Source organism: Phodopus roborovskii, unplaced genomic scaffold (genome assembly GCF_943737965.1).
Source record: "Phodopus roborovskii unplaced genomic scaffold, PHOROB, whole genome shotgun sequence".
Classification (NCBI taxonomy): Eukaryota; Metazoa; Chordata; class Mammalia; order Rodentia; family Cricetidae; genus Phodopus; species Phodopus roborovskii.
Window position 1 is genome coordinate 15,554,528 of NW_026126636.1, and position 114,816 is coordinate 15,669,343.

Below are 114,816 nucleotides of genomic sequence, written 5' to 3' on the forward strand. Positions count from 1 at the left end.
CAATGCTCCCAACTTCCTCAGGAGATCTTGTCCCTTTCCCCTTCTCAAGGGAGATCAAGTATGTCTCTTTTAGGGTCCTCCTTGTTTCCTAGCTTTTCTGGCTGGTGTGAATTGTAGGCTGGTAACCCTTTGCTCTAAAATCTAAAATTTATAAAAGAGTGAGTACATACCGTGATCCTCTTTTTGTAACTGGATTACCTCACTCAGTTTGGTTTCTTCTAGTTCCATCCATTTCCCTGAGAATTTCAGGATTCCTTTGTGGTTTTCTGCTGAGTAATAGTATTCCATTGTGTAAATGTACAAAATTTTCTCTATCCATTCTTCAGTTGAGGGTCATCTAGGTTGCTTTCAGGTTCAGGCTATTACAAATAATGCTGTTATGAACATAGTGGAACAGATGTGCTTGTATGAATGTGCATCTTTTGGGTATATGCCCAAGAGTGGTATTATTGAATCTTGAGGTAGATTTTCCTGAGGAAACACCATACTGATTTCCAAAGAGGCTGTATGAGTTTGCTCATACTCCACGAGCAGTGGAGTAGTGTGTCCCCCTCCACATCCTCCCCAGCACAAACTGTCTGAATTATGGAAGTGGGGGGGGGCAGTGAATGGAGAGAGAAGTAGGAGAAAGAGAAGGGGAGGAGAGGAAAGCACATGGGACTAGGGTAGGAATAGAAGACAGAACAGAGAGAGAGAGAGAGAGAGAACATAAAAGAGGGAGCCATTATAGGTTTAAAGAGAAAACTGAACCTAAAGAAAGGTCTAGAGACCTACAAGACTGCTGCCAACTAACAGACTGAGCAACCGTGGAAAGGCTACCATAAATGCCCTTCCCAGATAGTGAGATCAACAACTAACTTATCCACCATCATGGAGTCCTCATCTAGTACCTGTTGGAAACAGAAGCAAACACCCACAACTAAACATTGAGTCGAACTAGGATCCAGATGCAGAGGGAGAGGACAAGACCAAGTTGCAGAAACACATAGAGGCAGCTGACCTGAACAAGGAGGAGCTAATGGGCCCCCAGACTGATATCTGGGAAGCCAGTATGGGACTGACTCAGACCCCCTGAATATAGGTCTCAGCTAGAAGGCCTGAGCAGTCTAAGGGGCCTCAGACAGTGGAACCAGGATGTATTCCTGGTACACAAAAGACCTTGCGGACACATCCCCCATGGAGGGATCCTGCCTTAACCTAGAGACAGGAGAGAAGTCCTAGTCGCTACTTCAAATGACTTCTCAGATCTACATGACCCCCACCTGGTTGGCCTTGTGATAAATATGGAATTGGGTAGGGGGATGGGAAGGGAGGGTGGTCAGGATGCATGTGAGGGGGCAGGGAAGGAAAGAGGGAGGGAGTGAGAGAGGGAGAAAGGGAGAGAAGGAAGGAGAGGGAGGAAGAGAGGGAAAGAGGCAGGGAGGGAAGGAGAAGGAACTGAGATGGACATGTAAAATAAAAAAAAATAAATTAAAAACATAATACATGTTGATAGGACATTTTCAAGCATTGAAAAATTAAACCTATGGGTGAAAGTGGTAGGCCACAATTTTAAACAAACACTTGGTAAATAGAGAGTTCTAGCCCAGCCTGATCTACATAACCAGCTCCGGGAGAGCCAGTGCTCCACAGAGAAAGCCTCTTTCCAATCAGCAACAGCAATAATTAAAACCATGAGGATAAGAAAATAAAGAGGATGAAATAAATTTAATGCATGACCAGAAAATGAACATTACAGGACAAAGTGGGTGTGTCTCAAGGGTGGAGTAGATGATAGGCATAGAATCCTGGAGGGCCTGCCATCAAACCCTGGCTCCAAAAGTAAGAGAAATAAACTATATTTACTGAACTCTCTCCATCTTCAACTGGGTGATCAAACAGACACAAAGATAGACATGTTTGGCAAGTTCCCTGAAGGCAAGACCATCCCCATGGAGGTCCAGTGCAGTGACTCCATGGGCAATGTCAAGACCAAGACCCGAGAAGATGAAGACGTCCGGAACGTTCCAACATTGGCTGATAATTACTGAGAAAAGATAGAGGATGGCTAAATGCTGGCCAATGGCAAAGGCCAGAAAGATTCCCACCCTGAATCTGGTGCTGCAGCTGCATGGTGGCATCATAGAGCCATCCCTTTTCCAGTATCTCCAGGAGGACATGTATGACAACTCTGCCATGCTCTGCTGCTCACAAGTGCTCTCCACACTCCCAGCTCTCTGTGGTCAACTGACCAGAGAAGGGGCCACACCGACAACCTGCAGCCCAAGAAAACCAAAAAGCCAGGTGACTTTCTTGGCCCAGGAACCTTGAGACACAAGCAAGTGGTTATTTTTGTTTGCTTGTTTGTTATTGTTGTTTTTCTGCCTGGACAGAAAATCTAAGCAGAGTGATGATGCTAAGACTGGGCTAGTGACATGGACCAGTGTATATCTCCTGCTGCCAACCGTCAGCCCCGACTCTGTTCCATAGCATGCAAGGAGTAAACTGCCTTGTGAACGTGTCCTCGGACTTCAATGCGTGTGCTGTGACATATGTGAATTTACGGACATAATGAATAAATGAATGTAATGTATTACTATTACATGAGTATAATTTAAAACTAAATGCAAATAAATAAGTGTAGTAATGGAAAGTATGCATATCAAGAAGGAAGAAACCACCAGAAAAAGTAACGTACACGTAGTTTTGTTTGTTTTTTTAAGATTTATTTATTACTATGAATAATCTTCTACCTGGATGTGTACCTGCACACCTGAAGAGGGAACCAGATCACGTTACAGATGGTTGTGAGCCACCATGTGGTTGCTGGAAATTGAACGCAGGACCCTGGATCAGCAGCCAATGCTGTGAACCTCTGAGCCATCTCTCCAGCACCTCGTGCACACTTGTGAGCCAGCAATGAGACTATGAGGAAGTGTATTACCAATGTTATTGCATGCAGATGTACAGAGGCAGACCCTGTACAGAAAACTTCAAACATTTTGAATATAAAAAACATTTCAAGTAAAAAAAAATGTGAACAAGATCAAAGCAAGCTGACCTGAAAATTTTCATTTCTTACGTATAGTATTCATACTTGTCAGCTACCATCTGGTCCTCACAAAGATGAGGACATTTACACAGACAATGAAAGGATTTTGGAAATGACAACCACTAAATACTGAAGCAGTCTCCTGCCTGACACAGCCACAGCTTTGGGGAAGTCAGAGCCTGGTGTGAGAAGAGGGCAGTTCCCCTTCCTGTGGGGCTGCTGAAGTACAACCATGTCATGGGGAGTGGGCTGTCTCAAGAGGCCGCACCCTATGTCTCCTGCCCCTTCTACAGACTCTGTAGCTCTGCCCATTAGTACAACAGCAGCCTCCAGGAGGAGATGCCATGACCTTCACCTTCACAGCCCTGCTCTGTCTGGGTGAGATGTGGGGATGGGGAGGGGACATGGAATCGGGGATTGACGCTGCCCCACAGCCCAGCACTGGTCAGTAGAGAAACCCCAGGGTCTCAGGAGGTTCTGCAGAGTCAAGGACCTTCTCAAGCTTCAGGGACAAACCTCTCACAGGGATCTCTCTTCCAGGACTGGCTCTGGGCCTTGGGACACCAGTGCTGGCAGGTGAGTGAGGGTCTGCAGATGTCCTGACATCACTTGTCATCATTCCTGGAGCCGTTCTGGGCAGTGAGGATGGAAACCACACATGTGTGCTGCTGCCTCTGGGGATGGCTGGAGGGTTGGGGTCAGGGCTGCAATCTGATGATGGCTGCCCTAGTTCCTAGCTGATCTTTTCCTTGCAGGAATTCCACCGAAACCTGTGCTAAGAGTACAGCCAGACTATGCTGTCCCCGAGAATTCGACAGTGACCTTGCTGTGTGAGGGGACCATGAGAGCTACATACTACTATCTGTATAAAAATGGAAAACGATGTTCACTGCACACAGAGATTTTACAGAATAACAGCAAGGCTGCATTCTCAATATCAAAAATAGGTCCTCATGAAGCAGGTAGATATTACTGTGAATATTGGAGCAGTGATGGATGGTCAGGGTACAGTGACCCCGTGGAGCTGGTGGTGACAGGTGAGAGGACTCAGAGTCCACAGACTCAGGGTTGACTGTTAAGAAGCGGGTCTGTACACGGGGATGATTCCCCTCACAACCCTGGAGGATAATGAGGCCTTTGAGGACATTTAATTGACTAATTCCCGCTTCTGTCCAGGGGCCTCCAATAAACCCATCCTAAGAGCACGGCCCAGCCCTGTGGTGAGTGAAGGAATGAATGTCACCCTCCAGTGTGTCTCAAGGCAACCACAAAACAGTTTCATTCTGACTAAGGATGGACAACCGAAGAGCTCTTCCACGCTGGGATCACAGTATGACCACTCTACTGATCCTTATCAGGCCCTGTTTTCTGTGGGTCCTGTTACCTCCAGCCAAAGGTGGACATTCAGATGCTATGGCTTTAATAAGAACAGCACACTGGTGTGGTCAGAACCTAGTGACCCCCTTGAGCTCCTGTTCTCAGGTGAGGAGCACCAGCCTTTCCCTAGAAAGATACTGAAATGTGCCTTGTGCTGAGGGAGGCCTTGGTGTGTGGTGTGTAAGGAGCCAGGGCTCCTGGTCCCATTGACAGATCATAGGAGACAGAGGGACACAAGACACAGAAGTCAAGGCAGAGAGTATCATGAGAGTCTAGGAGGTCCAGGGACAGAGCAAACTTCACGAAGCCACTTGGTGCTCTGGACCAGCTTAAATAGCAACCAACTGAGCTCCGGTAACTCCACAGAACAGCGAGGAAGGTTTGGAGAAGACAGAGCACTCTGGAGACCAAGAGAACATGGCCGGTGGATCTTCTATCCAGGGATCATGAGAGCTCACAGAGACTGAAGCAGCAACCATGGAACATGCAGGGTCTTCCCTAGGCCCTGCGCACACACGCCATGCTGCTTTACCCTGGTTCTGATTTTCTTTCTTTCTTTCTTTTTTATTTTACATATTGATCCCACTTCTCTCTCCCTCCCTCTTTCCCTCTCTCCCACTCACATGCACCCCGACCACCCTCCCCTCCCACCCACCCCCACTCCACATGTAGGGTGATGCCATACATAAGGGGTCAACTATATCTGTCAAGTCATTTGAAGTAGGGTCTAGGACTTCTCTCCTGTCTCTAGGATAAGAGAGTTTCCCTCCATGGGGGATGTTCCCACAATGTCCTTTTGTGCACAAGGAATACATCCTGGTTCCACTGTCTGAGGTCCCTTAGACTGCTCAGGCCTTCTGCCTGAGAACCATGTTCAGGGAGTCTGAGTCAGTCCCATGCTGGATTCCCAGCTATCAGTCTGGGACCCGTTAGCTCCTCCTTGTTCAGGTCAGCTGTCTCTATGTGTTTCTGCACCCTGGTCTTGTCCTCCTCTCCTTCTGCTTCTGGATTCTAGTTCGACTCAGTGTTTAGTTGTGCGTGTTTGCTTCTGTTTCCACCAAGTACTAGATGAGAGCTCTATGATGGTAGATAAGTTAGCCGTCGATCTCATTATCAAGGAAGGACATTTATGGTAGGCTTTCCACTGCTGTTCAAATTGTTAGTTGGAGTCAGTCTTGTAGGTCTCTGGACATTTCTCTAGGTTCAGTTTTCTCTTCAAACCTATAATGGCTCCCTCTTTTATGTTATCTATCTATCTATCTATCTATCTATCTATCTATCTACCTTTTCTATCTTCTATTCCTCCCCTGATTCAATCTTCCTACTCACACGAGCTTTCCTCTCCTCCCCTTCTCTTTCTCCTTACTCCCTCTCCGCTCACTGCCCCCCCACTCCCATGTGCTCTGAAGAACGTTTCTATTCCCCCTTCTGTGAGGGACCTTATTTGAATCTCTTAGAATCCTCTTTTTATCCTAGTTCCTCTGGCAGTGTAAATTATGGGCTGGTGATCTTTAGCTCTAGGCCTAAAATCCATATATGAGAAAGTACATACCATGTTCCTCTTTTTGTGACTGGGTTACCTCATTCAGGATGGTTTCTTCTAGTGCCATCCACTTGCCTGCAAATTTCAACTTTCCATTGTTTCTTTCTGCAGAGTAGTATTCCATTGTGTAGATGTGCCACGTCTTCATTATCCATTCTTCAGTTGAGGGGCATCAAGGTTGCTTCTAGGTTCTTGATATTACAAATAATGAGCATAGTTCAGCACATATCTTTGTTGCATGGATGTGGATCATTTGGGTATATACCTAAGACAGGGATTGCTGGGTCCTATGGTAAACTAATTCCTGTTTTCCTGAGGAACTGCCATACTGGTCTCCAAAATGGCTGTACAAGTTTGCACTCCCACCAGCAGTGGAGGAGTGTTCCCCTGTCTCCACATCCTCTCCAGCATAAGTTGTCACTGGTGTTTCTAATTTTAGCCATCCGGGCCAGAATAAGATGGTATCTCAGAGTGGTTTTGATTTGCATTTCCCTGAAATGTAAAGATGTTGAACACTTTCTTTAGTGTCTCTCAGCCTTTTTGAATTCCTCTATTGAAAATTCTTTCTTCAGTTCTGTACCCCATTTTTAAAATAGGGTTATTTGGTGTTTTGCTGACTAATTTCTTGAGTACTTTGTATATTGTGGAGATCAGCCCTTTGTCAAATGTAGGATTGGTGAAAATCTTTTCCCAGTATGTGGGCTACCGTTTGGTCTTGTCCACTGTGTTCTTTGCCTTACAGAATCTTCTAAGTTTGAAGAGGTCCCATTTATTAATTGTCAATCTCAGTGTCTGTGCTACTGGAGTTATGTTCAGGAAGCAGTCTCCTATACCAATTTGTTCAAGGGTACCTCCTACTTTCTCTTCTAAGAGATTCAGTGTGGCTAGATTTATGGTGAGGTCTTTGATCCATTTGGACTTGAATTTTGTGCATGGTGATAGACATGGGTCTACTTGCAGTCTTCTACACACCATCATCCAATTGTGCCAGCACCATTTGTTGAAGATGCTTTCCTCCCCCCATTGTATACATTTAGCTATTTTGTCAAAACTCAGGTGTTCGTACGTGTGTGGGTTAATATCAGGATTTTGAATTCCATTTCATTGGTCTACCTGTCTATTTTTGTGCAAATACCAGGCTGTTTTCAGGACTATAGCTCTATAGTAGAGCTTAAAGTCAGGGATGGTGATGCCTCCTGAAGTTCATTTATTGTACAGGGCTATCCTGGGACTTTCGTTTTTCTATATAAAGTTGATTATTATCCTTTCAAGATCAGTGAAGAATTGTGCTGGGATTTTAATGGGGATTGCATTGAATCTGTAGATTGCTTTTGGCAAGATTGCCATTTTTACTATATTTATCCTACCTATCCAAGAACATGGGAGATCTTTCCATTTTCTGTTATCTTCTTTAATTTCTTTCTTTAAAGTCACAAAGTTCTTATTATATAGGTCTATCACTTGTTTGGTAAGCATTACCCCAAGATACTTTATGTTGCTTGTGGCTATTGTAAAGGTTGATATTTCTCTGATTTCTTTGTCAGCCCCTCTGTCGTCTGAATAAAGAAGGGCTACTGATTTTTTTGAGTTTATCTTGTATCCTGCTAGTTTGCTGAAGGTGTTTATCATCTGTAGGCATTCCATGGTAGAGTTTATTGGGTCGCTTATATGTAAACTATCATATCATCTGCAAATAGAGACAGTTTGACTTCTTCCTTTCCAATTTGGAACCCCTTGATCTCCTCTTGTTGTCTTATTGCTTTAGCTAGAACTTCAAGTACAATATTGAAGAGATATGGAGAGAGAGGGCAGCCTTGTCCTGTTCCTGATTTTAGAGGAATGACCTTAAGCTTCTCTCCATTTAGTTTGATGTTGGCTGTTGGTTTGCTGTATATTGTTCTTATTATGCTTAGGTAGGTTCCTGTTATCCCTGATCTCTCCAAGACCTTTATCATGAAAATGTGTTGAATTTTGTCGAAGGCTTTTTCAGCATCTAGGGAGATAATCATATGGTTTTTCTTTTTCTGTTTGTTTATATGGTGAATCACATTGATAGATTTTTCATATGTTAAACCATCCCTGCAATTCATGGATGAAGCCTACTTGTTCATGGTGGATGATTTCTCTGATATATTCTTGGATTCGGTTTGCCAGTGTTTTATTGAATATTTTTGCATGGATGTTCATCAGGGATAGTGGTCTGTAGTTTTCTTTCTTAGTTGTGTCTTTGTGAGGTTTGGGTACCAAGGTTATTGTAACCTCATAAAAAGAGTTTGGCAATGAACCTTCTGTTTCTATTTTGTGGAACAGTTTGAGGAGTATTGATATTAGTTCTTCCTTGAATGTCTGGTAAAATTCTGCACTGAATCCATCTGGCCCTGGACTTTTTTTGGTTGGAAGGCTTTCGATGACTGCTTCTATTTCATTGCGGGTTATTGGTCTATTTAAGTTGTTTGTCTGTTCTTGACTTAATTTTGGTAAGTGATAGTTATCCAGAAATTTGTCCATTTCCTTTGCATTTTCAATTTTTGTGGAATACTGGTTTTCAAAGTATGACCTGAAAATTGTCTGGATTTCCTCTGTGTCCGTTGTTTTGTTTCTGATTTTGTTAATTTGCATGTTCTCTCTCTGCTTTTTCATTAGTTTGGATAGAGGCTTGTCTATCTTGTTGATTTTCCCAAAAAAATCCAACTCTTTGTTGCATTGATTTTTTTTGTATTGTTTTCCTGGTTTCTATTTTGTTGATTTCAGCCTTCAAATTGATTATTTCCTGGCATCTACTCCTCCGGGATGAGTTTGCTTCTTTTTGTTCTAAGGCTTTCAGTTGTACTGTTAATTCTCTAATGTGACTATTCCGTTTTCTTCATATGGGCACTTAGTGCAATAGACTTCCATTGTAACACTGCTTTCAAGGTGTCTCACAAGTTCGGGTATGTTGTGTCCTCATTCTCGTTGAATTTTAGAAAGTCCTTAATGTCTTTATATATTTCTTCTTTGACCCAGGTGTGGTGCAATTGCACATTGTTCAGTTTCCATGAGTTTGTAGGTTTTCTACAATTTGCATTGTTGTTGAATTCCAATTTTAAAGCATGGTGGTCTGATAAGATACAGGAGACTATTCCAGTTCTCTTGTATCTGTTGAGATTTGTTATGCCACCTAGTATGTGGTGGATTTTAGAGAAGGTTCCATGTGGAGCAGAGAAGAAGTTATATTCTTTTGTGTTTGGATGGAATGTTCTCTAGATGTCTGTTAAACCCAGTTGGGACATAACTTCTGTTAGTTCTTTTGTTTCTTTGTTGAGTTTCTGATTGGTGGTCCTGTCTAGTGGTGAGAGTGGTGTGTTGACGTCTCCCACTATACGTGTGTGAGGTTTTATGTGAGTTTTGAGTTTTATTAGCGTTGCTTTTACGAATGTGGGTGCCTTTGTATTTGGGACATAGATCTTCAAATTGTGTTGATAGATTTCTCCTGCGATGAATACGAAATGACCGTCTTCATCTCTTTTGATTAATTTTGGTTTGAAGTCTAACTTGTTCGATATTAGGATAGCCATACCTGCTTGCTTCTTGGGTCCATTTGATTGGAAGATCTTTTCCCAACCCTTTATCCTGAGGTAATGTCTGTCTTTGAAGCTTAGATGTGTTTCTTGTATGCAGCAGAAGAATGGATTCTGTCTTTGTATCCATTCTGTTAGCCTGTATCTTTTTATAGGTGAGTTAAGACCATTAATGTTGAGGATGAGTAAGGACTATTGATTGTTAATGCTTGTTTGTTTTAGATTTGTTGTTGACAGTGGTATTGTGAATATATGTGTCCTGCTTTACCCTTGGTTTCTGGTGTAGTGGGATTATCTGCTGTGTATGTCTTTGTGAGTGTAGTTAACTTCCTTGGGTTGGAGTTTTCCTTCCAGAACTTTCTGTAGGGCTGGATTTGTAGATATGTATTGTGAAAATCTGGCTTTGTCATTAAATATCTTGTTTTCTCCATCTATAGTGACTGGGAGTTTTGCTGGGTATAGTAGCCTAGGCTGGCATCCATGGACTCTTTGTACTTGTAGAACATCTATCCAAGACCTTCTGGCCTTGAAGGTTCCTATGGAAAAGTCAGGCAGAATTTTGAAAGGTCTGTCTTTATATGTTACCTGTCCTTTTTCCTTCGCTGCTCTTAATATTCTTTCTTTATTCTGTATGTTAGGTGTTTTGATTATTATATGTCGAGGGGTCTTTTTACTTTGGTCCAGTCTATTTGGTGTTTGGTATGCTTCTTGTACTTTCATGGGCATGTCCTTCTTCACATTGGGAAAGATTTCCTCGATGATTTTGTTGAATATGTTTTCTGCACCTTTGAGTTGGGCTTCCTCACCTTCCTCTATGCCTATTATTCTTAGGTTTGGCCTTTTCAGGGTGTCCCACATTTCCTGAATGCTTTGTGTTAAGGATTTGTTGGATTTATGATTTTCTTTGATCGATGTATCTATTTCCTCTAGTTTATCTTCCACGCCTGAGATTCTCTCTTCCATCTCTTGTATTCAGTTATGTGTGCGTCTGTAGTTCCAGATCATTTGCCCAGTATTTCTATTTCCAGCATCCAGCTTTCCTTCGGTTTGTGTTGTCTTTATTTTCTCTATTTCAGTTTTCAAGTCTTGAACCATTTCCTTCACCTGTTTGTTTTTTCTTGGCTTTCTGTACTTTCTTTAAGAAATTTGTTCATTTCTTCCCATTTTTTGTTTGTTTTTCTTCCATTTCTTTAAGGGATTTTCTCACAACTTCTTTGATGGCCTCTATCATTTTTATGACAATAATTTTTAAGTCATTCTCTTCTGCTTCATCTGCTTTGCTGTGTTCAGGTCTAGTCGGTGTAGATTCCCTAGATTCTGGTGGTATCATGCTTGTCTTTCTGTTGTTAGGTGTTTTCTTTTATTGGCATCTTCTCATAGCTTCTTCCAGTAGGTGTTGGTGGGGTCTCTCCCTTTCTTTGTGGTACTTTCCCGGTGGGCTTAGGTGGGTCAGAGGTTTGATGTCTGTAGCTCTGGGTAGTTCAAGCTCTTTAAGAGGTCTCTCCACAGGCAGGGGCCCGGCGATGGAGGTCAGCAATCAGGCTCCTGCTGACTAGCAAAGGGAGTCAAAGATCCCGAAGGCTGGGACTCAGGATGTTCCTCTTGCCTATAAGCAGATCTAGCCTGGGACTGGTACTCTCCAGCTGAAGCCTCTTCAGCAGAGGCCCTGCTATGGGGGTCAAGGATCCTGCCAGCAGGAACTCAGAGTGGTCCTGCAGAGATAGGTGGATATCTGGGAGTGACCTGGAGCTCTAGTAGAGGACCAGTGGTGGGGGTCGGAGACCAGGCAGGCAGATGGAAATTACGTGTGGTCCCCCGTGGACAGACAGGCCAATGTGCTCAGAGCTGCTCTTGGAATTTCCCCCAAAGGTGTCTGGATTGTTGGCTCCACCCTCTGTCCCAAAGCTCAACCAGAGAGGTGGGACAGTGGGCAGGGTAGGGCACAGGGTAGGGGGGGCAGGGTCTCGGTGGGGGGTCTGTGGTGGTGTATCACAGCTCCAAGAGCAGTCTCGATGGGGACAGGGCACAGTGCCAGGGAGATCCTGGGCCAACCCAGGGAATTCCAGGGAAGGGTATAGGGGAGAATCCACCCGAATTGGTCCCAGACTCACCTCTAGCCAAGGCCTGGGGATGGGGGACAAAGGCTGGGCTGAACTCAGGATGTTTCCACAATGACAGGCAGACCTGGCACTCTCCAGCTGAGGCCTCTTTAGCAGAGGCCCTACAGTGGGCATCAAGGCAGGTCAAGTGTACTGAGAGCCGCCCCCAGAAGTTCACCGAAGGTCTTGGTTTTGTTTTTTAGAGGTTCACTATGTATGATGTCTGTCCTTGACATCACTCTGTAGATCAGGCTGGTCTGTAACTCACAGGGATCTGCCTCCATTTGCCTCCTGAGTGCTAGGATTAAAGGCATGTGCCACCACTGCCTTACTCATAACTATAGGAGACTGTAGGTCTCTGACTGCAGAGGGGATCTTTCTCCTCCTACCGGGTTGCCTTCTCTGGCCTTAATGGGGTGTTTGTCTAGTCTCACTGCATGTTATTCTGTCATGTTCCATTAATATCATTGGGAACCCTACGCTTTTCTGAAAGGAAGCAGGAGCAGTGTATCTGGGGGAGAGGGGAGGTTTGGAGACTGCGGTCAGGGTGCCTTGTTTGACAGAAAAATAGTTTAAACAGAAAAAGTGCTGTCTGCAAGTGTAACTGATTCTTTGCCACTTTGACACAGACCCACCTCCTTCTCTATTTCCCAGCAGGGTCCCTCCACAAACCCACCCTCAGGGCTGAGCCAGGCCCTGTCATCGCCTCAGGAAGATCCATGAACATCTCCTGTCAGGGGACCCTGGATGCAGAAATGTGTTTTCTGCATAAAGAGGGTACACAGACCACAAACGAGATTGGGAACAAGTACACACGCTCCATTCCTTCTGTGGCACAGCAACATGCAGGACAGTATCGCTGTTACTGTTACAGCTCAGCTGGCTGGTCAGAGCGCAGTGACACCCTGGAACTGGTGGTGACAGGTGAGGGGACAGTCGAAGTCTCAGCCCCAGGCCCTGCTCTCAGATGTATTACCTTCTCCCAGCCTAGCACTGTGACTGTGCAATCCCATGTAACTGGCTGCTCCTTCTGTCCTAGGAATGTACAATGATAACCCCTTCCTGACAGCACTGCCCAGCCCTGTGGTGACCTCAGGAGGGAACATGACTCTGCAGTGCGTCTCACGGTATGGATATGACAAGTTCGTTCTCACCAAGGAAGATGAGAAATTCTCCAGCTCCCTGGACTCACAATACATATACAAGAAGGGGCACCACCAAGCCACATTCTCTGTGGGCTCTGTGACCCCAGTCCACAGTGGGACATTCCGATGTTATGGTTACTTAAAGAACACCACACACTTGTGGTCAGTACCCAGTGACCCCCTGAAAATACACATCTCAGGTGAGTCAGCCACATCATTGCCCAAGTTTTCTGGACCCCAAAAAACTGCCTCTGTGGGGTTGTAGGTAGAGAATGACTAAATGGAGAGCCTGTACCCTGAGCCAGTGCCTGACACCTGGGGAGAGGATGTCACATATTCAGGGAATGATGGGAGGGGATAGGTGTTTGGGAAGAAAACCAGCTTCTTAATCACTAGCCTGTCGCTTTCCCTCCAGGCCTGTCCAAGAAGCCCTCCCTGCAGACTCAGCAAGGCCACATCCTGGACCCTGGAAAGAGCCTCACCCTGCAGTGTTGCTCTGACATCAACTATGACAGATTTGCTCTGTACAAGGTGGGGGGAACAGACTTCACCCAGCATCATGGCCAGAGGACCCAGGCTGGCCTCTCAGTGGCAAACTTCACACTGGGCTCTGTGAGCAGAACTACCGGTGGCCAGTACGGATGCTATGGTGCACACAACCTCTCCTCTGAGTGGTCAGCCTCCAGTGATCCCCTGGATATATTGATCTCAGGTGAGGAACTAAATAGAATCAATCTGGTACCGTAATCTCTCATTTGGGATGTAAGAGCTGACGGCTGGGATGAGGGACTGGGAACTTATTACAGAACAGATGCAGAGACAGGGAGCAGGAGAGAGGGTAAGGCAGAGACAAGAAGAGTCCCAGGTGCTCAGAGTCAAACCCCTGTGAAGTCTCAGCTCAGACCATTGAATGCAGCCTCTCATTGTCTCTGTCTATTTAGGAGAGATTCCTGCAACTCCTTCCCTCTCAGTGAAGCCAAACTCCACAGTACAGTCTGGAGACAACGTGACCCTGCTGTGTCAGTCAACATACACAGTGGACACTTTCATTCTGTCCAAGGAGGGAGCAGCACACCAACCCCAGCGAATGAAATCAAAGTCCCAAGATTGGGGGTCCCAGGCTGAATTCTCCATGAGTGCTGTGACCTCTGCCCTCTCAGGCACCTACAGGTGCTATGGTTCTCGAGACTCATCTCCCTACCTGCTGTCACATGCCAGTGCCCCTGTGGAGCTCTGTGTCTCAGGTGAGGTGACCCTGAGCTCTCCAGGTAATTTGAACTCCAAATTCTAGAAGAGCCCTTGGATGGATGGTGTGTGACTAAAAGGACAACAGGAAGGGTTAGTCACAAGGCAACTTCCCTAGTAGAGAACTGGATGCCAACAGGGTCCCTCAAGTAATGCCCACTCCATCCTCCATTGCAGTCTAGGTTTGGGGTAGAGAGGAGAAGAGTCTTGGGGAGGTTACTGGGCAGATGTAACAGACAGCAGAGTCCAGCAGAGTCAGGTCCCTGGTTAGCGTCTACTCATCACCCTGCTTGTTCTGTGTGCTGGGACATATTAGAGCCTCCCGCCCACCACACTCAAGGCCCTTGAAACAGCTGCTAAGTATCAGTCCCCTCAGTGGAGGGAATGGTGTCCATGCCCAGGCTGCCTCACTTGAGCCCACCAGTGCCATCAGTTCTCTCTCACTTAGCTTGTGAGAGTGGGAGGCAAACAGAGATCCCAAAAGAGAACCCAGAAGCCCAGGACTGACAGGTCAGCATACAGAAGATGGTGTCCAGATAGGCATCCTTTAGATCAGTGTGGAGGATGGGCAGGTGGGTGTGGTGGAGAGCAGGGATCCCAGACTCTCACCTCCCCATCAGCCCCTAAGGTCCTGAGAACAGGCCTCTCACCTGCATTGAGTCAGGCTATCCCAGAAGGCTATGTAACCATCCTGGGATGTGGTCCCCACATGGACCATAGCCAGTTATGGGCTTGATACAGCTGCTTCTGGATATGCTGACTTGGACACATCCTTCCCATTCTGGGCTGGCAGCTGTTTCTCTGAGTATGAAGGGGAGAGGCCTAGCCCACATGTGTCAATTTCTTCAGTGCAGGCCTTGGATGGCTCCTATACTAAAGAGGAGACCTGCTGAGGTGAGACGCCAGTAGGTCTGTCCCACTGTGTTGGAGAAATGGGCACGAGTGGGGCACAGGACATGGGCTGGGCATTCCTGCTTTTTCCCTGCAGATCAGGCTTGTGAAGTCTGCAATCTTCACTTCACGGTGAAACACAGAAAATGATAAGTGTGTGGATTCACCTTCGTTTGTGTTGTGTCAGCTAAGAATGGCTTCTGCTTGCCCTTGGTACGTTTTGCAATAGGGGCCACCAGTGATTATCCACGCTTGTCCTTGAGTCCCCTAAAGTGGTGGGATACCTACAGCACTCGATGCTCTCACTACAGCCTGGACTGTTTCTTCAAATAATTATCGCTTCTGAAGACGACAAAAGGAAAGATTAGAATCAATCTTGGGACCTATACTTAATATCAGCTACCCATACTGTTGGTGAAATTGTTAGGTGAGATCTCAATGGCTTATCATCCACTGTCTTTCCTCGTTTACACACACACACATGCGTGCACACACGCACACACACGCACAAGCACACACACATGCACACGCACACACATGCGCGCGCACAGGCACACACACGTACACGTGCACACACACGCACGCACACACGCATGCACACACACACTTCACATCTACTTTTGAGAACCAGGTCCACAAAACACTGTGCATGTCGCCTCCACATACCTTGGTCCAGCATTTCCCACATGATATGTGGAAGAAAACAGACCGAGGGCAATCTACATAAGAAGCATTTGCTCCTACCTAAACTCAACATGGGGAAATTTCTTGATGTGATGTGATAGGAACATCAGATAAATGTGATCAATAAGACATAGGTTGTACCTGGAAAGAATTTATTTACCTATCAACCAAAAATGAATAAAGGAGATGTGGTTCATCTACACAGGGGAGTACTAGTCAGAGGGAAAAAAAGATGTGATGATGAAATATGCAGGCAAATGGATGGAACTACAAAAACATACACTAAGTTAGATAACAAAGGCCCAGGAGACAAACACAGTATGTACTCACACAGAAGTGGATATTCCACGTAAAACAAAGAATAACCAGGCAACAGTCCATGGCCCCAGAGAAGCTAGGTAAGCAGGATAACACTAGAGAGACACAAATGGATCCCCCTGAGAAAGGGAAATAGGCAAGATCTCCTGAGAAAATTGGCATCATAATGTGGGGAGAAGAGAGGGAGGGAGAGGAGGAGGGGAGGGGGGAGGGGAACAAGAGGGAACTGGATGGCCAAGATGGGGGACAGAGAAGGACAGAGGAGGAGAGCAAGGAAAGAGGTGTCTTTATTGAGGGAGTCATTGTGCAGCTAGTTACACGTGTGACACAAAGGAGATTCTCAGGAATCCAAAAAGATGGCCCCAACTAAGACCCTAAGCATTAGTGGATAGTGGAATGTGCAGTCTCTGAAGCCACTGGCAATAGGACCAGAAATGCATCCCTACTGCTTGGAAAGGCTTTCTGGAGCTCGTTATCTTTGGAGGGATACCTTGCTCAGCCTAGATATTAGGGGGAGGAGGCTGGAGTCCTGCCTCAAAGAGATGTGTCACGCCTTCTTGACTCCAAATGGGAAGCCTTACTCCCTGTGAGGATTGGATGGAGGTGAGGCGGAGGGAAGGTGGGAAAGCCGGCGGAGGGGATGGAGTGGGAACTGGAGTTGGTATGTAAAATAAGAAAAACTTGTTCAAAATTTACAATCTGGTTTTAAAATGCCTTTGGTTGTAAGCCTAACAGAAACCATTCCTCATTTCAGATAAACTGTACAGTAGTTTGTCCTCAACCACCTCTAGGTGGTCTGAAGGAATTCAGAAATATTTAGGAAAATGCTCGCATCACAGGAGGAAAGGGAGTTCTCAGTGTGACTGGGGAAAAAATGCAAAACTAAAATCCACTGAGGAAATCATCCTAGACTGAGAACCTGAATCTGCACAGCATCTGCTGATCTGATCAGAGATGCCACACTCAGACACTGCTGGGGCTGCTCAGTGCAGTGAAATATAAATCAATGCCACATAGTGTCAATTCATTCTACTCTGAATTTACTGGTTTCAGGGGTGTGGCCAAAGTGGTTCTGAAGTGTGTAATAAGAACTCCTAGTGGATACAGAGTGTTTCTGACCCTATCACTGACTTTTGGGATCTGAATGTTCTACCTGTCTAATGATCCTGTTCCTCAGACTGGATCACCTTGCTCAGCCTTAAGATAGGGGGAGGTAATTAGTCTTACTACAACTCTATGTAACATAACGTGTTGATGATACTCGTGGCAGATCTGTCCTTTCCTAAACAGAAATAGAGAAGGAGTGAATTCACTGGTAGGAAATAAGTGGATTTGGAATAGGTTTTGTAGTGTAAATTCTAGCTGGGATGTCAAATACATGTATATATATACATGTATGTACATATATATATGTACATATATATATGTACATAAACATATATGTGTGTATGTGTGTATATATATATACATATATAATGTATTTTAAGAAAATGAATAAGAGATGAAAACTGGCTAAGCCATCAGAACGATTCATCCCAGATTTCATGAGTTTATAGGATGAGAATAATGTGTATTTACACTAAATGAGACGGTTGAATGAAAAAGAAACACTCTTATGTCTTAAGGATGCAAATTTTTTCTCCTGGTCTTGCAAACACTTGAGAATATTATTCCATCCTAGAGCATGTGCAAATGCAAGACAGTTGAATAAACGCACATCAAAGTCAGCACTGGAATCAGAAACTCCAAGATTTGTCCACGGAAGTTAGTGGCCCTGGGTGTACATTTAGTGCTCTTGGGGACATTTAGGTACCTTGAGGAAATTCTGACCATCCCTAACCTCTGTATATTCTTTGTCCACAACCACAGCCTCACAGAAACAGGACCACACAGTGGAGAATCTCATCAGGATGGGGATTGCTGTTCTGATCCTCATAGTCCTTGGGATTCTGGTCTTTGAGTCTTGGGACAGCCAGAGCCAGGCCCAACAAGCAGCTGAGAGGTATTCTGAAGAGAAACAAACTCATCTCTGAAGTTTCCAGATTCCGGGGGAAAAAAACAGATGATCCGAGTTTCTGTAAGAAAATCCTGTTCTTACACTGATGCACTGGTATGAGAGAATGTCCAGGGAACAGTGTGATTTGTGGGCAGAGGAAGGTGTGAGTGCTGGGATCAGCTCCTTTATCAGCGAATGAATTTACATCCTTCCCCCTACTACAGGCATTTGCAGATGAACCAACTCTCTCTGGGTCTATAAACAGAGGAAATATGGATTCCCATATGTCTGTCTAGCTTTGGGTTCCCATTTCTGTACATTGTTTCTTTCTCTCCCTCTGATGTGTCTTTTTCAATTCTTTAAATTGCCACATTCTCTGTAACAGGAGTTTTTGTTTGTTAGTCTAGACACAAAGAAGTTGGGCCAATAACAAAAATGATGAATAAGGTAAGAGCTCAGATTAAAGACAGTGTGCCTAGGAGGCCCCTAAACTTTGTCTGTGTACATTCAGTCTCAGTCTTCTTGGAGTTTCTCTTGAAATATAAAGCCTAAGTTACTACAGTTGTGGAATAAGGGCTGTGTGTCAAGAGAGTGTGGGCACAGCTACAAAAATGTTTTCTTAACACAAAGTCCTGATTTGTTCCACTTTCTGACCACTCCATACAACCCCATCAAAGACCGCTTCACAGGAGCAATGCTGCGCCACAGGGTTGGGGGGGGGTGTCGCACGAAACTGATGTGTTCTTCATGTGATTCTCCACTGCCTAATTTTCATATATGCAAAAGAAGTGGACATGCGGATCAATAATGCCAGAATCATCTTGTTAGGATGATTTATCATGCAATGATTCCTAATTTCTACATAGATAATCACATTATCTTGAAACAGTGATGTTTATTTCATTCTGTCTCACTCTTTTGACTATCCTTGGAATGCTCTTTGACTTTACTCTTTTATATGTATGATCTAAGTATTCAAACACGAAGTCAAAGCTGTGTGAAGAGAGGAAAAGTCTGTTTTCTTCTTTAGGATTTAATGCAAGATAGCTACTTTCTCACCATTCGGTATTATGTTAATTTTGGTCTTTGCATACATGAACTTATTGAGACTGTGGAGATCCTCTGTTCCAATGACTGGCTGAAGGACATCAGCAAGCGTTTTTGAATATCGAATGGGATTTACACGAGTGAATAGATTCTACTTGTTAAAGAGGTGTTTCTTTTTTCCCTTCTATAATACACGTGCATGGCTAACAGCAGGAAGTAGTCTGAAAATAACATTAAATAGGAGCCAGAGAATTTGATCCCCTAAGCTTAAGAGGTGGGAGTGTTAAGACAGGATCTACAGTGTCATATCACAAATTGTGGTCCAGATTTTAGAAAAAAGGAACAGAGAAAACAACACATTGAGATGCTTTGGAAGCACAGAGTGGATAAGGAGGGGCTTCATGTGACACAGACAAAAGCCAGAGGAATAAAGAAATGATCAGTTAGAAAAAACAAGCCCAGTCAAGGAGGGAAGTCAGATCCCCAGTGAGTCAACTATGGCTTCCTTAACTCTTCCTAAACTTCTCTGTCAGTATCTGTGATAGCCATGGTTGGTAATTCAATCCATCTCAAAAGTGATGAGTTTTACTCGGTTTTTCCATCGATCCATTTTAATTCTCATAATAACCTCAAACATTTCACACCTGAGATGTTTATGTCACTATCCCCAGGATATTGCAAAGCCCAAGTGCAGTAAAGACGCAAATATGTGGCTGTACTCTTCAACCCTTCTCATCCTCCCGCACTGAAAGCCATTATCCCCAATGCAACCATTCCTCTATGTTTCAGGACATCTTCTATCATTCTACTCTGGATACTAAGTGGATATAAAGTAGAAAAGAAGAAGTGTTCTTGCTTCTTCACAACAAAGCTATTTGACAAACACATGTAGTCTAAGCTTTAGTTACATGCAAAGCTTTCTTTTTGCTATGATTCACTCTGAAAACTATCTCCCAACATTAAGATTAAAAGAATTCCCCCGAGAATTTCAATATTTCATGTGTTTTACTTCTGAGTAGTACTCCATTGAGTAAAGGTACCACGTTTTCTTTATCTATTCTTTGCTTGGGGGCGTCAGGGTTACTTCCAGGTTCTGGCTATTACAAACAATGCTGCTCAAAACATAGTTGAGCAGATATCCTTGTGGTATGAATCTGTATCCTTTGGATATATGCCTGAGAGTAGAATTGCTGGATATTGAGGTAGACGGATTCCATTTCCCTGAGAAACTGCCATACTGATTTCCAAAGTAGCTGTAAGAGTTTGCAGTATTACCAGCAGTAAAGGAGTGCCCCCCGCTCACTCCCCTCCCTCTGCAGCATAAGCCGGCATCGGTGGTTATGATTTTAGCCAATCTGGCAGGAGTAAGATGGTATCTCACAGTTGTTTTCATTTGCATTTCCCTGTTGGCTAAGGGTTTTAAACAATTTCTTAAGGGACTTTCAGCCCTTTTACATTTGTCTGTTGAGAAGTCTATGTTTAGCTCTGTAACGTGCTTTTTCATTGGATTATTAGGTGTTTTGGTGACTAGCTCCTTGGGCTTTCTTGTTGTTGTTGTTGTTTGACTTTTTTATGATTTATTGCTGGTGGAAGTGCAAACTTTCACAGCCACTTTGGAAATCAGTATGACATCGATTTATTTTTACATATATATGTGATATTTTTTATTCTACACAGATACCCGTTTCCTCTCCCTCCCTCTAATGCCCCCCCCCCGTTTTCTCCCCTCCTGCCCCACCCCTCCACTCCACAGGGAGTGTAGTGCCTTCCAGGAGGAATCATCAAAATCTGTCAAGTCATTTACAGTAGGGACTAGGATCTCCCTCCTGCCTCAAGGTTAGGGGAGTATCCCTCCATGGGGAATGTGTTCCCAAAGTCCTTTCGTGCACCAGGGATACATCCTGGTTTCACTGTCAGAGGTCCCCTAGACTGCCCAGGCCTTCTAGCTGAGACCCATGTTTAGGGGCTCTGAGTCTGTACAATACTGGTTTCCCAGCTATCAGTCTGGAGGTCCATGAGCTTCCCCCTTACTCAGGCCGGCTATCTCTGTGGGATTCTCTAGCCTGGCCTTTTCACAGTGTCCCACATTTCCTGAATGTTTTGTTTAAGGATTTGTTGGATTTACAATTTTCTTTAGTCAATGAATCTATTTCCTGTAGTTTATCTTCAGCGCCTGAGATTCTCTCTTCCATCTCTTTATCCGTTCTTGATTGAGAGGAATCTAAGTTCTTTCCAGGAAGAACCTATGCCTTGTTGATCATATTTTTCTGATATCCCTCTCAAATCAGTTCAAGAAATTTCTCTATGTCTCTTCTGATGTAGAGCCTGTGTGCACCATGATATCTGCACTGGCCTCCACTAGAGGATGCTCACAATGCCCAGTGAGAAGGTTACCAAGGAGAGGCGAGATTGGGTCCCCTGGCATAATAATGATTGAAGTCAACTCCCCCCAACTTGTACAGAGCAAATCTGTCATAGCTATTGTCAGAGCAACACTGCAGAGTGAGGTTCACTTGAGTGTCCAGGTTATGGCCTTGGTGAGTCACCAAGGAGGGCTTCTTGGACAGGCCTTGAGGGAAGTTGAAAGGCTAACAATTGAGGAGCTGGATTCCACCAATCATTTATCCCTTCCCATCAGGCCCTACACATGTCACTAGGTCTCCCCACCAGTGGGGCTCTGGCTCAACACCAGGCTCTTCCTTTTTCACTCTATCACACTTTATCTGCAAGGGCCTATTTGAAAAAGTTCGTGGCAAAGGGTGTCAAAAAATGATTGGGCAGTGACGGGGCTGACTCACCTAAAATGCATATTTCTGGGGGCTCACTGGGTACCTGCCACAACTGTAGGCTTTGTTTGCGTCAACTGCAATGTCGGAATAAGGCTTGGTACTGCATAATGCTGTGTATGTACTGTGGGGTCACGGAGCTGGAAAACTTCTAATTTTCCTTGGTGAGAATGAACTTGTCATATCTCTCCGGCGAGACACACTAGAGTGTCATGTCCCTTCTGGAAGTCAGCTCAGGGCTGGGCACTGCTGGTAGGTGGGGTTTTGTCATAGATAACTAGGACAGAGGGAAGCAGCCTGTCACATGGGCTCACACTGCCACATGCTGTCCAGGGCTCGGCTTTAGGGAGGGGATACCCCTGAGAGAGGATCCCGAGGCTGAGACTTCGACGGTCCCCTCACCTGTCACCATCAGGGTGTCACTGAGCCCCAGACCAGCCAGCTGAGCTGTAACAGTGACATCAATATTGCCGCCCACCACCCTCTGTCACGGAAGGAATGAAGAATGTGGATTTGCTGCTGGGTTCCTTTGGAGTCTGTGTATTCTGAGTCTGTTGTCTTCCCCCTTAAAACAGAACAAACATTTCTGCATCTATGGGCCCTGGCAGGAGATGTTCTCGTGGTTTCCTAAAGTGACCACAGTGCCTGTCGCAACCTTGTTGGTGGGTTTGTAGAGGGTCCCTGCCAGGAAGCAGAGGAGGAGGTGGATCTGAAAATAACACTGAAAACGTCACACCTGAGGTTGGCACTGTTTTTCTAGTTATTTTTCTATCAAACAATACATCATGACAGCAGCCCCCTCCTGTGCCCTCTCCCTCAGATCCACTGCTCTCCTGTTTCCCTTCAGAACAGAGCAGGCTTCGCATTGATATTAACGGAACACTGCAAAACCACATGCAGTGAGACTGGGCAAACACCATCCTGTTAAGGCTGGAGAAGGAAACCCAGTAGGAGAGGGAAGATCTCTGCTACAGGCAAACGAGTCAGGGACTTCTAGACTCCTACTGTTTAATGTCCTACAGAAACCATAACTGGTGCTGCTCACTTTTAATCCCAACTCTCAGGAGGCAAATGCAGGCAGACCTCTGTGACTCCAAGGCCAGAGTGTTCTACAGAGTGATGACCGGGACAGACAGGGCTAACCAGTGAACATCTTTAAAAAAAAGAAAGAAAGAAAGGAAGAAAGAAAGAAAGAAAGAAAGAAAGAAAGAAAGGAAGGAAGGAAGGAAGGAAGGAAGGAAGGAAGGAAGGAAGGAAGGAAGAAAACGAACTCAAGGTAAATCAGCACAGCATGTGTGCAGGGGGCTTAGGGAAGACCCATGCATGTGCCTTGGTTGCCCTTCAGTCTCTGTGAGCCCTCCTGATCTCTGCTTATTCGATCCTGTGGGACATGTTCTCCTGGTGTCCTGAGTGCTCTGTTTTCTCTGACCATTGCTGTCTCTATTCTTTGGAGACCCAGCCTCCTTGAGGATGCTATGTAAGCTGGTTCAGAGTAATGGAGGACTCCATGAAGATTCCTTTCAGTCCTGGATCTGCTGGGATTTGCTGTTGCTGTCTTCTTGGATTCTATTTCTTGTGTCTCTGTGTCTCACATGAGCTGTGTCAATGGGCTCTGGAGCCCTGACACACGCCACACAAGAAGGCCTCCCTCTACTCCTGTGTCTTTTCAACATCATTATGAGGAAAGTTTGGCTTCTCACCTGAGAACAAGAGCTCCAGCGGGTCAATGGGTTTCAACCACACCAGTTAGACGTTACTGTCAAAGCTGTAGCTCTGAGTGCCCACCTTTGACAGGAGGTCACAGGGCCCACAGAGATCAGGGCCTGGTACTGACAATTAGAGTGGGTATACTCTGAGCGTGAGTCCAGGAGTGCTTCTGTGGTCCTTCCTTAGTCAAAATGAACCCATAATATCCTTGACTTAAGACACAAAGGAGGATGAAGTTTCCTCCTTCAGTCAGCACAGGGTTGGGATGGGCTAACACAATGGGTTAGATGTAGGCCCCTCCAAGAGAAGGAGGAATCTGTTAAATGTCCTCAATAGCCATATTATAATCCAGGGCTGTGACGGCTGTCATCCTTGTGTACAGCCTCACTTCCCTATGGTCCACCCTGAGGCTGTGCACTCTGTGAGTCCTCTCACCTGTCACCACCAGCTCCAGAGAGTCACTGTGAGTCACAGAATGATAGCAACATTGGTATCGCCCTGCATTTTTCTGGCCTACGTTTGAGATTGCCAATCCAGCCTTGTTCCTAGGACTTGGTGTGATCTCTCTCTGTGTCAAATATTTGTATCTGTCTTTCAACAGAAGTTACCATTTGGCTCCTCATGTCCCTTCACACAAGAAGATACTGCAGTCTTCTGAGTGATGACAAAGTCTGGCTGTACTCTGAGGATTGCCTTAGGGAGTGTTCCCTGCAAGGAAAAATAGAGCAAGAACCCAGGCAGCGACACTCAGATTGCAGCCCCCAATCCCAACACTTCAGCTACATGTTCAGCACTTATATGTTGATTTCTATCCTCACTGCCAATCCATGGCTCCAAGAATGATGAGAAATGATGTTAGGACATCTACAGACACTCACTCACCTCACAGCACTGGTGTCCTGAGGCCCAGAGTCAGTCCAGGAAGAGAGTTCCCTGTGAAAGGCTTGTCCCTGAAGTTTGCAAGGCCCTGGCCTCTGTAGAAAGTCCTGAGGCCATGGGATTTCCTGTTGGACCAGTGACAGGCTGTGGAGGCAGTGTCATTCCCAGAACACAGTGTCACCACTCCGTCTCTGTTTCTCACCCACATAGAGGAGGGCTGTGTAGGTGAAGCTCATGGCGTCTTGTTCAGGAGGATGGAAGGTGGATATTTGTGAATTTAAGACCTACCCTTTTTAGATAGACCTGTCCTTTCTAGGACAGCCAGTGGTCTACTGAGAGACCTTGTCTCAAAACAACAACAACAAAACAAAACCTAAAACAAGACAAAAGCAAAAACAAACAAACAAAAGCAGAAAATATTCTGCACAGGTAGAGGGAAAAACTGAGTGCAGTCTACCCAAATACCTAGACAGTCAGGTCTAGAGAATGGAACATGTAACCTAAGCCACGCTAGGCCACACTCAATATGTGCATTTCCCGAAAATCACACTGCTGGGGAATTAATGACAGGAAGATCCCTAGAGCGCACCGTCCACACAACCTACCCAAATTCATGGGACCGGTTCAGTCCCACAAAGACAGAGAATCTTTGATAAAGTCCTCCGGCATTGACCTGAGTCTCTAACGTGCACACGTGTTCAAACACACAGATCACCCACATGGACAACACACGAAATTGAACACAACAGAAGATGGGAAGGTTTTCTCTGTTCATGACTCAGCTGTGTGAAAATAGCTATGTGAACCAAACCAATACAGAGGCTATTAACAATCCCCAAGACATTCTTCACAGAACTGGAAAATCCAAAACTGGATATAGTGGTGCATAACTCTCATCTTCAACATTCTGAAGGCCAATGACCTTGAGGACAGTGTGGCATTTGAAATGAGTCAGCTGTGTAAAAATGACTGAACCAAAGCCATATATAGATTCTCAACAGTCACCTGACTCATTTGACTGGAAGAGGCAGAGCTGGGAGGTGAAACCAGGGACTCTGATTTCCATCATTTTTTGCTCCACCTGAGCTCAGCCTCATGAGCTGGACCGGAAGGAGCATGAATATGCTACCATGGTCCTGTGCCCAACCCTAGTCCATGTCTCCAACATGTTGGGACAGACCTACTGCAGTCTCAGGTTCTGCAGGCCACCTCTTTTACTAGAGGTGCCATCCAGGGCAAGCATTAAAGCAAATTTATCATGTTGGCCAGGCCTCTCCCTTTATACTCAGAGAAACAGCAGCCAGGACAGAATCAAAAGGACTTGTCTAAGGCAGCATATCCAGAAGCAGCTGTATCAAGCCCATAACTGTCTATTGCCTGTCTGGGTACCACATCCAACAGAAGCTTTACATATCTTTCTAAGATAGCCTGACTCAATGCAGGTGAGAGGCATGTTCTCAGGACCTTAGAGGCTGATGGGGAGGTGAGGGTCTGGGATCCCTGCTCTCTACCACACCCACCTGCCCCGTCCTCCAGACTGAGCCAAAATATCTGTCTCTGAACACCATCTTCTGAATCTTAACCTCTAATTCCCATGCTTCTCACGTCTCTGATGGGATCCCTGTTTGCCTCACACATACTCCCAAGCTTAGTGACAGAGAAATGAGGACTGTGGTGAAGTCGGTCAAGGCAGTCTGGTGATGGGACCCACACTCTCTACTGAAGTGCTTGATCCTAAACAGCTTGGCCAGGGTCTTGAGGGTGGAGAGCTGGAGGCTCCAATGGGTCCTAGGTAACAGAATAAGGGGGGGGGTGAGGGTTAGGAGCTTACTAGGGACCTGTCTCAGTTATCTGTCCTACATGTGCCCTGAACCTCCCCAAGATCCTCATGCTGTCTACCGCGATCCTAGATTGCATTAGAGGATGGAGTGCACATCACCTGTGGGACATAATTCCCTGTCAGGGAAATTTCCTTCTGAATAACCCTTTCTCTTGTCCCCTTAATCCACTCCCAAATCAAGGGCTAATCTAGGGTTTGGTCTGTAAGTCATCCTGAGAGTTCAGGGTCACCTCACCTGAGACAGAGAGCTCCACAGGGGCACTGACATGTGACAGCAGGTAGGGAGATGAGTCTCGAGAACCATAGCACCTGTAGGTCCCTGAGAGAGCAGAGGTCACAGCACTCATGGAGAATTCTGCCTGGAACTCCCAATCTTAGAACTTTTATTTTATATATTTTATTCACTGGAGATGGAGTCCTGCTCCCTCCTTGGTGTGGAATCCATGAACCTCTGGAGTCTGGGCACATTGGAGGTCATAGCCACACTCTGCTTAGAGAAAAAATGCAATGTATTGAGGTTAGACAAAGTTAACAGTTATTTCTATGAGGCATTATTGCACAGGTCTACATCAGTGTTTCAATCATACAAGTACTGTCTCCTCAGGGTGCATTCACACCTACAGGCTCATAAAGACAGAGGAAAGGACACTAAGTCCAGTCCTGGCGGATACAGTCTCCTTACTGAACTCTACAGTAATCTATGCCTGTCAGCCTTGTTCACACAATTGGTGGCCTAGGGTGGGACCATGACTCTCTCGAGTTGGGCAGAGTCTTATAAGCTTCATTCTGTCCAAGAAAGGAGAACACACCATGAGTGTTCTTGCACTCTGAACTAACAGCAACTCCATAGACACAGCATGTCCCTGGGACTGGACCAACAAATGCTGACCAACATGGGTCCACATAGATGGTTCCACTTGCTGCAAAAATGTAAGCTCACATGTGGTCAATGGCCAGTAACACTCTGCAGCTGCTGCTGGTCAAAGGTGAGAAGTCTCACCCTGAATCGATTATTTCAAATACTGAAGGTCTTTCCTGTAGCTGTGTGTTGAGAGAACCACAGATGGAATGTCACTGGTGTTGCTGAGCTCTCCTTTGTCAGAGTGTGAGGGAAGGGAGACCTGCAACAGAGGATAGGGGAGGGCAGATGTGGAATAAGAATTCACACACTGTCCATCTTCACAAGAGGGTCGTCCCAAGAAGAATTCGTTACTATAGTCCCAGAATTGATCTATTCAAGAACATTTCAGAAACTGGCTTTCCAGTGTCTCTCAGATGTCTAAGTAAGGATGATATACCAAGGTATTTACTGGGCAGAGGATTACACTGGGTTCTCCTAGTTTGAAGTCTCCTTGGGCTCTGTGAGCAGCGTTGGGGGCGGGCAGTAAAATGGCACATAGCTCTAGCTCTCTGTTTCTGGTGAAGTATGTCATAGAAGATGGGTCCAGCTCGTCTTGTCAGAAGTCTATGCATAACATGGATAATACCACTGAGGAATCCCAGAAGGTTAAGACCATAATAAGTGATGCAGGCCTGGAAAGAGAAGGTTTGAACAGAACAGTGATGGGAGTGGGCAAGTGATAAAAGACACAGATACGCAAGTCCTCAGAGACAGGCTAACGTGTGATGTCAGATATATATGAGACACTATTTCAGCTCCCTCCTTTCTCTCACACAGCTCCCTATTAAGGCTTCTCTGTCAGTGCAGCTAGGACTGATGGACCTGCTCATATCATCAAGAAGCTTGGTGGAAATTTCTCCCATCTGGGGATAGACTAAAAAAAATGCTCAACTAAATGTTATCAGGAAACAAACACATCCTGATATGTGGAAGGAATGATAGACCTCATCAAATTGTCTGCAATGCAGAATTCAAGTTTAGGTTAAATATGCAAACCTTCAAACTCCTCTGTGTGTGTGTGTGTGTGTGGTGGAGTGTGGGTGTGTGGTGGAGTATGGGTGTGTGGCTTCAATCACAGGATAATATATGATGGAAAAAGTATTCCCTAGAACAGAAAAAGAATTTGATCAAAAGTCAATAATCAAGATCTGAACCTACTTCAAAAAGTTTCAAAGATCACTCACTGTGGGGGGGGGGGAAGCAAAACACTACATACTGTATGACCGCAATGGGAGTTACACAGACAGAGAGCCTACATTCAAGATCCCAGCCACATAGATTCTGCCCAATACTGAGGTGAAATAAAGGCAGAGACTCCCCTTCATTCCACCATGAGCTGTTTCTCAAAAGCAACAGGAAGGAGCCTTAGTCAACTGAACAAACGTGAGTGGACAGAAGCATTCAAGGACTAACACAGCAGAGTCTATCTGGCTATATGGTCAGCCATAGTGGTGCCTATAGAGTGCCATGGGTAGAGGCCGTGGGTAAGGTTGGAGAAGAATCAAGACCCCACATCCTAACTTCATATCAACCAGAAATGGTGATGCCTCTACTGGAATTCTACATTTAATCTATCTGTGCAGACAGAACTAATGAGATGTCCTGTGTGCAAATCAGTCAGCTGGGGCAAGTTCATCATGTGTGGCTCATCCAACCATGTCAAATGTAGGTCTTATGCTTTGTAATGTTCAGTGGGAAAACCAGGGTCACTCCAAGGTGAAATTTGTTCATTGCAGCAGCAGGGGAACCAGGCTCTGGTGACCTGATTGATTTTTGCTTCACAGAAGCAATGTTATTGTTATACAATTTGCACATCACCTGTTCAATGTCCTCATACCAAATCCTCTGATAGGAATCTCCCCCAAAAAGAGACAAAGGCCAAAGCATTTCTCAGTCAAAGGGCTTCTCAGTTTACTGAGTCCTACAACCAAGTTTGCATGGGTTTCAATGTTTCAGGAAAAACTCGGATAAGATTTACAGACTTCAAACAGAGGGTACTGAATGCAAGATGTAAACATCAGAAAAGGCAGCTCAAAGCTCAGGTGCTAAAGCTCCTGAGTACAAGCCAGCTGCAGTGTTCTTCAGTAGCTTCCCCTACAGAATCAGGAGGGGATGGCACTCCTGTGGGACTTAGGTGTGAGCTCAGGGCAGTCAGAGAAACCCTGATTGGGTCAAAGCGAATGCGCATCCCCAAATCTCAGGAAAAACAGATGCTCATGAGATCAATTGGAAAGAGACGCTCTAGCCATGTGACAGAAAGACCATGACAATTCAAAAAGGTGGAAAAGCACAGGATATGTGGCAGGAATATCCTCTTAGAAATGGATACGATGAAATACGTGGGGCATATCCGCAGGGTGGGAGCTCTATAGTTAATATATTTCCATTATTTCTTTGAAGATAGTTGCATGTATAAGATCATGTTCGACACATACCATAGGGGTCTTTTCCTTTGCTTTAATTACAGAGGGCCAGATATAACCCAGGCTGTCTCCAAACACGTTGCTTAATAAGAATGTCCTTAAACTCCCAATATTGTTTGCTCTACCTCCTGAATGTTGAAGTCAGACTTCAGCCACATCATCAGATTTATGTATCGCAGGGGCTCAAACACAGACAGCTAAGAATGTCACACAAGCACTCTACTAACTGAGAAATTTACTGATTCGGTATAGAATACACAGAGACAGAACTTGTCCTTGGACCTGTGTGTGACATATGTGAATTTGCACACATAATGAAAAAAATGAATGCAATTTATTACTATTACATGAGTATAATTTAAAATTAAATGCAAATAAATAAGTGTAGTAATGGAAAGTACACATATCAAGAAGGAAGAAACCACCAGAAAAAGTAACGTACACGTAGTTTTGTTTGTTTTTTGGGGGATTTATTTATTACTATGAATAACCTTCTACCTGGATGTGCACCTGCACACCTGAAGAGGGCACCAGATCTCGTTACAGATGGATGTGAGCCACCATGTGGTTGCTGGAAATTGAACGCAGGACCCTGGATCAGCAGCCAATGCTGTGAACCTCTGAGCCATCTCTCCAGCACCTCATGCACACTTGTGAGCCAGCAATGAGACTATGAGGAAGTGTATTACAAATGTTATTGCATGCAGATGTACAGAGGCAGACTCTGCACAGAAACCTTCCAACATTTTTAATATAAAAAATATTTCTCATAATAAAATGTGAACAGGAACAAAGCAAGCTGACCTGAAAATTTTCATTTCTTACTTATAGTATTCATACTTGTCTGCTACCATCTGGTCCTCACAAAGATGATGACATTTACACAGACAATGAAAGGATTTTGGAAATGACAACCACTAAATACTGAAGCAGTCTCCTGCCTGACACGGCCACAGCGTTGGGGAAGTCAGGGCCTGGTGTGAGAAGAGGGCAGTTCCCCTTCCTGTGGGGCTGCTGAAGTACAACCATGTCATGGGGAGTGGGCTGTCTCAAGAGGCCGCACCCTATGTCTCCTGCCCCTTCTACAGACTCTGTAGCTCTGCCCATTAGTACAATAGCAGCCTCCAGGAGGAGATGCCATGACCTTCACCTTCACAGCCCTGCTCTGTCTGGGTGAGATGTGGGGATGGGGAGGGGATATGGAATCTGGGATTGACGCTGCCCCACAGCCCAGCACTGGTCAGTAGAGAAACCCCAGGGCATCGGGAGGTTCTGCAGAGTTGAGGACCTTCACAAGCTTCAGGGACAAACCTCTCACAGGGATCTCTCTTCCAGGACTGGCTCTGGGCCTTGGGACACCAGTGCTGGCAGGTGAGTGAGGGTCTGCAGATGTCCTGACATCACTTGTCATCATTCCTGGAGCCGTTCTGGGCAGTGAGGATGGAAACCACACATGTGTGCTGCTGCCTCTGGGGATGGCTGGAGGGTTGGGGTCGGGGGCTGCTATCTGATGATGGCTGCCCTAGTTCCTAGCTGGTCCTTTCCTTGCAGGAATTCCACTGAAACCTGTGCTAAGAGCACAGCCAGACTATGCTGTCCCCGAGAATTCGACAGTGACCTTGCTGTGTGAGGGGACCATGGGAGCTACATACTATAATCTGTATAAAAATGGAAAACGATATTCACTGCACACAGAGCTTTTACAGAATAACAGCAAGGCTGCATTCTCAATATCAAAAATAGGTCCTCATGAAGCAGGTAGATATTTCTGTGAATATTGGACCAGTGATGGATGGTCAGGGTACAGTGACACCGTGGAGCTCATGGTGACAGGTGAGAGGACTCAGAGTCCACAGACTCAGGGTTGACTGTTAAGAAGCGGGTCTGTACACGGGGATGACTCCCCTCATAACCCTGGAGGATAATGAGGCCTTTGAGGACATTTAATTGACTAATTCCCGCTTCTGTCCAGGGGCCTCCAATAAACCCAGCCTGACAGCCCAGCCCAGCCCTGTGGTGACTGAAGGAATGAATGTCACCCTCCAGTGTGTCTCAAGGCAACCACAAAACAGTTTCATTCTGACTAAGGATGGACCACCAAAGAGCTCTTCGACGCTGGGATCACAGTATAACCACTCTACTGATCCTTATCAGGCCCTGTTTTCTGTGGGTCCTGTTACCTCCAGCCAAAGGTGGACATTCAGATGCTATGGCTTTAATAAGAACAGCACACTGGTGTGGTCAGAACCTAGTGAGCCCCTGGAGCTCCTGTTCTCAGGTGAGGAACCCCAGCCTTTCCTTGAATGATGCTAAAATGGCAAAGATGCTGAGGGATCCTTGGTGTGTGCTGTGTGAGGATCCAGGGCTCCTAAGCCCATAGACACAGATAGTGGGAGACAGAGGGACACAAGACTCAGAATCCAAGGCAAAGAGTGGCAGCAAAGCCCAGGAGGTCCAGGACGAGGAGGAGTCTTTCTGGACACCTCTATTACAATAGATCAGCTTAAGTAGCATCAAAAAGAGCTCAGGGCGCTGCACAGAAGAGATAGAGGAAGTGTTGGAGAAGCCTGAGCACTCAGATACCAGGAGAACACGGCCCACAGGATCAACTAAGCAGGGATCACAAGGGCTCAGAGACTGAAGCCACAATCAAGGCACATGCATGGATCTTCCCTGAGCCCTCTGCACACACGATGTGCTGGTTTGTCCTGGGTTCTTTTGTTTGTTTGCTTGGTTGGTTGATTTTGTTTTTTAGAGGTTTAATGTGTCCCTGTCTGCCCTGGAAATCACTCTGAAGACCAGGCTGGTCTGTAACTCACAGGGATCTGCCTCCATTTGCCTCCTGAGTGCTAGGATTAAAGGCATGTGCCACCACTGCCTTACTCATAACTATAGGAGACTGTAGGTCTCTGACTGCAGAGGGGATCTTTCTCCTCCTACCGGGTTGCCGTCTCTGGCCTTAATAGGGTGTTGTCTAGTCTCACTGCATGTTATTCTGTCATGTTCCAGTAATATCACTGGGAACCCTACGCTTTTCTGAAAGGAAGCAGGAGCAGTGTATCTGGGGGAGAGGGGAGGTTTGCAGACTGCGGTCAGGGTGCATAGCTTGACAGAAAAATAACTTAAATGGAAAAAAAGTGCTGTCTGCAAGTGTAACTGATTCTTTGCCACTTTGACACAGACCCACCTCCTTCTCTATTTCCCAGCAGGGTCCCTCCACAAACCCACCCTCAGGGCTGAGCCAGGCCCTGTCATCGCCTCAGGAAGATCCATGAACATCTCCTGTCAGGGGACTCTGGATGCAGAAATGTGTTTTCTGCATAAAGAGGGTACACAGACCACAAAGGAGCTTGGGAACAAGTGCACACGCTCCATTCCTTCTGTGGCACAGCAACATGCAGGACAGTATCGCTGTTACTGTTACAGCTCAGCTGGCTGGTCAGAGCGCAGTGACACCCTGGAACTGGTGGTGACAGGTGGGGGGACAGTTGAAGTCTCAGCCCCAGGCCCTGCTCTCAGATGTATTACCTTCTCCCAGCCTAGGCCTGCACAGCACTGTGACTGTGCAATCCCATGTAACTGGCTGCTCCTTCTGTCCTAGGAATGTACAATGATAACCCCTTCCTGACAGCACTGCCCAGCCCTGTGGTGACCTCAGGAGGGAACATGACTCTGCAGTGTGCCTCACGGTATGGATATGACAAGTTCGTTCTCACCAAGGAAGATGAGAAATTCTCCAGCTCCTGGGACTCACAGTATATAGGCAATGGCCACCAAGCCATATTCTCTGTGGGCTCTGTGACCCCTGTCCACAGCGGAACATTCCGATGTTATGGTTACTTAAAGAACACCCCACAGTTGTGGTCAGTACCCAGTGACCCCCTGAAAATACACATCTCAGGTGAGTCAGCCACATCATTGGCCAAGTGTTTTTGACACCTCTAGGGAGTTTTAAGTAGAGAATGACTAAATGGAGAGCCTGTGCACTGAGCCAGAGCCTGACACCTTGGGAGACGAAGGGAATGTTCAGGAAAGATTGGGGGCAGATAGGTGTTTGAAAAAAGAAAAAAGAAAAAGAAAAATCAGCTTCTTAATCACTAGCCTGTCTCTTTCCTTCCAGGCCTGTCCAAGAAGCCCTCCCTGCAGACTCAGCAAGGCCACATCCTGGACCCTGGAAAGAGCCTCACCCTGCAGTGTTGCTCTGACATCAACTATGACAGATTTGCTCTGTACAAGGTGGGGGGAACAGACTTCACCCAGCATCATGGCCAGAGGACCCAGGCTGGCCTCTCAGTGGCAAACTTCACACTGGGCTCTGTGAGCAGAACTACCGGTGGCCAGTACAGATGCTATGGTGCACACAACCTCTCCTCTGAGTGGTCAGCCTCCAGTGACCCCCTGGATATATTGATCTCAGGTGAGGAACTAAATAGAATCAATCTGGTACTGTAATCTCTCCTGGGGGATGTAAGAGCTGACGGCTGGGATGAGGGACTGGGAACTTATTACAGAACAGATGCAGAGACGGGGAGCAGGAGAGAGGGTAAGGCAGAGACAAGAAGAGTCCCAGGTGCTCAGAGTCAAAACCCTGTGAAGTCTCAGCTCAGACCATTGAATGCAGCCTCTCATTGTCTCTGTCTGTTTAGGAGAGATTCCTGCAACTCCTACCCTCTCAGTGAGGCCAAACTCCACAGTACAGTCTGGAGAGGACGTGACCCTGCTGTGTCAGTCAACAAACAAAGTGGATACTTTCATTCTGTCCAAGGAGGGAGCAGCACATCAACCCCAGCAAATGAAATCAAAGTCCCAAGATTGGGGGTCCCAGGCTGAATTCTCCATGAGTGCTGTGACCTCTGCCCTCTCAGGCACCTACAGGTGCTATGGTTCTCGAGATTCATCTCCCTACCTGCTGTCACATGCCAGTGCCCCTGTGGAGCTCTCTGTCTCAGGAGAGGTGACCCTGAACTCTACAGGTAATTTGAACTCCAAACTCTAGAAGAGCCCTTGGATGGATGGTGTGTGACTAAAAGGACAACAGGAAGGGTTAGTCACAAGGCAACTTCCCTAGTAGAGAACTGGATGCCAACAGGGTCCCTCAAGTAATGCCCACTCCATCCTCCATTGCAGTCTAGGTTTGGGGTAGAGAGCACGAGAGTCTTGGGGAGGTTACTGGGCAGATGTAACAGACAGCAGAGTACAGCAGAGTTAGGTCCCTGGTTAGCGTCTACTCATCACCCTGCTTGTTCTGTGTGCTGGGACATATTAGAGCCTCCTGCCCACCACACTCAAGACCCTTGAAACAGCTGCTAAGTTTCAGTCCCCTCAGTGGAGGGAATGGTGTCCATGCCCAGGCTGCCTCACTTGAGCCCACCAGTGCCCTCAGTTCTCTCTCACTTAGCTTGTGAGAGTGGGAGGCAAACAGAGATCCCAAAAGAGAACCCAGAAGCCCAGGACATACATACAGAAGATGGTGTCCAGAGAGGCATCCTTTAGATCAGTGTGGAGGATGGGCAGGTGGGTGTGGTGGAGAGCAGGGATCCCAGACTCTCACCTCCCCATCAGCCTCTAAGGTCCTGAGAACACGCCTCTCACCTGCATTGACTCAGGCTATCCCAGAAGGCTATGTAACCATCCTGTTGGATGTGGTACCCACATGGACCATAGCCAGTTATGGGCTTGATACAGCTGCTTCTGGATATGCTGACTTGGACACATCCTTCCCATTCTGGGCTGGCAGCTGTTTCTCTGAGTATGAAGGGGAGAGGCCTAGCCCACATGTGTCAATTTCTTCAGTGCAGGCCTTGGATGGATCCTACTAACAGAGGAGGGCTGCAGAACCTGAGTCCTCAGCAGGTCTGTCCCACCATGGTAGTGATGTGTACAAGGGTGTGGCACAGGACCATGGCAGGGCATTCCTGCTGCCTCATTCCAGCTCATGAGGCTCAGCCCAGGTGGAGAGAAAGGAGGTGGAAGTCAGAGTCCCTGGGTTCAACTCCCAGCTCTGCCACTTCCACTCAGGTCATCTGTGGGGATAGAAAAAGAGACAACTCCATGTTGCATGGTTGTGAGGATGGGAGATGATGAGTGCAAAGACCAGTGTGGGTCCATCACCCAGTAGGTGCTTAGGAAAGCGTCAAGAGTCCCTACTCATGGTACTCATGGTGTCCCCTGTACCTCAGGCCTGGAAAGGTACCTGAAGGCTCTGATCGGAGTCTCTGTGGCCTTCCTCCTGTTCCTCTTCATCCTCATCTTCCTCCTCCTCCGACGAAAGCATCAGGGAAAGTTCAGGAAGGATGGTGAGTCTGGTGTGGGTGACCGAGGTCTCAGGTGGTGATGGGTTCTAGAAGCACTTGCAGATCTCAGATGAGAAAGTCATGGTCTCAGAACCTGTGCGATGTCAGTGCCTCTATGAGCTTGGCCATGTCCTGGGATGTCTGCTCACTCATCCCTGTTGTAAAGGTCCCTCCCTCCCCTCCTTCCCCACACATGCCTGGGGGGCCCCCAGCTGAGACTCCTCTCTTTTGCAGCCCAGAAAGAGACAGAACTGCAACTTCCTGCAGGAGCTATAGAGCCAGTAATCAGACACAGAGGCCGCCAGAAGAGGTAACTCAAGACCAGGGGCCTAGACCCCACCTTCCTGACACAACTCACTGCCCCCTGATGTCTCCTTGTCTTTCCAGATCCAACCCAGCTGCTGCCACCCAGGAAGAAAGTCTTTGTGAGATAAAGGGGTCCTGGGGGCGGAGTCTGAGGTCTCTGCACTGCAGGGGTGGTGAAGGGGTCCTGGGGGTGGAGCCTGAGGTCTCTGCACTGCAGGGGTGGTGAAGGGGTCCTGGGGGTGGAGCCTGAGGTCTCTGCACTGCAGGGGTGGTGAAGGGGTTGTGAGGTCTGCTGTTTGGGTCTGAACTTCACACTATGAACACATGGATATCACCACACTCCCTGCTTCTCTGTTCCCACTTGGACGAGGCAGGAAACTAGAGGTCTGAGACATTGCTAGACTCTGGTCAGGAGACATTCTGTTTTTTGGGTTTTTTTTTTTTTTTTTTTTCTGCTGTGACAGATGCTTCAGTGGAGGACAAGAAACCTAAGGATGGTGTCGAGCTGGACATTTTGGTGAGGTTCCTGTCACTGTGTGCAGTCTAAGAACTTAGGGCCCAGTATACAACAGGAGGCCTTCTTTGTGCTTCTTTCCCTGGTGCTCAACATCATCCATAGCCAAACACTGCCTTCTACATCTACCTGCCTCCAGTGTGCTATGGCCTAACTCTATCCTGGGTTTCCTGGGAATCTTGGGTCTAATTGCTGCTGTCAGCTTTCTGTATCCTTGGCATCTGTCTGGTTGTTTTGGAGGAGACAGCCTAGATGGAGAAGCCATCAGAAGCACCTTAGGGACCGGAATCTACAGGAAGGATCCATAGGCATTTGGGCAGAAATATGTTGTTTCCTTTTGTAGTTGTATTTGTGGGTGGTGTGTTTTGCCTTAATATATGTATCTGTGCCACATGCATCCATGATGCTCCCAGAGGCCAAAAGCGAGTTTCAGATACACTAGAACAAGAGTTGCTGATGAATGTAGGTCGCCATGTGGGTTCTGGGAATCAAACCTGTGTCCTCTGCATTAGCAGTCAGTGCAGTTAACCACAGGGCCATCTCTTCAGATCCCAGTAAAGTATTTTCAGGAAGATGGGCACTGTGGGTACAGTCAAGACAGCCTAGTTTAGAATGCCAGGATAAGAGGCCAGAACTAGAGGAAGGAAGCTATAGGAGATCCCATCAGGGACGCTGTCATCTAAAGGGGACACTCTGACTGTGCTGTGGAAAACTGCACCGAGCAAAGTCACAGAGGAACAAAGGTGACATTATCTGAACCTCACTATTATCCTGCTACAGAGGCCACCTGAGGAAGACACACAGGGAAGGATATATGCCCAGGTGAAAGACCCCAGGCTCAGAAAAGCAGAAGCTGTCCTGCATTCTGCCGTGTCTAGAGAAGGCTGGGACACGCAGAAGAAGGCAGAGAGTCAGACACGTTGGTCCTGTATTCTCCAGGCTTTGTGCATCCTGCAAGTCAAGCATAAACCTTCCTCTCATTCTCTCCCACTCCAGGCTGCTGACTACAAAGAGCCCCAGGATGTGGTCTACGCCCAGCTGTGCAGCAGCTCACTCAGACAGGGGACCCCTGCACCTCCTCCTTCCCTGGCTGGAGAAGCCCCAGAGGAGCCCAGTGTGTATGCTGCTCTGGCCGTCGCTGGACCGGGTCCTGTTCCCAATAAGGAGGAACAATGATGCTCCGCCTGCCAGAAGTCCTACAGAGACCTCTGATTGATTCTGTGGACATCTGGGACCTGGCTGCGTTTTAAAAAATCAAACGCTTTGGAAATAAAGCACATTTCTCAATAATCAAGTGAAATGAGAAATGAGATGGGAGGGAGGGGCTTCGCACGGAGCACTGATTTAGTGACGTCACACATCAAAGCCACGAAATGAGAACATTTCAGGCGTGGTTGCACAGATCCGGAATCGCAACCCAATAAAACGTATTTTATTGCTTAATAAATACAAAACCTGGGAGGGAAAACTGGGGTCGATATGTAAAATATGTTTTTAAAAAATGTCATATAAAGACAAGAAAATAATTAAAAGCAAAATCAAAGTGACTTCTCACACACTGAACACACTGTCACTAGAAAAGTTCCCCTTTGGAAATTCTCTTCCTGGAAGTCAATGAATTTTTCCACATTTTTGTGAATTTGAAATGAAGACATCAAGAGACTAGAGGAAGAGGAAATATAGCCCAATATAGTTTAACAAACCGGAAAGTGATTATTAAAGCATCCTGAGAAAGGAAGCCTAATTAAGAAAACCAAAGAAAAAAGACCTTTCACGTCAGTCTAGATGTGATCCCTTTAAAAACTTAATGAACCAACAACCAGGGAGCCTACATGGGACTGGTCTAGGACCTCTGCATATACATTTGTGTTAGCTGGTATTTGTAGTGAGATATTTACTTCGTCCACATCTGTGGCACTGACCACGCCCATGGGGGGGGGGGGGAGACAGGGGCGGAAGTGACGTGAGGAATTAGGTCTGGGGAGGAGCACCTGAGTGCTCTTACTGGCAGGACATGGACAGGAGAGCATCCGGAGGCATCCTTGGGACCAGGAAGTTGCTGGTGTTCATCAGTCTATGTTGTAAGTTATTTCTCCCTGAATAAACATCTATTCGGCCTTTTTGTTTCTCCTGATCCTTACTATCCACGATATCTGAAGTGGGATCAGGATTTTCACGGACCTGGGTTTGACCCAGGCGGCAGACGCCTCTCCCTTCCCCACCATCCCTGAACAGGCAGGTCCCTTGCCTAACCACGCAGACACAGTGCAGCTTGTGAGTCATCCCTCAACTCCTTTACCTCCACAGCGGCCCTAAGATCACTGCTCATCTCCTGCCCATTTCCTCACTTTGCATTCGCACAAAGCCTGGGACACCCGCCCCGATTGTGTGTTCCCCGCACATGGCCAGGCCTCTGGGCCTGCCCTGATTGTGTTCCCAAGGACGCAACAGTTGGAGGAGAAATCTGTTAGCACTGTGGTCCCAGCAATTTGCACAAGGCTTGTTTCACGCCTTCATTTAACAAAATTTCGCTTGCCTTAGTTCGTTAAGAGCTATTCTACAGGGACTGGTATATCGTCTGCTGCCTGACGCTATTTGGTGGTACTCCTCTAAGCATAACTAACACAAGTTTAGATCTACAACTAAAAGCATCGAAGTTCCAGGACAGCAGAATTAAACCTAAGGTAATTGCAGCATCATTCATAATTTAAACTGATATAATATCTGAGATCAATCGTTCCATACCTATGGCAGATAATCTTACAATGCAGGACTTGAGGAATTTTTTTCCTTCATATATAGAAGGAATTTTAGCAGAAGAAAATCACGACTTAGCCAATATATACATTTTTTTGTAATAGCAGTGGGTTTCATCATTAATATGATATTCTTAAAGAAATGCTTGGAGATTAGAGCAAATGATAAGGAACTTGTACAAACCATAGGAGACTTAGTAACAAGGATTCAAAACATCAAAAATGACAATGAAGAGCTTACAATTAGAACACGAAACACAATATGCTTGGAAAAAAAGGTTCAAAATATTAAAGATGGCAGTAGAGAGCTGACAGGTAAAATATAAACCAGGAAACATAAAAATGACCAACTGGAAAACAAAATTTGTTCCATGTCCGATGCCTCAATAACCAAAACAAACAATGCAATGCATTAACATGCTAGCAGAAACAGCTCGTTACTGATTGGAAGAAGCTACTAATAAGGTTAAAAAACTGGAACATCAGATGGAAAGACTAGCAGACACAATCTGTTCCAGGTCTGAGGATAATGGCAAGCTATTGGATAGAATATTGTTTCTGGAAGGCAATTTATATGCCATTCAGATAATATCTAAGGATGAAAATATTAAAAACATAAAATCATTTGTAGTTGTAGAAAACAAGAAACTAACTGATTCAATAAAGGCTCTAGAAAGTTATATGATTCAAGAAGTTCAGACACTCAAAGAAGCAATGGTGAATAGATTTCAGGCCTTAGAACACCTTCAATCTGATGATTCATCAGAAGAACAACAGGTAACAGGGCATAAAAGAGACTTAAATTTTTCTACACCATTTAGGGCCAGAGGAGCTTTATTTGTTTCTCCTGATCCTTATTAACCACGATAGGTATTCTTGTGAGACTTCACAAGATCAGGGGCTATCTCTGGCTCTGTTGCCTACCTTTGGTACCCATTCCTCCTACTAGATCGCCTCCTCCAGCCCTAATAGAAGAGGAGGTACATAGTCTCCCAGAAAATTCATATACCGTGGCTGGCTGATATCTGTCAGAAGACCTCCATTTTCTGAAGAGAAAGAGAGGAGGAGAAGCAGATGGGCAGGATTGGGGGTTGGACTGTGGAACTGGGAAACAGGAGGGAGGAGAAACTCAGTTGGGATATAACAAAAAAAAAAAATGAAGACAAAAAGAAAGAAAACAAAAATAAGGCTCAGGAACAATTTTTAAGAGCATTCCAACCACACTGATAGCTATGTTTTGTTTCTTTTTCTTTTATTCCTTCCTTTTTCTGTTTGTTTTAATATTTGCTTGTTTTGTTTGTGTGTCTTAATATTTGTTTCAAAGACAGTGAGTAGTTTAAAACTCGAAAATTGGTGGGTCTGCCTGGTGTGTGGCACTGTGCGTGCTGATACCACAGCTACTTCAGGGGCTGATGCAGAAAGATATAAAATGCAAAATCCACTCTGGATGAAGAGTGAACTCCAGGCTATTCTAGAAATTAGTGAGATCTACATCCCAAATAAAGTGTAAAAGAAGTTTTGGGGTTGAGGCTCAGCGGTATAGCACCTGCTTCCTGTTTTTCGCGTCTTGTTGTGTAACTATGACCGACCTGGAACTACCTATACCGACTGTCCTCAGACTCATTGGGCTTCAGAATGTTGGGATGAGACATATCCATCACTATATGCAGTTTAGGATTTTCTACTTCTGTGGAAAATGGCATTGGAATTTTCATGGGGACTGTTGAGAATCTGTGTATGTATTTGGTTCACATGGCATTTTTACACTGCTGACTCATGAAGAGAAACAAACCATTCCATGTGCTGCTGTCTCCAGATTCATGAGTTGTGAACAGGGGTGATGTGTGTGTGTGTGTGAGTGTGTGAGTGTGTGTGTGTGTGTGTGTGAGTGAGTGTGTGTGTGTGTGTGTGTGTGTGTGTGTGTGTGTGTGTGTGTGTGCTTGACATATATGCATGTAGAGTCTCAGGTCAGTGCTGGGTGACTTCATCAATGGATATCTATCTTCTTGGAGGGAAGCGGCAGTGAAATGAGACCCAGTATTTCTCAGTGAACCCAGAACCCATGAATTTGGGTAGGTTGGGTGGCCTTTGAGCTCCAGGGATCTTCCTGTCTCTACCTCCTCAGCACTGGGAGTTTTGAGAATCTCACATAAAGAGTTTTCATGCTGGCCTTAGAGCATGGTTAAGGTTACATGTTCTATTCTCTGGCCTGACTGTCCAGGTACATATTTAGGTAGCCTACACTCAGTTTCTCCCTCCATCTGAGCAGAACCTTTTCTGTTTTTCTTAGTTTTTGTTTTGTTATTGCTGTTTTCAGACAAGGTCTCTCAGTAGACCCTTGACTGTCCTGGAATTCACTATGTAGACATGGTAGGTCTTAAACTAACAAATATTCAAATCCCCATACCTGAAAACTGCTGGATTTAATGGGATGTTTCACCACAACTAGCAGCTGAGCTGGCCTCAGGAGAGTACACTTGTCCGCACCATCAGGGTACCACCTCACTCTATCCTCATAGGGAACATTGCCTGGACCTGTCATACTTTCATCTGACTATGTTAAGCCCATGCTGGGAGGACATACTTCCTGCTTGTGACCCATGATGTCTAGAGTGAAGTCTAGAGAATGATTCCCTGACAGTAAAAACACTGGAGGACAATGGAAGGGGTGCAAGGAGCTGGGAAGGTGCACGGCGTCACCTGGCCCAGATGCTCCAAGGTATCATTCCACTCTGTGCACAACACTACTTCACACAAAGTGAACTGGTGTCCAGAATTGGATTGAACTCACTTTTCAGCTTAAGTAGAAAAACGGGAGGGAGAGGGAAGTGGGATTGCTATGTAAAATAAGATTGTTTTACACTAAATAAAAATCAATTTAAACAGGACAAGCAACCAAAACAAAAACAAAAACAAATGGAGTGCATATTTGTAATCCAGCACTAGGGGTTATGAGGAAGAGAAGTATACATTTTATTACATGAAGGTGTACCCAGTGAGACCCTTCAACCTTTTTAGATATGTGGAAGTACTTCAGGTAAAATAAAGTGAAAAGGAATAAATCCAAACCCACAGGTAAATGTATATTTCTCAAGATTAGTGTTCATTCATGTCTGCTACCACCTGGTCCTGACAAAAATGAGAACACTGTTGGAATTTTGGAAACAGCATCCATTAAATATGGGTGGAGTGTACTGCCTGACCTAACCACAGCCTAGGGGAGGTCAGACCCTGGTGGGTGAGGAAGTTCCCCTTCCTGTGGGGCTGTACCAATACAACCATGACATGAGTTGTGCCAGCTTCCTCCGGAGGCCACACACTCTGTCTCTGGTTCCTCCAGGCAGTCACAAGCACACTTGCAGCCTCCAGGAGGAGATGCCATGACCTTCACCTTCACAGCCCTGCTCTGTCTGGGTAAGAAGTGGGATGGGGTGGTGATACTGCGTTCTGGGAATGACACTGCCCCCATAGCCTACCACTGACCCAACAGGAAAGCCCAGGGTCTCAGGAGGTTCTGCAGAGTTCAGGACCTTCACAAGCTTCAGGGACAAACCTCTCACAGGGATCTCTCTTCCAGGACTGGCTCTGGGCCTTGGGACACCAGTGCTGGCAGGTGAGTGAGGGTCTGCAGATGTCCTGACATCACTTGTCATCATTCCTGGAGCCGTTCTGGGCAGTGAGGATGGAAACCACACATGTGTGCTGCTGCCTCTGGGGATGGCAGGAGGGTTGGGGTCGGGGGCTGCAATCTGAGGATGGATGACCTGATTCCTAGCTGATCTTTCCTTGCAGGAACTCTCCCTAAACCTATCCTCAGCATACAGCCAGACTCTGTGGTCACTGAGCAGACTACAGTGACCTTCTTGTGTGAAGGAACCACAGGAGCCAAAGAGTACCTTCTGTATAAAGATGGATACAAATATTTAACACACAAAGGCATTCCACAGAATACTACAGACAAGGCTAAATTCTCAATCCCAAAAATAGGCCAGGAAGAAGCAGGGAGATACCAATGTTGCTATCAGACCAGTGATGGATGGTCAGAGTACAGTGACTCTCTGGCGCTGGTGGTGACAGGTGAGAGGACTCAGAGTCCACACGTCTGGGTTGACTATAGGAAAGTGTGTCTGTACACATGGATGACTCCACCTACAGCCACACAGGATAGTGATGCCTGATTTAATTGCTTCCTCCTCCTCTCCTAGGGGCCTACAGTAAGCCCACCCTCTCAGCCTTGCCCAGCCCTGTAGTGATTGAGGGAGGAAATGTCACCCTCCAGTGTGTCTCAAGTCAACGATATTGCAAGTTCATTCTGACTAAGGAAGGAACACGGGAGCGCTCCTGGACACAGAACTCACAGTATAACCACTCTACTCGGCAGTACCAGGCTCGTCTCCCTGTGGGTCCTGTGACCTCCAGCCAAAGGTGGACATTCAGATGCTACAGCTTTAATAACAACAGCCCACTGGTGTGGTCAGAACTTAGTGACCCCCTGGAGCTCCTGTTCTATGGTGAGGAGCCAAAAAAAAAAATCACAAAATGATGTTGAAATAACACAGATGCTGACGGCGCCTTGATCTGAGCCCATTGACAGACCATAGGAGACAGAGGGACACAAGATACAGGATGCAAGGCAGACAGTGACAGCAAAGTCCAGGAGGTCAACGACAGATAGGAGTCTTCATTGAGCCCTCCATTACTCTAGATCAGCTTAAATAATATCCACCACAGCTTGGAGCACTGCACAGAAGAGATAGGGGAAGGGCTGGAGAAGCCAGAGAACTCAGGACTCAAAGAGAACTTGGCCCACAGGATCAATCTGGCAGGGATCAAGAGGGCTCACAGAGACTGAAGCAGCAACCAAGGCACATGCATGGGTCTTCCCTGAGCCCTCTGCACACACACACACTGTGCTGCTTTACCCTGGGCTTTTTTTATTTTTATTTTTAGAGATTTACTATGTAGCCCTCTCTGTCCTGGACATCGCTTAGTAGACCAGGCTGGCCTTGAACAAACAGATATCTGCCTGCATTTGCCTCCTGAGTACTAGGATTAAAAGGCATGCACCACCGATGCCTTAGATTGAGATTTTTGTTAGATTCATCACAGTAGGAATCTGGGAGTCTCTGACTCTTTTGCCTGCATAGGGGATTTTTTTTCCTCCTACTGGGGTTCCCTGCTCCAGCCTTAACAGGAGGTTGTTTGCTTAGACTTATTGCATCTGGTTTTCTCATGTTCCATTAATATCACTGGGAACCCTACTATTTTCTGAAAGGAAACAGGAGTAGTGTGCATCTGGGGGAGAGGGGAGGTTTGGAGACTGCGGTCAGGGTGCCTTGTTTGACAGAAAAATAGTTTAAACAGAAAAAGTGCTGTCTGCAAGTGTAACTGATTCTTTGCCACTTTGACACAGACCCACCTCCTTCTCTATTTCCCAGCAGGGTCCCTCCACAAACCCACCCTCAGGGCTGAGCCAGGCCCTGTCATCGCCTCAGGAAGATCCATGAACATCTCCTGTCAGGGGACCCTGGATGCAGAAATGTGTTTTCTGCATAAAGAGGGTACACAGACCACAAACGAGCTTGGGAACAAGTGCACACGCTCCATTCCTTCTGTGGCACAGCAACATGCAGGACAGTATCGCTGTTACTGTTACAGCTCAGCTGGCTGGTCAGAGCGCAGTGACACCCTGGAACTGGTGGTGACAGGTGAGGGGACAGTCGAAGTCTCAGCCCCAGGCCCTGCTCTCAGATGTATTCCCTTCTCCCAGCCTAGGCCTGCACAGCACTGTGACTGTGCAATCCCATGTAACTGGCTGCTCCTTCTGTCCTAGGAATGTACAATGATAACCCCTTCCTGACAGCACTGCCCAGCCCTGTGGTGACCTCAGGAGGGAACATGACTCTGCGGTGTGTCTCACTGTATGGATATGACAAGTTCGTTCTCACCAAGGAAGATGAGAAATTCTCCAGCTCCCTGGACTCACAGTATATAGGCAATGGCCACCAAGCCACATTCTCTGTGGGCTCTGTGACCCCTGTCCACAGCGGAACATTCCGATGTTATGGTTACTTAAAGAACACCCCACAGTTGTGGTCAGTACCCAGTGACCCCCTGAAAATACACATCTCAGGTGAGTCAGCCACATCATTGGCCAAGTGTTTTTGACACCTCTAGGGAGTTTTAAGTAGAGAATGACTAAATGGAGAGCCTGTACTCCGAGCCAGTGCCTGACACCTGGGGAGAGGATGTCACATATTCAGGGAATGATGGGAGAGGATAGGTGTTTGGGAAGAAAACCAGCTTCTTAATCACTAGCCTGTTGCTTTCCCTCCAGGCCTGTCGAAGAAGCCCTCCCTGCAGACTCAGCAAGGCCACATCCTGGACCCTGGAAAGAGCCTCACCCTGCAGTGTTGCTCTGACATCAACTATGACAGATTTGCTCTGTACAAGGTGGGGGGAACAGACTTCACCCAGCATCATGGCCAGAGGACCCAGGCTGGCCTCTCAGTGGCAAACTTCACACTGGGCTCTGTGAGCAGAACTACCGGTGGCCAGTACAGATGCTATGGTGCACACAACCTCTCCTCTGAGTGGTCAGCCTCCAGTGATCCCCTGGATATATTGATCTCAGGTGCGAAACTAAATAGAATCAATCTGGTACCGTAATCTCTCGTTTGGGATGTAAGTGCTGACGGCTGGGATGAGGTAGGTACTGGGAACTTATTACAGAACAGATGCAGAGACGGGGAGCAGGAGAGAGGGTAAGGCAGAGACAAGAAGAGTCCCAGGTGCTCAGAGTCAAAACCCTGTGAAGTCTCATCTCAGACCATTGAATGCAGCCTCTCATTGTCTCTGTCTATTTAGGAGAGATTCCTGCAACTCCTTCCCTCTCAGTGAGGCCAAACTCCACAGTACAGTCTGGAGAGGACGTGACCCTGCTGTGTCAGTCAACAAACAAAGTGGACACTTTCATTCTGTCCAAGGAGGGAGCAGCACACCAACCCCAGCGAATGAAATCAAAGTCCCAAGATTGGGGGTTCCAGGCTGAATTCTCCATGAGTGCTGTGACCTCTGCCCTCTCAGGCACCTACAGGTGCTATGGTTCTCGAGATTCATCTCCCTACCTGCTGTCACATGCCAGTGCCCCTGTGGAACTCTCTGTCTCAGGAGAGGTGACCCTGAACTCTACAGGTAATTTGAACTCCAAACTCTAGAAGAGCCCTTGGATGGATGGTGTGTGTCTAAAAGGACAACAGGAAGGGTTAGTCACAAGGCAACTTCCCTAGTAGAGAACTGGATGCCAACAGGGTCCCTCAAGTAATGCCCACTCCATCCTCCATTGCAGTCTAGGTTTGGGGTAGAGAGCACGAGAGTCTTGGGGAGGTTACTGGGCAGATGTAACAGACAGCAGAGTCCAGCAGAGTTAGGTCCCTGGTTAGCGTCTACTCATCACCCTGCTTGTTCTGTGTGCTGGGACATATTAGAGCCTCCTGCCCACCACACTCAAGGCCCTTGACACAGCTGCTAAGTATCAGTCACCTCAGTGGAGGGAATGGTGTCCATGCCCAGGCTGCCTCACTTGAGCCCACCAGTGCCCTCAGTTCTCTCTCACTTAGCTTGTGAGAGTGGGAGGCAAACAGAGATCCCAAAAGAGAACCCAGAAGCCCAGGACATACATACAGAAGATGGTGTCCAGAGAGGCATCCTTTAGATCAGTGTGGAGGATGGGCAGGTGGGTGTGGTGGAGAGCAGGGATCCCAGACTCTCACCTCCCCATCAGCCTCTAAGGTCCTGAGAACATGCCTCTCACCTGCATTGAGTCAGGCTATGTAACCCAGAACCCAGAAGGCTATGTAACCATCCTGTTGGATGTGGTACCCACATGGACCATAGCCAGTTATGGGCTTGATACAGCTGCTTCTGGATATGCTGACTTGGACACATCCTTCCCATTCTGGGCTGGCAGCTGTTTCTCTGAGTATGAAGGGGAGAGGCCTAGCCCACATGTGTCAATTTCTTCAGTGCAGGCCTTGGATGGATCCTACTAACAGAGGAGGCCTTCAGAACCTGAGTCCTCGGCAGGTCTGTCCCACCATGGTAGTGATGTGTACAAGGGTGTGGCACAGGACCATGGCAGGGCATTCCTGCTGCCTCATTCCAGCTCATGAGGCTCAGCCCAGGTGGAGAGAAAGGAGGTGGAAGTCAGAGTCCCTGGGTTCAACTCCCAGCTCTGCCACTTCCACTCAGGTCATCTGTGGGGATAGAAAAAGAGACAACTCCATGTTGCATGGTTGTGAGGATGGAGATGATGAGTGCAAAGACCAGCGTGGGTCCATCACCCAGTAGGTGCTTAGGAAAGCGTCAAGAGTCCCTACTCATGGTGTCCCCTGTACCTCAGGCCTGGAAAGGTACCTGAAGGCTCTGATCGGAGTCTCTGTGGCCTTCCTCCTGTTCCTCTTCATCCTCATCTTCCTCCTCCTCCGACGAAAGCAGCAGGGAAAGTTCAGGAAGGATGGTGAGTCTGGTGTGGGTGACCGAGGTCTCAGGTGGTGATGGGTTCTAGAAGCACTTGCAGATCTCAGATGAGAAAGTCATGGTCTCAGAACCTGTGCGATGTCAGTGCCTCTATGAGCTTGGCCATGTCCTGGGATGTCTGCTCACTCATCCCTGTTGTAAAGGTCCCTCCCTCCCCTCCTTCCCCGCACATGCCTGGGGGGCCCCCAGCTGAGACTCCTTTCTTTTGCAGCCCAGAAAGAGACAGAACTGCAACTTCCTGCAGGAGCTATAGAGCCAGTAATCAGACACAGAGGCCGCCAGAAGAGGTAACTCAAGACCAGGGGCCTAGACCCCACCTTCCTGACACAACTCACTGCCCCCTGATGTCTCCTTGTCTTTCCAGATCCAACCCAGCTGCTGCCACCCAGGAAGAAAGTCTTTGTGAGATAAAGGGGTCCTGGGGGCGGAGCCTGAGGTCTCTGCACTGCAGGGGTGAAGGGGTCCTGGGGGTGGAGCCTGAGGTCTCTGCATTGCAGGGGTGGTGAAGGGGTCCTGGGGGTGGAGCCTGAGGTCTCTGCACTGCAGGGGTGGTGAAGGGGTCCTGGGGGTGGAGCCTGAGGTCTCTGCACTGCAGGGGTAAAGGGGTCCTGGGGGTGGAGCCTGAGGTCTCTGCACTGCAGGGGTGAAGGGGTCCTGGGGGTGGAGCCTGAGGTCTCTGCATTGCAGGGGTGGTGAAGGGGTTCTGAGGTCTTTGCTGTTTGGGTCTGAACTTCACACTATGAACACATGGATATCACCACACTCCCTGCTTCTCTGTCCCCACTTGGACGAGGCAGGAAACTAACGGTCTGAGACATTGCTAGACTCTGGTCAGGGGACACTCTGTTTTTCTGCTGACAGACGCTTCAGTGGAGGACATGAAACCGCAGGATGGTGTTGAGGTGCACAGTTCGGTGAGGTCCCTGTCCGTGTTTGCTGTTCTAAGAACTAGGGTGGGGTTACTCCAGGCGGCCTTCTTTGTTCTCCCTTGCCTGGCCCTCAACATCCACAGCTGACCACTCCCTTCTGCATCGACCTGCCTCCTGTATGCCGTCCTCACTCTGTCCTGGGTTTCCTGGGATCTGGGGTCTCATCGCTGCTGTCCACTTTCTGACTCCTTGGCATCTGTCTGGTTGTCATCTGAGGGGGCAGCCCAGATGCAGAAGCCCGCAGAAACATCTAGGGGACCAGCAAATGCAGGCAGCAACTGAAGGATCTTGGGCTGAAACATGTGTGGTTTCGTTCTGTATTTTATTTTGTATGTGGGGGCTTGAGGGTTGCCTGCAAGTGGTCTCTGCACCACACGCCTGCATGATGCTCCCAGAGGCCTGAAGAGAATGTCAGACACCCTGGAACTAGAGTTACAGATGAAAGAAGGTGGCTGTGTGGGTTCTGGGAACCAAACCTGGGTCCTCTGCAATTGCAGTAAGTGCTCTTAACCACAGAGTCATCTCTTTAGACCCTGGAAATGTGTTTTCAGGAAGATGTACTCTGTGTGTTAATCCACGACAGCAAGGTTACAGTGTCAGGATAGGTGGCCAGAACTGTAGAAAGGAAGCCCCAGACTCTGGCCATGCTGTGAAAAACTGTCGAGAGGAAAGTCACAGGGGAACAGGGTGACACTATCTGTTTCTCACTAATTGCCTGCAACAGAGACCACCTGGAGATGACCCCCAGGGAGAGACATATGTCCAAGTGAAAGATTCCAGGCTCAGGAGGGCAGAAGCTGTACTGCCTTGAGTTGTGTCAAGAAAAGACCCAGAACCTAAAGACAAACAAGCAGAAGAGGGCAGAGGTTGGTCCTGTACTCTCTGGGCCTACAGCATCCCACAAAATAAGGATTAGCTTCTTCTCATTCTCTCCCACTCCAGGCTGCTGAATTCGAAGGGTCCAAGGATGTGGTCTATGCCAAGCTGTCACTCAGACAGGGAACCCCTGTGCCTCCTCCCTCCCAGGCTGGAGAAGCCCCAAAGGAGACCACTGTATATGCTGCTCTGGTCATTGCTCGACCAGGTCCTGTTCCCAATAACAAGAAAAATGACCCTCTGCCTGGAGGCCAATGGAGACCTCCAAAGGGATTCTGTGAACTTTAAGGAACTGGGTTGCATTTTAACTAACATCATATACTTGGAAATAAAACACATTTCTCAATAATCAAGTGAAATGAGAAATTATAAAGAAGGGAATGGCATTACAATGAGTACTAAATTTAAAGACATCGCTCATCAAAGCCATGAAATGAGAAAAATTTCAGGGATGGTTGCAAACACCCAGAATTCCATCCCATGTGAGTCTGAGGCAGGAGAATTGCCTTTGTTTTGAGGCCATCTTAGGATACCTAGTGAACTTCATGCCAGTCTGGGCTACAGAGTAAGATTCATTTCACACATTAACCACCAAAGGCCAGGGTGAAGGTTCACACCTGAAATCCTTGCACTTTGAAGGCTAGGACAGGTGGATCAAGAAGATGAGGCCATCTTCACCTGCACGGCCTAGGAGTAAGAGGCCATGGAACAAACACAGGTGACAGGGTTTTAAATAAACAAACAGGCCAGGCATGGTGGTGCGTGCCTTCCATCACAGCACTTAGAGGTAGAGACAGGCAGATCTCCAAGACCAACTGGTCTAATAATGAATTCTATGTACAGTGGGGTTCCTTGTCCCAGGACGGTCTCACCACCCTTGAGAGCCCCAAATATACACACAAGACCGATATTTAGTATAAAACTCTTGGCTGATAACTAGAGCTTTTTATTGGATAGCTCTGCCTTTATTATTAACCCATTACTATCAATCTACCTATTGCCACGAGGCTGTGGCTTACCTGATAATGCCCCTGCAGGTTGTTACTCCTTCAGCAGCATCATGACTCTCTGTGGCAGGCTCACTCTGCCCATCTTTCTCAAAATTCTCCTTGTATCCTAGACCCACCTATTATCCTGCCTCATTGGCCAAACAGTGTTTTATTCATTACCAGTAAGATAAACATATATTCCCCCGTCCTCTCCTCTTTTCTCTTTAAATAAAAAGAAGATAGTAAAGTTGTATATTAAAACACAGTTATCAAATAACTAGTACATTAATATTTAGAGAAAATATTCTATCATCTATCCTATGTTTGTGAGTCTAAAGGGGTATATATAACTTACCTTTTATCAAAACTAAGGAAACAAAAATTAAACAATCTGTCTTCAATTCCATCAAAGACCTCAGAAAGATAATATATAAACTCTGGAATTGACAGAGACGTCTTGCTGTCTGCACAGTCATCAAAGTTCCTCTGGGCATCTATTTTCAGCCCATAGGCCAAAGTGTGGCTGGCTGACTTCTCAGCGAAACAGGAAACTAAACTGTCCACCTGTATTGTCGGTTTGTCCGTCACTTTTTGCTGTGTCCTGCAGACTGTCTGACAGACACTTCCATGAAGCAGGAAGCCTACAGCACTGACCCACCTTGTTTCAGCAGTCACTTTCCTTTAGGTCCTGTATGTTCAGCTTATATATCATACAATCAAACAGTCCAGGCAAGAGCAGATTCTCGCCCAAACAGCTATTCTCACCATATTGAGAGCAAATCCATATTGAGTCTTCAATGCCCATTTTCCTTTCTGATTTGATTGGTGTTTCCAGGAGCAGTTGTGTCTCAATGTCATGAGTTACCATAAACCATTTTAAATGTCATATTCTGTAGGTCTTTGATAGGTTTGAAGACTATCCATCTCAAATACATCTGCATATATTTAGAAAATCAAACTATCCTAATTATAAGTTTTCACAATTATAGATGACAATCTATATTCTGTACTTAATTATATACTACATATTAAATGAGCTGTATAAACACAATAAGTAAGCAAGAGGAGAAATATAAATATAACAAAACTGACCTTAAATTTACTAGATGAAGTATCTATGATGGTAGATAACGTAGTCATCAATCTCATTATCAAGGAAAGGCATTTAAGGTAGCCTCTCCATTTTTGCTCAAATTGTCAGTTGAGGTCATCCTTATAGGTCTAAGGACATTTCTCTAGCATCAGTTTTCTCTTCCAACCTATAATGGCTCCATCTCTTATAGTATCTCTTTTCTTGCTCTCTTCTATTCGTCCCCTGACTCAATTTTCCTAGTCACCCATGTACTCCTCTCCCATCCCCTTCTCTTCCTCCTAACTCCCTCTCCATCAATGCTCCCCTCTGCTCACAATATGCTCAGGAGATCTTGTCCCTTTTTCCTTCTGTGGGGGGACTTTGTATGACACTCTTGGTGTCATCCTTGTTTCCAAGCTTCTTGGTGTCAATTGTAGGCTGGTGTTCCTCTGCTCATGTCTAAATTCCGTATGTGACTGAGTACATACCATGCTCCTCTTTTTTCTGACTGGGTTACCTCACTCAGGATGGTATCATCCATTTGCCTGTGGATTTCAAGATTCCATTGTGAGTGTGAGTGTGTGTGTGAGTGTGTGAGTGTGTGTGTGTGTGTGTGTGTTTGACTGAGTTGTACTCCATTGTGTAAATGTGCCATATCTTCTTTATCCATTCTTCAGTTGTGGGGCGTCTAGGTTTTTTCCAAGTTCTAGTTATTACAAACAATGCTGCTATGAACACAGTTGAACAGATTTCTTCATCAGCTATTAGTCTAGAGTTCATGAGTTTCTATGAGGTTAGTTCGACTCTTTCTTTAGATATCTCCATCTTGATGTTGACCTACCTTGCTCATATATTCCTTCCTCCTTCTCTTCAATTGGATTCCCAGAGCTCAACCTGCTGGTAGGTGGTGGATCTCTGCATCTGGTTCGATCAATTACAGGTTGAAGGCTCTATGATTATAGTTGTGGTTTTTGCCCATCTGACTATAGGGGGAGGCCAATTCAGGCATCCTCTCTACTATTTCTAGGAGACTTACCTGGGGACACCCTTGTGGATTCTTAGAAATCACCCTGGCACCAGGTTTCTCCCGATTCCCATTATGGCTCTGTCTATATTTGTTTTTTGCATCCATGCACTATTAAATTTCCACCCCTGAGTTCCATGGTGGAATCTTCAATAGTTCCTAAATTTTGGTTCCTCAGAGTGTCTGTTCTAATGCCCACAACTTACTTCTTGCAGTACAAAGAGAAGTCTTGGAAACTGCTTATAGCCATTACTGTCTATGATCAAAATCAACACTCAGAGAACAAAGAGTAGAGTGTGTGTGTGTGTGTGTGTGTGTGTGTGTGTGTGTGTGTGTGTGTGTGTGTTACCACAGTGCTTTTGTATGGATTTATGATTTATGATAGCCAGCCTCTGTAACCTGGCAGAATGCACTCAGGCAGTACCCTGGCCAGACCACATGCAAAGGGCCCCATTAAATGAAATGCCTCTGCCTACTCATGTTCTCTTTGCCCACTTCTCTCTTTCCCACAGTTCCCCTGGGGTTAGCAGGACTTTTCTTGACTCCCTCTTCTGTCCTCGCTGCCTCTTTATCTATTTTCTCTTTCTTCCAACCCTTTGCCTCTCTAATAAAAATTCTCACTTGAGCTCTGTCTGCCTGGCATGTAAGTTCCCCACATATGTCACCCGCACCTGCCGCGGGATGCACCAAGTTCCTTTCCCTGAGCTTTACCATATCAGCTTTAAAAGAAACGCGTCCTGTCAGTGTCTTGGTCTCACCACATGCCTCTCTTTTTGTAATCACTAAACTCTCTAATTGTCGGTATCACTGAACTCACGAATGGTCAGGATCTGTACGAGATGGAAAGGTTTGGGCTTCTCTTTAAACCTCACCAGTCTCCCTCTCCTGTGTTATTCTCCTCTGTGTCGCTGTGATGATTATTATTTATGTCACGTAAATTGTAGCTGGAACCAAACAAGATATTCAGTTGGGGGAGGTCTGGAAGTGTTATTCTGGAAGGACTAATCGGGAAGGAGAATCTTCCCTGGGAGTTCTCAGCGCCTCCACGCAGTGGCTCGGGTAGGAAGAGAAGGGTGGGAGAGCAGTGCTGGTTTTGCCAGTCCACGGTCAATCCCGGCCGTGAGCACATACATTCATTGTGTTTCTCTTTCTTCCTCCTCTTTGTCTCCCTCCTTCACCTTTCCCCACTGATACATATATCCGACCTCACGCCCTTTACTCTCAATTTTCTCCCCCGTTAGCACCTTCCTTCTTCACTATTTCCGAGTGAACTCATAATCAATAACTTTACAGAAATCATCCAGGCCTTCACTACCAATTGTAACCGCTGAAACATTCACCCTCACGAACTGAACAGCTCTGGATTCTGTTGCTTAGACGACGTACACCTGATTTTTAACCCAGATTTTCCATTCCTAGAATTCACTCAGTTTGTGTTTTCTTTATTACCTCTATTTGCGTATTCATCTCAAACTGTTTGAATTATTTCCTTCACCTATTTGTGCAACATGAACTATAAAAGATCCAGAGACTGATATTAGGATTCAAACTTCAAGCTGAGTAGCAGAAAGCAAAGCAGCCAATAGCTTCTTACCTCTACCTCAAGCTGAAGGGGCTCATCCTGTTTTCATGCGCTGTCACCAAGTCTCAAACTGTAACCTCTCCTCAGCATGGCTGCATGCCTCTTACTTACTCTGTTCCTGTGTTAAATATACCTCCTGAATGGTCTCAGCATTCCTGGTGAGTGGATACGGGATGGGAATGGGGGTAGAGGGGAGGGGCACGGAAGGATGGGAGGAAGAGGAAACTGGGATCAATATATAAAATTAAAAAATATTAAATAAAAAGAAAATAATGTCTCCTGATTCCTGGGATTAAAGTTGTAAGCTATGTTAGTTACTCTTTAGACTGGTGGCCTTGAACTCAGAAATACTGCTGACTTTGTTTCCTGAGTCCAGGAATTAACCTTGTATGACACCACTGCCTGACCTCTATAGCTTGTGGCTGACTTTGCTTTCTGAATCCTCGGGGAAGCTTTAATAAGTCATAAATAACACATCACAACAGGCTTTTTCCTTGGCTTCCCTAGGTTTCTTTAAGAGATTTGCTGATTTGTTTTTTTTTTTTTTTTTTTTTTTTTTTTTTTTGTATTTTCCTCCATTTCCTCCAGTTTGCTTGTCTGTCTTTTTTTTCCATTTCCTTAAGAGAGTTTCTCATTTTCCTTTTAAAGGCCTCTATCATCTTCAAAAAAGTGCTTTAAAAGTCATTTTCTTCAGCTTCACCTGCATTTGGATGATCAGGTCTTGCTGGTATAGAACCCCTTAGTCTCTGGTGGCGTCACATGACTCATTATGGTGTCGAATGTGTTCTCACACTGTCATCTACCCATCTCTTCCTCCAGTGGGTACAGGTGGGGCCTGTGATTCAGCGAGTCTCTTTCCCTCCAATTAGTGTAGGCGGAGCCTGCGGCTTAGCTTCTTCTTGCTCTCCCAGTAAGAGTAGGGTCAAGACACCAATGGAGGCAGATGTGATGCTGGATGGATTGAGGTTGCCTCTAGGTCTCTGGGGTTTTGGTAGGCACGATGGGGCATGTGATGATCCTCAGTTAAGGGCCTCCATTCGGGGGTGGGGTGAACACTCACATCTCCTGGTCCTGGTGGGGTCAAGTCTTCCCAGAGAGAACTCTTGGCTGCACCAATAATTAGTGGTACCACTAACATGTATGTAGGTCCATCAATGATTCCTTCTACCTCTGGAAGCATGTACCATGGATCACCTTGAAAGCTAGATCTCAAAGAACACATTTATTTTCCAGTTACTTTTCAGCTTGCTTCATCTATATCTTAAAACCAGGGTGTGTGACATAGTCAGCAATAGGGTCTTTATTTCTAGTTATGATGAGAAATATGTACGAAGAACAATAACTTATATTGTCTGGGAGTCTCTGTAGCTTTAATAACTAATAATCCCTATGGAGTAAGTTACACAGGGAATTGACCTTCTCGTTTAGTATCTTACTTGAATGCCAATATTATTCCTAGACATATAGGGTATCTCCTTTCAATATCATTTTGTTCGTGTTTTAAGTAAGTTAGAAAATATTAGGTTCCCATTTGGACTCTTCAAACATACCCTCTCTTTTAAAAATCCATCTCCACCATATGTTGCCTTCCTAATCCAACCACTTCCTTGACACTTAACTTTTTGCATTCAGTAATTTTCCTTTATATTTAATTTTAACTATGACCCAGTATCCCCCTTCCTTGAAGGCTACATCTTTGGGACCACTTTTTACTTATTTGGCTTCCACATGTATGCTAGCTAAACACACAAAATAAAAGAATCAGAAGTAGAGTCCACAAATGAGAGAAAAGACAATGACTCTGTCTTGTTAGAATTTATTTGATTCATAAATTGTATGTGTGGGGTGATGTGTATATGAACATTGTTGTCCTGGGAGGCCAGAGGAATTGGATACCCCACACAGGAAAATATGTGTCCCCTGAAATAGGTTCTGGGAACTGAGCTCAGAACTTCTGGAAGTTCACTTCACCATGGGGCAGTTCTCAACCCCAAGACCCCTATTGTTCTTGCCTGGCTTACTTCACTCAGTATAGTGGGTTTCTGATTAACATAAACAACCTGAGCAAGGAACTCACACAAACAGCTCCAAACAAGGATGTAACGGGTTAGATCAGAGATAACACAGCTATGCTTAGTGTGTATTCATAGAATTAAGTTGCTACTTTGGTTAAGTACATCATAACCGATCCAGAAGCATCAATATGTCTTAGTGTTGCAATAAAGAAAGAATCACTTATATTTTCATTGTTTTGACCAAGATGGAGCCTCAGTTTGAATTCTCCATTTCCCTTCCTGGAGCTGGTGAGGACGCCTAAGACACAATCAGAGATCCTGTCTCAAAGTAAGAAACCTGGAACCTTAGGACAAAAAGACTCCACTAAAGTCTAGGAATGAGCCCATATTCTCCATCCCATCAGTGACACAAGAACACACAGGATAATAACATGCTTTTTCAGTCATGATCACTGGTATGAACATAGTGACATCCTGGAGCTGGTGAGGACACCTAAGAGACAATCAGGGATCCTAAGTCAAAACACTTCCCTCAGAAATGTGTCTGCTGTTCATGACATTCCCTTCTTACAGAGAGCTGATCTTACATCACATACTCCCAACATTTGTCTTCGGATTCCATGAGAAACATAGCCTATCAATACAGTCATTCCCTGTGCTGAGATAGGTATAATATATATACAGATGGCACCAGAGAAACGAAGAATATTAACTTGCAGGGTTTTCTATTGAAAGATATTTTTTTGTAAAGGATATCTATTTCAAGGTTATCTTTGCAAAGTATCTTCCCCCAAAAGTTGGCAATGGAGATAGTTACCCACCTGGTATTGTTTGCAAGGCCAGGTGATAACTTCTCCCAAAGCAGGAAGTAAGTGGCTAATTGCCTATGTGACCTTTGCTTTACCTGTGTAGGCAGGGACTTCTTGAAGCTACCACAAAGAAGAACTGTGGTGACTAATAGCTCAAATGACCTCTGGGCTGTTTGAATGACTGAGACCATACCAAGGCCTTCCTTGGCCTGAAGGTAGCATGTGTCACATATCTCTAGAAAGTATCTTCTTAGAAGAAGTGAGTTGCATTTTGAGTTGAGGTCTGATGTAATGATGCCTCCTTGTGCACAGAGGATTGCATTACACCAGGAACTTGTTTTCCAAATTATGGCATGCTTAAATATGTTTAGAGTAAAATGGTCATCATCAAACTAGAAATTTGAGCCCACATTGGATAGTTAAGCTGTGCTGAACTGGATTTGCTTCTTTCCTCACTCATATTGTACCTCTTCTAGCCATAGCATTTACAGGGACTCACACACAATATCAAAATGTTTTGAGTAAACTGCAGGGCAAATGTGTGGGTGCCCATAAAGATGGCTGCACTCTATCTTGGCACAAGGACAGAGAGTTCAAATCTGTCCTCAGCACGTCATAAAACCTAAAGGTCAAACGTGTGGCTACAATAGAATGTTTGGCTGTCTTATTCTAAATAACTACAGACCTGAATCTGAGGTGTGGCTACTCCTGTCATCAAGGATAGGGAAAAAAAGTTGGAGCTAAGGTGTGGTTGCTGAACCCTTAGAATAAGTGAGGGAGAAAAGTATGTTTGTTCCATATACATGATACTATGTTCCCGTTCCTGGATAAGGTATATAAGAGTGGTGAAAAATAAACTCGTGGCCTTTCAGTATTGATTGATCTGCCCTCGTGACCTTTATTCTGTCTCTCTGTCTTTTATTTACCATCTACAGGTAGCCTTTCCCTCATCCACACTTCCCCACTCAGGTACAGACTTGGGGCTGTTTGGATGGCTCCAATTGCAGCCCCACAAAGACCGCTCCCAACACAAATGAAGAAGAATGAATACATGCCAGAGGTCATTGTTCTCTATTTTTCCTTATTTCCAAGATTCTTAACAGAGCTCACTCTCAGTGTAGCCACATCCCACAGTATTTCCTGGGGACAAAGTGCCCCCAACATGTTCATCAGAGAGCCTTGTGGACAGTGTCACATTACATAGAAGAGTAATTAGTTCAGCATCCCCACCATGTGTAAGATGCCGAATTGTAGTTCAGCAACATCAACAAGCATTCTCCATGACTTCTATGACTTTAGTCTTCTGACTGACATGCAGAGGCCACGTTTGTGTAGCTTTGCTCTCTTTGTGCAAGATAACAGGTAAGAATAGATTCCTCTTCCTTGCTAGACATCTCCCACACCGTAACAAGGAAGGCTGTATGAATATTGTCTCTAAGGCATTCTACATTGTTGGCATTTTGAAATTCTGGATTGGCCAGCTCTAATAATAAGATAGTTCCTGCACCAAGATAGTTCCTAGTCCTCTATGTCCTGTCCTACATCTGTCATACCTATGATTTATGCGAGTTACAAATGTGGCAAGAGAAAAAGCAATGGATTTACCCATTGACCCTAGGTTCTGAGATAAGTATGAGGAAAGTATAATTTTGGTGAAGCAATTATATGAAATACCCGCAGTTCAGAATACAGTCATTCATACTTCCCCTCAAATAACCAAAATTTGGGATCATTTATTGGGATCTACCAAGAGATCAAACTGTGAGGGATACCACATCCTTCTTTAACCATCCTTTGCTGGGTTCTACATGAGAAGTGTTTGGTGAAAAAGCTTTGTCCAATTAGTGCACTTCCTACCCTGGTTTGGACCTGAGAAGATTCTTCGTCAGATTGTGAAGAGATGCAATTGTGTCCATTAGAGACAAGAAGCAGGGACTGTCTCTGAGCAGCAAGTGTTTCTCCTTTGGGGAAGCTCTCAGGATGCTGCCCCTTATCTCTTCCTGTGTGGTTACTAAATTCTCCCCAAGCAGGTAGTGAGATTGCTGATGTCACAGAAGTGTCTCATATTTTAGGAAGCTGGTTCCCTAGTGGTCACACTCCTTCAGAAACACGTATCCCAGACTGTGTGTCCCCATCCACATGGATCTACTGAGCTCACTGAGGCCCCCATACTCAGTGCATATTGGGAGCAATAGAACTTTGCAGCTGCTCAATGCAGTGACTCTGGGCATAACTAGCTGGAAAGTCTCACGAACAAATCACTCTGTTGCCTGTCTGCATTTTCTGGTTATGCTATTTATTGTTGCTCTTATTTTAATCTTTTGTAGAACGTTAGTTTAATTCACATGGATTATTTCACACTAAGAGAATATAAATCTATCACCAACTTCAGAAGAATTGATCACATTCGCATAATAGTTTTGAGGAATAATTTGTCTTACTATTAAATCATTTTTTCCTACACATTTTATTTTTAATCATTAAAGAATTACTCATTTTGTGAGTATTTTATCAGCATGGATATGTGTGCAACATACATGTGAGTCATAATGTGGGTGCCAAAAACCAACCTAGTTCCTCTGTAGAAACACCATTTTTCTTAACTTCTGAGCCATTGCTCCAACCCTTATCTGAGATATTTCCAATAATGATTACTAATATCCAAAAGTAGTTTGAATGTTTTCACAATCACTGTGCACAGACAAGCAAACATGTATGAAATATTCAATATTTTAATAATTTGTTTTTCATTACATTTGAGTCCTTTTTATTTTCCACATAAGCATATGAAACAAGGATTGTCTTTGGAAATATTAGCTTATTTCATATTCATAAAATACACTCATCTATGGTGGACTGACAAGACCCAGAACCAGTGCTATGAGTTGACAGTCACCAACATCCACCCCATCTGTGGACTGCTAGAGCAGTCTTTTCTTGCACATCCAAAGATGCAGGATCTCCATGCCATGAGGCAGCAACAGGATATCCAAAATGATTCCCAGTGAGAGTCCAACATTAATAGTGTAGCAGAAATCAGAGACCTTGAACCAAACCCATGACTATTATAATGAACACCTGCAAGTAAAGTATGCAGTAAGGGTACGGTGCGTGGCCCACTGTGTCACACTACAGCTTCCTTGACGAAATTTTATTATTCTTTAATTTTTACTTTACTTGGGGGGTGTAGGTTGCAATAGACAGAGTGCAGACTCAAAGGGATGGGGAGAAATACCGGTCAGGACGCATGATGTGAAATCCACAACAAAATCAATAAAATATTTCAAAAAATAGTCTTCTCTAATTACAATCAAATAAATAAATACTTTTTAATTATTTCCTGGCCTCTACTCCTCTGGGGTGAGTTTGCTACTTTTTGTTCTAGGACTTTCAGTTGTGTTGTTAATTCTCTAGTGTGACTGTCCTCTGTTTTCTTCATATGAGCACTTAAGCAATGAACTTTACACATAGCACTGCATTCAAAGTGTCCAATAAATTCAGGTATGTTGTGTCTTCCTTCTCACTGAATTCTAGGAAATCTTTAATTTCTTTCTTCCTTCCTTTCTTCCTTTCTTCCTTCCTTCCTTTCTTTCTTTCTTCCTTGATGCAGGAATGGTGCAATTGCGCATTGTTCAGTTTCCATGGGTTTGTAGGGTTTCAGCAATTTGTGTTGTTGAATTCCAACTTTAAACCATGGTGATCTGATAAGATACAAGGGCATATTCCATTAATTTGTATCTGCTGGGGTTTACTATGTTGCTGAGTATGTGTTCAATTTTAGAGAAGGTTCCATGTGGTGCTGAGAAGAAGGTATATTATTTTGTGTGTGGATGGAATGTTCTATAGATGTCTGTTAAACCCAATTGGGACATAACTTCTGTCAGTTCTTTTGTGTTTTGTTAAGTTTCTGTCGGGTGGTCCTGTCTAGAGATTAGAGTGTGGTGTTCAAGTCTCCCACTATAAGTGTGTGAGGTTTTATGTGAGCTTTGAGTTCTAGTAGTGTTTCTTTTACCAATGTGGGTACCTTTGTATTTGGGGCATAGATGTTCAGAATTAAGACTTTGTACTGATGGATTTCTCCTGGGATGAATATGAAATGACCGTCTTCATCTGTTTTCATTGATTTTGGTTTGAAGTCTAACCTGTTATATATTAGGATAGTTACACCTGCTTGCTGCTTAGGTCCTTTTGATTGTAAGTTCTTTTCCCAACCCTTTACCCTGAGGTAATTTTGTCTCTGAAGCTTAGATGTGTTTCTTGTATGCAGCAGAAAGATGGATTCTCTCTTCGTATCATTCTGTTAGCCTGTGTCTTTTTATAGGTGAGTTAAGACCATCAATGTTGAGGGAAAGTAAGGACCATTGATTGTTAATTCTTGTTTGTTGTAGATTTGATGTTGGCGGTGAGTATATTTGCCCTGCTTTTTCTATTGTCTATGTCTTTGTGAGTTTAGTTAACTTCCTTGAGTTGGAGTTTTCCTTCCAGAACTTTCTACAGGGCTGGATTTGTGGATATGTATTGTTAAAATCTGGTTTTGTCATTGAATATCTTGTTTTCTCCGTCTATAGTGATTGAAAGTTTTGCTGGGTATAGTTACCTGGGCTGGCATCTGTGGACTCTTAGTATTTGTAGAACATCTATCCAGGACCTTCTGGCCTTGAGAGTTTCCATGAACAAGTCAGGGGTAATTTTGATAGGTTTGCCTTTATATATTACCTGGTCTTTTTCTTTCTCTGCTCTTAATATCCTTTCTTTATTCTGTATGTTAGTTCTTTTGTTTATTATGTTGCAAGGAGACTTTGTTTTTTAGGTCCAGTCTATTTGGTGTTTGGTATGATTCTTGTACTCTCATAGGCATGTCCTTCTTCAGATTGGGAAAGTTTTCTTCAATGGTTTTGTTGAATATGTTTACTACACCTTTGAGCTGGTGAGCTTCTTCGCCTTCTTCCATGGCTATTATTCTTAGGTTTTGCCTTTTCATGGTATGCCACATTTCCTAATTGTTTTGTGTTAAGGATTTGTTGGATTTAAGATTTTTTTCTTGATGAGTCTATTTCCTCTAGTTTGTCTTCAGTGCCTGAGATTCTCTCTTCGATCTCTTGTACTCTGTTGATTATGCTTGCATCTGTAGTTCCTGATTGTTTACACAGTTTACACTATTTCCAGTATTCCCTCAATTTGTGTTTTCTTTATTGTCTCTGTTTCAGTTTTCAGATCTTGAACTGTTTGTTTCCTTCATCTGTTTGATTGGTTTTGTTTTTGTTTTTTGTTTGTTTGTTTGTTTTTTGTTGTTGGCTTACCTTACTTCTTGAAAAGATTTGTTCACTTATTGCATTTTTTGTTTGGTCTTTTCTTCTATTTCTTCCAAGTTTTTGTTTGTTTTTTCTTCCATTTCTTGGAGGGATTTTCTCATATCATCTTTGAGGGACTCTATCATTTTTATGAAGTTATTTCTTTAAGTCATTCTCTTCTGCTTCGTCTGATTTGGTGTGTTCATGTCTAGGTGGTGTAATGTCCTTAGATTCTGGTGGTTTTTCTACTGTTGGATGTTTTCTTGTATTGCTGTCTTTGCATCATTTCTTCCAGTGGGTGCAGGGACAGTCCCAGCCTCAGGCATTGCTCTCAGGAATATCCCCTTCCAAAACCTAGCCCTGGAGAACATTGTGACTGTGCAATACCATGCAACAGGCTGCCTTCTTCTGTCCTAGGAATCCATGACAATAAACACCACTTGACAGCACTGCCCAGCCCTGAGGTGACCTCAGGTGGGAACATGACACTCCAGTGTGTCTCACAGGAGAGATATGACAAGTTCATTGCACCAGTGAACATCAGAAGTTCTCCAGCTCCCTGAACTCACACTACTTACATATTATTATGCAGTACCAAGCCTTGTTCTCTATAGATCATGTAACATCTTACCACACAGGGAAATCCCAATGTTATGGTTAGTACAAGAAAAGCATACAGCTGTGGTCAGTACTCAGTGAGCCCCTGGTAAAACACATCTCAGGTGAGGCAGCCCCTTCGCTGATCAATCATTTTTGAAACCCTAAGCCCTATGTCATAGACCTGAGCAACTGGGTAGCTGCAGATATAGAGTACAAAGTGAAGATCCTGACTGCTGATCCAGAGCCCCACTCCTGGGGCACACCAGTGGCATGTGCAGGGCAGGACGGGAAGGAATAGGTTTTGGAAAATACCAGCTCCTAAACCACTAGCCTGTCACATTCCTTCTAGCCTGTCCAAGAAGCCCTCCCTGCAGACTCAGCAAGGCCACATCCTGGACCCTGGAAAGAGCCTCACCCTGCAGTGTTGCTCTGACATCAACTATGACAGATTTGCTCTGTACAAGGTGGGGGGAACAGACTTCACCCAGCATCATGGCCAGAGGACCCAGGCTGGCCTCTCAGTGGCAAACTTCACACTGGGCTTTGTGAGAAGAACTACCGGTGGCCAGTACAGATGCTATGGTGCACACAACCTCTCCTCTGAGTGGTCAGCCTCCAGTGACCCCATGGACATCATGATCACAGGTGAGGAACTAAATAGATTCAGCCTGTTGCCTAAGTGCTGCATCAGCTCACTTGGGAGACCTAAGAGCTGATGGCTGGGATGAGGGACTGGGATCTGACAAGAACAGATGCAGAGACGGGAGCAAGAATGAGGGTAAGGCAGAGATAACATAGAGTCTCAGATGTTCAGAGCTAACACTTGTGAAACCTCAGATCATAACACTGAATGCAGCCTCTCATTGTCTCTGTCTATTTAGGAGAGATTCCTGCAACTCCTTCCCTCTCAGTGAAGCCAAACTCCACAGTACAGTCTGGAGACAACGTGACCCTGCTGTGTCAGTCAACATACACAGTGGACACTTTCATTCTGTCCAAGGAGGGAGCAGCACACCAACCCCAGCGAATGAAATCAAAGTCCCAAGATTGGGGGTCCCAGGCAGAATTCTCCATGAGTGCTGTGACCTCTGCCCTCTCAGGCACCTACAGGTGCTATGGTTCTCGAGACTCATCTCCCTACCTGCTGTCACGTGCCAGTGCCCCTGTGGAGCTCTCTGTCTCAGGTGAGGTGACCCTGAACTCTCGGGGTAACTTACAGACCAAACCCTAGGAGAGTCCTTGACTTTAGGTGAGATCAAAGGGACAATAGGGAAGGTTAGTCAAAAACCAATTTCACTGACTGAGAAATGGATGCCAGCAGAGTCCCTCAAGTAATGTCCACTCCATCCTCCATTGCAATCTAGGTTTGGGGTAGAAAGCATGAGGATCTTGGCGCGGGGGGGGGGGGAAGAGGGAGGTATTCGACAGTGTAGGACAGACAGCAGAGGAAGATCCATAGTTAGAATCAAACCCTCAGCCCTTCTTATTCTGTTTCCTAGGACCCATTGGAACATCAAGTTCATGTCCACCACCCTCAAAGCCCTTGCCAACAGCTGGTGAGTATCCGGCGCCTCAGAGGATGGAGTATGGTCCATTATCTGAGCCCCCACAAATTTCCCATTTCTCTGTCACTTAGCTTGTGAGTGTGGGAGGCAAACAGAGATTGCAAGAGAGAATCCAGAAGCCCAGAATTTAGCAGTTGGGATACAGAAGATGGTATACAGAGAGAGATCTTCAGACTCAGTCTGGAGGATGTGGCAGGTGGGTGTGGGGGAGAGCAGGGATCCCACACAGTAACCTCTTCATCTGCCTCTAAGGTCCTGAGAACACACCTCTCACCTGCATTGAGTCAGGCCCTGGAAGGCTGTGTAACCACACTGCTAGATGTGACACCCACACGGGCAATGCCCAGTTATAGGCTTCTTACAGTCTCTGTGGCCTTCCTCCTGTTCCTCTTCATTCTCACCTTTCTCCTTCTCAGACGAAGGCATCAGGGAAAGTTGAGGAAGGATGGTGAGTCCTGTGTGGGTGACCAATGTGTCAGGTGGTGATGGGCTTCTCAAACAGGCTGGGTAGTGTAGAAACACTTGCACATCTCAGATCAGAAAACATGTGATCTCAGATCAGGGGTTCTGTGAGCTTTGCCATGACCTGGGACATTTTCTCACTCACCCCTGTTGTAAAAGTCCCTCCCTTCCTCCCTCCCTCCCTCCCTTCCTCCCTTCCTGCACATGTTTGTTGGAAACACACACACACACACACACACACACACACACACACACAAGCTGAGAATCTTTTCTCTTGCAGCCCAGAAAGAAACAGAATCGCAACTTCCTGCAGGAGCTATAGAGCCAGTAATCAGACACAGAGGCCGCCAGAAGAGGTAACTCATGACCAGGGGCCTAGACCCCACCTTCCTGACACAACTCACTGCCCCCTGATGTCTCCTTGTCTTTCCAGATCCAACCCAGCTGCTGCCACCCAGGAAGAAAGTCTTTGTGAGATAAAGGGGTCCTGGGGGCGGAGCCTGAGGTCTCTGCACTGCAGGGGTGGTGAAGGGGTCCTGGGGGTGGAGCCTGAGGTCTCTGCACTGCAGGGGTGGTGAAGGGGTCCTGGGGGTGGAGCCTGAGGTCTCTGCATTGCAGGGGTGGTGAAGGGGTTCTGAGGTCTTTGCTGTTTGGGTCTGAACTTCACACTATGAACACATGGATATCACCACACTCCCTGACTCTCTGTCCTCACTTGGACGAGGCAGGAAACTAAAGGTCTGAGACATTGCTAGACTCTGGTCAGGAGACACTCTGTTTTTCTGCTGAAAGATGCTTCAGTGGAGGACATGAAACCGCAGGATGGTGTTGAGCTGGACATTTTGGTGAAGATCCTGTCCCTATTTAAGTGCTGAGAACTTAAGTTTCAGTTTACTACAGGAGGTCGTCTTTGTGCTTCCTCGCTTGGCCCTCAACAACATCCATAGCCAAACACTGCCTTCTGAAACTACCTGGCTCCACGCACGCTGTCCTGGGTTTCCTGAGACCATGGATCTCTTTGCCACTGTCTTCTTTCAGGCTCCTTGGCATCTCTCTGGTTGTCTTTGGAGGGGACAGCCCAGATGGAGAAGCCCACAGAAACTCAGGCAGGAAATGTGAAGAGAAATACAACAAGCCCATGTGAAAATGTGCACTCCTTATGTGTAATATTCATTCATGTCTGCTACCATCTGGTTCTGACAAAGATGAGGACAGATGAGACAGACACTGATGGGATTTTGGAAAGGACATCTATTAAATATTGTAGCAGTCTCCTGCCTGACCAAGTCACAGATTTGGGGAAGTCAGAGCCTGGTGGCAGAGGAGGTCAGTTCCCCTTCCTGTGGGGCTGCTGAAGTACAACCACATCACAGGGAAGGCTCTGCCTCCAGAGGCCACACCCTATGTCTCCTGCCCCTTCAGACAGACTCTGTACTCTGTCCATAGGCACAGTTGCAGCCTCCAGGAGGAAATGCCATGACCTTCACCTTCACAGCCCTGCTCTGTCTGGGTGAGATGTGGGGATGGGGAGGGGATATGGAATCTGGGATTGACGCTGTCCCACAGCCCAGCACTGGTCAGTAGGGAAACCCCAGGGCATCAGGAGGTTCTGCAGAGTTCAGGACCTTCACAAGCTTCAGGGACAAACCTCTCACAGGGATCTCTCTTCCAGGACTGGCTCTGGGCCTTGGGACACCAGTGCTGGCAGGTGAGTGAGGGTCTGCAGATGTCCTGACATCACTTGTCATCATTCCTGGAGCCGTTCTGGGCAGTGAGGATGGAAGCCACACATGTGTGCTGCTGCCTCTGGGGTGTGGGAGTGTTCAGATCGGGAGCTGCAATCTGAGTATGGATGTCCTGGGTTCTACCTGATCCTTTCCTTGCAGGATCTCTCCATAAGCCTGTCCTAAGAGTACAGCCAGACTCCGTAGTCCCTGAGAAGACGGCAGTGACCTTCTTGTGTGAGGGGACTAATAGAGCCATACAGTACTTCCTGTATACCGATGGGGACACACATTTAACACAGAGAAAGGCTACACTGAATGCTAAGAACAAGGCTGAGTTTGTGATCTCAAAAGTAAGCCAGAATGACGCAGGGCGATACCAATGTTGCTCTCAGATCAGTGAGGGAAGGGCAGAGTGCAGTGACTCCCTGGTGTTGGCAGTGACAGGTGAGAGGACTCACAGGGTCCACAGCCTCAGGGTGGACCACAGGGAAGCGGGACTGTACACAGGGGTGACTGCTCTCACAACCCTGGAGGACAATGAGGCCAGTGAGGACATTTAACTCACTCCTTCTCCACTCCTAGGGGCCTACAGTAAACCGTTCCTGTTGGGCCAGCCCAGCCCTGTGGTGACTGAAGGAATGAATGTCACCCTCCAGTGTGCCTCAAGTCAACATTACAAATTTGTTCTGACTAAGGAAGGACCACAGAAGCACTCATGGACTCTGAGTTCACAGTATAACCACTATACTGGGCAGTACTACGCCCTTCACTCTGTGGGCCCTGTGACCTCCAGCCAAAGGTGGACATACAGATGCTACAGCTTTGACAGTTACAGGCCAATGGTGTGGTCAGAACCTAGTGAGCCCCTGGAGCTCCTGTTCTCAGGTGAGGAACCCCAGCCTTTCCTTGAATGATGCTAAAATGGCAAAGATGCTGAGGGATCCTTGGTGTGTGCTGTGTGAGGATCCAGGGCTCCTGAGCCCATAGACACAGATAGTGGGAGACAGAGGGACACAAGACTCAGAATCCAAGGCAAAGAGTGGCAGCAAAGCCCAGGAGGTCCAGGACGAGGAGGAGTCTTTCCGGAGCCCCCCATTAATCTAGATCAGCTTAAGTAGCATCAAAAAGAGCTCAGGGCGCTGCACAGAAAAGACAGAGGAAGGGTTGGAGAAGCCTGAGCACTCAGACACCAGGAGAACACGGCCCACAGGATCAACTAAGCAGGGATCACAAGGGCTCAGAGACTAAGCCACAATCAAGGCACATGCATGGATCTTCCCTGAGCCCTCTGCACACACGATGTGCTGGTTTGTCCTGGGATCTTTTGTTTGTTTGCTTGGTTGGTTGATTTTGTTTTTTAAAGGTTTACTATGTGTCCCTGTCTGCCCTGGAAATCACTCTGTAGACCAGGCTGGTCTGTAACTCACAGGGATCTGCCTCCATTTGCCTCCTGAGTGCTAGGATTAAAGGCATGTGCCACCACTGCCTTACTCATAACTATAGGAGACTGTAGGTCTCTGACTGCAGAGGGGATCTTTCTCCTCCTACCGGGTTGCCGTCTCTGGCCTTAATGGGGTGTTTGTCTACTCTCACTGCATGTTATTCTGTCATGTTCCAGTAATATCACTGGGAACCCTACGCTTTTCTGAAAGGAAGCAGGAGCAGTGTATCTGGGGGAGAGGGGAGGTTTGCAGACTGCGGTCAGGGTGCATAGCTTGACAGAAAAATAACTTAAATGGAAAAAAAGTACTGTCTGCAAGTGTAACTGATTCTTTGCCACTTTGACACAGACCCACCTCCTTCTCTATTTCCTGGCAGGGTCCCTCCACAAACCCACCCTCAGGGCTGAGCCAGGCCCTGTCATCGCCTCAGGAAGATCCATGAACATCTCCTGTCAGGGGACCCTGGATGCAGAAATGTGTTTTCTGCATAAAGAGGGTACACAGACCACAAACGAGCTTGGGAACAAGTGCACACGCTCCATTCCTTCTGTGGCACAGCAACATGCAGGACAGTATCGCTGTTACTGTTACAGCTCAGCTGGCTGGTCAGAGCGCAGTGACACCCTGGAACTGGTGGTGACAGGTGAGGGGACAGTCGAAGTCTCAGCCCCAGGCCCTGCTCTCAGATGTATTCCCTTCTCCCAGCCTAGGCCTGCACAGCACTGTGACTGTGCAATCCCATGTAACTGGCTGCTCTTTCTGTCCTAGGAATGTACAATGATAACCCCTTCCTGACAGCACTGCCCAGCCCTGTGGTGACCTCAGGAGGGAACATGACTCTGCAGTGCGTCTCACGGTATGGATATGACAAGTTCGTTCTCACCAAGGAAGATGAGAAATTCTCCAGCTCCCTGGACTCACAATACATATACAAGAAGGGGCACCACCAAGCCACATTCTCTGTGGGCTCTGTGACCCCAGTCCACAGCGGGACATTCCGATGTTATGGTTACTTAAAGAACACCCCACAGTTGTGGTCAGTACCCAGTGACGCCCTGAAAATACACATCTCAGGTGAGTCAGCCACATCATTGGCCAAGTTTTCTAGACAACCTAAACCCAATGCTACAGTTCTACCTCTCTGTGGAGTTGTAGGTAGAGAATGAGTAAATGGAGAGCCTGTACTCGGAGCCAGAACCTGACACCTGAGAGAGGAAGTGACATGTTCAGGGAGGGTAAGAGGGGATAGGTGTTTGAAGAAAAAAAAAATCAGCTCATTAATCACTAGCCTGTCGCTTTCCCTCCAGGCCTGTCCAAGAAGCCCTCCCTGCAGACTCAGCAAGGCCACATCCTGGACCCTGGAAAGAGCCTCACCCTGCAGTGTTGCTCTGACATCAACTATGACAGATTTGCTCTGTACAAGGTGGGGGGAACAGACTTCACCCAGCATCATGGCCAGAGGACCCAGGCTGGCCTCTCAGTGGCAAACTTCACACTGGGCTCTGTGAGCAGAACTACCGGTGGCCAGTACAGATGCTATGGTGCACACAACCTCTCCTCTGAGTGGTCAGCCTCCAGTGACCCCCTGGATATATTGATCTCAGGTGAGGAACTAAATAGATTCAGCCTGTTGCCTAAGTGCTGCATCAGCTCCTGTGGTGGATGTAAGAGCTGACGGCTGGGATGAGATAGGTACTGGGAACTTATTACAGAACAGATGCAGAGATGGGGAGCAGGAGAGAGGGTAAGGCAGAGACAAGAAGAATCCCAGGTGCTCAGAGTCAAACCCCTGTGAAGTCTCAGCTCAGACCATTGAATGCAGCCTCTCATTGTCTCTATTTAGGAGAGATTCCTGCAACTCCTTCCCTCTCAGTGAGGCCAAACTCCACAGTACAGTCTGGAGACGACGTGACCCTGCTGTGTCAGTCAACATACACAGTGGACACTTTCATTCTGTCCAAGGAGGGAGCAGCACACCAACCCCAGCGAATGAAATCCAAGTCCCAAGATTGGGGGTCCCAGGCTGAATTCTCCATGAGTGCTGTGACCTCTGCCCTCTCAGGCACCTACAGGTGCTATGGTTCTCGAGACTCATCTCCCTACCTGCTGTCACATGCCAGTGCCCCTGTGGAGCTCTCTGTCTCAGGTGAGGTGACCCTGTTCTTCCTGAGCTGAAGAGGGGTCAGCATTCTCCATTTACAACAATGATTGGCTATGATGGGTATTCACACTCATGATGGTGGAGGCTCGCTAGGAATGCTCACTACACACTGTAATAAGGGAATCAAGAAGGTTTTGGCAGCTGGTAAGAGCATCTTGGAGAGGCCACAGACAGTCATAGGATTCCTAGTAGAAACCAGTCTGCACTGCCAACCTCTGCTGATCACCCACCACTTGTCAGTATTCACAGACCCTTTTTCTTGCTGCATCCATGTCCCACAGTGTCCAGGGGAGGAGGTAGCCTTGCTATAGTACAAACTTTCCTATACTTTTGTTCTATTCAAAACAGGCCCACATGCATAGATCAATCTTATGAGACAAAATTTGCCTTAAGGATCTGAAAATGACAATGAAAACATTAAGCAAATTAAAATAAAGCAGCCTCAGACGATACCTATTGCTTTGTGAAGACTACAACCTTTCATGATAGGGTGAAATACAGAAAAAGATAGTGTGTGGGTTCACCTTCCTCTGTGAGGTGGCAGCTAAGAATGTCTTCTGCCTTCCCTTGCTATGGGAAGGATGAAGAAGAGAAGAGGAGTGGGAGGAAAACATGAGGGCAATGGATGGTTAGGATAGGAAAGGACGGAGTAGGGGAGCAAGGAAAGAGATAATCTGATTGAGGGACTCATTATGGGGCTAGGGAGAAGCCTGGCACTAAGGAAATTCCTGGGAATTCACAAACATGACCCCAACAGCTAGGCAGTGGTGGCGCGCACCTTTAATTGAAGCACTCAAGAGGCAGAGGCAGGTGGGTCTCTGTGACTTTGAGGTCAGCATGGTCTACAAAGCTACACAGAGAAGCCCTGTCTAGAAAAATCCAAAACAAAATGATGACCCCAACTAAGACCTTAAACATTAGTGGAGAGGGTACCTGAACTGGCCTTCCCCTGTAATCAGATTGATGATACCTGAATTACCACTACAGCACCTTCACCCAGAAACTGATGTAGGCAGACGTGGAGGTCTACAGCTAAGCACTGAGCCAAGCTCCCAGAGTCCACTCAAAGAGAGAGGGGAACGATAATATGAGCAAACGGGTCAAGACTGTTTTGTGGAAACCCACAGAGACAGCTGAATTGAGACAGTGAGGACTAACTGACTCCAGACTGATAAAACAACCTTCATGGGACCAAACTGGGCCCTCTGAATGTGGGGGACAGTTGTGTGACTTGGGCAGTCTGTGGGTCCACTAGCAGTGGGACCAGGATTTATCCCTACTGCTTCAATCGGCTTTTTGGAGCCCATTCTCTTTTGAGAGATACCTTGCCCAGCTTTGGTATAGGGGAGGCCTCAAAGAGATGTGCCAGACTTCCTCAACTCCCCAGGGAAAACCTTACCCTCTGTGAGGATTGGATGGGGGTGTGTTATGAGTATGGTTTTCCCTGCCGGTCTTGTCCCACCGCAGTGCCTGCCCCAAATAATACAGAGATTCGCTGTATTAGATATTAAGCTGTTGGCCAGTTGCTAGTGTTTCTTATTGGCTAGCTCTACCTTAAATATTAACCCATTTCTATTAATCTAAGTATTTCCATGTGGTCTCATCTTACCAGAGAGAGGTCCCAGACCTCTGTTCCCTCAAGTCTCTACATGCTGACTCCTCCCTACTCCTTCTGGAATCCTCCTTGACTCCTTGTCCCACCTATCTTGCTTTCTTATTGGCCAACAGTGCTTTATTCATTAACCAATGCAAGAAACATATTTATCAAATGACGTCTCCCATCATCTCCTCTTTTCTGTCGGAGAGAGGGCCTGTTCTCTCTGTTCTCTCAACTCTCTTACCGGAGAGAGGGGCTGGTGTTCTCCTCTCTCCATCCTCCATCTTGAATCTCTTCCCTACTACCAGTCTCCTAGCCCCACCTATCTCACTTTCCTATTGGCCAGCAGTGCTTTATTCATTGTCAAATAAGAGAAACATATTTACCGAATGACGTCTCCCATCAGGGGTGTGGTGGAGGGAAGGTGGGAAGGCTGGAAGAGGGGATGGAGTGGAAACAGGAAATTGGTATGTAAAATAAGAAAAGATTGTTTTAAATTTTAAAAACATGTTTAAAAAGATATATGATAAGGTGCTTAGTCTTACCAAAACTTTATATACCATGTTTTATTGATGTTCATGGGAGACCTGCCCTTTTCTAAAGAAAAATGGAGAAGGAGTGGATTTGTGAATGGGAACAGGGGGTGGGAAGTACTGACTTGGGGGAAACTGTGGCTGGAATGTAAATTAAAAATAATTCAATGTATTTTTTTAAAGAATAAGAAAGGAACCTAGCTATGCTAGCAGAAAGATTCATCCCAGATTTCATAAGCTTACAGGGTGAGAATGATGGGTATTTACAGTAAATGAGAAAGTCAAATTCAGAAGAAACGCTCAGATCTCCTAAGTACACCCACATCCTACTTATCTTCTTCTGTACTCAGGGTCAGTTGAGATTATTAGTCCATACCAGAGCATGCCCAAACCCAAGACAGTTGAATAAAGAGAATTCAAAATCATAACACTGGAAACAGAGGCTGCAAGTTTAGTCTAGGGAAGGCGTACACCCTGGGTGGGCATTTAGTTACATTGGAGACATTTAGGTATCTTGAGGCAATTTTAACCATCCCTAACCTCTCTATCTTCTTTTTCCACAGCCACAGCATCAGAGAACCAGGACCACACAGTGGAGAATCTCATCAGGATGGGGATTGCTATCCTGGTCCTCATAGTCCTTGGGATTCTGGTCTTAGAGGCTTGGAGCAGCCAGAAACCGAGCCATCATGTACCCGAGATATAATTGGAACAGAAAGAAGTACATCTCTCAAGGTTTGAGACTCAGGGTAATAAGTCTCATGATCCCAAGATTTCTGTAAGAATATCAATTTGTTGCATTGATGAACTGCTGTGAAGGAATGTCCATGAATCAAATGCATTTTGGGTGCAAAGGAAGGTGTGGGTGTTGTGATGACATCATTCATTAGCAAATGACTTAACATCCCTCTACCTACCATGGACATTTGTTGGTTGGCACAACTTATTTCTAGATCTAAAAAGTTAGGGAAGTCCCTTAGACTGCTCAGTCCTTCTGGCTGAGACCCATATTCAGGGGGGCCTGAGTCAGTCCCATGCTGGCTTCCCAGCTATCAGTCTGGGGGCCCATTAGCTCCTCCTTGTTCAGGTAAGCTGTCTCTATGTGCTTCTGCCGCGTGGTCTTGTCCTCTCCATCTGCTTCTGGGTTCTAGTTCGACTCAGTGTTTATGTATGGGTGTTTGCTCCTATTTTCAACAGGCATTAGTTGAGGGCTCCATGGAGAAGTTAGTTGTTGATCTCACTCTCCGGGAAGGGCATTTATGATAGCCTTTCCACGGAAGCTGAGATTGTTAGTTGGGAGCAGTCTTGTAGTTCTCTCGACCTTTCTTTGTGTTCAATTTTATCTTCAAACCAATATTGGCTTCCTCTTTTATGTTCTCTCTCTCTGTCTCTCTGTCTCTCTGTCTCTCTCTCTCTCTCTCTCTCTCTCTCTCTCTCTCTCTCTCTCTCTCTCTTTCCTATCTTCTATTCCTAACCAGGCTCAATCTTCCTGGTCACACAGCTTTTCCTTTCCTCCCCCTCATTTTCTCCTACTTCTCTCTCCATTCGCTGTCTTCCCCCACTTCACCTGAGCTCTGGGGGACTTGTCCCTTCCCAGTTCTGTGAGGGGCTTTATATGAATCTCTTAGAATACACCTTGTATCCTAGTTCATCTGGTGATGTGAATTATAGGCTGGTGATCATTTGATCTAGGTCTAAAATCCATATATGAGGTCAAGTTACTGGGGAAAAGGATTTCTATTTTTGTTTCCACAGAAAATGAAAAGATGTGGATTCCTTCCAGACTAATGAGGTTTGATCATGCCAGACTGCCTGAAACAGAGTACAAGCTAATCCTACATTCAAAACAGCTGGACAAAACAGCCCTACAGACTACAGCCAGGATATCTTAATCTTCTTCGAATCCCCCCAAGACAGCGCCCCTTACCAGCAGGAAGTAGCTTGGAAAGAACGACGCTCAAATTCCCAAATATTGTGTATAAATGTTTGTTTTCATTTAATTGGACTTTGTTATATAAAATTAAATAAAATAAAAAAAAATATAATAAAAAAAGAAAGAAAAAGAAAAACAAAAAAGTTAGGGAAGATGCAGTCCTATCTGCCTGGCATGGGTCCTCATTTCTGAACATTATTTTTATTTCCCTCCCCTTCATGAGTCATTTTCCATTTTCCCAATTCCAGGAACCTCTATCTTTTGCAATACAAAGATGTTGCCTCAAACAAAAATGATGAGTAAATTCAGAGTCCCAGATTCAAAGTCACTCTGCCTGTGAAGCCCAAAACTCTCCATCACCCTCCAAACTTTCATACTTTCAGCACATGTTCTTCATAGAGTTTCTCCTTAAATATAACGCCAGTGTTGCCACACAGGTGTGATAAGGAATATCTGGCAGGATACTGTGGGCAATACTTTAAAAGTGATTTTCTTAACGTACGTCCTAATTGGTAGCATTTGTTGAACACTGTAAGTATCCCCATCTAAGACATCTTGACAACAGTAATGAAACATCACATGTGTGTGGATGGGATATGTTGAATGAAATTGATTTTTTTATTATTATTTCATTTCCACTGCCTGTTTCTCACGCATGCAAAAGCAATTGACTTGCAGATCAATCGTCCCAGAATCATCTTGCTAGGATGACTAGTCACACAGTGATCCAGTATTTCTTCACAGACAATCATGTTATCTTCAAACAATAATAGTGGTAATTATTTCTCTCTTTCTATTACCTATGCTTGAAATGCTCACTTACTTTACTTCTGTTTCTGTGTTTGCTAAGCCTTCAAGTACAAAGATGGAAGAGTGTAAAGAGAGGAGATTCTGTTACCTTCTTCAGAACTTCCTGCAAATCTCTGCTTTGTCAAAGTTCAGTATGATGCTAACGTCAGTGATTTTGTGCATGAGCTTATTCTGACTCTGAAGGGCTTGTGTTTCTAATTTGCTATGAGTGTCCATGATGAATGGCTGTGCCACACTGGCAAATGCTAATTCTTCATCAAAAATTATCTCTGTTACATGTTTTTATTTTCACTTTGTTGTCATCATCAGTACATTGTTTTAGATGTTGAATGGGATTTACGTGACTGGGCAAATTCTACTTTATCGTGAGGTATTCTTTCATTTTATAATGCATTCTCATGGGTCACAGCCAGATATGATGGGACCAAATTCACATTCAGTAAATGTTTTTCAAGGTATTAACATCATAATATGCTTAGCAATGTCTCATGAATATGATGTCATAGATTAGTAGTTGTTCTGGATTGGTTTTACATGGTGCATGCATGATACTTTTTATAGAATTGGATGCTGTCTGTGTTCATGGGTGATTTTAGCCTATTCTTTGTTTCATCTAATTTCACTGTATGGACTTACAGTTAGGTGATGATGGACTTACAGCATAGCTTAGGTTACGTGTTCCATTATCTAGACATGAGTGTCCAGCTATGTAGTGAGATATCCACCCCACCCACACCTGTTGTACTGGCCATGCACATTGTGGAGTGGGGACAGTTGTGGACATGACCTGTGGGGTCTAGGACTGGGGTCCTGGAACCCAGCTCCCTCTCTTGCTTCCTGGTTGGAGACAGATAGCACCAGGGGGCATCCTTGAAGCAGGAACCTGCAGTGATCATCTGTTTCTGATGTAAGTGATTTATTTCTCCCCAAATAAACATCAATCTGCCCATATTGTGTCCCAGAATCTTATTTCCCATGCAATACAGATATTTGGGTAGGCTGCATGCAATTTCTCCCCTCACCTGAGCACAAACTTTTGGTTTTTTATTTTGTTTTGGTTTGAGTTTTTGTTGGTTTTTAGACAAGGTTTCTCTCATCCACAACATCAGTATACCACCTCATTGTCTATTTGTGGAAAATGTGACTTGGTCATATTATATGTTCATCTGACTCTGGCAGGCCCATGGAGAGAACATATATGCCCTGTTCCTGAAACATCATGTCTAGAGTGAATCTAGAAATTGATTATGATAACTACCACAGTGGAAGTCAATGGAAGGGGTATAAGGAGCTGGGATGCCACATGAAACCATCATGCCCAGATGCTCTATGGTCCTTTCTACTTAGTGCACAATACTAGTTCACAGAAAGTCATGCAACAAGGTGAAGGGGACAGGTTGCTGATGGAAGCATGAACAGAATCTAATGTCTCTGCCTCAGGGGGAAAAAAATGTTTATACTAATTTCAATCATTACCAAAACTTTCTAACACTTCAGATACTTCCACATGAGCTGTGGGAGGAGAAATATGCAACACCAAAGTGAAAGAAAATAGAAATGGATGGATGGATCCAACAGAGGTACCCAGTATCTGTGGAAATTATAGACCCTCCTACTATACCCAAGTCTGCAACCTACATGCTGGGATCAAAGAATGGAAGTGACCATGCTGGGAGTCCAAAACTTTGCTTCTATGTGCTGTCCTCTGAGAGACGTAGCATCAGGTTCCGATATCTCTTAACATCATTAACCAAGAACCTGCCCCACAGATATGACTACAGTATACTCCGATCAAACCACTTCCTTAGTTGAGATTCCCATTTACCAAGTGAACTCTAGTGTGTGTCAAAATGACAAAGCTAACCTAGGCACCCTCCTCTCAAATGAATCCATATATTAAAGCTCCCATGTCACTGAACTGTTATGAGCACTTTCCTGCCAGCCTGGTCCCACGGCCACATCAGCCCCAAATAACATTTAGAGACATTGTATTAATTATGAATCTGTTGGCCTGTTACTAGAGTTTCTTGTTGGTTAGCTCTGTCTTAAATACTAACACAGTTCTATTAATCTAAGTGTTTCCACATGGTCTTATCTTACCTGACAGAGGGTCCAGACCTCTTCTCTCATGTCCTACATCTTGACACCTCTCTACTACATCTCCCAGAATCCTCCTTGTCTCCTAGTCTCGTCCAATCTTGCCTTCATGTTGGCCACAAGTGCTTTATTCATTAAACAATAAGAAAAACATATTTACAGAATGACATCTCTCATCATCTATTCTTTTCTGTCTAAATTAAAAAGAAGGGCTTTAACTTTAACATAGTAAAATATACAACAGAACAGTTATCAAATAAGAACTATAGTTAACAATATTTAGTTCATTAACATTTAGCAAGATTTAAAGAAAATATTCCATCATCTATCCTATTTTTGTGAGTCTAAAGTCTTATATGTAACTTATATTTAATCCTAACTAAGGAAAACTATAACCATAACCATCTGTCTTCAACTCCATCAAAGACCACAGAAGGATAATATATAAACTCTAGAAATGACAGAGTCAACTCACTGCCTGGTCAGTTACCTCAAGTTCTTCTTCAGGTGTGTCTGGCAGACTCCTCAGCAAAGCAGGAAACTTTAAACTGTCCACCTGTATTGGCGGTGGTGTTTGTCAGTCCCTTTTCTCTGTGTCCTGCAGACTGTCTGGCAGAATCTTTTATGAAGCAGAAATCTGTAGCACTGTCCATCTTGTTTCAGCAGTCAGTTTTCTGTGGACCCTGCATGTCCAGTTTATACAGCATAAAGTCAAATAGTCCAGAAAAGAACAATTTCTTGCCCAAATGGCTAGTCTTGCCATATGGGAGTAAACTCCATAACAAGTTTCTTCGATGTCCATCTTCCTTTGTGATGCAGGTGGTGTTGTCAGGAGCAGTTATGTCTCACTGTCAAAAAAAAGCACTAAACCATTTTAAATGCCATATTCTGTAGATCTTTGAAAGGTTTGAAGAATGCCTATCCATTTCAAATATACCTCTATATCTATAAAAAACCAAAAAAACCTAACTATACATCTTACTATTGTAGGTAAATATCTGTAATTTGTACTTAATTATACATTACATTTTTTAAATGAGCTATATATATATACACACAATACTTAAAAAAGAGGAGAAATATACATATTACAAAATTGACCTTAAATTGTATCAATAAATGAAAATCAATTCAAAAGCAAAGTATTCATTTATATACCATAAGCCCCTTTTTACCTTTAAAAAGAGATTGGTTGTGATCATTAACCATTTACAATCAACCCCATTTAAATGAAAGCAAACATTTATAGACCATATTTAGGTATTTGGGCGTCATTCTTTCCGAACTGCTTTCTGCTAGTTGGGGATGCTAAATACCATGGGAATCCAAAGAAGATGCAGAAATCCTGGCTGTAGTCTTCAAGGCTGCCTTGTCCCAGCTGTTTTGGATATTGGATCACCTGAGACACTGTTTCAGGGGGGGGGTCTTGCTTGATCAGACCATGTTAGTCTGGAAGGAATCCACAGCTTTTCACTTTCAGTGGAAACAATAATAGAAATTCTTTTCCCCAGTAACCTGTCCTTAGACTTAAATTTTGAAGCCAAAGCATTTTTAAATATATAAATTGCATTAATTTAGCAACATTGATAATCAAGTATATTTTAGCAGTTGTTCCTTCCTTTGCAATTGAGCAATTCAGAGACAACACAATGGCATACAGTATCCAGACTATCTGTGTATTCTCCATCTTAAGGTGGCTTTTTTACTACTCTATTTCTTTTACTTCTATTTTTCACTTTTTGAGGCATGGTTTCTCTGTGTGATTTTTGCCTGTTCTGGAATTCACTCTGTACACCAGGCTGGCTAAACAACAAAATGCTAAAATGAAAGTCACAGCTGTTTTAGCCACCATCTATCCAAGATGGTGGGGAGTAGGTTTACTGCCAGCACTGAGAGCTGTGCTCACTGCCTTGGTCTGTTTGCCATACTGCAGCTTGGAGATGTGGTCACTGCCACTGCCAGCTGGCATGCACACCATTCAGTTGGTAACTGTGCCTCTTAAAAGTACCCTGCATTTTTTTTCCTGCTTATTCCGAGTCAGGAAACCTCCCTTAAAGGAGCTGTATGAGTCTCTGTTTGTCTCTAGCAAAATAGAGCCTGCCCGAGAAAAATGCTGACACCAAGAAGCCTTGCTTGTCTCTGTTCCTTTGTCTCTAAAATCCCTTTTTAAGTTTTTGTCAAGTTTTAAGTGCAAGTTCTTAGTACCCACGTTGTAGACGCCATTTTCGTATGAGCAGTCTTTCAGCAGACTGGTCCCACAGCCATGTCATCCACACAGAGACGCTGTATTAGATATAAAGCTGTAGGCCTGTTACTTGTGTTTCTTATTGGGTAGCTCTGTCTTAAATATTAACCCATTTCTATCAATCTAAGTGTTTCCACATGGTGTTATGTTACTGGAGAAAAGGTCCTGACATCTTATTCCTCTTCATCTTAAATTTTGATTTCTACTACTACATCTCCCAGAACCCTCCTTGTTTCCTAGTCCCGTCTATCTTGCTTTCCTGTAGGACAACAGTGCTTTATTCATTAACCAATAAGACAAACATATTTGCAGAATGTCATCTCCCATCACTGGACTAGGCGGTTCTCGCACTAACATTTAAAGACAGGCCACTGCCCTCATTGTACTCCAAGGAGGAAGATGGAGATTATCACCAGCCTCACTTTGAAAGTTGGCAAATGATGCTCTTGCACTCTTCATGGCAGCTAGATAGATTGCTCCCCTGAGCATTAGTGCTGAGGGCATTGAGACTGGGTCTCCACTGTCTTATCAGGAACTTTGGTCCAGACAGAAAAAGAATAGAAGGGGGGAAAAAAACAATGAGGAGGTATGGAAGAAGAGGAGAGAGTAGGAGGGTCTTCCTGTGACATAAATAAAGAATGCAGAAGAATTTGAAAATTACCCATTAAAAGACAAGCCCAGACAAGAGGGAAAGTCAGCTTCCCCAGTGAGTCAGCCAGGGCTGGCATAAATCTTTCTAAACCTTCTCTGTCACTGTTTGGGTTGGTCAATGTATGACACTCCAATCAACCTCAACACTGAAGAGCCTTCCTTGGTTTCTCCATCCTTCCATTTTCATTCTGATACTAACCTGAAACGGTCCCAACCTGAACTGCTTTTGCCACAGACCTCTGCACATCTGCACAGCCCAGGTTCAATGAATACTCAAGACATCTGTCTATACATTTGATCCATCCACCTTCTGCACCACTTCAGGCCCCAATCACCACTTCATCTATTACTACAAACACATCAGTCCATCTTACATCATTCTATGCTGGTCCCTACCCTCACACAGGCTGAATCCTTCCTAAAGGATCACATTTCTGCAATACCATAAAAGCCCTTCCTGATGCTCACAGTCAACAGAGATAATCTCTCCCACAGCAAATCCATTCTTCCCACAAGGCAAATTAAACTGAGGACACAAAATGCATTTTATACAGAGAGAGAGTGAGAGAAAGAGACAGACACAGAGAGAACAATTTCATCTGTCTATAATTAAAATACCTATACATCTCATGCCTGCATTCCATGGATAGTGAGAAAGCATGGAATACTACTGCAGCCTCTTACCACAGATATTGGCTAAGAAATGTGCTTATGTGTACATACATATGTGTATTTATACATGTATACATAAGCATATGTATACATGCATGTATGTATAAATATGAGCTCATGTCCTTATTAGGGGAACACTGGAAGCTCACTTACAACTTCCTACATTTATGGACACTGTCTGATTTCAGACCAGTATTGGAGATTTATCACAATTTAGTGCAAATATGTCCCTTATACCATCATCTTTCCATACCAATTGACTTCCTAAAGCATCAACAAGTCAAATAATCCTTTACCCATTCATTGCCCTTATTTAAAGAGGAAAGCATAGATCATATGCGTTGGAACAAGAGTGTGATGGAGTCACAACACCCTGTGAGAGTTTCACTTCTCAGAATATTTGCTGGTACTCCTTGATGAGTGTCTTTTCCTCGTATATGGACTGGAACCCACCCATCTTCAGTGCAAGCATAACACTTAATTCAATTGACTTCCACTGTTAGAGACTCAACTTCCCCTTCTCTTTATCTCCCTCATGTGTAGAAAGCCACCAGTAATTTACCCATCATTGGTACCTTTGCAAATATTCTTCTTCAGCCTCAGGAAGGATCCAGTTGGTGAAACCAATCACTTTGTGGCCTGGTACTAAGTCAATGTTTCATAATGTTAGTGGTTGACTATCACTATGATCACCACATGGTTATTAGAAGGAAGGAGCAATTCTTGCACTAACAGATTTCTGGGAGAAAAGGCTTGGCTCCACCTCAACTGTAGTCTTGGGCTCAATGTGGCCCTGCTGCTTTACAACCCTGTGAAACTGTCAGACTGTGTCTTCACAAAAGCATCTTCAAGACCAGGAAGATAATTAGTTTTCATAAGAAGCCAACCTCTGTCTAAATGGACATATTGAGGAAATGAAGGACATCCATGCAGAAGTTCTGACAGAGAAGGGGCAGCCAGTTCTGGTGCACGGAGACCCGGGTCCCATGAGATCAGAGAGTACATTCAGTGCATATGTCAGCAGTTGCCTTTGTCTTCACCTGCTTCAGAACAAGGCATAGTGACACAGCACTGAGTTCCTGTTCTTGGGACACTTTATTTCCACTTCACACAACAGCACAAGTTAGATTTGGCAAAAAGGGACACTTTAGAGCCACATGCTGAACATGTTCCATAATAAACACAATCAACTCCCACTTGCATCAAGGCTGGGAAAGCCATCACACCATAGGGAATAGGTTCCAAAGAAACAGCTCATGCACCACTGAAAGGTCCCCACAAACAGATCAAGCCACACAACCGTCATCCAGATGCAGTGGGTCAGTGCCATGCCAGCTCCCTAGCTGTTGGTTCAGAGTCCATTAGCTCCCCCAAGCTCAGGCAGCTGTCTCTGTGGGTCTCCTGTCATAACCTTGATGCCCTCAGCTCAGTGTACACGTAGTTTTGTTTGCTTTTTTAAAAGATTCACTTACTACTATGAATAATCTTCTACCTGGATGTGCACCTGCACACCTGAAGAGGGCACCAGATCTCGTTACAGATGGTTGTGAGCCACCATGTCGTTGCTGGAAATTGAGCGCAGGACCCTGGAACAGCAGCCAATGCTGTGAACCTCTGAGCCATCTCTCTGGCACCTCGTGCACACTTGTGAGCCAGCAATTAGACTATGAGGAAGTGTATTACCAATGTTATTGCATGCAGATGTACAGAGGCAGACTCTGCACAGAAACCTTCCAACATTTTTAATATAAAAAATATTTCATGTAGAAATATGTGAACAAGAACAAAGCAAGCTGACCTGAAAATTTTCATTTCTTACGTATAGTATTCATACTTGTCAGCTACCATCTGGTCCTCACAAAGATGAGGACATTTACACAGACAATGAAAGGATTTTGGAAATGACAACCACTAAATACTGAAGCAGTCTCCTGCCTGACACAGCCACAGCTTTGGGGAAGTCAGAGCCTGGTGTGAGAAGAGGGCAGTTCCCCTTCCTGTGGGGCTGCTGAAGTACAACCATGTCATGGGGAGTGGGCTGTCTCAAGAGGCCGCACCCTATGTCTCCTGCCCCTTCTACAGACTCTGTAGCTCTGCCCATTAGTACAATAGCAGCCTCCAGGAGGAGATGCCATGACCTTCACCTTCACAGCCCTGCTCTGTCTGGGTGAGATGTGGGGATGGGGAGGGGATATGGAATCGGGGATTGACGCTGCCCCACAGCCCAGCAATGGTCAGTAGGGAAACCCCAGGGCATCAGGAGGTTCTGCAGAGTCAAGGACCTTCTCAAGCTTCAGGGACAAACCTCTCACAGGGATCTCTCTTCCAGGACTGGCTCTGGGCCTTGGGACACCAGTGCTGGCAGGTGAGTGAGGGTCTGCAGATGTCCTGACATCACTTGTCATCCTTCCTGGAGCCGTTCTGGGCAGTGAGGATGGAAACCACACATGTGTGCTGCTGCCTCTGGGGATGGTTGGAGGGTTGGGGTAGGAGGCTGCAATCTGAGGATGGATGCCCTCATTCCTAGCTGATCTTTTCCTTGAAAAAACACTCCCTAAGCCTACTCTCTAGAGTACAGCCAGACTCTGTGGTCTCTGAGCAGACTACAGTGACCTTCTTGTGTGAGGGGACCACAGGAGCCAAACGGTACATTCTTTATGAAGATAGATTCAAATATTTAACACAGACAGAGATTACACTGAATCCTAAAAAGACTAAATTTGCAATCACAAAAAATAGGCCTAAAAGAAGCAGGGAGATACCAATGTTGCTATCAGACCCGTGATGGATGGTCAGAGTACAGTGACTCTCTGGCGCTGGTGGTGTCAGGTGAGAGGACTCAGAGTCCACAGCCTCAGAGTTGACTGTAGGGAAGTGTGTCTGTACACATGGATGACTCCACCTACAGCCACACAGGATAGTGATGCCTGATTTAACTGCTTCCTCCTCCTCTCCTAGGGGCCTACAGTAAGCCCACCCTCTCAGCCTTGCCCAGCCCTGTAGTGATTGAGGGAGGAAATGTCACCCTCCAGTGTGTCTCAAGTCAACGATGTTGCAAGTTCATTCTGACTAAGGAAGGAACACGGGAGCGCTCCTGGACATGGAACTCACGGTATAACCACTCTACTCGGCAGTACCAGGCTCGTCTCCCTGTGGGTCCTGTGACCTCCAGCCAAAGGTGGACATTCAGATGCTACAGCTTTAATAACAACAGCCCACTGGTGTGGTCAGAACTTAGTGACCCCCTGGAGCTCCTGTTCTATGGTGAGGGGCCAAACACTTTACAGGGGGCGATGCTGAAATGACGGTGACACCACCACGCTGTGCCACTTTACCCTGGCTTCTCATTTTTTTTTTTTCACTTTGTAGAGGTACACTGTGTAGCCATGTATGTCCGGGACATCGCTCTGTAGAGCAGGCTGGCCTTGAACTCACAGATATCTGCCTGTATTTGCCTCCTAAGTGCTGGTATTAAGGGCATGTGCCACCACTACCTAACTAGATTGACATTTTTGTGAGATTCATAACAATAGGAGTCTGGAAGTCTCTGACTCTTTACCTACACAGGGGAACTTTTTCCTCCTACTGGGTTGCCTGCTCCGGCCTTAGTAGGAGGGTGTTTGTCTAGTCTTACCGCATGTGGTTTTGTCATGTTCCATTAATATCACTAGGAACCATGCTCTGTTCTGAGGGAAACAGAGGAGCAATGGTTCTGGGGGAGAGGGGAATTCGGAGGACTTCTGTGAGAATGTATTGTTTAACAGAAGAATAACTTAAGTAGAAAACAAAATGCCAACCACAAGTGTGACATTTATTTTCTGTGCCACTTTCAGACAGACACATCTCCTTCTCTCCTGTGTCCATACAGGGACCCAACACAAACCCACCATCTGGGCTGAGCCAGGCACTGTGGTTGCCATAGGAAGCCCCATGAACATCTCATGTCGAGGGGCCCTAGATGTAGAAATGTATTTTCTGCATAAAGAGGGAAGCCAACAAACCTGGGGTACACAGACCCCAAAGAAGCCTGGGGACAAGTCCACATTCTCCATTCCTTCTGTGACAGAGGACAGTGGGGGGCAATATCGCTGTTACAGTTACAGGTCATCTGGCTGGTCAGAGCGCAGTGACAGCCTGGAGCTGGTGGTGACAGGTGAGGGGACAGTCAGGATCTGCTCTGAGGAGTATCCCCTCCCAAAACCTAGTCCCTCGAAAGCATTGTGACTGTGCAATCCCATATAACAGGCTGCCTCCTTCTTTCCTAGGAATCCACGACACTAAACCCCTCCTAACTGCACTGCCCAGCCCTGTGGTGACCTCAGGAATGAATGTGACCCTCCTGTGTGTCTCATGGGTGGGCTATGACAAGTTCATTCTCACGAAGGAAGATCAGAAGTTCTCCAGCTCCCTGAACTCACAGTACATACACAGTATTAGGCAGTACCAAGCCTATTTTTCTATAGCTCGTATGACCCCAGATAATACAGGGACGTTCCAATGCTACGGTTGCTACAAGCAAACCCCACAGTTGTGGTCAGGACCCAGTGACCCTCTAGAAATACACATCTCAGGTGAGTCAGCCGCATCACTGACCAATCACTTTTTGACATTCTACACCCTGTCCTGCTGAGTATTTGCAAGTAAAAAGTATAAAAAAGGAAGATCCTGGTGGCTGATCTAAAGCTGGGTAGAAGCAGTGACATGTGTAGGATGGGTTTGAGAGGGAATAGGCGTTAGCTGAAAATCAGCTCGCTAATCTCTACCCTGTCACTTTCCCTCCAGGCCTGTCCAAGAAGCCCTCCTTACAGACTCACCAAGGCCACATCCTGGATCCTGGGAGGAACCTCACCCTTCAGTGTTGCTCTGACATCAACTATGACAGATTTGCTCTGTACAAGGTGGGTGGAACAGACTTCACCCAGCACTATGGACAGAGGACCCAGGCTGGCCTCACCTTGGCCAACTTCACACTAGACTCTACTGGAGGCCAATACAGATGCTATGGTGGACACAACCTCTCCTCTGAGTTGTCACTGTCTAGTGACCCCCTGGACATCTTGGTCACAGGTGAGGATCAAAAGTTTCAACCGTGTGTGTGTGTGTGTGTGTATTCCCTTCTTGGGCTCTCATAGGGAAGTTAAGGAGGTGATGACTGGGATGATGGACAGGGGTCATATTTGATAACAGATGTAGGCACATGAGAGCAGGAGAGGGGCTCAGGCAGAGAAATCAGTCTCAGGTGCTCAAGGCAGACCCAGGTGAGGTCACTCAGAACACTGAAGGCAGCCTCTCATCGCCCCTCTTCTCTTTAGGTCAGCTTTCTTTCACTCCTTCCCTCTCAGTGAAGCCAAACTCCACAGTACACACAGGAGACAACGTGATGCTGCTGTGTCAGTCAACATACAAAGCAGACACTTTCATTCTGTCCAAGGAGGGGGCAGCACACCAACCCCAGCGAATACAATCAAAGTTCCAAGACTGGAAGTTCCAGGCAGAATTCTCCATGAGTGCTGGGACCTCTGTGTTCTCTGGCACTTATAGGTGCTATGGTGCTTGGGACTCATCTCCCTACCTGCTGTCACATGCCAGTGCCCCTGTGGATCTCATTGTCTCAGGTGAGGTAAAGCTGAAGTGTCATGGAGGTTTACAATCCAAACCCTACAAGAGCCCTTGATTTGGGTGGGATTAAGGGGACAATATGAAGGATTAGTCAGAAGGCACTTTCCCTTCTACAGAAGTAGATGCCAAAAGAGTTCCTTCATGTTTGTCAACTCCATCATCTATTGAAAGGTAGGATTTGTTTGGCAGCATTAGGATCTCGGAGAGGTTACAGGGAAGATATAGAAGAGTGATAAGTTGCAGGTCCCTGGGAGAGCATCTAACTCTCATCCTCCTCTTGTTATTTTTCCTATATGCACATTGGAGCCTCTGGTTTGTCAACCTCAAGGCCCACACCAACAGTTGGTAAGTGTCAGGCACCTAAGTGTAGGAAGTATGTTCTTTCCCCAGGTAGTCTGTGAAATGTTAGCCCAGAAAACTCATTTCCCTGTCTCTTCAGCTTATTAGTGTGGGAGGCAAACAGAGAGACCAACAGAGACTCCAGAAGCCCAAGGTTCAGTTTGTGTTACTTGTGGCATCCAGAGAGAGATGCAGAGGATTAGTGTGGAGGATGGGCCGGGTGGGTGAGGTGGAAAGCAAGGATCCCAGAACCTCACCTACTAACTCACCTACCAAAGACTCCCTGACAACTGAGGACTTGATAACAAACCTCTCACCTGCATGGAATAAGTGCCCAGAAGGCTATGTAAAGACCCTGTTAAAATGCAGTGCCCAGGGTGGGCAATAGCTAGTTATGGAGTTGATACGGCTACTTCTGGAGATCCCACCTTGGGCAAATCCTTCTGTTTCTGAACTACTTCTTTACTGCACAAGAAAGGGATAAATGCTGTGCACCTCTTTGAGTTTCTTTCGGTGCAGGTTTGGTTTTGATTTCGCACTACAGAAGAATCCCCCAGACTCTGCAGGAGTACTTTCCCTCAGTGGTTATGAACTATGTTAAGAGGGAGTCACAGGGCCAGGGCAGAATATTCAGGCCCCTTCTTCTAGATCATAGGGCATAGGTCCAGTATTCCCTGTGAGTTCTATGACATCCACTGTCAGGGACACCTAAAGGTGCTATAGATAACTCAACGCATCTCTTTACTTGTCCTCATGTGCCAGTGCCATTGAGGAGCACATGGTCCCAGCCAGGTGATCCAGATAATTCTGTGCTGAAGGGCTACCTGAGCATTCCCAATTTATAGCAATTATTAACTAGTATTGGATTACAAATGACGCAGAGAACGCAGATGGATATTCACACTCATGAAGGTGGAGGCCAACACGAATACTTATGGGAATGCTCACCACAAACATTGGTAATGGAATCCAGAAGGTTTCAGGTAGTCCAAAAGAGCATCTTGGGAGGCCACAGACAAATATAGCTATAAGGAAAAACCATCCAGAGTGCCAAACTTTGCTCATAACTGTCCACTTTAAAAAAAAAGAATTCAGAACCCTCATTCTCAGTGCATCCATGGCCCACAGTGTCTCCAGATGTGGAAGTAGCTTTCTTGTAATAAGTACAAAACTTCCCATAAACTCCTTTAGTCCAAAACAGATACACATCCCTTGCTGAACCCTATCAGACAGAATTTGTTTAAAGAATATGAATATGACAATGATCACATTAGTCAAAATAAAATCCAGCAGTCTCGATCAAAGACTATTGCCTTATGAAGTCTTCTACATTTCACTTTTAGGTAAAAGAGAGGAACTGAGACTGTATGGATTCAGCCATCTTTTGAGGGGTGACAGCTAATAATGTCAGCTGCCTGACCTTAGTAAACTCCCCTGAACAAAAGAAGGTTTGGGAATAGGACTCCCAGGGACTACCGACCACTGACACTTGAGTCTCATAAAGTGGTATGAGGCCTGCACTACACTCTCCTCACATTACATCCTGCCCTGTTTGACTCAGTAACTATTATTTGAAGTAAAGGAAAGATATGTCAGTCTTGGGGGTCTATGATTAGTGTGAGTAACCATGCTACTGGGGGAACTACTAGGTGGAAGCACAGTTGCTTACAATTCACTCTCATTCCTGGTGCACACATACATGCACTCACTTCACACCATCTTTTGAAATCCAGGGCATGACACTGGCCCAAAACCTTGGGCCTACATTTCTGAAATGGTGTGTAGAAGAAACAGATGGAGGGCAATCTACATCAAGAGCATGTGCTCCTACATGAGCTGGACTTACAGAAATTTCTTGGCCTGACCTGGGGAGGAAAATCAGGGAAAATTTAGTAACAAGACCCCGGCTCTCAATATTATCAAGAATCATCTCTCATTTCAGAGAAGCTGTAAGGTGGTTTCTCCTCAACCACCCTTCAGTGGTCTCTAGGTATTCAGAACATTTCAGGGGAAGGCTCAGATCAAGGGAGAGGTGGGAGGTCTCAGAGTGACAGGAAAGAAACTCTCAGCAAAAACCCACTGAGGAAATCATCTTAGACTGAGCACCTGAATCTGCACAACCTCCGCTGAGCTGAGTAGAGATGCCACACTCAGATGCTGCTGGGACTGCTCAGTGCAGTGACCCATAAAGGAATGCCCTATAGTGTCAATTTATTCTACTCTGAACTTACTGGTTTCAGGGCTGTGGTCACAGAGGTGCTGAAGATTGTGGTAAGAACTCCTAGTGGAAACTGGGTTGTTTCTGACCCTATTACTCACTTCTCCGATTTAAATCTTCTACTGGACTAAGGGTCCCAATCCTCACAATGGATCACCTTGCCCAGCCTTAATATATGGGGAGGTACTTAGTCTTCCTGCAACTTTATATTCCACAATTGTTGATACTCATGAGAGACCTGCCCTTTCCTAAAAAGAAACAGAGAAGGAGAGAATTCTGTGGTAGGAAATAAATGGAGTTGGAAGGCGTGATTGGGATTACAGGTTATACTGGATACTGTAGCTGGGATGTTAAATCAATATATATAATGGATTTAAGAAAAAGAATAAGAAATGTAACCTAACTATGCCATCAGAAAGGTTAATCCCAGATTTCATGAGCTTATAGGATAAGAATGAGTATTTACAGTAAATGAGAAAGTGGAACGAAAAAGAAACACTTTTCAGCCTGTACACATCCTCTTTGTTATCAGGATCAGCTGAGATTATCATCCCATCCTAGAACACTTGAAAACCCAAGACAGTTGAATAAAAGGACATCAAAGTCAGCACTGGAAACAGAGACTCCAAGATTTGTCCAGGGAAAGCAGGAGCCCTGGATGGACATTTAGTGATCTTAGGGACATTTAGATACCTTGAGGCAATTTTGACCATCCCTAACCTCTGTATATTCTTTGTCCACAACCACAGCCTCAGAGAACAAAGACCACACAGTGGAGAATCTTATCAGGATGGGGATTGCTGTTCTGATCCTCATAGTCCTTGGGATTCTGGTCTTTGAGGCTTGGGACAGCCAGAATCAGGCCGACCATGCAGCTAAGAAGCAATCAGAAGAGAAATAAGCACATCTCTCAAGGTTCCAGAGTCTGGAAATACACCTTATGATCCAACTTTCTATAAGGAAATCCTGTTCTTACTTTGAGAAAATTATATGAGAGAATGTCCAGGGAGCAAATGTAATTTGGGTGCAGGGGAAGGTGTGAGTGCTGTGATGAGATCATTACTCAGCACATGAATTTACATCCTTTGACCTACTCTGGCATTTGTTGATGAACCAACTCTTTCTGGGTCTATAAAGTGAGGAACTATGCTATCCCATCTGTCTGGCTTGGGTCCCCATAACTGTACACTTTTCTTTCCATCTGTCTCATCTATATTTTTCCATTTTTACAAATGGCCACATTCTCTATAGCAGGAGTTTCTGTCTGTTGGTCTAGAAACCAAGAAGTTGCATCAATAACAAAAATAATGACTAAAGTCAGAGCCCAGAATTAAAGACACTCTCTGCCTATGATGCCTCAAACCTTTCATTATGTACATTCAACCTTTCGGTCTTCAACACAAATACTCTTCATGGAGTTTCTCTTGAAATATCAAACCAATGTTACCATAGTAGTGATAAAAGAACTATCTGTCAAGAAAGTGTGGACACAACTTTAAAAATGTTTTCTTAACACAAAGTCCCGATTCATGGCACTTTCTGGCCACTCTATATAACCCCACCAAACACCTTCAGAGCAATGTAACATCATGGGTGTGAGGTGGGGAGTTTTGCATGAAATTGATGTGTTTTTCATTTCATTCCCTACTGCCTAATTTTCATAAATGCAGAAGAAGTTGGCACGCTTATCAATAACCCCAGAATCATCTTTCTAAGATCACTTATCATTTATCATAATTCATAATGTTTGCATAGATAATCATATTGTCTTAAAACAATAATAGCTTATTATTTCATTCTATCTCATTTTTCCCTATACTGGACATTTTCTTTTACTTTTTTTCTGTTTATGTATTAGCTAAGTGTTCAAGTACAAAGTTGAAGATGTGTGAAGAGAGAAGGGTCTTTTACCTTCTTCCAGATTTAATGCAAAATTTCTGCTTTCTCACCATTCAATATGATGCTAATATTGGTGTTTCAGTACATGAACGGATTGTTACTCTGGAGACCCTCTGTTCCTAATTTCCTATGACTGTCTGTGATGAATGGCTGTGGGACATTAACAAATGCTAACTCATCAAAAATTATCTGCATTATGTATATTTTTATTGTAACCTTGTTTTCTATCATCAGTACCACATTATTTTGAATGTTGAATGGGATTTACATGATTGAATAAATTCTACTTTTTAAGGATGTGTTATTTTCATTTTATAAGTTCTCATGCCTAACAGCAGGATAAGGTCTAAAGAATAACGATAATCTCACACATTACATAGCAACTAGGGAATTTTCTCCCCTGATCTTAACCGCTGAGTGTATTAAGGCAGGATCTGCAGTGTCTGGTACAGATATAAAAGGAAGAGAGGGAAAACACATTGTGATGGTTTGGAAGCAGTGAGTGGAGAAGGGGGCTTTCTGTTACAGAAATGAAGAAGTCAGAGGAATGAGGGAATCACCAGTTACAAACCATGAACCCAGGCAAGGAGGGAGTCAGATCCCCAGTGAGTCAACTAGGGCTTGCATAACTCTTTCTAAACTTCTCTGTCAGTATCTGTGATAGCCATGGTTGAAAATCCAATCAATCTCAAGAGTGAAGAGTTTTACTCAGTTTCTGTGTTGTTCCATTTTAAATCTGATACTAACTTCAAACATTTTCAACACGAGCTGTTTCTGTCACTGTCCCTGGGACATTGCACAGCCCAAGGGCATGCAGTGAAGACTCAAACATCTGTCTATACTCGTGATCCATCCACGTTCTCCAGCACTCAAAGACCCTGTTCCTAATACAACCATTCCTCTATACACTATAGCCCTTCTTCTACCATTCTACCCTGGCTCCTAGGTGGATACAAAGTAGAAAAAAATAAATCTTGGGTTTTTCACCTCAAAGCTATTTGACAAGAACATCTTAGTCTAAATTTAACTTATTTTCAAAGCTTTGTTTTGGCTTTGAGGAACTCCAAAACCTGCCAGTACATCTGGCAACATTGAGATTAAAGAATTTAGACTAGCTGAGCTACTGGGACTCAACTGTTTTCCTAATCATTACCAGTCTATATAGCCCCGCAATAGAAACTCATGTGTCCTAACTACGTCATACTTCCTTTTTAATTGCTATCACCAAAACTCTGAACTAACATATTTATAATCAATTAGACACTGCAGCTTAGGAAGAAATCATCTTCATAATAATCCACAGGTAAAAGTGCCCAGTAGAAAGGGAAATTCCCATGAGATAAGCACACAACACCAGAGCCAGTAGGGATCTCCCCATATGAAGTCACACCGTGCCAGAACCCACAAGAAGATGGCAGCAGCAAACATGTAAAGGCACAGCAGAAGCAAAAGACATCCTGGAGTCTGTGGTCTCAGGCCTCGAATCTCAAAATTCACCCATCGGAGACTTGTCTCCTGCTTGACTGACACTTTGAACTTCGATTGCCACCAGCTGATCCTCTGATGTGACTACAGGCAATGGCTCCCTTCATTGCATCAGGGTCAGGATTATATAAAGAAATGTTTGACACCCTTTGTCCTGCTGGCCTACTGCTCCAGGTGAGCACTGGGCCAGAATGTGTGTACAACAACCCCCCATCTCCCTGAAACTTCCTGTGTCTGCACTGAGCAAACCGGTCCCCCTATCCATGAGGGACCACCTTGAGGCCGCATTTCCTTGATCTTTGGATGCCATCACCTTCGGTGCTCTGCCAGAGGTGACTCTGGGATTAGTTCAGGCCAAATCCCCCCCCACATCCTTCCCTGGGGACTCCCTGGGTTAGCTCCACATCTTGCACCCTCCTGTATCCTGGCCTTGGATAGTAAGTCCTGGTACTCTGTTCCATACACCACCCAGAGCCTGCCTTTCCCTCAACCTTTGTCCGGCTGGCCTGCTGCTCTAGGTGAGCATTGGGCCAGAGTGCAGGTCCAACCCCCCCCCACCTCCCTGGAACTTCTTGGGTCTGCTCTGAGCACACCTGGCCCAATTCTTGGATCTCATTGCCTGCCCTCTGACAGAAGAGAGACCTCCAAGAGAGCTTAGATCATCCAGAGTTGCAGAAATAGAACTCCTGACCCACCTATACTCACGGGGAGATCAGGGCAGAGAGAGAGAGAGGGAGAGAGAGAGGGAGGGAGAGAGAGAGAGAGAGAGAGATTCCACCTGCAACCACTGGAACAGCGATGGGAAGACGGCAATACAGGAAAACTCACCCAGTAATAGAAAGACCAGTATGACACCAACAGAATCAAGGGACTCTCCAACAACTAGACCTGAACACACCAAAGCAGATGAAGCAGAAGAGAACAACTTAAAAAAGTAACCTTCTTTTGTGAGGGGAATATGGGAGTCCATGGATGCCAATATGTAATTTACACAGACAATCTGCCAAATCCTAGCAACAAGGCTGAATTCTCATTCTCAAAAATAGACCAGTGTAGACAGGCCTGATGGTCTACATAGAACCAAACAGAGCCCTACTCATGTCATCATGGACCCTGGTGGAAAATTTCCCCCATCTAGGGATAGATTTAAAATCCTGAACTAGGATGTATCCTTGGTGTACGAAAGGACTTTGAGAGCACATTCCCCTAGGAAGAAGGCTCACTTAGCCTGCACACATGAGGGAGGGCCTGGACCCTACCCCAAATGACTGATTCTAATGACCCCTCCTGGGAGGCCTCGCCCTGTCTGTGGAGTGGTTGGGAAATGGGATGGAAGGTGGGGTAGGGAAGCGGGGGATGGGAGGATGGGAGGATAAGAGGGAGAGGGAACTGGGATCAATGTGTAAAATAAGAAAAAGTAAACTTGAAGAACCCTGAACTGAATAGATCAAGAAATACATCCTGGAGTGGGGATGAAATGATAGACCTCTTCAATTCAAGGTTAGGTTAAATATGCAAACCTTCAAACCAGTGAGTATGCCTGTGTGTGTGTGTGTGTGTGTGTGTGTGTGTGTGTGTGTGTGTTTGTGTGTGTGTGTGTGCATCTGTGGTGGTGTGTAGGTATGTGGGCTTCAATCACAGGGGAATATATGAAGGGAAATAGGTTTCCTCAAATTCAAAGGGAAAAGGAATTTAATCAAAAGACAATGATCAAGATCTGAGCATACTTCAAAAACTTTAGAAAACCACCCTCTCACTCACTACCAAAACCTGGAAAACACTTGATAACAGTGTGTCTGTAGAGGGAGTCACACAAAGAGCCTACACTCAAATCCACCCATGATAGAGATGCCCTTCTGTATATATGTTTCTGTTATTGGCTGATACATAAAACGTTGTTTGACCAATAGAGGAAAGAAAATAGGCAGTCCTAGGAGACTAGAATTCTGGGAAAGGTAGGCAGAGAGATACCTCAAGGGACACCATGTAGCCAAGGAAGGAGTAACAGGTCTAGGCCCTTCTCTGGTAAGACAGGACCATGTGGATATACTTACATTAATAGAAATGGGTTAATAATTAAGTCAGGGCTAGCCTGTATGTAGGCCTCACCATCGACTGACAGTTTAATAATTAACAGAAGTCTTTGTGTGCTTATTTGGGGCTAAGGCAGTGGCAGGACAGGATGGGACAAGACCCTCCACCTACCCAGCCGCTTACACTGAGGTGGATTTGGACAGACTCCACTTCATCCCACCATGAGTTGAACTGTTTCTCAAAGTCCACAGGAGTCGTCCTCAGCTGGGAAAACGCCAGTGGACGTTAAACACAGGTTTAAAGGACTAGACCAGCAGAGTCTATCTGGCTCTGTGGTCAGCCATTGTGGTGCCTGTAGAGTGCCATGGGTGGAGGCCAAGGGGCATCTAACCCATCTATGTTGGGGTCACTGATGATACGTCAGGTGTGACCGTCAGTCCCCTGAGGCAACTTCATCACTTGCAGCTCACCCAACCATGTCAAATGTAGGTGTTCAGATCCATGGAAAAAGCAGGGTCGTTCCAGGATGAGTTTTGGCTTTTGCAACAACAAGGGAACCAGCCTCGAGTGAACTGACTGACTTTTGCTTCACAAGGGTCGCTTTATTTTTGTACAATGTACACCTTAGCAAGTCAGTTTCTCATGCTAAATCCTCTCATCCAAGTCTCCCCCAAGAAGACAAAGGCCAAAGCAGCTCTCAGTCACAGGATCTCTCCGTTTTCTGAGTCCTCCAACAACCACGTTTTGCATAGGTTTGAACCTTTCAGAAAGAATTAAGACAAGATATACACACTTCAAATAGAGGGTCTCCAACCCAGCATAAAAGGTAGCAATGACAAAAGGTGGCTCAAAGCGCAGGTGCTGACGCTCCTGAGTACAAGACAGCTGAAGTGTTCTTTGCTAACTTATGCTACACAACCAAGAGGAAGGAAGCACGTGCTCTCACTGACAATGATGCCTGTGGGATGTAGGTGTGAGTGAGTTCAGGGCAATCAGGGCAACCCTGACTGGTTCAAACAGAAGCAAACATCCATAACTTAACACTGAGCTGAATTAGAACCCAGATGCAGATGGAGAGGACAAGATCAGGCTACAGAAACACATAGAGGCTGCTGACCTGAACAAGGAGGAGCTAATGGGCCCCCAGACTGATAGCTGGGAAGCCAGCATGGGACTGACTCAGACCCCCTGACTAAGGGTCTCAGCCAGAAGGACTGAGCAGTCTAAGGGACCTCAGACAGTGGAGCCAGGATGTATTCCTGGTGCACAAAAGGACCTTGGGAACACATCCCCCATGGAGGAATAACTGCCTCAATCTAGAGACAGGAGAGAAGTCCTAGTCCCTACTTCAAATGACCTGACAGATCTACAGGAGCCCACCTGGATGGCATTGCACTACATATGGAGGGGGGGATGGAAGGGGAGGGTGGTCAGGGTGCATGTGAGAGGGAGAGAGAGAAAGAGGGAGGGAAGGAAGGAGGGAAGGAGGGAGGGAGGGAGGGAGGGAGGGAGGGAGGAAGGGAGAAGGAACTGGGATCGACATGTAAAATTTAAAGAAAAAAATAAATTTAAAAAAAGAAGGGGCCGTTGATTTTAACAGCTAGCAGGTCACAAAAGGAATCAATAAAATCAAATAAAATCAGATGAGTGAGGAGGGAACGAGTAAGAGAGGCTGAGAGACGAGTATGACATGAACCGTCAAAATGTAACACATGTTGATAGGACATTTTCAAACTTTGAAAAATTAATGTTAATCCAAGCGCTTGGTAAGCAGAGAGTTCCAGCCCAACCTGCTCTTCATAACCAGCTCTGGGAGAGGCAAAGCTCCACTGAGAAAGCCTGTCTAAAATCAGCAACAGTAATAATACCATAAGTTAAGTATTAAAAAAAAAAGAAAGAAAGGATGAAATAAATTTAAGGTAAAATCAGAAACTGAACATTGCAGGAGACAGTGGATGTGTCTCAAGGGTGGATGGAGTGTGTGCTCAGAATCCTCCATGCCCTGCCATCATTCCCTGGCTCCAAAAGTGAAGAGAAACAGACGATTTTTACTGAAATCTCTCTCTCTCTCTCTCTTCCACTAGGTGGTGGAACAGATACAAAGATGGAGATGTTTGACAAGTTCCCTGAAGGGCAAGACCATGCCCATGGAGGCCCAGTGCAGTGACTCCATGGACAATGTCAAGACCAAGACACAAGACGATGAAGGCATCCCAAAGGTTCCAACACTGGCTGGCATTTACTGAGGGCACATAGAGGATGGCTAAGTGCTGGCCAACAGCAAAGGCCGGAAAGATTCCCACCTTGAACTTGGCACTGACCTGTACGGTGGCATCACAGAGCCATCCCTTTGCCAGTCTCTCCAGAAGGACAAGTATGACAAAGACATGCTTGCTGCCCACAAGTGCAACTCACACCCATACCTATGCACAGTCAACCACCTTAAGAAGGAGACTGGCCACACCAACAAACTGTACCCCAAGAAAATCAAAAAGGCTGCTAACTTTCGAGGCCCAGGACCACTGAGACCCATGCAATTGTTTTGTTTGTTTGTTTTCCTCCCTGAACAAAAGAGCTAAGGAAAGTGGTGACACTAAGACTGGGCTAGTGACATGGACCAGTGTATAACTGCTGTTGCCAACCTTCAGCCATGACTCTAACCAAGTTATGTAAGGAGGTAACTGCCTTCGGTATTTCTCCTTTGACCTCCATGTGTGTACTGTGACATGTGTGAATGTACACATACAAGAAAAAATATGATTGTAATTTATTATTACTACATAAGTGTACTTTAAAGAAATAACTGAAATTAAATAAATAAGTGTAATTTAAAGTTGTATTGGAATGTATACATATCAAAAGGGAACAAACAACCAGTAAAAGTAGTGCATAAGTGCTTTGTTTGTCCTTTAAAGATGTAGTCATCTGGTGTGCTTGTAAGCCTGAACTCATTACAAATGGTTGTGAGGAACTTTGTGGTTGCTGGGAATTGAACTCAGGACCTCTGGAAGAGCAGCCAGTGCTCTTAACCTCTGAGCCATCTCCCCAGCCCCTAGTGCAGACTTGTCACCCAGCACTTGAGACTATGAGGAAGTGAATTACATTTTCTTACATGCAGATATACACAATGGGATCCTTCAGAGAAACCTGCAAACATTTTGAATATCATGGAAGATTTCACGTAAAAAATGTGAAAAGAAACTGAGCTGTGGTGGCCCACACCTTTAACTCCAGAACTCAGGAGGCAGATGCAGGTGGATCTCTAGGTGAATTAGAGGCCAGCCTGGTCTACAACAGCGAGTTCCAGAACAACTTCCATAGCAATACAGAGAAACCCTGTTTCAAAACAAGACAAAAAGAATGTGAAGAGAAATACAACAAGCCCATGTGAAAATGTGCACTCCTTATGTGTAATATTCATTCATGTCTGCTACCATCTGGTTCTGACAAAGATGAGGACAGATGAGATAGACACTGATGGGATTTTGGAAAGGACATCTATTAAATATTGTAGCAGTCTCCTGCCTGACCTAGTCACAGATTTGGGGAAGTCAGAGCCTGGTGGCAGAGGAGGTCAGTTCCCCTTCCTGTGGGGCTGCTGAAGTACAACCACATCACAGGGAAGGCTCTGCCTCCAGAGGCCACACCCTATGTCTCCTGCCCCTTCAGACAGACTCTGTACTCTGTCCATAGGCACAGTTGCAGCCTCCAGGAGGAGATGCCATGACCTTCACCTTCACAGCCCTGCTCTGTCTGGGTGAGATGTGGGGATGGGGAGGGGATATGGAATCTGGGATTGACGCTGTCCCACAGCCCAGCACTGGTCAGTAGAGAAACCCCAGGGTCTCAGGAGGTTCTGCAGAGTTCAGGACCTTCACAAGCTTCAGGGACAAACCTCTCACAGGGATCTCTCTTCCAGGACTGGCTCTGGGCCTTGGGACACCAGTGCTGGCAGGTGAGTGAGGGTCTGCAGATGTCCTGACATCACTTGTCATCATTCCTGGAGCCGTTCTGGGCAGTGAGGATGGAAGCCACACATGTGTGCTGCTGCCTCTGGGGTGTGGGAGTGTTCAGATCGGGAGCTGCAATCTGAGTATGGATGTCCTGGGTTCTACCTGATCCTTTCCTTGCAGGATCTCTCCATAAGCCTGTCCTAAGAGTACAGCCAGACTCCGTAGTCCCTGAGAAGACGGCAGTGACCTTCTTGTGTGAGGGGACTAATAGAGCCATACAGTACTTCCTGTATACCGATGGGGACACACATTTAACACAGAGAAAGGCTACACTGAATGCTAAGAACAAGGCTGAGTTTGTGATCTCAAAAGTAAGCCAGAATGACGCAGGGCGATACCAATGTTGCTCTCAGATCAGTGAGGGAAGGGCAGAGTGCAGTGACTCCCTGGTGTTGGCAGTGACAGGTGAGAGGACTCACAGGGTCCACAGCCTCAGGGTGGACCACAGGGAAGCGGGACTGTACACAGGGGTGACTGCTCTCACAACCCTGGAGGACAATGGGGCCTGTGAGGACATTTAACTCACTCCTTCTCCACTCCTAGGGGCCTACAGTAAACCGTTCCTGTTGGGCCAGCCCAGCCCTGTGGTGACTGATGGAGGGGAAGTCACCCTCCAGTGTGCCTCAAGTCAACATTACAAATTTGTTCTGACTAAGGAAGGACCACAGAAGCACTCATGGACTCTGAGTTCACAGTATAACCACTATACTGGGCAGTACTACGCCCTTCACTCTGTGGGCCCTGTGACCTCCAGCCAAAGGTGGACATACAGATGCTACAGCTTTGACAGTTACAGGCCAATGGTGTGGTCAGAACCTAGTGAGCCCCTGGAGCTCCTGTTCTCAGGTGAGGAACCCCAGCCTTTCCTTGAATGATGCTAAAATGGCAAAGATGCTGAGGGATCCTTGGTGTGTGCTGTGTGAGGATCCAGGGCTCCTGAGCCCATAGACACAGATAGTGGGAGACAGAGGGACACAAGACTCAGAATCCAAGGCAAAGAGTGGCAGCAAAGCCCAGGAGGTCCAGGACGAGGAGGAGTCTTTCCGGAGCCCCCCATTAATCTAGATCAGCTTAAGTAGCATCAAAAAGAGCTCAGGGCGTTGCACAGAAAAGACAGAGGAAGGGTTGGAGAAGCCTGAGCACTCAGACACCAGGAGAACACGGCCCACAGGATCAACTAAGCAGGGATCACAAGGGCTCAGAGACTGAAGCCACAATCAAGGCACATGCATGGATCTTCCCTGAGCCCTCTGCACACACGATGTGCTGGTTTGTCCTGGGATCTTTTGTTTGTTTGCTTGGTTGGTTGATTTTGTTTTTTAAAGGTTTACTATGTGTCCCTGTCTGCCCTGGAAATCACTCTGTAGACCAGGCTGGTCTGTAACTCACAGGGATCTGCCTCCATTTGCCTCCTGAGTGCTAGGATTAAAGGCATGTGCCACCACTGCCTTACTCATAACTATAGGAGACTGTAGGTCTCTGACTGCAGAGGGGATCTTTCTCCTCCTACCGGGTTGCCTTCTCTGGCCTTAATAGGGTGTTGTCAGTCTCACTGCATGTTATTCTGTCTGTTCCCTTAATATCACTGGGAACCCCACGCTTTTCTGAAAGGAAGCAGGAGCAGTGTATCTGGGGGAGAGGGGAGGTTTGCAGACTGCGGTCAGGGTGCATAGTTTGACAGAAAAATAACTTAAATAGTAAAAAAGTGCTGTCTGCAAGTGTAACTGATTCTTTGCCACTTTGACACAGACCCACCTCCTTCTCTATTTCCTGGCAGGGTCCCTCCACAAACCCACCCTCAGGGCTGAGCCAGGCCCTGTCATCGCCTCAGGAAGATCCATGAACATCTCCTGTCAGGGGGACCCTGGATGCAGAAATGTGTTTTCTGCATAAAGAGGGTACACAGACCACAAACGAGCTTGGGAACAAGTACACACGCTCCATTCCTTCTGTGGCACAGCAACATGCAGGACAGTATCGCTGTTACTGTTACAGCTCAGCTGGCTGGTCAGAGCGCAGTGACACCCTGGAACTGGTGGTGACAGGTGAGGGGACAGTCGAAGTCTCAGCCCCAGGCCCTGCTCTCAGATGTATTCCCTTCTCCCAGCCTAGGCCTGCACAGCACTGTGACTGTGCAATCCCATGTAACTGGCTGCTCCTTCTGTCCTAGGAATGTACAGTGATAACCCCTTCCTGACAGCACTGCCCAGCCCTGTGGTGACCTCAGGAGGAAACATGACTCTGCAGTGCGTCTCAGGAAATGGATATGACAAGTTCGTTCTCACCAAGGAAGATGAGAAATTCTCCAGCTCCCTGGACTCACAATACATATACAAGAAGGGGAACCACCAAGCCACATTCTCTGTGGGCTCTGTGACCCCAGTCCACAGCGGGACATTCCGATGTTATGGTTACTTAAAGGACACCCCACAGTTGTGGTCAGTACCCAGTGACGCCCTGAAAATACACATCTCAGGTGAGTCAGCCACATCATTGGCCAAGTTTTCTTGACAACCTAAACCCAATGCCACAGTTCTACCTCTCTGTGGAGTTGTAGGTAGAGAATGAGTAAATGGAGAGCCTGTGCACTGAGCCAGAGCCTGACACCTTGGGAGAGGAAGTGACATGTTCAGGAAGGTTAAGGGGGCAGATAGGTGTTTGAAAAAGAAAAGAAAAAAAAAATCAGCTCATTAATCACTAGCCTGTCACTTTCCCTCCAGGCCTGTCCAAGAAGCCCTCCCTGCAGACTCAGCAAGGCCACATCCTGGACCCTGGAAAGAGCCTCACCCTGCAGTGTTGCTCAGACATCAACTATGACAGATTTGCTCTGTACAAGGTGGGTGGAACAGACTTCACCCAGCATCATGGCCAGAGGACCCAGGCTGGCCTCTCAGTGGCAAACTTCACACTGGGCTCTGTGAGCAGAACTACCGGTGGCCAGTACAGATGCTATGGTGCACACAACCTCTCCTCTGAGTGGTCAGCCTCCAGTGACCCCCTGGAAATCATGATCACAGGTGAGGAACTAAATAGATTCAGCCTATTGCCTAAGTGCTGCATCAGCTCACTTGGGAGACCTAAGAGCTGATGGCTGGGATGAGGGACTGGGATCTGACAAGAACAGATGCAGAGACGGGAGCAGGAATGAGGGTAAGACAGAGATAACAGAGTCTCAGATGTTCAGAGCTAACACTTGTGAAACCTCAGATCATAACACTGAATGCAGCCTCTCGTTGTCTCTGTCTATTTAGGAGAGATTCCTGCATCTCCTTCCCTCTCAGTGAAGCCAAACTCCACAGTACAGTCTGGAGACAACGTGACCCTGCTGTGTCAGTCAACATACACAGTGGACACTTTCATTCTGTCCAAGGAGGGAGCAGCACACCAACCCCAGCGAATGAAATCAAAGTCCCAAGATCGGGGGTCCCAGGCTGAATTCTCCATGAGTGCTGTGACCTCTGCCCTCTCAGGCACCTACAGGTGCTATGGTTCTCAAGACTCATCTCCCTACCTGCTGTCACATGCCAGTGCCCCTGTGGAGCTCTCTGTCTCAGGAGAGGTGACCCTGAACTCTACAGGTAATTTGAACTCCAAACTCTAGAAGAGCCCTTGGATGGATGGTGTGTGACTAAAAGGACAACAGGAAGGGTTAGTCACAAGGCAACTTCCCTAGTAGAGAACTGGATGCCAACATGGTCCCTCAAGTAATGCCCACTCCATCCTCCATTGCAGTCTAGGTTTGGGGTAGAGCGCACGAGAGTCTTGGGGAGGTTACAGGGCAGATGTAACAGACAGCAGAGTCCAGCAGAGTCAGGTCCCTGGTTAGCGTCTACTCATCACCCTGCTTGTTCTGTGTGCTGGGACATATTAGAGCCTCCTGCCCACCACACTCAAGGCCCTTGACACAGCTGCTAAGTATCAGTCCCCTCAGTGGAGGGAATGGTGTCCATGCCCAGGCTGCCTCACTTGAGCCCACCAGTGCCCTCAGTTCTCTCTCACTTAGCTTGTGAGAGTGGGAGGCAAACAGAGAACCCAAAAGAGAACCCAGAAGCCCAGGACTGACAGGTCGGCATACAGAAGATGGTGTCCAGAGAGGCATCCTTTAGATCAGTGTGGAGGATGGGCAGGTGGGTGTGGTGGAGAGCAGGGATCCCAGACTCTCACCTCCCCATCAGCCTCTAAGGTCCTAAGAACAGGCCTCTCACCTGCATTGAGTCAGGCTATCCCAGAAGGCTATGTAACCATCCTGTTGGATGTGGTACCCGCATGGACCATAGCCAGTTATGGGCTTGATACAGCTACTTCTGGATATGCTGACTTGGACACATCCTTCCCATTCTGGGCTGGCAGCTGTTTCTCTGAGTATGAAGGGGAGAGGCCTAGCCCACATGTGTCAATTTCTTCAGTGAAGGCCTTGGATGGATCCTACTAACAGAGGAGGGCTGCAGAACCTGAGTCCTCAGCAGGTCTGTCCCACCATGGTAGTGATGTGTACAAGGGTGTGGCACAGGACCATGGCAGGGCATTACTGCTGCCTCATTCCAGCTCATGAGGCTCAGCCCAGGTGGAGAGAAAGGAGGTGGAAGTCAGAGTCCCTGGGTTCAACTCCCAGCTCTGCCACTTCCACTCAGGTCATCTGTGGGGATAGAAAAAGAGACAACTCCATGTTGCATGGTTGTGAGGATGGGAGATGATGAGTGCAAAGACCAGCGTGGGTCCATCACCCAGTAGGTGCTTAGGAAAGCGTCAAGAGTCCCTACTCATGGTACTCATGGTGTCACCTGTACCTCAGGCCTGGAAAGGTACCTGAAGGCTCTGATCGGAGTCTCTGTGGCCTTCCTCCTGTTCCTCTTCATCCTCATCTTCCTCCTCCTCCGACGAAAGCATCAGGGAAAGTTCAGGAAGGATGGTGAGTCTGGTGTGGGTGACCGAGGTCTCAGGTGGTGATGGGTTCTAGAAGCACTTGCAGATCTCAGATGAGAAAGTCATGGTCTCAGAACCTGTGCGATGTCAGTGCCTCTATGAGCTTGGCCATGTCCTGGGATGTCTGCTCACTCATCCCTGTTGTAAAGGTCCCTCCCTCCCCTCCTTCCCCCGCACATGCCTGGGGAGCCCCCAGCTGAGACTCCTTTCTTTTGCAGCCCAGAAAGAGACAGAACTGCAACTTCCTGCAGGAGCTATAGAGCCAGTAATCAGACACAGAGGCCGCCAGAAGAGGTAACTCATGACCAGGGGCCTAGACCCCACCTTCCTGACACAACTCACTGCCCCCTGATGTCTCCTTGTCTTTCCAGATCCAACCCAGCTGCTGCCACCCAGGAAGAAAGTCTTTGTGAGATAAAGGGGTCCTGGGGGCAGAGCCTGAGGTCTCTGCACTGCAGGGGTGGTGAAGGGGTTGTGGTGGTGGGGTCTGAGGTCTCTGCACTGCAGGGGTAAAGGGGTCCTGGGGGTGGAGCCTGAGGTCTCTGCACTGCAGGGGTGGTGAAGGGGTCCTGGGGGTGGAGCCTGAGGTCTCTGCACTGCAGGGGTGGTGAAGGGGTCCTGGGGGTGGAGCTTGAGGTCTCTGCACTGCAGGGGTGGTGAAGGGGTTGTGAGGTCTGCTGTTTGGGTCTGAACGTCACACTATGAACACATGGATATCACCACACTCCCTGCTTCTCTGTCCCCACTTGGACGAGGCAGGAAACTAAATGTCTGAGACATTGCTAGACTGGTCAGGAGATACTCTTTTTCTGCTGACAGACGCTTCAGTGGTGGACATGAAACCGCAGGATGGTGTTGAGGTGCACAGTTCGGTGAGGTCCCTGTCCGTGTTTGCTGTTCTAAGAACTAGGGTGGGGTTACTCCAGGCGGCCTTCTTTGTTCTCCCTTGCCTGGCCCTCAACATCCACAGCTGACCACTCCCTTCTGCATCGACCTGCCTCCTGTGTGCTGTCCTCACTCTGTCCTGGGATCTGGGGTCTCATCGCTGCTGTCCACTTTCTGACTCCTTGGCATCTGTCTGGTTGTCATCTGAGGGGGCAGCCCAGATGGAGAAGCCCGCAGAAACATCTAGGGGACCAGCAAATGCAGGCAGCAACTGAAGGAACTTGGGCTGAAACATGTGTGGTTTCGTTCTGTATTTTATTTTGTATGTGGGGGCTTGAGGGTTGCCTGCAAGTGGTCTCTGCACCACACGCCTGCATGATGCTCCCAGAGGCCTGAAGAGAATGTCAGACACCCTGGAACTAGAGTTACAGATGAAAGAAGGTGGCCGTGTGGGTTCTGGGAACCAAACCTGGGTCCTCTGCAATTGCAGTAAGTGCTCTTAACTACAGAGCCATCTTTTCAGACCCCAGAAATGTGTTTTCAGGAAGATGGACTCTGTGGGTACAGCCAAGACAGCAAGTCTTAGAGTTTCAGGACAAGAGGCCAGAACTATAGGAAAGAAGCCCAGGGAGAGCCCATCAGGGACACTGTCATCTAAGCTTGTCACTCTGGCCGTGCTGTGGAAAATTCCCCAAAGTCACAGAGGAACAGGGTGACATTATCTGAACCTCACCACTTGCCTGCTACAGAGGCCACCTGAGGAAGACACCCAGGGAGAGACATATGCCCAGGTGAAAGACCCCAGCCTCAGGAGGGCAGACGCTTCGGCCGTGTCTAGAGAAGACCCAGAAACAAAAGATGAACAAGCAGAAGAGGACAGAGAGACACACACTCAGGTTGGTCCTGTACTCCCTGGGCCTACAGCATCCCACAAAACAAGCATTACCTTCCTCTCATTCTTTCCCACTCCAGGCTGCTGAATCTGAAGAGCCCCAGGATGTGGTCTATGCCCAGCTGTGCAGCAGGTCACTCAGACAGGGAACCCCTGCACCTCCTCCCTCCCAGGCTGGAGAAGCCACAGAGGAGCCCAGTGTGTATGCTGCTCTGGCCGTGGCTCGACCAGGTCCTGTTCCCAATAACAAAGAACAATGACCCTCTGCCATGAGGCCTACAGAGACCTCCGAAGGATTCTGTGAACTTTTGGGAACCTGGCTGCATTTTAACTAACATCATATACTTGGAAATAAAGCACATTTCTCAATAATCAAGTGAGGTAAGAAATTATAAAGAAGGGAATGGCTTTACACTGAGTACTAAATTTAAAGACATCGCTCATCAAAGCCATGAAATGAGAAAATTTTCAGGGATGGTGGCACAGATCCAGAATCCCAACCCATGTGAGTCTGAGGCAGGAGAATTGCCTTTGTTTTGTGGCCATCTTGGGATACCTAGTGAACTTCATGCCAGTCTGGGCTACAGAGTAAGACTCATTTCACACACTAACCACCAAAGGCCAGGGTGAAGGTTCACATCTGAAATCCTTGTACTTTGAAGGCTAGGACAGGTGGATCAAGAAGATGAGGCCATCTTCACCTGCACGGCCTAGGAGTAAGAGGCCATGGAACAAACACAGGTGACAGGGTTTTAAAATAAACAAACAGGCCAGGCATGGTGGTGCGTGCCTTCCATCACAGCACTTACAGGTAGAGACAGGCAGATCTCTGGAGCCAGCTGAGCTAATAGTGAGTTCCAAGACAGCCAAGGCTACATAGAGAAACCTTGTCTGAAGAATAAATAAACTAGGGACAGTGACATGGCTTAGTCAGTAAAGGTACTCATCACCAAGCCTGATACCCTAAGTTCTATCAGCAGCAATAGAGGAAGGATAAAACTCCCACAAATTGTTTTCTGACCACCTAGATCCTTGGTGTCCTACCTACACCCAAGAAGTAAATAAAACAATTTTAAAGATAAACTAATAATTAGAAATGAAAGTTGGTTGTAGTGCTGTATACCCATAATACCAAAAGGGTTGGCCTCCAACTTGGGGTCCTTCTGCCTTGATTCCTGTCATTTAAAACCATATATTCACTTTATTTTCTTAAAAGTTTGTTGTCTTTCTTTTTAATGTGTATGTATGTGTGTGTCTGTGTGACTTTATGCCATGTCTATACAGATGCCCATGTAGGCTACAGTGGACACTGAAGCTAGAGTTATAGGTATTTATGAGCTACATACTGTGGCTGCTGGCAACTGAACTCGGGTCCATAGCAGTGCATGCCCTTAACCACAGACCCACCTCTTCAGCCTCCTACATTTGTTCAAAATGTAATAACAGCAGAACACTATCAACGATTTTATACCAACATGTACATAAAATGGACAAATCCCTTGATGTCAATGAAAGTTATTTTGTTAATAAATACAAAATCTGGGAGGGGAAATTGTGTTCGGTATGTAAAACAAATGAAAACATGTTATTTAAAGGAAAGAAAAAATTAAATACAAAATCTGAGTGATCTCCCACACACTGAACACACTGGCACTAGGAAAGTTCCCCTTTGGAAATTCTATTCCTGGATGGTGGTGATTTTTTTTTTTTTTTTCAAATGTTTTTACATTTGAAATAAAGACATTGTGAAACTAGAGAAAGAGGAAATAACTCAATATAGTTTGTCAAACCAGGAATTATTAACAAAACCTGACAAAGAATATCTAGGAAGAAAGTTCTTTCTCATCAACTTAGATGTGATCTGTTTTTTAAAAAAAATTAATGAACCAACAACCAGGCACCCTCATGAGACTGCTCTAGACTCTGCATATATATACTACATTTGTGTAACTTGGTCTTCTTGGGGGACTTCTAACAGTGGGACCAGGGGCTTTCTAGGACTCTGTTGACTGCTTTCGGGACCCACTCCTCCTCCTGGATTGCCTCATCCAGCCCTGACAGAAGAGGCGGTGCCTGCTCTCCCTGCATCTTGATAGTCCTTGGGAGGCCCTCCATTTTTTGAAGAGAATCAGAGGAGGAGGAGTGGATGGGGCAGGGAACTGAGAGGATAGGAGGGAGAAGCTTTGGGGTGTAAATACAAAACAAATAAAAAACACAAATAAAGTAAAAATACAAAAATAAGGTTCAGTAAACTTTAAGGACATCACAACTAAACTACACTGTTAGTTTGGCTTGGTTCTTTTTTTTTTTTAATATCATTTGTTTCTGTAATACTGGTTTTAAAGACAGGGAGTAGCTTAAAATTTAACAATTGCTGGATCTACCTGGTGACACAGTCCTGATACCACAGTTACTTTCAGAGGCTGGTTGATGCAGGACAATATAAAATGCAAAATCCACTTTAGCTGCAGAGTGAGTTCAACGCCATTCTGGACATTCTGGATGTGAGATCACATCCCAAAACAAAAGGTACAAATAAGGGCTGGAGATGTAGCTCAGTCGTACAGCACTTGCCTGGCAAGGACTGTACACTGGTAGGTTTCTCGGTCCTTTTGCTATCTTTCATTGTTTGATGTACAGCAGACATGATGTACACAGCTGGCGTCATATTTGCTATTTAATCGCTGCTGAGCTTGAATTTAAGATTTATAATTTGAAATTGGGTATATTGGTACTACCACCATCGCTGTTTAGAATTCATTTCCACATATATATATATATGGCTCCATTTGTATCTTTAGCCTCATTGTGTAGTTCCGACAGACCTGAATTGCATATGCCACTGTCCTCAAAGTCAATGGACTTCAGAATGTTGGGTTGAGAGATATCCACAACTATATCCAGTTTAATATTTTCTAGTTCTGTGAAAAAAAATCATTGGAGCTTTCATGGGGACTTCCCTGAGTCTCTACATCATTCTGGTTCATATAGCATCTTCACACCGCTGACACATGAACAGAGAAAACCCATGTTCTGTTGCATCCAGTTTCATGTGTTGTGCATGTGAATGATGTATGCATGTTTGAACATGTGAGTATATGGAGTCTCAGGTCAATGCTGGATGACAAAATCAATGGATCTCCATCTTTTTAGAGGGAAGGTGCAGGGATATAAGATCCAAGATTTCTCATTAAACCCAGAATCCATGAAATTGGGTAGGCTGGGTGGCCATTGAGCTCCAGGGATCTCCCTGTCTCTACCATTCCAGTACTGCAATTTTTGAGAACTTCACACAAAATACTTTTAACATGTTCTTCCCTGACCTCCCCCCTGCAAGCACTGAGCTTTTTTTTTTTTAAATGGGTAACTGGGGAACAGGTTCACATGCTTGCACAGTAACTTTTTGCAGACTGTGTCATCTTTAACTTTTTTCAGTTCAACATTTATGGTAGGTCTTCAACCTCCATGGTTAGGTTTGAGAGGCTTAATTGGCAAATTTTTAATTTCACACTAAGCTATTACGATTGGACTCTCTTGGAATTCTAAATGGGGATGGAAGATCATCTCACCAGCTCTCTAGGGAGGCTCCAGTGTAGGGTGCAGGCAGAATTCCAAATTCCTATTACATTACTGAAATCAGATCCAAGAATAAGAACCTGTTGACAACTACCCACACTCAAGTCCTGACTCCCACCACTGCTCATGCCTACCCCACTGCCACCCACTCTAGAGAAGCTGTGTAGAGGTAAAAAGAATGGGAGTGGACAGGGGATATAAGTGGTTTCTGGTGTTAAGGATGGGAGGAGTCTCATACTGATTATTCTTGGTCAAGTCTGGTTGCTTCTGGTCTGCAAATGTATGCTGGGGAACTTTTGTTCCAGGTCCTTACTTCTGGTGACTAGTTACTTCCACACCCTGTCTTGTACCATGGGGCCAGATATTCAGATGGCTCAAGAGCACCTTTTGGCCTTCTCCCTCTCACTAACCTGTGTGAAACCAACTCCTTGACAATGAGCGCCAACACTATGGCAGCTCCCACCAACCACCCTAGCACTGGTTTCTGCTCAAAGCACTAAAAGCCTGTACTTTGTAGCCCCAGATGTCTTCCTAATACTACAAACTCTTCCACCAGTTTTTCTGTATCATAAGCATTATACATAAATTGTTCCTTCGCAGATACTCCACTATGGTACTAAAGTAGAAAAAAGTAAACCTAAGAACAATCTCCTACAGAAAAACCCCAAGCCCTCAAACTTACCTCCACCCCACATTACTATATTTCCAGGCCACTGGCTGTTATCTATTCATCAGTAATGTGCTCTGATCAGCTCGCTACCTTGAAGGCCCTCAGCAGAATCCAGAGATCCTAAGACTGTGGCCAGTGAATTCTCAGCTCATCTAAGACTGTGGCCAGTGACTTCTCAGCTCATCTGGCTAGAAGCCACTTAATGAGAAGAGCCTGTTTCTTACTGCAACCTAACCCATTAGGGATGGCATTGTTATCTGTGACTTCAGGATAGTGAAGGCATTGCATTGCCTTCAGACTCTTGGCAGGCTATAAAGTCTCACACTGAAGCTGGCCACTTAACTGGCCTGAGAATCCTTTCTCAAGGGCTGAAAACAGCCACAAAGCAGCTGTCTTTGACAGTTGCTTTTTAATTTCAAAGGGGGGGCCTTATTTCCTCAGAGATCAAACCACATCCTATCTGACTCAAGCTTCCCAGAAGACAAAACTAATTTCCTGCTTACCAAAACCGCATCTTGAGAAACAACTTACAAAACAAGCCCAGTAAACAATAACAACCACACCAAGCGCAATTAACACAAAGCATCTGGTCCATCAAGCTTCTCCTCTCCTGGGACAAGTTGTGCAGGAAGCTGGTCTACAGGGACCTTTCCACTACAGTCTGCTCAAAGCAGAGAGGCACACCAATAAACCAAGTGTTAATTCTGTTTTATTACTCAATTAGAAACCTAGACAACTCCAGTCCAGGGAGGCATTAACTTAATCCTCTTCCTCATCATCACCAGCTCCAGCACCACCCTGGCCCTTCTTGGCATTCTTCCTCTTCACTCGGCCTGGGCGTCCACCACCGTAAGGAGAACGGAGGGAGAAATCAATGTGCTTCTGGGAGTCCAGGCGGACAATGAAGGATGGGATGTTCACCACCTGCTTGCGGACCCTGAACGGGAAGAACAGGTTAAAGAGCCAAGATTGAACCATTGGCTGATGGGCACTCCTGATCACACAGACCCAGACGTCTTCCGGGTAAACCACACACATGCTTTATCAGGAGTACTAAGCCTCTCAAACCACCTCAGACAAGAGCACATCTCTGTTCAAAGATGTTGAAGAATCTGAGCCTATACCCTGTGCAGAGCTCACAAGTTACATTTACTCCATCTAGTCTTTGCACCAGTCACTTCAGCCAGGTTATCAACTGGCAAATTAGCAAACAGGAATAAAGCACCAATAAATAACATCGACTCAATCCTCTCCCTCCAAGGAAGGGGACACCAAGAGCTATTACCTGTCCAGCTGCTTGTATGCCTGGCAGAGAACTTCGCAAGGTGTACGGCTTGAGCCGCAGTGACGCTTGCGCTGGGCTATGGGGAGACAAGGCTGTGCCCAATTCCCCCACATAAGCTTTCACTCTCTGAACCCTCAGGGTAAGCCCAGATTTGTCAGCTCCAAAGGCTACACAGAAGATAGGGACGCAGCAACTTAGCAAAGGAAACCAACAATGCAGGCAGGGAAAATAAAGTAAGGCTCGAATCACAGGCCGGGGGTATAGCTTACCTGATGTGACGCTGGCGGATGAGCACACGTGCGTGATGGATAGATTTAGCCAGGCCCAGCTTAAAGACCTGGGTCTGCAGCCGCCTCTCCAGGAAATCCTCAATCTTCAGGCCCAGGATATAATCCAGCTTCATCTTGCCCTCATCCAGCACCCCAATTCGAACAAGTCTCCTCAGGAGAGCATTGCCTGGGGATGGGAAGAGTGTAACCCAAATTCGGCCTGATCTCAGCCCCAGCAAGGCAGGTCATACTACAGCTTTCACCCATGTTATCAAGTACAGGAATAAGCACCAGCAATGTGCCTTCCTTTCTTCTAAGAGCTCCTGGTTTTGACACTAACATGGCCACTGGATCCCCCTTTCCACAACAGGCATTAAACCACTGGTTTACAGCTTTTCATTCAACCTTCATCACTATGATGACAACATAACTTTTATTTTGAGCTTAAGATAACAGGCTGCTTTCACAAGAATCACAGTACTTGGGGAAACTATGGCAGTTATCAAAAAGCTAATTAATCTAGACTACACAGCACCATGCCAACATATATAAAAATGCACATCTAATCTCCCAGAAAGCTAATCTGTGAAGGCCCCAGAAACCCTAAGCTTAAAAAAATCCAACCAAAGAAAAACATGCACCATTTTATTCCAGCATCCTAAAATAGACTCAAATTCTGATGTTCTATAAAATTCAGTATTAAGACAGAAACTCAAGTGCACACTGATAAATCTAAGACAAAAAGGGCACATCCTACCATTAAACTGTCATTTGGCCTCCATTTGACCAAAGCTGACCAAGAACTCCTTGTGGCACAAACCGGCATTAAAGCGTTAGGTTTTTAATCGAACAGCAACCAAGAGACGAGACCTTTCTTGGCAGTGACTACCACATGGGAAAGTCTACATCTGTCTCCAGGCAGTGCCGACTCCAAACTCCAGGCTTTTTCCCCCTGGGAGGTTGCCTTGACAATTTTCACTTCTGCTCAAGAAAGTTCATTCTCATATACCCGCAGCTCCCACTCTGCAACGGCCAACTCCAGAGCGTCAATCAATCTGCTTCTGAAAATTGCCCTAAGCAAACCCAACAAACACTCCCCTGGAAGACTCCAGGCCGGACCGACCCACATCTGAGCCGGAGATCAATCTTCACCAACCACTCCCCACCAGCCTCTTATCTCCCAGGAACACAACGCACGTGGCCTAGTAAAAACTCAGCATCCCCACACAAACCTTCAAAAAGACGCCGCGGGTCCTTTTCGTCCAGCGTCAGCAGCTCGCGGGCGGCCTTGCGGATCTTGGCCAGGGTAAATTTGACCCTCCACACCTCACGTTTGTTCCGGAGCCCATATTCTCCTGCACATGGGTGGGTGGGGAGAAGGCGACTTCAGAACACAAGCCTCAGCGGCGATGGCGCCCAGGGCGAGCACGTGCGTGGGAAGAGCGACCCCACAACTACCTAACTCATCCCCGACCCCCACCCACACCCCAGCCCCAAACCTGGCCACTCACCGATCAGCTTCAGCTCCTGATCGAGACGCGACTTCTCGAAGGGTCTCCGTGGGGTCACATAGGTTTTGCGACAAACCCAGCTCCTAGCGACCGGCATGCTGGCGTCTCAGGGCCCGCCGCGCCTGCGCAAAAGGGTCGGGTTTTCTTGGGGGGGGGAAATCGTCGTGGCGCATGCGCAGAAGCCCGCCTAGCACACGTACCGCGCGGCTGGGCTCTCAGGAGATTTGGGACCGACTGAGGCCGTGCCGCCACGGTGCTGTGCTAGAAAACGCCCAAACACCTCCCTCCCGCCCCTCCTCCCTCGCGTGCACGGCTCCGCTAAGCCTCACGCCGTTAGCCGGCCCGCCAAAGCCAGGCGGAACGCACCAGCGGCGGAGAGCACCTACCGACTCAACCTAACGCCAGGGACAGAGAGAGGCGCGGCCGCCGGCTCCGGGCCTTATAGCGGCGTCGCCTGGCCGTGACGTCACCGCGCACGGCTCGCGGCGCCGCCAATCAGAAGCGGGAGAGCGATAGAGAGGAGACGATGGGCTAGAGCGGCGCCGCGCTGGGCGCACTTGCCCACGCCGGTGCTCAGGCGGCCGGAGGGCCCAGGTGACGTTCTTGTTTAGATCCCAGGATGAACGCACACCGCCGCTGCTAGGGCAGAGACACAGAGTAACTGCAGTTGCCATTTTTTTTGCTGCTTTAACACAGACCCTTGAGGAAAGCTTACAGGAAATCCAGGGCAGACCCACCACCACTGTCTCAGTCTTCTGTCTCGGCTTTACAAATGCTACTACCTAGCATTTTAGGTCTGGGCTTGTAATATTGAAATATGCATGCTGTGCCTGTTCGGTTTTTGTCAGCTTGACACACACCTAGAGCAAATCTGGAAGGAGTAACTCTTAGGTAAGAAAATGCCCCCCATCACCTTGGCCTGTGTCTCCTGTTGTGTTTATTGTTTTTGAGAGTTTCCCATCATATGACCATGAACCCCTGATCCTCCGGCATATGATTCCCAAGTGCTGGCATTACAACCCATTTTTCTTGCAGATAGTTCTTTTGTCCTTTGGTTGGGGCCCCCCACTCCCCCCTGCCGAGACCGGTCTTTCTGCTTAGTCCATGCTGTTCTGGACCTGGCAATGTAGATAGATCAGCCAGGCCTGGAACTCAGAGATCCACCTGTTTCTGCTTTCCAAGGGCTAGGATTAAAGGCATGCACCACTACACGGGCTTTACTTATTTTTGAGGGGAAACAGGCCTGAAACTATGTAGACAGGCCGGCCTCATAGGTATGACGTTCCTGCCTCTGTCCCTGAGTAGCTAAGAGGACAGGCCTAGATCAGGTATTCTTTCCTTGTATTTTAACCAGTTTGACTGGCAGGAATTTACATTTATATGCTCAGAAGGCAAGGATCTTGTGCATTTAGTCTGGGAGGACAGAGTGAGGGGAGGGACAGGACAGGTAGGGACAGGAAAACTAGCTTACTTTGTGTCAAATACTTAATTTTTATAATTTTACATGTATTGGTATTTTGCCTGTATATACGTCTGTGTGAGGGTGTCAAATCCCTTGGAACCAGAGTTAGAGACAGTTGTGAGCTGCCATGTGAGTGCTGGGAATTGAACTTGGGCCCTCTGGAAGAGCAACCAGGGCTTTTAAGGGCTGAGTCATCTCTCCAGTTCCAATTTTTAACTTTTAAAAATGATTTAATGTGCACAGTTGGTTTGCCTGCATATACACACATCCCATTCGTGCATTAGCGCCTCCAAAGGCCAGAAGAGGTTGAATGCCCAGAACCTGGACTTAAGAGAAGGTTGAGCCATATATATGCTGTGAACCAAACCCAATAACACCTAGTACTCTTAACCATCTCTCCAACCCTTATTTATGTGAGACAGACCTCGATTGCCTGGAACTTGCTATGTAGACCAGGCTAGTCTTGAACTCCTACCTCTCTCAGCTGAGCACACACCCAGCTTTGTTTGTAATTATGTGTATGTGTGAGTATATATGCACCTGAGTGCAGTTGCCTGTGGAGGACAGAGTTACAGGCACTTGTGATCTGTCCTATGTGGGTGTTGGGAAGTGAACTTAAGTTCTTTGGAGAAGCTCAACTACTGAGCCACCTCTATAGCCCCAAAGGTGTAGCCCAAGGGGGCTTCAAACTCATGATCCTCCTGCCTTTGCCTCTTCAGCAGATCTTGCTGGACTGGTACACACCATCACAACCAGCTCATGAAAATTTTCAGTTATA

At 46.0% G+C, this 114,816-nt stretch overlaps 7 protein-coding genes across 9 annotated transcripts; 6 read left to right on the forward strand and 1 right to left on the reverse strand.

Annotated features, from left to right (window-relative positions):
• Positions 1–3,206: 3,206 nt before the first annotated feature.
• LOC127238963 (leukocyte immunoglobulin-like receptor subfamily B member 3) lies at positions 3,207–18,605 on the forward strand. Its single transcript, XM_051207754.1, has 9 exons — positions 3,207–3,409; positions 3,572–3,607; positions 3,787–4,068; positions 4,208–4,513; positions 12,265–12,531; positions 12,647–12,952; positions 13,168–13,464; positions 13,694–13,996; positions 17,760–18,605. The coding sequence occupies exons 1-9, from the start codon at positions 3,376–3,378 to the stop codon at positions 17,921–17,923; spliced, it is 1,995 nt and encodes a 664-aa protein (XP_051063711.1). The 5' UTR covers positions 3,207–3,375; the 3' UTR covers positions 17,924–18,605.
• Positions 18,606–30,490: 11,885 nt separating this feature from the next.
• On the forward strand, positions 30,491–38,055 carry LOC127238951 (leukocyte immunoglobulin-like receptor subfamily B member 3). Of its 2 annotated transcripts, XM_051207737.1 has the most exons (12): positions 30,491–30,642; positions 30,805–30,840; positions 31,021–31,302; positions 31,442–31,747; positions 32,679–32,945; positions 33,071–33,370; positions 33,590–33,886; positions 34,116–34,442; positions 35,649–35,765; positions 36,002–36,072; positions 36,533–36,585; positions 37,579–38,055. In XM_051207737.1, the coding sequence occupies exons 1-12, from the start codon at positions 30,609–30,611 to the stop codon at positions 37,796–37,798; spliced, it is 2,310 nt and encodes a 769-aa protein (XP_051063694.1). In that variant the 5' UTR covers positions 30,491–30,608; the 3' UTR covers positions 37,799–38,055. The 2 variants fall into 2 exon arrangements, with proteins under 2 accessions (XP_051063694.1, XP_051063696.1); XM_051207739.1 differs by lacking the exons at positions 36,533–36,585; positions 37,579–38,055 and adding an exon at positions 36,150–36,224 and having other exon boundaries at positions 30,496–30,642.
• A 4,637-nt stretch (positions 38,056–42,692) lies between these two features.
• On the forward strand, positions 42,693–50,030 carry LOC127238950 (leukocyte immunoglobulin-like receptor subfamily B member 3). 2 transcript variants are annotated; one of them, XM_051207735.1, is made up of 13 exons: positions 42,693–42,752; positions 42,916–42,951; positions 43,131–43,415; positions 43,544–43,849; positions 44,780–45,046; positions 45,172–45,471; positions 45,676–45,972; positions 46,206–46,532; positions 47,740–47,856; positions 48,088–48,163; positions 48,241–48,278; positions 48,738–48,790; positions 49,748–50,030. In XM_051207735.1, exons 1-13 carry the CDS (start codon positions 42,719–42,721, stop codon positions 49,967–49,969), a joined length of 2,358 nt encoding a protein of 785 aa, XP_051063692.1. In that variant the 5' UTR covers positions 42,693–42,718; the 3' UTR covers positions 49,970–50,030. The 2 variants fall into 2 exon arrangements, with proteins under 2 accessions (XP_051063692.1, XP_051063693.1); XM_051207736.1 differs by having other exon boundaries at positions 48,093–48,163; positions 49,748–49,811.
• A 6,578-nt stretch (positions 50,031–56,608) lies between these two features.
• On the forward strand, positions 56,609–65,965 carry LOC127238517 (neutrophil immunoglobulin-like receptor 1). Its single transcript, XM_051207130.1, is given in 9 exon segments — positions 56,609–56,651; positions 62,881–62,988; positions 62,991–63,185; positions 63,412–63,708; positions 64,563–64,580; positions 64,948–65,085; positions 65,371–65,446; positions 65,524–65,561; positions 65,883–65,965. Coding segments are annotated over 9 exon segments (996 nt in total).
• A 494-nt stretch (positions 65,966–66,459) lies between these two features.
• LOC127238518 (leukocyte immunoglobulin-like receptor subfamily B member 3) lies at positions 66,460–105,637 on the forward strand. The gene is made up of 22 exons (XM_051207131.1): positions 66,460–66,600; positions 66,763–66,798; positions 66,977–67,261; positions 67,400–67,702; positions 68,636–68,902; positions 69,028–69,333; positions 69,567–69,863; positions 70,103–70,405; positions 73,114–73,253; positions 83,071–83,125; positions 83,288–83,323; positions 83,917–84,222; positions 84,827–85,111; positions 85,224–85,529; positions 101,286–101,582; positions 101,817–102,143; positions 103,358–103,474; positions 103,707–103,782; positions 103,860–103,897; positions 104,308–104,360; positions 105,123–105,269; positions 105,346–105,637. The coding sequence occupies exons 1-22, from the start codon at positions 66,567–66,569 to the stop codon at positions 105,523–105,525; spliced, it is 4,194 nt and encodes a 1,397-aa protein (XP_051063088.1). The 5' UTR covers positions 66,460–66,566; the 3' UTR covers positions 105,526–105,637.
• On the forward strand, positions 98,142–99,170 carry LOC127238961 (leukocyte immunoglobulin-like receptor subfamily B member 3A). Its single transcript, XM_051207752.1, has 4 exons — positions 98,142–98,309; positions 98,472–98,507; positions 98,686–98,876; positions 99,109–99,170. Exons 1-4 carry the CDS (start codon positions 98,276–98,278, stop codon positions 99,154–99,156), a joined length of 309 nt encoding a protein of 102 aa, XP_051063709.1. The 5' UTR covers positions 98,142–98,275; the 3' UTR covers positions 99,157–99,170.
• A 4,565-nt stretch (positions 105,638–110,202) lies between the features above and the next one.
• Rps9 (ribosomal protein S9) lies at positions 110,203–112,735 on the reverse strand. Its single transcript, XM_051207751.1, has 4 exons — positions 112,577–112,735; positions 112,298–112,420; positions 111,066–111,252; positions 110,203–110,448 (listed from the first exon to the last, which is right to left on the reverse strand). Exons 1-4 carry the CDS (start codon positions 112,671–112,673, stop codon positions 110,271–110,273), a joined length of 585 nt encoding a protein of 194 aa, XP_051063708.1. The 5' UTR covers positions 112,674–112,735; the 3' UTR covers positions 110,203–110,270.
• Between the last annotated feature and the right edge of the window lie 2,081 nt (positions 112,736–114,816).

Excerpts from the sequence above, each read along its gene's own strand:
- LOC127238961 (XM_051207752.1), top strand. The coding sequence starts at position 98,276 with ATGACCTTCACCTTCACAGCCCTGCTCTGTCTGG. Across the intron at positions 98,310-98,471 it reads CACAGCCCTGCTCTGTCTGG|GACTGGCTCTGGGCCTTGGG; the intron begins GTGAGATGTGGG and ends TCTCTCTTCCAG. Across the intron at positions 98,877-99,108 it reads CTGAGTTTGTGATCTCAAAA|GGGCCTACAGTAAACCGTTC; the intron begins GTAAGCCAGAAT and ends CTCCACTCCTAG.
- LOC127238951 (XM_051207737.1), top strand. The coding sequence starts at position 30,609 with ATGACCTTCACCTTCACAGCCCTGCTCTGTCTGG. Across the intron at positions 30,643-30,804 it reads CACAGCCCTGCTCTGTCTGG|GACTGGCTCTGGGCCTTGGG; the intron begins GTGAGATGTGGG and ends TCTCTCTTCCAG. Across the intron at positions 30,841-31,020 it reads TGGGACACCAGTGCTGGCAG|GAATTCCACTGAAACCTGTG; the intron begins GTGAGTGAGGGT and ends CTTTCCTTGCAG.
- LOC127238950 (XM_051207735.1), top strand. The coding sequence starts at position 42,719 with ATGACCTTCACCTTCACAGCCCTGCTCTGTCTGG. Across the intron at positions 42,753-42,915 it reads CACAGCCCTGCTCTGTCTGG|GACTGGCTCTGGGCCTTGGG; the intron begins GTAAGAAGTGGG and ends TCTCTCTTCCAG. Across the intron at positions 43,416-43,543 it reads TCTGGCGCTGGTGGTGACAG|GGGCCTACAGTAAGCCCACC; the intron begins GTGAGAGGACTC and ends CTCCTCTCCTAG.
- Rps9 (XM_051207751.1), bottom strand. The coding sequence starts at position 112,673 with ATGCCGGTCGCTAGGAGCTGGGTTTGTCGCAAAACCTATGTGACCCCA. Across the intron at positions 112,421-112,576 it reads TCAGGAGCTGAAGCTGATCG|GAGAATATGGGCTCCGGAAC; the intron begins GTGAGTGGCCAG and ends ACCCATGTGCAG. Across the intron at positions 111,253-112,297 it reads CCCGCGGCGTCTTTTTGAAG|GCAATGCTCTCCTGAGGAGA; the intron begins GTTTGTGTGGGG and ends TCCCATCCCCAG.
- LOC127238518 (XM_051207131.1), top strand. The coding sequence starts at position 66,567 with ATGACCTTCACCTTCACAGCCCTGCTCTGTCTGG. Across the intron at positions 73,254-83,070 it reads GCCATCATGTACCCGAGATA|CAGCCTCCAGGAGGAGATGC; the intron begins TAATTGGAACAG and ends TTAGTACAATAG. Across the intron at positions 103,898-104,307 it reads CACCCAGGAAGAAAGTCTTT|ACGCTTCAGTGGTGGACATG; the intron begins GTGAGATAAAGG and ends TTCTGCTGACAG.
- LOC127238963 (XM_051207754.1), top strand. The coding sequence starts at position 3,376 with ATGACCTTCACCTTCACAGCCCTGCTCTGTCTGG. Across the intron at positions 4,514-12,264 it reads CCTTGAGCTCCTGTTCTCAG|GGTCCCTCCACAAACCCACC; the intron begins GTGAGGAGCACC and ends ATTTCCCAGCAG. Across the intron at positions 13,465-13,693 it reads CCTGGATATATTGATCTCAG|GAGAGATTCCTGCAACTCCT; the intron begins GTGAGGAACTAA and ends CTGTCTATTTAG.